The sequence below is a fragment of the Diadema antillarum genome, unplaced genomic scaffold (genome assembly GCF_040938485.1).
Source record: "Diadema antillarum isolate AM-2024a unplaced genomic scaffold, OU_Dant_1.0 scf00000202, whole genome shotgun sequence".
Classification (NCBI taxonomy): Eukaryota; Metazoa; Echinodermata; class Echinoidea; order Diadematoida; family Diadematidae; genus Diadema; species Diadema antillarum.
Window position 1 is genome coordinate 1,322,489 of NW_027271091.1, and position 144,179 is coordinate 1,466,667.

At 38.5% G+C, this 144,179-nt stretch overlaps 3 protein-coding genes and 1 long non-coding RNA gene across 7 annotated transcripts; 2 read left to right on the plus strand and 2 right to left on the minus strand.

Moving 5' to 3' along the window:
- Positions 1 to 4,610: 4,610 nt before the first annotated feature.
- Positions 4,611 to 21,560, minus strand: LOC139723917 (histone acetyltransferase KAT5-like). Its single transcript, XM_071635122.1, has 11 exons — positions 21,528 to 21,560; positions 21,376 to 21,436; positions 16,661 to 16,729; positions 15,261 to 15,478; positions 14,543 to 14,617; positions 11,291 to 11,533; positions 10,711 to 10,800; positions 8,905 to 9,045; positions 7,956 to 8,049; positions 6,745 to 6,907; positions 4,611 to 5,144 (listed from the first exon to the last, which is right to left on the minus strand). The coding sequence occupies exons 1-11, from the start codon at positions 21,558 to 21,560 to the stop codon at positions 4,928 to 4,930; spliced, it is 1,404 nt and encodes a 467-aa protein (XP_071491223.1). The 3' UTR covers positions 4,611 to 4,927.
- Positions 21,561 to 21,705: 145 nt separating this feature from the next.
- LOC139723918 (ubiquinone biosynthesis monooxygenase COQ6, mitochondrial-like) lies at positions 21,706 to 31,089 on the plus strand. Its single transcript, XM_071635124.1, has 9 exons — positions 21,706 to 22,103; positions 22,839 to 22,976; positions 23,785 to 24,001; positions 24,778 to 24,988; positions 25,556 to 25,618; positions 26,575 to 26,682; positions 28,541 to 28,743; positions 29,923 to 30,038; positions 30,893 to 31,089. Exons 1-9 carry the CDS (start codon positions 21,737 to 21,739, stop codon positions 31,087 to 31,089), a joined length of 1,620 nt encoding a protein of 539 aa, XP_071491225.1. The 5' UTR covers positions 21,706 to 21,736.
- A 4,263-nt stretch (positions 31,090 to 35,352) lies between these two features.
- On the minus strand, positions 35,353 to 80,856 carry LOC139723910 (probable methyltransferase TARBP1). The gene is made up of 26 exons (XM_071635114.1): positions 80,606 to 80,856; positions 79,355 to 80,093; positions 78,625 to 78,699; positions 77,471 to 77,623; positions 75,939 to 76,092; positions 65,875 to 66,007; positions 58,254 to 58,440; positions 57,607 to 57,827; positions 55,435 to 55,589; positions 53,869 to 53,963; positions 53,040 to 53,219; positions 52,425 to 52,605; positions 51,676 to 51,905; positions 50,367 to 50,549; positions 48,840 to 49,045; positions 46,400 to 46,477; positions 45,760 to 45,883; positions 45,050 to 45,160; positions 43,039 to 43,188; positions 42,149 to 42,232; positions 40,739 to 40,926; positions 39,063 to 39,331; positions 38,241 to 38,423; positions 37,353 to 37,477; positions 36,015 to 36,151; positions 35,353 to 35,518 (listed from the first exon to the last, which is right to left on the minus strand). Exons 1-26 carry the CDS (start codon positions 80,854 to 80,856, stop codon positions 35,353 to 35,355), a joined length of 4,758 nt encoding a protein of 1,585 aa, XP_071491215.1.
- Positions 80,857 to 108,354: 27,498 nt separating this feature from the next.
- Positions 108,355 to 125,062, plus strand: LOC139723928 (uncharacterized). 4 transcript variants are annotated; one of them, XR_011710399.1, is made up of 7 exons: positions 108,355 to 108,609; positions 109,914 to 109,958; positions 111,948 to 112,058; positions 112,727 to 112,860; positions 113,901 to 113,973; positions 123,747 to 123,770; positions 124,499 to 125,062. It is a non-coding gene; the product is annotated as an uncharacterized lncRNA (long non-coding RNA). The 4 variants fall into 4 exon arrangements; XR_011710397.1 differs by having other exon boundaries at positions 108,359 to 108,609; positions 124,502 to 125,062; XR_011710398.1 differs by having other exon boundaries at positions 108,359 to 108,609; positions 113,901 to 113,965; positions 124,502 to 125,062.
- The last annotated feature ends 19,117 nt before the right edge of the window (positions 125,063 to 144,179 follow it).

The following is a 144,179-nucleotide window of genomic DNA, read 5'->3' on the forward strand; positions in this document are numbered from 1 at the left end:
TATTTGAAAGATATTTTTTGCTTCATCTCATCTGCTTCAGAACAATCTACTTTGAAATAATAGCAATCAGCGTCACCTGAGCTACCACTTGGTATGAAAAGTTAGTTTGCAGGCACAAACCCTTGTTTGTCAAAGAAAAAGTCTGCGTTTGCCAAGACTACTACACGCACCACCGGCACTGCTACAAGCGCCAGTGCCAGTGGTGCGTGTAGTAGTCTTGGCGTGCGCAGGCTTTTTTTACGACCAACAAGGTCTTGTCACAACTAAAGTGGCCATTTTTACATAGTGAGTTTTCAAGTTTGAGACATTATAACTCCTGAACCGAAAATGGTACTGACCCCTAATTTTCTTCAAATATTAATTATATGTCAAACAAAATTCTTGAAACGTTTCAAGATAATCCTTCAGTCTTTCTTTGATATATGCTGAATCAAGCATTTTCATGATTTTCCTTTTGTCAGAAAAATATCAAAAAATGAGTGTTTTTTCCTTAAAATCTCAATCCAATTATCACAGTAACCCACAAAAATGGTATCAACTTGTAGAAAATTTTATTCTCTTTCACATGACATCAAATTTGTTGAAATCTGATTTTTCAATCAAATTCTATCTTTCAAATAACAAAGTCAGTAAATATGGCAGCCATCTTGGACGCCATCTTGGATTTGGAGGCTTTCGCAACAAATTTTTTGAGGTAGACCAGTGGAATGTTGTTTGTTACAATAAAAACTTGGAAAATAAGCATGGTCTACTTAGTTTGTAGAGAGAGTGCAACTCACTCGTTAAGTAAGCGACTTTTTGGGGTTTGGCCCTCCGGTTATTATTGTTCACAAAATACATATTGAATATATCGTCACATAGTCCTAATATTCCATCTGACCATTCGAGCATTGAGAATTTAGGGTTTCTGGGACGGACACTGAACTAGGGCTTTCTATAGCTCAGTTGGTAGAGCACCGGGCTAGCATCCGGAGGTCTCGGTTCGAATCCCGATGGTCAATCCCATTTTCTTTGCTCAATTTTCCACTAATAAATAATATTCATTATGGTTAGTTTTTCTGTTTGCGTTTGTTACATGCTCAAAAAGCTGCATCACATCGGTGATCCCTCGCATTTATCCCCAAGTTGTATTATCCTTCGGGTTTATGCCAGGTTCAAGTGTGTACATGTGTGTTACACACAAACACACTGCTAGGCCCTATAGCTTCTGACCATCCGAGCATTGAGAATTTAGGGTTTCTGGGACGGACACTGAACTAGGGCTTTCTATAGCTCAGTCGGTAGAGCACCGCGGGCTAGCATCCGGAGGTCTCGGGTTCGAATCCCGATGGAATCCCAATTTCTTTGCTCAATTTTCTACTAATAGTCCTAATATATATAACTATGGATCCAGCTTTAGGAAGACATTATACACTCATAGCTACTTTATTAAGGAGACACGTGATCTAAGGGAGCCAATTTGTGTCTCCTTAACGTTTTCAACTACATGTACATGTATATCATATCCAATGAAATCGCATGCTTTACTGCTGAATTTGCTATCTACAAAATGTCTCAAAAAGTATTTTGAGATGGATGAAAATTGGTGAATTTTTGTGTATAAACCGAGGGGGAAGCTGCTCAACACCTACGTCACACAGAGGTGCCAATTTGTTCTAGTCTGAAAACTTTAACAGTTCATTACTTTTTTGTGTTTTTGATTTTTTTTAAAACCAAATTTTCACTAATCTACTGCCCTATTTTCAGTTTTCACACAAAGCAACATAGTTTATTATCAGGATGGAATTTCCCTTTAACAAAATTTCTTTGTGAAATTACATTACAACCATGCAACTACACATCTCCATGCTACAACCAACCCATGTACATGCAAATATTTTACAGCAGTTGCACACACAAACACACACACACACACACACATCATATTTTAGACTAAACACACCCTCATATCTCATTATTCAGTAGTCTTCAGAACAATAAATTGAAGATACACAAAAATGGAGAAGACAAAGTGTTGTATTAATTAGAAAACATATCCACATCAGTAGAAGTTTTGTACATCCACTTACAATATGCACAATATCCAACATCATATTCACAGCATATTTGGGTCTTTTTCAGACCATAATTATCTCACTGATGAATAGTTGTTGACGTACTGTGTGCATTCATTTCATAGGTTGAGGTTATTCATGGTTATACAAAGGAGAAATCTGTTACCCTAATGATTGGAGATTGGCTCTTGTTTTACTTTTCTTGTTACACCTCCGTTTATTCAAACAAGGGCATTGAGTGAAATTTCTCACCTTGTGATATGGGAATTGTTGTATGCACTTTGCCAAAATGATGCACATCATATCATAAATAAAGTTTGTATGAATGTTGCAATCAAATCTGCTTATACACATTCCACACAGTCTTTGTTCCACAAATGAAACTCAAAAAAAAAAAAGAGTAAAAAAAAAAGGGGATCCTCAACCTCCTTGAACAGCACTCTCAATAGCTTCTTCGAGTCAAAGCAATTAGCGATATGAATCGCTAAAACAAATATACCTATGTTTTTGTGCTTTGTTTTGTATTGTTTTGTTTCTTGTCAAGTAGTATTGAACTGTACTTATTTGCTCTGGTGAAGCAGTCGACAGTCACATTTCATGTTTTGACTTCATATGTTTGCGTTTGTTTGTTTGTTTGTTTGCTGGTTTGTTTGTTTGTGCTGATGCCACACCGCGAACTACAAATCAATGAAGACGGCAACTTTCTGCATCCTAAAAACAAACTAATCAGTATTACAGTGTATCTGTTGTACATGGAAACAGTTGATCAGAATGGAATCCCTGTAACATTTCTTGTTCATTAGCATTTCTATTTGACCTATTTTACCTTTATTCACCCAATATTGTCCCCTTTAGAGATGAACAGGGGGTTGATTGCCTGACAGAACATTCATATAATTCATGTGAAAGATGATAAATGATCAAATGATAAGTGACCTCAAAAGGAAAACAAGAGGAAAAGTGCAAATGTGTAAATCATGTCAATGTATACGGCTACATATCATAGGTTCTTGGCAGTATGATTCATGGAAAATAAGTACAGTCAACCTTGCCTAAGTTAAATCTATTTAGACTGAAGTAATAGCCTTGACTTACAGAAAATTAGACTCATGTGAGGTCGACTGTACTGGTGTATCTATGACATATTCCTAGCCCCTGAAAAATAATAATAAAAAAACAAACAAACATGGAAATGATACAATTATTCTCACTCCATATTCTGAGTTTATTAGATAGGTTTAACTCCTTATAAAAAATAGTAAAACTTACATTTCCTACTTCACTTGAAGGCTCTGCATTATATGTACCTATACAGATGGGAGTACGATTCCAAGGACTCAATAAGGCTATGCTCAGTGTTGTCTTACATATGTGTAGTCACTCAAATACTACCAATGTGCAACTACACACACATTTTGTTGCTATGTGCTACAAAATATGCTGTTTCTTCCACTAAACTGCAGTTAGCATTTCTTGTATGGGCCAAGTTACACCCGAGGCGTTTCATGCAAATACAACACATGCTCACAGCACATGGATAACCCACCCCATTACAGCACTCTACTGATAAAAGTTAAGATATTAATGCTCAGACAACTGTAAAAGGAGGCAATATGATGAAAAGAAATAGGATTGATATCAAATAAATGCAAATTTGATACTTTGATCATCTTTTATCTCAACTGCAAAGTCTGAGTGTGCTTTGACACTTTTTGTCCTGCATGTGGTATGTTACTGTGTTTTGAATTGACTCATTAATTTAATATCTCCATGACTGAGTGCATTTAAACTTCACAGATATTTCTGGCAGCTACATCTTTAAGCTTTTGATTGCAGTTTTGTACCGTGTGATCATGATATCTACTTGGCTGTATTCACGTTGCAGCAATGTCTGCCAGATTACTTTGCAACTATTAATAAGAGAGGATGCACTCCTCGAAGTGGCATTTCATGATGTGTAGAATGTCTGTAGAAAACAAATTTTAGGCAACTTTGCCAGTAAAGTACAATTAAACTGCACCTACCCACGACACATTAAAAACAAGCATGCTTTTTTTTTCGTTCTGAATTTTTCAGACTTATATGCATCACACTTTTAAAACTATGGCCAATTATTCAAGAAGTAACAATGAATTGATTTCTACAACATAATTGTTGTCATATCTCTAGTCATCAAACGTTGTAATCAACACTATTTTAAGTGTACTGCTCAAGTACATTAAGATCTTGATTTCTTTTTCTTGTTTCTATGTCTTTCCTTGTCTTTTTGGAATGACTTTGGTCAAGGGGAACTGCTAGTTTAAAGAAAAAGATATTTGAAGGTTTTCATTCACAGTAAAGTAAGAAGAGGCTACAAAAAATTTTTTCTGGCATTTTGCCCCAGAAATCAATTTCTTTAAACATCAGAATAAACCTAGAAACACCTGATGTAGCAGGGTCTTCATTTCCTATGATTAGAAACAAAATCATGTGAATGCTCTCACAAAATGCATTCACCACAGCAACTATGCAATATGCCATTACTGCACACACACACACATACTACACACACGCACACACTTACTGACACACAACTTTTCATCAAGGAATATGATATGCTTCTTGTAGCTCCATCTCAGTGATGCAGTCACACATTCCGAAATTACTTGTAGACCCTGATCAATGCCACAGTGACATCAACAAAAGGAAGTCGTCACATACATGCATGGCTGCGGATACTCCACTGCAAATTGTGTCCCGTGCATATATAGCGCTACCGCACACTGTGGAATTCTCTCCTTTGCCTCCCTGTGAAATGTCATCTTGGCACTACGTTCATAACTTTGACACGAGTTCAGAACAAACATCTAGCTGGTAGTCCAGGTAAGGGAGGGTCACCACTTGCCCCTCTTGGACCAGTCCTTGGGCGTCCAGTGCAGACACTTGGGGTCGATGCGGATCTTGCGCTTGCTCATGGCCTTCTGGTGGGCGTCCACCACGTCCTTGGCCAGCGTGATGACGTACTGGCCCTTGTAGTAGTTGATGAGGTTCAGGTTGCACAGCGTGTAGATCACATCCTCCTTGCGGATGCTTGTTGACTCGCAGATGTCGCTGGAAAAGGGGGGAGACGGATGAGGGAAGAGAGACGTGACAATGGGTTTTAGGGATTTGCCATACCTGTAATCATCACACCATCACCAAACACGAAACCATGTCTTTTCACTGTCAAATGATCAAACTGTTTGATTCACCAATTCCCACTCCTGAGCCCACTCTTTCTCCATCTTGCTTAATGTGTTCACACTCACTCCACTACACCAGTCCTGTCCACTGACCCTGAGAAAATTATGGTCTTTATCCTATTGCACTGCATTGACTCCTGACATAAGTCTAACCTTTTCCGTTCCCTCTGGTTTACTTTGAATATTCCTCACAGCATTTGATGGACTCTCCCACAACAAAATAGCCACGTTTCTTCATCATTCTTCAAAATACACCACTTTCAAAATTCCACTTGCATCATTTGACATACAGTTGAACCTCTCGTATCCGGACAAGTCGGGACCGGGGCTCATCCGGATAAGGGATTTGGCCGGATACGGGAAACTCAATGCTTTTTATACATGTACATATACATACACATGTACTGATGTAGCCCATTGTAGTACCACATGTAGTAATATGTATGCAGCAACCTTTTCATTGTTACACTCAGTAACAGACCCCAAAATAGAGGTTCGTGTTTGCAAGAATGAAATCATTTTCTTTTATAAATTCTTGGGATGATTTACCTAAATAATTATTAAGAAATGTATCAAGTATAAGATCTTGAAAATAAACAGTACGAGTCGATGAAACTACGCTTCAAAATTCGATCATCACGGCTCGGCAAAGTCGACTGTAGGTCGCCATTGTTAGGTGGTCTCCCTCTCTCTCTTTGTGTGTGTACTGTGTGTGAACAATTTTTGAGTGTTCAATATCATTCGTTGCTCAGCCAATGTCTCGAAACAATGCATGTCTATCTAGTCATATCGACAGCTGTGTATGGACCTATATGTGGCAATGCGATATGAGAGGACTCGAGCGCACAATATGTCCATGTTCTTGGGATGATTTGGGGATGTTTGGGGATGTTGAAATGTCTGAAGATAGGCAATTCGGAAGGAAATTTGATGTAATGTATGTTAATCATGTTGGAAGTATTATGTAATTCATGTGTGTTTGTGTAGGAGTTCTAAAGGAGTTGGGAATCCCCCTTTCCTCCTGTAATTATTTTTAAAAAAATCACGGTGAGATTGCGTCCGTATAATAGAGAGATCCGGATAAAGGGAGGCTGGATAAGAGAGGTTCAACTGTATCTTCACAATATAAACTGATTATTACAAACCATCTGGTAACTACTGATATCAAATCAGCAAATACATAACCTCATGCTATATGAAAGAATACCCTATTTCATAGGCTCAAATTTGTACATTACCACATTTGGAAGTGGTAAGTGACATCCCAAACATTTTTTTTTCTTCTTTTTTGCTGTGATGGCAGTATACATGTCCAATTATGATCTAAAAAGTAAAAAAAGAACACTTAAACTAAAACAAAAACAAAAACCTCATCAAATGCACACTTTCTGAATAAATGCAACAAGGTATCAATGTATTTTATGACCCAACAGAGAAACTGGAAATGAACTGACGGCGCTTGAACATACTTGATGGTGATTTGTGCCCTTTCACCATCAGGAGGCTTTGGTAGCTTGAGAATGCACTCTAGGATAGCCTGAGACCAGTAGCTCCTGTACGAGAGAAGGCCCAGGTCAGACAAGGGCTTCTCAGGGGAACCCGTTTTGCCCTCAAACTGGGAAAGTACATAGCCTGAGAGAAACGGGAAGAAATGACATATACAGTGTGACAACACTTTGGTGTAGTGGAAGTAGCCATGGACTTGCTCTGAGATATCCTCGGTTCACAGCCTCCACAGATACAAACATTTTTAACCCTTATAGTTTCTCTTGACCCAGGTGTAAAAATGGACATGTGGAAGTGCTACAATCATGATGGGAGCACAGTGGTATTCTGAATAAAGCTCTGGACGAGAAATCCGGAGTTTGAATTGTCTCCAATGTAAACATCTTTGGACAAGGTTTTTGAACTGATGCAGTGCTTTTTGACTAGGGTGAATATTAAAGAAGAACAATAGGTACTTAAAAGTGCTGCAGTAATAATCATGCCATGACACTCCAGAGGAGCAGTGCTAGCACTAAAGGAGCTACCAAGAGTAATCAAACATCAGCTTGTTTTGCTCTGCCATGAAAGTCAAAGCAGAATTATCTTTAAATTTGGGAGCATACATCAATGATTCATTACCATTTTAATTCTGTAATATTGATTCTGTGTTAATCTTCCTTCAAGTAGGTCCAATTAGCTTTATTTATACTTAATACAAAGTTTTACTGCCTTATGAACAATAAAACGTATAGTGCTGGTCCTTGATCCCAAGGGTACATATGTAAGAATGCCAGCCATGTCTTTTATTTTGACCAATGGAAACATATCTGGTTCTTGTGACATTCGAAACATTGTAAAAGTAAAAGAGCACGAAAGCAAAGAGAAGTTAGCGATAACATTTTCATAACAAAGAGCACAATGCATCAATAGAGAAAATCGTACCCATGAACTGTATATGTTCACAATTCTCCAATGACAGCTCAAAGGTGGAAGAACTAAGAATAGTCACAACAAGATGTTCAGAAGAATCTTGTCATGCTCTCAAAGTTATGCACTCCTATCAAAATGAAATGAGAAATTAAATTTAAGTGCTCATTTACATCCAAATATGGCTGATGTAGCTGTCAAATTCAGTGGCAAACAGGTGCACTATGAAAGTGTGCTTCCAAAGCGCACTGGTCTCTGGTGTACTCACTGAATTCTATGAGAAGTTTGCCAAAACCTTTCCTCTGGAATGGAGGGAGTGTGAGGATGCAGGCAACATTGTAGTCTTCTGTTGATTCCTTCTCCTGGAGAAACAACGATCAATGCATCAAATGAAACAAAATTTGTTTTCATTCCATTTTCATCAATGCAGCACACACTAATTTGTGTCCCATACAAGACTTAGGAGCAGCACAATACATTATTTTTTCGACCAGTATAGCAAAGTGTAATGTGGAACCATCACCTATCTTAATCCACAACAATTTTCAAATTCATTTTAAAAGTAATACATTAAAGCCGATCAGGAGACAGACATTCTTTGAGGAAAAATTGACTTTGAAGTTAAGAGGCATTTAAGTGTGCGGAAGATTAGACATTCAAATACACTTAAACCATTCACACTACTGCTAAGAAATTCCTCATGAATAAAAAAATAACAGTGAAAAATTTCACATTCAAAACCATTAGTGGACATTGATATTCAGACTTGAGATGGTTACAATATCACAAGTTGAAACTTTGAATACCATATCAAATTTCTCATTTTACAGCCAAGTCGCATCATATTGCATGTTTTCTGCTTTAGTAAGCACAGTCATTCCATTTTTTGGCATTTTCATTTGTCCACATAATTATAAACAGTTTTAATGCCATTAGAAAATATTTTGCAAGCAAAGTAACATACCGGCACTTTGCAAAGGCAATCATCCAACTGGTGCAGTATTTTCAGCACACAGGATCAACTACAAAGAGCACATGTTCCCTTTCATATTTGGACAAAAAGACACAAACATACAGTATTTGTACAGGTTCAGAGTAGATCAAAAGCCAGCGGTTCAGTTCGGTTCAACCACAGACGAAATCTTAAGGCACAGCTACGACTAACTCTAAAATATTCCAACGATTCCAAGTCCAATGAAGAGAGGAAGAAGACATACCTTTGAGAAGTAGCCAACAATGTGATAGCCCCTGCTGTCAAACTCTGTCATGACGTAGAAGAGGAAGGGGTCTGTGTCGTAATACAGCGTTTTGTGGTCCAGAAAGAGCTTGGCCAGCAGACATAGATTCTGGGAGTAGGACTGGTCAGGTGAAGAAGACAAGAAAAGTTGACTTAACCCTATTTTAACTGGGCTATTTGAGACCAAGTTTTTACTGGGAGGGTCAATTTGACCCCCCCTTCAGATCTTGGCCGCCGATCGCGCGATCGCCGCAAAATTTTGCCTGAACATAGAGCTGGATGTCATCTACAAGATTACATGGTCATACAATAGAAAAATATTGACTTTCTATTTTTAGTAAATTCATTATGCAAATTTATGCATGAAATCATAGGTCCACCTGTAACTCCATTAAAAAGGCTGAAGGATTGTTAAAGTTTTGTGTCAGAATTCCTCAAGACACATCAAACAATTTTCTGGTAAAAAACAGCACAATCAAAATCAATTTCTTTTGTTTTTTATTGTTTTGTTAATTTCTTATGCATTTTATTGTTTTTTTGACCTTTTGTTTCCCACTGTTTTTTGGCCAAAATTTGTTTCAGGGACTTTTTCAAGATTATTCACATTAGAATTGATTAATTTCTATGATTAAAAGTTGAAATAATCTAATTCATATCAATTTAACAAAAAACACAATTTGCATTGGATTTGAACATGATATCATGAATTTAAGCTGTTTTTGGGTTGACATGTATATGCTAAACGTTACATAACTTGAGAACAGAGTACCCGGACATCCCAAATTTGGTCTCAAAATATGCCGAAGACTTCAATGAAAAAAGTCATGAAGCGATGCGGCAAAATCTTTGCGCGTCACGAAATCGTGGCGTGAAATGTCGAGGGGGGGGGGGGTCAATTTGACCCCCCCCCCCCCCCCAGTTAATATAGGGTTAAGGAGATGACCACCCTCACAAAATACTATATAAATAGGAAGCCAGTATGATATATTCTTATCACATGAACAAAAAACAACCATCCATTATGATCAGTTTGGGGTTAACATTCCCTTTTTTATTAAAGATGGTTTAGAGAAGAATTCATTGAACGCTCAAGTCTTGGACAGTTGGCAACACTTAATGAACACAAAAATATTATCAGTAACTGACATTGTTTTTGCTAATGAAATTTGTCATTTGAATAATTGTATCCTGAACACTAACATCCACTGTTCAAAATGCATAGTGTTCAGCAAGTTAATGCAGTTTTGTCTATTAATGGCTGACAAATGAAATCCCACATGTTGAATGTATCACTTATTATTGCCATTTTTATTTGTTGAAATATCTATTCAACAGAAATACTAGTAATAGTTTGAAAATGTATAATTTGAGAAACCAATGTTCAAGCTATGTTTCTGTCATTTATCAATTCAAATATATTATTCCATAATTCTGAGAGTATTACTATTCAGTTACAAATATTTGATTAAATATCTGTGAATCAGTGTACACGGGAAGTGCTGTATCTTAAAACTTGTTATGAAATGTAATCAGATTTGTGAAGACATGCTAACTCTTATGAAATCTAGTAAACTGAATTATGATTAAGCCCAATGAAATCCTGAGTGGGAATTTCAATGCAAATGACTTTATTACCCTGTCAAGATTGGTAAATGACTTGATGAGCAAACATTTGAGTGAAACCAGAAATGAATGGAATAAATGAGTGAGTGAATGGACGAATGGATGATTGGATCAATGAATTGATGAACCAGTGAATGAATGCATGGGTGAAATGAATGAGCACCTTGTTTTTCCTTCCATCGATCTCAAAAAAGGAGATGTGGTTTTTCCTGTAGATCTCATTGCCAGGTGGATGCCTCAGCTTACACTTTGCCTGCAAAATGTAACAACAAAAAGGAGTGTCTTTATCCAAATGTGCCCCAAAACTTGGTAAGCATGAGACAATGGCAGCAATTGAAAGTTCACAGAATAAGTGAGATAATGGGATACAGCTTAAATGCAACAGATTATTGACTTTTGTCACTGATCAAAATCACCTTGTTGCAGGAAAATACTCTATCATACAGTGTGCACGAAATATGCTTTGCTATGCAATTACATGGAACTAATCCAATTGCGATCATTCTGCTTAACTTTCTTTCTGCCTTTAGCCATCTGTAATGCACAGAAGATATTGATAACCTACACATATGCACATCCTATCAGAAATGTTTGATTCAATTTGTATTTACTACTGCCATATTTCTATGACATCATAACAAAAGACTCAATATTTGCTAATTTGACAAAAAGAAAAGGAAGAACACACACACACACACACACACACACACACACACACACACACACACACATACAAATCTGACCTTATGCCTCTCTAGGCACTTGATGCTCCGGACATACTTCAAGCAGAACTCGCACAGGTATATCTTGGGTTTCCCCGTCAGCTCAATGGGATATGGGGAGAAGTACCATGGTCGTATGCAGTGGCGCCCTAGGACAATCATCTCAATGTTCTTTATCCTGGTGATGATGTCATCATGATTCTTGTCTGCTACCATACTCCCTGTTTGCCTTGGTGCGTTTACGCTGAGACTGTCTAGAGAATCCTTTCAAATGGACGCAAAAAAATGAAGTTCGTGTTGACCAGAAACATAACAAATTGCATTGGCAAATAAAGCAGCTCAGTATACACACATCAGGAATACTAAAACAACTTTTATTCAATTTATGTTTTCCTCTTATTCCTTTTTTTTTTTCTTTTTACAGGCACTAAAGGAACTGGTATGTGTATTGTACTAGTATATTGCACAGCAATAACCCCTTGAATTAGTAGAGTGCACAAGTACAATTCTACATAGTAGTGTTAACAAACACAAAGAAAAACTAGAGAGGGGCCGTCAAAGGCGGCAGACCCACGCCTAAGTACAAAGTCGGGGTAAACATAATGTGCATTCGGTCATCTACCAGAATTCGGCCACTTAATTGCCAGTGTGCTTTATCACCAGCCAGTGAGTTCTACCAAAGATCGTACACTGAAGTGTACGATCTTTGGTTCTACAGTCACATCACACGCAAATCACATAATTACACATACGGTATTAACACTCATTCACGTACAGGAAAGTCCTTAAGTCTCCTCCAAAAATCCATCGAAAATCCCAAATTCCACCGTCAAAAGTGCAGAATCGGAACTTTTCCAAGCGCGCGCGAATTAAGTCCAGTTTTAAGAGTATTGTCTACACGACGGGTCGCGGAAAAAGCGCTAAAAATCGAGAAATACGCCGTTTTCTTGCGGGATATTTTGATTATAGCAAGCCGAGAGTGTGATGATATCAAAGGTCGTATGAGTGTACGATCTTTGATGGTATCCACAAAAGCAAAAAAGAAAAACAAAATTTACGTACCTCCTAGGCAATTACCCCTATGATTAGTGTCTACGGGAATTATTCAATGCAAGGGTTGAATGCAAATGTCTACTGCACCAGTATTCGGCCACCAACGAGCGCCGCAACGTCCCCGGTGCAATTTTGCACCAACAGTGTAGAGCGCGATGCATTTTCAGCGGCCTTGCACACGCATTGACATTGAGCACGCATATCGTGCAGTGTGACTGCGACCGAGCAAAATGCTCCTCCAACGAAAAAAACAATCAATGTTAATTTGAAAAATCATCAAATATCAAAGGTCGTATGAGTGTACGATCTTTGATGGTATCCACAAAAGCAAAAAAGAAAAACAAAATTTACGTACCCCCTAGGCAATTACCCCTATGATTAGTGTCTACGGGAATTATTCAATGCAAGGGTTGAATGCAAATGTCTACTGCACCAGTATTCGGCCACCAACGAGCGCCGCAACGTCCCCGGTGCAATTTTGCACCAACAGTGTAGAGCGCGATGCATTTTCAGCGGCCTTGCACACGCATTGACATTGAGCACGCATATCGTGCAGTGTGACTGCGACCGAGCAAAATGCTCCTCCAACGAAAAAAACAATCAATGTTAATTTGAAAAATCATCAAAATACGGGCCAGTTTGTGATGACGGAGAACGAACTTTCATAAATCTAGAAGGACATAGTCCCTCAAATAGGCCTAAACGTAAATTTCGGAATTCTTACGAACATTTGAGCAGCGAAGTCGGATCGTTGGGGAGTTTATGTCTTCGTATGGTAGCGGAAAATCGCAAAGTGAGAAACGGGAAATTTTCGGAATGGTCACTATACCATGGGGTCAAAACTTCAAGGTCACACAGAATTTGCAAGGGTCAACCGATTATCACCAAAATCTAATCGATTCTTTCCTGTCATTATCCAAACATTCCCTGAACATTTCGTGCAAATCCGTTTACCCGTTCTCTTGTTATCTTGTACACAAACAAACAAACAAACAAACAAACAAACAAACATACAAACAAACAAACAAACAAACAAACAAACAAAAAAACAAACAAACAAACAAACAAACAAACAAACAAACATACGGAACCCTTTACATAACCCCCTGCCGATTTTCATCGGCGTGGGTAAAAATCATCAAAATACGGGCCAGTTTGTGATGACGGAGAACGAACTTTCATAAATCTAGAAGGACATAGTCCCTCAAATAGGCCTAAACGTAAATTTCGGAATTCTTACGAACATTTGAGCAGCGAAGTCGGATCGTTGGGGAGTTTATGTCTTCGTATGGTAGCGGAAAATCGCAAAGTGAGAAACGGGAAATTTTCGGAATGGTCACTATACCATGGGGTCAAAACTTCAAGGTCACACAGAATTTGCAAGGGTCAACCGATTATCACCAAAATCTAATCGATTCTTTCCTGTCATTATCCAAACATTCCCTGAACATTTCGTGCAAATCCGTTTACCCGTTCTCTTGTTATCTTGTACACAAACAAACAAACAAACAAACAAACAAACAAACAAACAAACAAAAAAACAAACAAACAAACAAACAAACAAACAAACAAACAAACAAACATACGGAACCCTTTACATAACCCCCTGCCGATTTTCATCGGCGTGGGTAAAAAACAATGAGATGATGCATCATATGAATGCGTGAGACACACTCAAGGAATTGACTACTTGCACCCTTTCTTTGAAATCAAGGCTGACTGAATGGTAACTTGAAAGATAATCTACCGCTATTCCAGTCTCAAATATCGAGTGAATCAAATTAAAACAAAAACAAAAAAATAGAAAAAGAAAAAGAAACAAAAAAGCATACGACTAGTGTAATGTATGAACAAAACTTGTGATCTCCAGGACATGATGACCATTACAATGTCACATGGTAATCTTCTATATTACTCCCTGGACATCTTGCAAGAGCTTCACTCATGAAATGATGGTCATTCCTTTTTATCAATTGGTGACCAGTGCCACAAAAGCACATGACAAGCTTTAAACTGACTGCTCAGGGTTTGGCAGAAATTAGGATATCTTTCTACACTTTCCTCACGTTTTCTTGTACTGCGAGAGACACCATCCGGACTAATATCATATGACAATATCTGAGGTTATAATACCATGTATTTGCTATAAAATTCCTCACAGCTCATTTAAAATGAAGGCATGCATCTTCTTCATGATTGATCTCATGGCAAAATACAAACCTCTGATTCCAGGAAGGGTAATTTCCGCTTTCTTCCCACAGGATTGCCTTTGTTTTTAGGGACGTTGCCATTGACCTGTAACAGATACAGAGGAGAAAATTACACAACATCCAGATTAGAATGCATACCATGACCCCTGGTTTCCATGTGGTATGCTTTTATACATTGCGAGAAATATATAGTGTAAAGCCAGAATTTTTTCGAGAAATGGAGCCAACTACCTTCTTGCGGCATGAAATTTTCACAAATCGCCACTGGCATTCAATGCATATGATGTACAGAAGAACTTTCGTGTGCATTTTAATTTCATGAATCCTGGCTGTCGCGAAAATTCATGTAATTAAAATGCACACAGAAAATTTCTGGTTTTACAATAACCTAATAATGTCTGGTTCAGTGAGTGTCTACCTACAACCTAAAATTGAACTCTAAATGAAACTCCTCAAAAAGTAATAATGAGACTTGATTTTATGAGCCATGTCATTGATTCAAATACATTTGTGCTTCTTCTTTCCTCGTCTCACTGCCACATACAATATTGTAAAATCACACAGAGTGTAACTGGTTGTGCCAGTACTACTAGAAACGCACCCTACATTGAAAACTGTGATGCGTAAGCTGCTGGATACAAGTTAAATATATAGCATACATCTATTGATACAGGCCCTACAAGCTATGCTGATAGGTCAAGTAAACACAAGCTACAGAGCTGACCCACCTGCAGCATGGCAGGAGTCGGGACCGGAGTCAGGGATCCGGATATGGGTGGTGTAGGTGTGGCCAGAGCTGGTATCTCCCGCTCCGGGGTTGAGGCGCGGGAGCTGCAGTTTGGGGTGGGCACCTCCTTCTGTGGCGTCTTGGCCTCCTTGTGGGGCATCTGGAGTTTCTCCAGGTTAAGTCTATCCAGACTGACCCACTCATCCAGACGCTTGTTGTCTATTTTCATGGATCAAAAAAAAAAACCAACTCCGATTCAGTCAAGGCATCTATGGTATGTATAATCTCATACACACACTGTAAAGGATGTACTGTAAGGTGCTAATAATCAAAGTGCCTTCCTGACAATAGCAAAACAAACTGACATTATAAACCAAAATTCATGCGTACTCCAACATTAAATGGCACAGTAACACTGTTTCTACTCAATGTTTCATCACATATTTGATCAGCATTTGTCAATTCTTTGCATTAATGGTTAGATTAAAGCACTACTGCACAGTTGTTGTTGTGTCTTGTGTGTGTGTGTGGTTTTTTTTTTTTTTGGTTTTTTTTTTTTTGGGGGGGGGGAACCATGTGTAATGTAGCACACCTTCCACGGATTTTAAGACTGGCACTTTTTGTATGCACTCAAGATTTTTCTCTCTATCTCTCTCTCTCTCTCTCTTTCGAAATACATCTTGCCTTTAACATCAACCTTAAAAGCAGAAAATAGTTCTTAAAAGGGCTCAAAATTCCTCCTCCACCATTTGGAATTTCCTCGCAATGTGTCGAAAGTGTTTACCAGAAAATTTTTCTGGTGACACAATTTGGTAGGATAATGACCTGTTTTGGAGTATTTTGAGATCAACTGTATAAAATAATTTTTATTTGTACATGAATGCATCCAACTTGTATTCCTGAAGCACCCTCCCTGTACAGTGGTGGGTAGGCAGAACGTTACTAGTATGTGCGTATCAAATCATACGGCAGCACTAATATTGAATTGCATGCAGTTAACAAATTAAGCAATTTACTCTCATGTGATGGATACTGCTATGGCCCGATGTACATGTCTATAATCGATGTACTTGAACATCACGTAGCAACCATGATTGGGTATGCTCTAAGATTTCAATTCTTATGGTTACCTTTTGGGGTAATATTTTGCATTGTAGTCGTTACCCAACTGGGATCATGTTTATCAGTGTTATTTCACACATTTCTTATGCACTGTAGGTCTCCAGTTTAGAGCAAAAATCAATTTTTCTGCAGTTATAATCATGGGAATTACATGTATGTTTACCTTCAACATGTGCAAAAATTTGTGATAACACTAGACAACCTAAAAAAGCTTCTCCGTTTACAAAAAAAAAAAAAAAAAAAATTGGCTACAACAATATAGAAATTACAGGTACTCACAGTCGATGTAGTGGATATAAAACATGAATCCATCATCACTCTCCTTTCGACTTATGACTTCACCAAGAGCTGCAGTGAGAAAAACAGAGAATCCAATGACCATCAAAACAGTTGTAATTTACTCAATCCAATGTATGAGTCGGCTGACATTACTGAATACGCCGAATATTTTGTGAGGTTTTTATTTTCGTGAATTTCGCGAGTCAGTTGCTACTCGCAAAATTAAGAACACGCGAAAATATTGACTCTAATGCCGATATGAATGTGATGTATGGGTAAACATTTTTCCGATCAGTAAATGACTCCACGATCACGAATTTAACCATTCGCGAAATTGTCGGGAAGACCCGATTCACGAAAATTTAGACTTGTGAAATATATGGCATATTGAATACAGTATAATTTGAAGTACGCTTTCCTTGTAGCAACAAAAGATGTACATACAAATTCTTATCCTTTCTGATAGTGAGAATTGGGGGGCTAATGTACACTTTCATGTTTGTGTCGATATCTCAAATTCCATACTCCCAAATTCCACTAAAATTGCAGGATATACGTCACAGCACACTTCCAATCAGCGACTTCCATTTGAACCAAATTGGTTAAGGCCAGAATATCGATGCTGACTTCCATGTTGTTGCTCAATACAACTCACTTTTCGAAAGCCTCTAATTATTTGCAGTTGCGGTGTGTGCTGCCAGCACAATCTGAAACTGAGGTTAGTCAAATGTCATGTGACATACTTCTTAACTGGGAGTTAGACTGTGCACATGAAAACAGACACACACAGACATTAACAACTTACCTGAGATTATCATTAATCTACAAATTCCATGGTTAAATTATTTGCTGATGACACCACACTGTATGCCTCACAACATGAAGAGACTGATAATAACAATCTACAACTTTTGTACAGGAAGATTTGTATAAACTTACACCATGGGCCAGAGACTGGCAGTTATCTTTCAACCAAAAGAAATGTAAAGTAAAGTGTTTTGGAAAGAGAAACCCTGTATTGCGTTATTATTTAAACCCTACTGATACATCAGAACTTTTGACAGTAACTCATGAGAATGACCTTGGAGTAATATTCGACAACAGTCTGCATTTCTCTAACCATGTCAACAGAGTATGCGCCAAGGCAAATAGACTGCTGGGATTAGTCAGGAGATCCTTTTCTAACATGGATGGAAGAGGCTTAGTACAATTATACAAATCAATCATTTGACCATCCCTGGAATACAGTGCACTCCCGTTACAACGAACACGGTTATAACGAAATTTCGTTATAACGAAGTAATTCTTCTGGTCCAAAAATTATCAGTCTATGGTACAAAATTCGCTTATAACGAACACGGTTATAGTGAAATTTCCGTTATAACGAAGTCTTTTCCGAGCGCCACAGACAAAGAAAAACAAAAGAAATGTGCTCCGTTACAACGAAATGCGAATTGCTTTCGAAAATACAGTACATAGCAGAACAAGCATTTATAGCGTTTCTGCATGGGTGAACCCTTCACACCAATGTGCGTTTGCTCCTTGTGTCACGCACAGTTTCTGAGGGGAACTTGCGTTTATTATTGTAAATACTTGCAGTTATCCCATCACATTTCATATAGCTTTCCAGTGTATGACAAGTATTCAGCAAGCATGCATGTCCTTGTTTTCGTTATATATTGTATTTGTTCTGTTATAACGAAAATTTGTTATAACGAAAGAAAACTGCCGGTCCCAAGCATTTCGTTATAACGGGAGTGCACTGTACTGTAATGTAGTAGTGTTTGGCTCCCATGCCTTAAAATAAGGACATTGTCAAACTGGAGAATACACAGCGAAGAGCAACAAAGCTGCTACCTGTTCTGAGAAACCTGAGCTACACAGAACGACTGAGGAAACTGGGTCTCCCAACATGGTCATATAGGAGACGTAGAGCAGATATGATCCAGACGTTTAAGATCCTGAATGGCCTAGAAGATTTGCATATACTATCTCAGATTTCTTCCAGCAATATACACAGTCCAGGACAAGAGGTCACACACTCAAGCTCAGAAAACCCTGATGCAAACTCAAATGTAAGGTAAAGGAATTTCTCACACCGAGTGGTTAATCTATGGAACAGCCTACCACCTGAAGTCATCAATAGCAGCAGTATCAATACCTTCAAATCATATCTTGAAAAGTCATGGAAACATAAATTCAACTGTTATGACCCGGATACTAAATTCCCATGATGCTCCTGCCCTACGCATGTAAATAGTAGTGCAAATAATATTTGCAGCAAGACTCAAGAGGATGCAGAGGGGCAAATAAGTCCAGTGATACTTTATGCCCAACATCAAGGTAAATCAAGGTAAAAAATAGAAAGTGGCAGACATTCCCCCCTCCAGCTCCATCTACACATTATACATACAGACATTTCTCAACTGACTTTCGACTTGGCATAATCATTGTAGACCATAGATCTACCTCAGTTACTCGGTAAGTACAAAACGTATCATATCCCATAATTTTAGATGGCTAACTTCAGACTCAAATTATGCCTGGAGCATATGATGCAATCACTAATTTATGTGAACTACTGGAGGCTCGCAAAAGAGTGAGTTGTCATGAGCGACGAGTGCAATGAAAGTTGCTCTTGATATCAACACTTCCTGATATAACTGATTTGGTTCACTTTTATGTAATTGGAAATAAGCTACACTTTTATTAAAGATAACAGCAGCCAAACATAACTCACATTAACAAGCATTACTAAGTGAATTTGCCATTTCTAGTGCAATTTGGTAACCACTATACTGTATAGACCATATATCTAATGAGTCTAAATTTTTGCGAATCTGAACTTCCCGACGATTTTGCAAGTGGTTATATTCACGATCATGGAGTCCTGTACCCCCGTACCAAACAGAGAAATGTATACGCATACAGTGTATACGTCACACTCATAGCGTGATCAGAGTCAATATTTTCGCCTGTCTTTATGATTTCGCAAATACCACCTTACTCATGAAATTCACAAAAATAAAAACCTCATAAAAATACTGTACATTTATGGGCAAACTCAGCCTAGCAGGTATACTCGGCCACTAACACCCTCAAGTGAGCGAGTTAATCCACTAGGCCCAGTATACTACAGGTATGGTACCTGACTGGACAACATCGAAATTCAAGACACGCATGTTTTTGAGTACTAATGACAGTCAATATGCGTGAGACATAATAGATTAGCCCCACAGAGCATCGTGTGGACTGAAATTGCAAAAAACGCGACATAAAAATATAAAAACACAAAGAACTTTGAATATTTTACATTAAATTTAGAAGAAGTTGTCGATTATTCACAAAGTTTTACCGCGTGAACTGTTTGAAATGTTAAACATTTTACCGTAAAATACGAAATTTGAGCCTCATTTGCCGTTTTTTTTTTCTTTGTTGTCCGCTCGGTAAGAGTACGGTGATTTGTGGGTATGAATTGTGATTTGATGGTGCAGGGATTAGGCCTAGGTGCGAAAGACATCAATTATTCCATTTAATACAAAATTCATGTTCAGAATTATGATGCGATTTTACACCGCGCTTAAAGACAACGTTTTGGAGAGCGGTATATCTGAAGTTTATTTTCCAGAAATTGGAGTGAATAATTTTCATAATTTTGGCTTGCCAAATTCATAATTTTCAGGACTTTGTGAATAACTGGTGCTATTTTTGGCCAAAATTTTGTCCTTTAAGTACGGAATTCAGACCCATGAAAAAAAAAAGCGTTCCGGTGATGCGATCAACTCTCCTACCCATAACTACAGCAGGCCTACTGTACGTATGTATTACCGTCCATCTAGATATCTATGTAGAAATAGCACTAGCAGGCAGCTGAATTTTGCGGATGGCATTGTGGTTGAATTATGGGTGGCTTGCGTTTAAAAAAAAAAAAAAAAAAGACGTTTCAGGAATCAAGTCCTTAAATATCACTATCAAGGAGGTTGCCTGGTTGCTCTTCCCTGAATCTCATGTCTCCTCTTGTGGCTCCAAATTCAAGTCGAACAATTACATTCCTCAATTGCTTTCTAACGTTAACTTAGACATTGATTGATATAGATATATTCCTTGAATGAATACTTTCTTCAAGGTCCGCAATCAAGAGTTGATTTGTCACTTGTCAACGGTATGGAGTTCATATAGAACTATTTCATTTTCATTGCAAAAAGTTTTTGAAATACGAAGAGTTGTGGTTGATAGCCAAAGTGAAACTATTAGACACTTGTGAAAAACCAAAAGTCACAAGCAAATAGTGTCAATAGAGTTCGAATTTGAGGGGCCAATTGCATGGGTTGAAGTAAATGTTTCCTTCAGCTCAGGTCCTGATGAAGGAAACATTTAGATTTACATTTTGTACTTCGGTCTTCAACCCATGCAAATTTGGCCCCTCGAATTCGAACTATACTGACATTATTTGCTTAATTGCAACAGTCCATGACAATTCATGGCAGTATTCCATGACACCTGACCTGGCAAAGCAAGAGAATACTATCTCTGTGTTGTTTGTTGGCAGTGCACCTAACCCCGGAGCGGGGCGCTCCTTGTACACAGTCGACAGTTATGATTGGTCGCAGTTAAAGTTTAGCAGTGCAGTGCACTGTGATGATAGGCTGATAAAAGAATTTACTAACACAAAATCCAGTTTATGGGACACGTCACTGTGTTTGTATCCTACTTACGCCAATCATCTGATTGCGTCATCCGCACGGGCATCCGACATCCTTCAACAACCAAGTCCTCCTGAAATGATAAAAATCAACATAAAGTTTCATATTTTATATATTTCAGTCATGTCAGTTTTCTTGAATTTCAATGAAAAGCAAAAACTCACCGTTTTTAACGAAACGTCGATATGATCCGCCATTTTGTTTGTTTGTTAGTAAGACGTAGAGTTCATTCATGCTCCACCGTGGTAGCTGAGATCAACCTGTGGGGCACTCAGCTGGTATTAACGCTAAATTTACTAAACAAACTACCAAAAGCGAGATTCCACGCCTCAGTCTTAAATGGTCTAGATCGAATCAGTGCCAGTGGTTCAAGATGATACATATGCAGAAACTGGTGCTACAAGTCCAACGACGAGGCAGAGACATCAGCAATGCCTGTGTTGGTCTTCATCAGCTGCGAAGAAGGAATTGCACTTGGGTGTCCTGTAATAGTCCGACACCTTGTAGAAGAAGTACCGTAAACCTGGGGATCAGAAAGTCTGTCAGAGTTGTTTCATCATGTGCAGCTATCCCAGGTGGTCAACCTCGCCATGGTTGTCGAGGAAGAGAAATGAGTAGCCATGCTGTCAAGAGGAAGAGGCCAATGGTCGGCAGCTGGCAGACGACATCTGAGGATGATCTCTATGATGTGGTGATCGTTGGCGGGGGAATGGCTGGACAGGCGATGGCGTGCGCTTTGGGTAATTTAACTAAAGTTAAACTGATTAGTCTATATCATAATCAGCTGTAAAATAAGAGTTCTAATGTAAACAACTTCAAAACTTCACAAGTTGTACAACTAGAAGGGTATTGTGTGATAATGTCATGGACAAGAGCTCTTGCCTCTACTAGTAATAGATCAAACTAGACGTTTAGTAGACTCTACTCTAAGAATCCAAGACAAGATAGTTTCATTTCCATTGTTTTGAACTGTCCTTTACAGAGTGTGTCAATAGAATTGTCTTTTGGAAAGGAATGGTTTTTATTGACCCCTCATAGATTGATGGAATATTCATAGAAGGATGTGGTCATTGATACTGTAACGTTGTACCGGTACATCCTCGTGTAAAAGTGGAAATTTTCATGTAACTTTTCGCACTCAGCAGGGCCACAGGGTAAGATAATTTCGCTTGCTTTAGATGGCAAGTTACCTAAATTAAAAACTTGGCTGGAAGTGCACACCCCTTTCCACGAGTATGAGCATCCAGACTTGTTCAAAATTGTAGTTGTATTCACAATTGTTTGTTAGCCTTGTGAACTGTAACATTTAATCGCATGCCATAATAGATCTTTGGAAAGGAAAATCTTTTATTTAAACTACACTAAAAACAATGCTTATGTGTCAAAATAACTCTTGAAGTCTTCAATGTGATATTCTTTGTATGAGTAAGAAAGAAAACTTCTTTTGATTGTTTCACCTGTGTGAATCACTGCAGGTCAAGACCCAAGGTTGGCTGACCATCGCATTCTGCTCCTAGAGCAGGGCAAGCCGCCCAAGATGCTTAGTGAGCTGCCTGAAAAGTACAGCAACAGAGTGTGTGCCCTCAACCACAACTCGGTCAAACTTTTGACAGGTAAGAAGTCATATTTTCAAATTTGATCTATATGTTTATTTTAATTATTTTATTATTATTATTATTATTATTTTTCTGTCTGGCAGATAATATCCCATAATACACTTGTAGGGCTGGGTTTTTTTTCCTTTGTGTGTGTGTGTGTGTGTGTGTGTGTATGTGTGTGTTTACCATTTTGCTCCATTTGACACTATGTGATAATATCTGAACAGGTGTCAAACAAAGCAAATGTGACAAGAATTGAAAGAAGATATGACACACGGTATAGAAGGGTAATACTTGTAATATACAGTATACATGTAAGTTCCTCTTTTTTATAATATTTTTGTTCAATGGACAAAACAGGTACTTTTGTAATGTTGTTTGCGATGAAACATTAACTTTACTATTAAACCAAGTGTGTCAGGTGCTGTGATATAGCCAAACTTACCAGATGATATTTCAGAAATTATTATGAATGGTTCTTTGACAAGGTATTCCATCCAAATACTTTTCTTCTTTTTTTTTCCTTTTTGTAAAATACTTGATATATTCAGATAAAGTCTTCCTTGCTTTTTTTCATTGACAAATCCAAAGAGGTGAATTATCAGGAGGATGATTGGTACCATACACGTGTATGCCCTAAACAAATGATAAAAAAGAATGAAATTCATGAAGAGGGAATTTGGGAATCATACATGTAAGTATGTTTGATTTTTCCCCAGTGCATTTGCTTTGTTAGTTCACTGTATCATCCCTTTTCTTGTCTTGAATGCTATTGAACAACTACCAGTATTAAACTTTCTCTCAATAATAATTCTACTGTTAGACATAGGAGCATGGCAGCACATGGTGAAAGTGAGAGTGAAGCCTTTCCGCCGTATGCAGGTGTGGGATGCCTGCTCAGATGCACTCATTGCCTTCAACCAGTCCCCTGACCTGTCAGAAGATATGGCCTACATCGTGGAGAACGATGTCACGAATGCTGCCCTCTTGAGTCAGCTGGATGGAGTGAAGAGCAATGTGGAAGTGCAGTATGAAAAGAGGTACTCATTTACATGATAGTCATATAAGAAAAGAAAGTATCATCATCATTTTGACTGAATGTGAGGTAATCCATCCTTGTGGCTGAAGGACTTATTTTTTTTTTTATTATTAATTTTCCAAAATCATCAGCATGAACTTGCACACTACAAGCACTTGCTGAAAAAGAAGTTTTGGGGGTTTTTTTGGTGGTGGTTTTGTCAAGTTTGGTGACCTTAACAGATCAAACTTTTTCAGGGCATTTGGCACAACAACTCTGCATACAGCGCAGTTGCATACAATATTTTGTATTTGTGCAGAACACATCTATTATCGATGTGGCAGTTTTCCATGGAAATTTTACAAAGTGGTTTTGACTGATTTAAGTGGTTTCATGCAATGTGGCATTTACAGGGTATTTACTTGCTCTTTCACTGCTATCATAGTGAGCTCATAGTAGGGTTTAAAACTAATGTTATGAAAGTAAAATACTTAATTTTTCATTTGTGTGTCTGATTATTTTGCACAAGCCATCTGCAAAATTCAGCCCAATCACAGCGTCTGATTGTTGCAGCAGTAAATTGGGATTGTTAACGATACATTGATAATATGGACTAAATTACCCAGGGTAGCCTTGTGAGTGTTAACGCTATTCTCCTAGAATGACCTACCATTGGCAATGTGCCAGCATGGCTTGGTATTGCAGTAATCCCATAATTGTTTTGATCACTTTGAAAAATACAAGTGACTCTTGTGCCTATGAAGATGGAAACACTTGACTGATTACTTGTCTCCGTAGACTGAGCTCGATCCAGATCCCTCCTCAGGGGCAATTCGAGGAGGAGAGCTGGGCCCAGGTGCATCTGGAAGGCGAGGAGAGTGTCATCAAGACCCGGCTGGTGGTGGGAGCTGACGGGGCCAGGTCATCGGTGAGGAGGATGACTGGCCTGAAGCAGCTGGCTTGGAACTATGACCAGTGGGCTGTGGTCGCCACTCTAAACTTGGCAGAGGTAAGACACATCCCCTCCCGTTCACCCTCCAGTGCCCTCTGCCCCTTTCCCCACCAAGGCTCAAAACAAGAAATGAACGTACACATGTCTTCATGAAAACCAGCACCTTTATTCACTCTGGAGCCTTGTGCAATTTCACCTGGGTGTGACATACATAAGCTGTTGGTCCCTTTAGAAATGCATTAAGATGTCATTATCTTTGCTTTGCTGATGCAAATATTCAAAGCATGGTAAAATGGCATGGTATTTGACTGAAATAATGACACAAAATACATTAATTTCTGGTATGGTTTCGGTTTCATATTATGAATCATATCCGTGTTCAACCTGTGTTGGCTTCTTAGACCATGTGCCTTATTCATGACAAATTATATCTTGTTGACAGAAAATAAGTAAGAAGTGTGAACATATGATGATAAGTAATGTTCAAACTATTGAGAAGGAAAGATATTATGATTGTTGTACATAATGTATTATGTTGCTCTCACGAGTGTTTGAGGTAGTCATGCAATCATACTCTAATGTTCTTCCCTCTTGCCTCTTTGACCATTTTTGTTTCACTTACAGCCAACAGAAAACATTGTTGCCTGGCAACGCTTTCTACCATCGGGGCCAATAGCACTTCTACCGGTGAGTTAACAATATTGTTGAAATTCAGAAGGAAAAAAAATCAGTTGTAAAATTTGAAATGAGTCTTTGCCAGCTTGAATGTGAACCCTGTTTGTGTGCATTTGTGGAGACAAGCTATAGCCACACATTAGCTACATGGTGTGAAACAAACGTTGCAAATGAATTATGTGCGTTTACATTTGTATATTAATCTCTGTTGAAGAACCATCAAAGAGTTAGTATATGCTGCCATGAGCACACTAATACCAGTATGTTTCATTGTTCATTAGCTGCTCACATCTATTAGTTCCATGTCTAGGTGTGTTCAAATGGTATGACATAAGGTGGATATCATCTATGATGGCAAACATTTTTGATGATCTCTTGAACATTTGGTTGTGTAGGTACCATAACACTAAACCCTCATTTATTCATCTCATGGTGTTTCATTGACATTAATTGTCCATGGTCAGTGTACCTGATGATTTGATAAGTTACTCTGTGAGTGGGGTGAATGGATGGAGACATTTGCACTTGTCTGGAAACATGGATCATATCAGGAATGCACTTCTTTAGTGAAGACACACGCAAACCAGTGATGTACTCACGTACTGACTGTGTTCAATACACGCGACCATAGATTATTGGATGTATAAAGATACCTTGAGTTGGGTTGATGATTTATTTGGAAGAGAGGCTGTCAACTGTGTAAACACTCAAAATGATGGGAGGTACAATTATTGTATGCAGTTTTTCTTTTTTTTAATCATTTTGTGTTCTCGAGTCCAGAACATGGCAGTTAAAGATCAAAAAGGCGGACAGGTCCATGTTAGAAGGTTCTGACTAGTGTGCATTTGCATGTGTTCATTTATGGTGAAGTTATCTCAGTCATTGACAGATTGTTCCTCCCTATGTATTTTCATCCTAAATATGTTGGAATTTAATCAGATTTTTTGTTTTGTTTTTACTCCATGCAGCTGAGTGATGACATGAGTTCTCTCGTCTGGTCCACAAGTCCCGACCACTCCAAGGATCTCATCAACATGGAGGAACAAGATTTTGTGGAAGCAGTCAATAATGCCTTTGTAAGTGCTCAAGCTTGTGGCAAGATACTTTGCACTGTTTCACACACCTTACATTTTTTTAGAAACTATCGTCCAAGTTTCCACTTGACCTGATGTAAGAGTGGAAACTTTCACACTGGTCATTTTTCCCATGAGGCCAACATCAGAGACCTTTCCTCTGTCACAGTATTTGTGATTATAACTTTTGATTGTGATGAGAGTATATTTTGTTCATAATTTGATATTTCCCAAAATATTCATTTATCATTTTCACAAATATTTCAGCCAAGCATGAAATTTCTGCAGTGCAAAATGTTTACAATTGATGTTTATTCCTATATTATTTTTTTTCAGTAATTTTCACCATTCAATCTGCATATTCCTTTTTTTTTATGCCTCTGCCATGAAGTGGTGCCGGAGGCATCATGTTTTCGGGTTGTCCGTCCATCTGTCCACATTCGTTTACGCGATAACTTGAGTAATATTAACTGGAATTTTACCAAACTTGGTTCAAGTATAAAGTATGATGGGGCAATTACTTGATTAGATTTTAGGTGAAATCGGCCAAAGGCCAAAGGTCAAAGGTCAAGGTCAAATCATGAAATTGTATTTGTTTATGCGATAACTCAAGACTGGATTGAGCAAATTTCACCAAACTTTGTCCCAGGATGATGTATGATGGGACAATTGCTTGATTAGTTTTTTAGTGAAATCGGACGAAGGTCGAAGGTCAACGATCAAGGTCAAATCCTAAAATTTATCTTTTTACATGATAACTCAAAACTGGATGAAGCAGCTTTCACCAAACTTGGTCCAAGGATGATGTATGATGGGGCAATTAGTTGAGTAGATTTTAATGACATGGGCAAGAGGTCAAAGGTCAAAAGGTCAAGGTCAAATGCTAAAAATGTTGCTATTTCCCCATATCTATGCAATGCCCAAAGGTATTTTCTTGAAACTTAGTGTAGACATGTACTACTGCGTACAGATTCTCCAGAGAGAGTTTCATGTCATAAGGTCAAAGGTCGAAAGGTCAAAGGTTAGGTGAAAATGTTGCAATTTCACTTTTCTCGCAAATAGTTCAATGTATTTTCATGGAACTTGGTACATACGCATGTACTGACTGGCAGGGATTATCTAGGGAACTTAGGGGTCACGGGTCAATACTCAGGGGGTCAAAGGTCGAGGTCAACTCCTCAAAATTTCACTATTTCCCTCATATACTAGTATATGCAATGCTTGCATTATTAGTTTTAAAACTTAATATATACATGTATTACCTAATGAAGATTCTCTAGGAAATTTCCAGCCAGAAGGTCAAAGGTCAAAGGTTAAGGGTCAAAGGCCAGGTTTAAATGAAAAAAAAATCTATTTTGTACTGTAATTACACTCTTTCTTCATACCTTGAGAATTACTCAATGCATAAACTTATAAAAGGGTCTTTCAGAAGTCAAATAAAAATCCTCAGTTCCCCAAATATGTGTACCTGCACTCTTAGACGATTATAGCAAACCCAGTTCAAGGAAAGTGAACATTCAAGATTTTTCTGACAAACCTGTCATTTCAATATTTCGCCAGTTATGTGAAACTGTCATCACACATTGTAAAGACATTGTACTACAACTGTATACACCTATTGGGAGAATCATGCATTATGGCGGAGGCATCAGTCGCCATAGCGACATTTCTAGTTGTTGTTGTTTTTTTTTTTTGAGGGGGGTCATTTTCATATTATGCTGTTTAATATGTTTTCTACATATTCTACACATGTTGTCATTTTCATGTATGATTTCTTTTTACAAAAATGGAAAAATGAAATCAAACTGAACTTATCTCAACTGATATTATCTCTTCTGTGTTATCTTACTCTTCATCTCAGTGGGATGACAGTCACCACCACCCAACAGTGGATGCCGCCACCCAGCTCTTTGGAGGATTCCTGTCAGCCGTCAAGCCGGAGGGCTCATCCATCCGCCAGCTGCCCCCCAGCATCTCTGGCGTGGATCCCAGCAGCAGAGCCTCCTTCCCTCTGGGGCTCTGCCATGCCCCTCAATATGTGGACAGCAGAGTTGCTCTCATTGGGTAGGCTGCCTCCATATATTTGTTTCTATATACTGTATGTGCCACATATTTCATGAGCATTTTATGTTTGTAAGTCAAGTCCTCTCTGCAAATTTAATAACGCATGAAAATATTAGCCTTGATCCCGATATGAATTTGACATGTACACATACATTTCTCCGTTCAGTATTGTACTCATTGGTCACAAATTTAACCACTGGTGAAATTGTTGGAAGTCTGTATTAAAAAAATGAAAAAGAAGACTAGCTATATATATGGCTTATACAGTATTCTTATTCAGCCATTTAGGTGGTGTTTAGAGCTGTCAAAGCACATGGGCCTACTTGTATTAGGCTATGACAGTAGGTGGATGCAAAAGTAAGTTCGATGGACTTAAATTAAGAGCCAAAGCAGTTCAGAGGAAAACCATTGTTCAAGATGGTGAGATAGGGTACACCTTGTAGGGATACAGTAGACTCCCATTATAACAAAATCCTTGGGACCGGCAATTTTCTTTCGTTATATCAAAATTTCGTCATAACAGAATGAATAAACAATAAAAATACAAGTTTACAATGTTGCGGCCCTAAATTTAACTTCGTTGTAACCGGAATTTCGTTATAACTCTGTTCGTTATAACGGGAGTGCACTGTATAGCAAATGAAAGCCTACAGATGTGGGAATTTCAATGAATTAGTACATGTAATTGCATGAGCTGCATGCATTGGACCCAACTGGCTCTCAGAGTGGTGACAAGGCACAGAAAATGCTTTGTAGTCTCTCTTTATTGTAGATGTCATTAGAACTTTACCCTCAGCTGTAAGCTTGCAAGTTGTGTGGTATTAATCCGTTCAGGACAGACTGACTTTGCTACAACACAAATTTCCCATAAGACCCCTGCCCAAGTATACTCGGGACTCATCCTCAACGGGGTAAAGGTTTACGTGATGATGTTGTTTCAGATTACAGTCTGCTACATCAGTGATCATATTCAGCTAAAGTGATCAAATGATCTATTGACCACCCCCTTCCAGAAAAACAACAACAAATGAACAAACATGCAGAAAAACATAACAAAACCTAAAATATGAAATAACACAGAAACCTCGAAGGTGTTGCAACATGTCGAAATCAGCTGCCACCATGTTGTAACAGTGTAAACAGAAATAATCCCCATCCCCATCCTATTTTTCTCCTCAGTGATGCGGCACATCGGGTGCATCCCCTGGCTGGTCAGGGTATTAACCTTGGCTTTGGGGACGTGACCACACTTGCAGAGGTCTTGTCCGAGGCTGCTGCACAGGGGAAGGATTTAGGTGAGCATCTGTCACACAGTTTTTCTCCTAGCAGTCAATCTGTTTTGTAGTTACTTGCACATTGTGAATTTTCTTAATGAGACAAATACTAGCATTACATGATGAACATTCTGATTTATGAAAAGCCTTGACATATTTCATTCTTTCTTCTTTCATGGTCGTAAGGCAACATTCTAAAATGTGCAAGTAAGACCTGACCAGAGTGGCACTTCAATAATAATGATAACAATTGTGATAATGATAATGGGGGTATTTATAGCACAGGTCTGGCCGAGGGAACACATTGTTAAAGTATTTTGGATAACAGATACTATTCACACTTTGTAGCGTACATGCATGTTTGGTGAAGATGTGTAATTAAGCTGTCATTTCATTTTCCACATAATCAAGGAGTGTGTGGGAACTGTGTAATCAACCACTGAGAATCAAATCCATGAAATATCTTTCAAATGTGATTTAATAACTATTGTAGGGCTTAAGCCACTACGATATTATGCATCAGTAGTGGAGTCTTTGTGATTTTTTATGTTTTAGCTAATCTGTTTCTTTATTAATTGCTTTTAGGGCATATAATGCAGCATTGAAGCACACCCAAAGCTCAGCAAGTTGTGTACATTTTCCCTTTCAAATAGACAGTACCAATTGTCCTCACTAGATGAAATGGACTTTCTCCCATTCAACCATCTGAAGTTTCCCTAAAAAGCATTTTGTCCCTGGATCATACTCCTTAAGCAATATGTCCTGGCGGTTACACTGCTCACATAACAAATCTCAGATATAAAGACATTATAAGCATTATCTAGTCCGAAACAACCGAAACAGTTAATGTTTGGCTCTTTGTGAATAATATCCAGGGTCTACAACTCACCTGATGGACTATGAATCCCAGCGCCAGCGCCACGTGGTACCCGTCATGGGAACCATCGACGCACTGAAGAGACTCTACTCCACCAACAATCCTGCCGCCGTGCTAGTCCGCAGCCTCGGCCTGCAGGCCACTAATGCACTGGGACCTCTCAAGGATCGCATCATTGCTTCCGCGGCAACGTAGTGTCTGCATCACCCAGGACTTCTCTATGACAAATAATCCTCTTGTTTGGACTACTTAAAACCCTTTATATTCTTTGAGCGCTGATTACTGCAGGGAAGTCCTACATGCTGAAAGGATTATTGAGACGTGTGTGCAAGGAGGAATGAAAAGCATCAGTATGCTTTCCTCGATACATGGATTTTCATTTTGTCCTTGGGAGTCTGTGTTTGAGTGCCTCCACCCTGAAGGGTGCCAAAAGTACTGTGTATTCCAGACTCAAGTTGTATCTCTTTGAATTTGAGCACATCATGGATGAGAAATTTCACAAGAGCTCCACTTACGATCCAATCAAAGATGGATATATCTGAGAAGCACTTTATATTTCTAACTTTAATTGTTGTTCAGGGATGCATCATGCAGGATAGGAAAAGCCTGTCCAATCATATCAGAGAGGATATCCTGACATACAGCATATGTACCCAAAGTTTTCATCTGGCACCAAGCATAATCAAATTCTGCTACGGCACTGAGGTATCATCAAGCATTGCTTCAATAAAAGTGTAAGCTTGTGAGACTTATAATGATTGTTGTGGCTTCCTAGGAACAGGCAGAACAGAGATTAGAAAGCATGATTGTAAAAATGTTCAAGGGATTTCATTCTTGGTCAACACTGATCTCAGGTGATAGATAGAGTTACCTTGACCTCATTTTTACAAAGCCATGTGCTGGATGGAGATAAGTGTTCACTTAAGTCAAGATGATATGGTTGTACATTGTAATTATCTGTGGTCATTGTGCAAAGCAATTACAAATGTTGAAGAAAAGATTCTTGTCAGTCTTATGATACAGAGCGTGCGAGTTTGAATGTCAATGTTTTGCATAGTACGTATCAATGAGTGGTGTGCTGTGTTTGTTTGAAAAGAGATGTGCACTGCATGGGGACATGGCAATCAACAAGATTGCTGCACATTTATGTATATTTATTATTCAATATAAGATAAGATTTCATACTGTTCATCAACATGTCTCATATCACTTCATGGAATGTGAGCTCACATTACCTATGTACATTACCATATTACTGTCCACAGAAACAGACTTGCAACATATACGTACATTGCTATCTGAAGTCATGAGTGTCAGTAAAACATTTTTCACGATATTTCTTTGATCTATCACAATTATAGTGAAACTGAATATGATTTTACAAAAATCCATTACACCAATGACATTGAATCATGAAATTCAGTTCCTTTCTAGTAGACATTCATGGTGTAAAAGTGAGAATTTTCCCCGCAATCAATACTATTTTCTGTTCAGTTGAGTTTGATAAACATTATATCTCGTCATACAGTGTATTTTGTTTTTCACATTACAGTGCAATCCCGTTATAACATGCACAGTTACAATGAAATTCCGGTCACAATGAAGTAAAAATTCAGGCTGCAACATTATCCGCTCTATCTTGTTTATTGTTTATTCATTCAGAAATTTCAATATAACGAAAGAAAAGTGCCGGTCTCGAGGACTTCGTTATAACAGGAATCCACTGTATGTGCAATGACTTCTCACCACATGATCACAAGCTCCTATGCTCATGACTGTGCCGTAAATTAGATTTTACCCTAAATAGACCAACAATGGAAGATCATTGAAAATACATTAAACCTTGCACGAGTAGACATACATTGGACAGGGGAAAATTCGTTGACAGGAGAGAATGTTAACATGAAACACACAATACAATTGCTCACACAGAGCTGCATAATCAACTAGCTTGAGTTGTTGATGAACACACGTATAAGAATGTAGGAGGATACGACCTCCAGACACATACGACACAGAAAGGCACGTGTCTTGTAATGTAAATAGATTAATGCATTTACAGAATGAATGTTATGATTAGCTATGCCAACAACCTTTCCTAATGTCTTGATTACACCAGTGTATTGAAGTGGTGTTTCCACTTTCATAGGAAACCCTCAGAAATGATAGGAGATTCATCTGTTTTGTCTTTCAATGGCAGTAAAGAAGCAACAATACCTGCCAACTTACCACAGAAACTGTGGTTACCAAAACACTTAGTCCGACCACTATGCACTGTTACAAATGCATCTTATACATGTAGCTTTACCTCAAGGCAAACCATCAGAAACACCTCTTTTCCTTTACCTCTAGGCAATCGTAGGTAACAAAAATAAATTAGATCATATGGAAACTATTTTCCGAAGTAACAGTGATGGCTCATCAGGCACTCCAAACAATAAATGTCACATAGATATCCTGAGATCAGTACATTTACTAAATTCTACAGAACTGCTTTAAACACAGTACTCAAGTAGTTTGCTCCACCAAGTTAAAAGAAATTGTAATAATGCAGTTGCTATGAAAAAAAAAAAACCTCACTGGACACTCAATATACTTTGCATATAACAAACTTCCAAGTCACCACATGTACCCAGTTTTCTAATGACTGCATCATGAAGCAGCAGTGTGTTTTAATTGTGTGTGTGTGTACGTGTGTGTATGTGTGTGTGTGTGTGTGTGTGTGTGTGTGTGTGTGTGTGTGTGTGTGTGTGTGTGTATGTGTGACAGTGTGTGTGTGTGTGAAGAATTCATTTTGAACTGATGGAGATGGTGTGAACATCACAATGATAATATGTAGTTGGCAGAATGTTAATCAAGATAAAGTCTTCAAGACTTTGTGGCCACCATTCACAAAACTAGTTCATGGTTTATGCAGGTTTCTTCTGCATAAATGCATATGACAGATCGCATATGCAGACAGACATCCAATAGTGATTTTGTGCTGAAACTCACAAGTGAGAGGTATGCCTATTTTGCACTTATTTTAGCCCATGGATTAAATTCAAACCATGAATTTGATATAAACTACCTTTGTGAATTTCGGCCTGAAGTTCTCCTCCAAGTTTACATACAGCACATCTGGGCCCCATTTCATAAAAGATGTTAGGATGGCAAATCTTGCTGGAATGGCAAATCTTGCTGGAATGGCAACTTCCCATAGCAACAGACAATCAGGAAGCTGGATTCTTGTCGTTACCATGACAATTGCCGTTCCAGCAAGAGTTGTTATTATATCAACCTTTTATGAAATGGGGCCCAGCTGCACGCAGGGGATCAATACAAGATGGGAAGACGGCAAAATGCAATCGCTCGTATGCAGGATCCTAATGGCAACAGATATTTGGTCAGAGACCCGGCACCCTGAGCACTAGGGAGAAGTGGGTGTGATTATTTGTCAAATTAAGTAAGGAAACGTGCAAAAACAGAGCCATTAAAAAGACCAACTTTGAGGGCATGACTCAGAAAAGAAATATTTTACCCTCTTAAGAGCAGAACAACATGATTATTGTAGTTTTCCCAAATTCTCATTGTTTGTCCTTGCCATTCCATGTCTCTGTATATCATAGTGCCAATAAAATACTGTTAAAGGGAAATTCCAGTGCAGCTGCAAGTTAGTCTGAAAAGGAGTACAATTTTCTTAGCAAAATAATTACGATTTGATCAAAATCAGATGAATGATGAGAAAGATTTGACATTTTGAAGTTTTGATGATTTTTCATTTAACAATTCTTTAACAGTCAATATGAATATGCAAATAGTGAAGCGATGATGTCATCCCCTCACAACTTGTCATATAGTTTGTACATAAAATTTCAACATTTCCAGTTTTTCATTCCAATGAAAATACGCTCCAGTCTCAAATTCTGACACATTGTATATCTTACAGATCATTATTCTGAAGTTATTCAACCAGGAATAACATAATATTTCACATATTAATGACAGAAATATTGAATTTTCATCATATTTATTTTGTACATGATCAATGGAAATTGTGAGGTGACAACATCATCAGCTCACTCATTTGCATATTCATATCAACTGTACAAGAACTGTTCTGCATAAATGAGCAAAATTTCACAATCTTATAACGTTCCTAATTTTTATCTGATTTTCCTTAAACTTTCACTGTTGTACTTGTAAGATATTATGTTCTTATCAGATTAATATATAACTGAACTGGAATTTTTCTTTAACAATAAAACGATGCAATGATATCAATATGAGATAAATATGGTAGAGAATGATAAAATCAGGAAAATAAATATAACAATAAATGTTGGCAATCGTGTATACACTGAGAAGTTTTTGCATAACCTACAAATAGCACATGGACAAGGTTAGAGAGTTCTGTGATTACTTAATAAAGGATTAAAGATTTGAATGGTGTGTAAGCAGGGGAGGGGCTCAGTTGTGTCAGCTTGAGTCCAGCTGATTGAGGAGATTCTGTCTGGTGTACTCCCATATCATCAGGGCTCCACTAACATGGACGTTCAGTGACCGGATGAATCCCATCTGGGGGATCTCCACGCAGACGTCCAGGAACTGGATCAGATCGACGGGGATGCCTTCTCTCTCCTTCCTGAAAACAGAGCAACGGTCACCGAACAGATACGAGATAATCATAGAATGGAGTGGGAGGCGATCACACTTCGTGGTTACAGTGAATAGCTCATGTACCTACACAAAGTAGGCTACCTTAATGTGGCTAAAGACATTGGTTTATGTGCGGAATGAGAAACAGTGTATTGCTTGCAGGTACATGATAACATTGTCAGAGTCAAAATTAAATTAGTTCCTGGAATGTTACAAAGAAATTGACTCGTTGCTGTAAGCTCAATTTTGTTTGACACATTCACTAGAGATTTACTAAAAAATACTGAAGCAAAAAAACACCGGATTTCACACTGATATTGATATGACAAACGTAAAAGAAAATGAGCACATAAAATGAAACATTTTCAGTGATGATAATCAGCACAGACTCACAGATGCCAAATCTAGAATGCCTTTGTAAATTCAGCTTCTTTAAGCATCCTCTAAAGCAATCTTCAGAAAGAACTTTAGTCTGGACTTACCCAAGAAGGAGCATGGTGCGTTTTGGAAATTTGAAGTCTGTCAGTGCCTGGCTGTTTGCAGTCTGCTCCACACCGACCAGAGCGTAGCCATGTTTCTTCATCTCCAGCATGTAATCCTTGAGGTCACCTGGCTTGACCTGTCACCAAATGCAGATTGGTCAATTATGATGAATAGATACACAATTCACGGTTACAGAGATGGACTGGGAAGTATATTAAAAGATTTGACTGCAAGATATTTCCAAGCACTAGTGGGCAATGAAGAGAAATCTAATGGAAACATTTCCATCTTGTCAGACTAGTGTGAAATTTTCACAAGAATTTAGCAACAAAGTCTCCTATAGATTGTAGTCCTATTTAATTCACAAGACCCTGCAAATACATCTACATGGCTACACCCCAACCTAATTTCTTGACCTGTGTCATCACATTCATGGTCCTGATATCACTGTAAGAATGCTGCACCATCATTACAGAGCTAATGCAATATCTGATAAAGATTTCGATAAAGACTCTTCCCTGTTGCGTCTGAACCTAGTCTCCCAAGCCAGGCACACCATAATGAACTCATTTTAGTTGGTCATCTGCGAATCTTGATGATCGATTTGCCTGTTGTCTTCCCGTTCCCACAATGAATTTCTTGCTGGCGCAGTTCAGCTAAAATGACTCACATTTTACTTAAGCCACTCTTCTCCTGTTTGCATCATTCTCACAGAACATAATAGAATGACTGAGTCAAGACCATAATGCTCTGTGCTCAGACCAGTGATGAACTATGGAGGGCTCTCTGTGTCACTTTACCCTATACAGCATATGTTTAACCATTCCATACTGAATTCTGAAATGCCCATAGACTTAATACACAGGCCACCAGGTTCCCGCACGGAATGGGTTAACAAGGTTCTTATTTTCATGAATTTGAAGAGTCAGGTGCTATTTGCTATTTCTAACAACAAAAACTTTGAACTCTGATCCCAATGTTTACACAACAATGCAAACACAACACATGCAGAGCACATGAACATGATTGTGCATGTGTCTAAATCACATTTGTGTGAGTACCAGTACATTGTTATCAGTACAAACTGTGAATGTCTGCTTCATTCAAATGATCTTGAATAATTTTTGGAATACCTCATGGTACCAGCAATTATATAGCATTTTTGTGACCCATTAGGGATAGCTTACTTTGCTTCCTGAAAATGAGTGAATGATACAAATTTCTCTGTTCACTGCTGTACTCCACAATCACAAATTCAATTACTCGCAATACTGTTGGGAAGTCCCTGTTCAAACACAAAAACAATCAAGTTAGCAAATATGCGGCATATACAGTACCTCTCTGATTGGCAGCCACCTCTCGGCTGACACACTGAGACTGAGGAAATCCTGGTGGTCTTTGAGCAAGAGGTTTCCAAGCACCAGACACGATGCTCCAAAGATCTCACATGTCCTGCACAGACCTGTGAAGGGCAGGGCAATATTGGTGACTATCTTAATAGTCATATCTTTCTATCACTCCTCGTAAGTAAATCTAAGATTACATCAAACTTAAGGCTTGTACATTACTTAGTCTGCATCCTGCATTAAGGCTGCTGTCACCACTGTATTGTGGGCAATGGTTGAGGTTTTAGGAATTAACTGGCATGTCTGGGTAATAAAGTGAATCTGCACATATGTAAGGACAGCTGCATTTACCCATCATAAGTAATTTTACATCTTACCCTCTCAGAAAATGCAGTGATCAGAAACTACTTTGGAAGTATGTCACTTATATGTTTTTTGTTTGTTTGTTTTTTAAGTCAACAATGAGATACCTCTCTAATGAAGTTTTGTTTTTGTTTTGTTTTGTTTCGATTTTTACATTTAAATGCATTTTATATTTTGAGCCGCTGTCATATCTAATAGACACCTCAAAATGGCCGTCTCCAGTCTTTCCAAACATTATCTGCAATATTACTCTATGACATATGAAGATGACAGAAACATGTAGACCAACACATGGAAATTTCATCCTGACACCCACAAACAGTTGTGCCTGCATATTTACCAGGCATGACACAAAGGACAAGAATGAAAGTCTGATGATAGGCAGATGAGTGTGTGTTTGTGTGAGTCAATTTGACTGTCTGTCTGTTCTTGTAAGCCTAACTAATGTGTGTGAATGTTTGATTCTGAGTGTCACAGTGTGTGTCTGTGTCGTCTTTCTTTATTTTTACCCCTCACCTCCAAGATTCGGTATCCTGTCCACGAGCGATGCCACAACCACCAGATGACCCCTGGTTGACCTCTGACCTGCGGAGGGTTCCAGGCCGGGTACGGGGGCCTCCTTCCAGGGAGTGATCTTCTTCTGTACGTCGGCTGAGCCGTCCTCCAGCCACGACACTTCCCTGATCTCAGCGTCTTTTACTGGAGGAGAGATCCAACACTTCCATCAATCTTTGACAAATCCCTAGGATGCCAACACTCACACATCTAACTCAGCAAGGTTTTGAAGAGCAATCAGGGAGATACGTACATTGCCTTTAGCAGACATAATTTTCCATATGGGGAGGATTTTATATTCTCTTTTTAGGACATGAAGAGACCTTAGTTTTCATGGAGCACCCTGCAGAATCATGAAGACTTTTCAAATCTGACACTCTATGTACAACTTGACATTCTAATTCATTCCTGCATCATGCTGCATATTACATGTCATGCATTATTTATTATTTTTGTTCACTTTGTTTCACACAATAAGCATAAGACTTGGCCTCTAAGAGTAATTTCCTAACTGCCTTTATGCAAATGGCATGCAAATGCTGGCTGTATGCAAACAAAGTCACACAATAAAGAAATCTCATTTTTTTTCCCCACAGTTGTGATGTTGTATTTCTTACTTTTTTCATACATAATAACAGATGATGTACACAAAAAAGAAAAAAAGAAAACACTGGAAACATAAAGACTGGTTGTAATGTTGTAATATGATGAAAACAGTAGGAGGAAGATACAGTTCACATGTATCGCAAGGACAAAACCGGTTTTAACAAGAGTGAAATCTACCTGACGTGAGTTTCTTCTTCTCCTTCAGTTTGCAGGTCCTGAGGGTGTCTCGGCCATTGAAAAGGGGCATCCCTGCACAGGCATCATCCCGTTTCCACGGCGACGCATCAGACACCAGGAACAATTCTGGCCGGACGAGCTCGTCGTCGGTGACGAGGGTGAGGTAGGGCATGGTGTGGAAGATGGTCTCCACGCTGAGGTCCAGGACGGGATGGAAGAACTTGAGGAAGAAGCTTCCATCCATCCTCTTCCTCAGCTGCTCCAAGGCACTGTTGGATGCAGGAGGACAGGACATATCTAAGTGGTATTCCATACGATTTTCATAATTTCGCATCATGTAGTACATAAATCGACAGCTCCATGTAAAAATTTGTGGAATCTATTGTGGTCCTTGAGCAGAAAAACCAATACTCTGAAAAATCTTAAACAAATTACACTGAACACCAATACTCTGAAAAATCTTAAACAAATTACACTGAACAGTGTTGATGACAGAGTAGCCTCGCAGAAATTTCAGAAATGTAGCAGTGTAATTCCATTACAGTTCCGCTTGCTTAACAAGTTCACCTGTGTACAATCTATGCATGCCTTTTCCTTCTGTTATGCTTCCTTGAGCCCCAACTCATGCATTCTTATGGTGAGGCTGCCATGTCATCATCCTTGTTCACTGCAATTTGTCACAAATTTTGAAAACGTTCTTATTCCTCATCCCAATCACTATAAATTCTGAAACTCTGTACTCTGTATAACTAATTCATGCTTGTTCAAATGTAAAAGTCTGAAAATCATCCGGAGGTCTCCCTTAAAATTATCTCATCTCTCAAATCCTGTTTGCCTGGCATGCAGGATGATGACTTGGGTTTCTTTTCTTTCTTCTTTGTAGAACAGTTTATCAAATTGTCAACAGCTTCATGGCTGAATTTTCTTCAACAGTATGGTTCATCTCACATTCCAAGGCTTAATCAAGTATTAATGAGTGAGGGTTTCCAATGCAACCATCGTAGAGCTGCTTCTAGCATTGCCCTTCAATGTCATAGTACATGGTTTTATAGATCTTGCATGTGTGCGAGCTTTGTTGGGTAATTTCTGGAGCCTTTGGGAGCTCTTAAAGGCATTATTTAGCATTTGCAGATGTAACAAAAACCCAGCTTTAGTGCTTCAAAGTAGTTCTAAAATGTGAGTTAGGGATGGAAACAACCAAAGCAAAAATTTAAATCTGTATAACCAGTGTTAAGTATTGTTAAATACACAAAATGTGAGCAAGAGTTATAATAAAATTGTTTCTAGAATAAACCATCTACAGTTATGGTTTATTGAGAGCTAGAAAAGCACTCAGAGAGCGCAAACATCCGCCAAGCATGCAGTTCATTTCCACCACTGATCTCGTTCTGCCATAGAGATATCAGTGATTTCCAGCCAGATGTATATAGCATGCGTGCTGAAAGTCACTTGATTTCCCAATCTAGCAGCCTTTTGTTACATCATAAACTTCCAGCTGCGCTGCGCGCCTCACCTTGGTAGAAACTAGAGTACGCACTTTGGTGCCATACGCAAACTTCAAATACGCGCGGCCTGAACTCCCAAGTCCAAAATATCAAAAATCCTTCATAAATTCCCCCCAAATTCTCGGATCTCGGATCAAAGGAGTCACCGTCAGAGATTCCTCTCTCTCTTACTTGCTGTTCTTGGTGAAGTCCATGCAGACGGCCACGCCCGGATACCTGTCAATCACGGCCTGGAGCCCCGCCTCCTGGCAGTCCCTCCACATCTTGCAGAGGGAGACCTGGGCCTGGGTGCGGAGGGCCATGGCTGGCACAAAGGTCCAGGGCAGAACGGTCGGGATGGCCCGCATGTAGAAGGCTTCCTGCACGGGCGAATTCAGCAAAGTGAAGGAGAGAATTACAGAAGAATTACAATGAGAAATTCTGTCATCACCAGCCCCCCTTAAAACCATTCCACTCCCTGTCTTATTTGACTTTAATAACTACAAGAAAACCAAACAAACAGGACAATGGAAGTATCCTATTACTGTCTATCAGAAAGTTATGATAATTAAGAAACAAAGAATTTTCTTACCCTGTGTCCAAATTTGCTGAAACTTCAACATTTCTTCTCATTTCTCTCCCTCTCTCTCTCTCTCTCTCTCTCTCTCTTTCTCTTTATATTGCAAAATTAACTTGAGCTATTAGTAGCATATCACTTTTTGTTGTTGATGTTTTAAGGTTTCTTGGCAACTTGTGGGCAACTGCCACATTTACAGCTTTCTCAGCTTCAAGCATATTTTATATTGTCTACCACAATTTACTTTTTTTTTTTTTTTTTTTCAAATACGCTTGTTCAGTGTTGCGACACAGAAAGCCGTGTATATATATTGTACATGGGACTAGCCATACACTTTTAGAGTATTGGTATGTATTACAAGTGGTGCGAATAAACTTTCTGTTAGCAGACAGACTGTAGCAGAGAGGCATATGGGACTGCCTGGGCAACAGTTTTCCGGGTCTTATTTTCTCCAAGGACTTAGGGTTAGGGTTAGGTTTGTGATAGGGTTTTTAGGTTCAGTTTGATGTGAGGGTTAGGATTATGGTTAGGGTTGTTTGTGGGTAGAATCAATGTTAGGCTTTTATAGCATACAGATATTTAATGGGAGCAAATTGTCACAAGAGCAAATGTCATGGAACTGGGCAAGTGAAACATGCCAGGATGTGGTGAATATATCTTCAGTAAACCATTCTCCCATCTGTTAACGCCATCCACTGTGAGAGTTAAACACTTCCTCCACATTTTTGACGACGACGACGACGACGACGACGACGACGACGACGACGACGACGACAACAACAACAACAACAACAACAACAACAACAACACCACCACCACCAACAACAACAGTTACCATCTCAACCACCACATATCCATGTGTTCTAATTCCAGTGAGAAAAGATATGAATAAGATCATTTTGACAGACAATCAACCAGGATTATTCTGACAGTCGATCAAATAGCATATCATGGCTGAGACATACATGTATCTGATTCCCAGTCCAGTCCCTCCATTTGTCCATTGAGGGACTGCATGGTCTCACCTGTTGCTCCTTGGGATGCACAGTTCCGAGATGTGCAATGATCATCAGCAGCGGTGAGAAACTGACCTCCTCAGAGTTTGCAACCTGAAAGGTCACACACAAACACACACACACACACAAAATAATAAAAATGTAAACAAAAAAACACACAAAATTTTGACTAATGAGCTCTATGGGGCTGTGCGATCTTCACTGTTGAAAATTTACAACAATGCTAAGTACAAAAATGTGTAAATGATGGAAATATTTTTACAGAGCAGGCATATAATCATAAACACATATTTTGCTGTAGTTCTCTGTAGGATCTGGGTCCCATTTCCTGAAAAGTTGTTAAGATAGCAACTCTTTCTGCAATGTCAAGTGTCATGGTGCTGACACGAATTCTGCTTCCTGACTGGCTGTTGCTGTGGGAACTTACTAGTCTGGCAAGAGTTGCTTTCCCTACATCTTTTATGAAATGGGACCCAAATTGATTGATTTGCAATACAACTGGACCCAGTGAAAAAAATGTACCAGTCTGGGATCTGAACCTCTTTTCTACGTATCACTGGGCAGTACCAATGCCAGAAAGCTGAAGCTAGTATATGACAGTGACACAATGAACTTACAAATTATTGTCCACTGCCTCCATTTCTAACAATTCCCTAGTCACTTATGTCTTATTGGAGATTACGGATGATAGTAGAGGTCAATTAGACCAGTGAGACAGAAAATGTGAGAAGAGAAAGAGATAGAAACACAGACAGACAAACGGATGGACGGACGGACGGACAGACAGACAGACAGACAGACAGACAGACAGACAAACAGACAGACAGACAGACAGATAGACAGACAGACAGAGAGGGAAATGTAGCAAAAGTAGCAGGGTGGAGACAGGGAAAAGGTACCTCTGCAGCATAGGCCCAGAACTGGTCCACAAGGTGCGGATGTAAGTGGAGCAGTCGTACCACAAACAGCTCCATGAGGTGCCTGGTGGAGGTCTGGTTCTCGGCTCTCAGTGCCCTCAGTACTTTACCCAGCATTCTCTCAGCTGACGTCTGAGGCATAGTGAAGTGTGAAACCAAGGAGGTTCAAGAGATGGAGTAACATCAGTCTTATTCCCTTTGATCCCATGTTTAATGCCACCACTCAGAAATATTTGACGTATGTGGTAAACTGGAGCTGCCCCACAGATAGTTTCATTTGTCGGAAGTGATCGGAAAGATGATAAAATTGGCTTTCCAGTAAGGGAACAGTTTTGAATATTTTTACGACATACAGCTCAGATTTACACTTTTGCACATATTTCTGGACGGGATTTGTTTTTGTTTCATATGCCTTATCATTTAGTGAAATTTCATTTCATTCAATAAATAAACGAATAAAATATAGCCGACGCTATGTTTGCATTCAAAATGAATCTTCAGATTGCTCAGAAAGATGGCAGCATCGAATCCGATCATCAAAGGCAGAAATGCACCTGTGGAATTCTTTTGTGCATCAATGGAAAACTGACAGCTGTTTAAATAATTACAGCCAGTTGGAACTCCATCTCTCAAAACCTCTTTGGTGAAACAAAACAAAGCTGTTCGTTATGGAGCATTCTTCTGTACGACTGGACCTCTTTCAATCTCTTATTCCTCCACATGTCCAGCTTGTGAGAATATACACAGCTCCTATAAACTGCTTCCAAGTTTGGCCATGTGATCTCAATATCATGCATATAAACATGTACATATATCAACATTCAAAGGGTAAAGCATACTGTCCATATGCCTGCAGAAACTGTCAAAATTTGCCGCAAAATAATAATAATAATAATTGATATGATTTATATAGCGCCAAATCCACTCTGTAGAGTGTTCTAGGTGCGTAAGGAAGAGAAAGTGAAGGAGGTAAAGAACATACAAAATTCAAAATAATGAGTAATCAAAAGGAGGCCTTAAACAGGTGAGTTTTCAGACTGCTTTTATAGGAATCTAATGAAGAACAATTTTTTATGACTGAAGGTAAATTATTCCATAAGGTGGGAGCAGCATGGCAAAAGGCACGTGTGCCCCATATTGTAGTAAATTTTGGAATCATAAGGGAACCGGAGTTGGATGAGCGTAGAGATCTAGCAGGGATGTAAATAGACACATATGCACATTAAAAATGTGTGAAATAGTGCTGTGATAACAACATTTTAGTTGGGTATTGTTTCTAAACGACATAAATGTGAAAATCTGCCAAAAAGGTACACCACCATTATTGGAATCTGAAAACATATCAGATTACTGTTGCTACATAATCTTTTACAAATGATTTTATCGATAATCAACAAATCAGGCCATAGCAGTATACATCGATCTTCTGCGCGAGACTGAGTTGCAAGCAGCTTGTTTGGGAAATATGATTGTTAGGGCACAATATATCATCATGTAACATTCTATCTACCCAAAACTGAGCAGAGGGGGCTCTTCAACACTTTTCATTCCAAAACTCACTATCCTGGCAAATCTTGTTAACCAGACAAGTTTCTTGATAGACCCTTTTGATATATCGCAAGTATATCCGAAATGGTACCAGATGAATTTTGAACCCTTTTGAGAACTGTGTTTTACCTTCAACAGAAGTCCATTTCTGTTTAAAGCACCTCCTTCAACTCTCTGTTTAATGTTTGCATGGTGATGGCCACCAGTCTTCTTGCAACACAGCAGAGCCACAGTCAGGCATGTCATCTTGATACTTGACAAGCTATCAAGTATTTATCAATGTATGTTTGAATGTATGTGTGCATTTGTCTGTGAGTGTGTGTGTCAGTATGTGTGGATGAATGTATGCAAACACATTTACATTGTACGCATGAATAGATGTATGGCTGAATGGATGTATTTCAAGGTATCAAGCTGTGTTGAAGAAGACAAAAGAAAAGGCTACCTCAGAAAGGAATTGCACGATCACCACAGCCACTTGCCAAATCCGCAGTTTGAGTCGATGGACCATAGAGTTGATGATGTAACTGCGTCTTACTGGAGTAATTTCCTCATCCTGTGTGTAAAATATGGGAAACTTTTCAATTAAGCTGTGAGGGTACATTGACTTGGTGGATACATCGTATGTTTGGTATCTTGTATATTCACGGAGGCTGTGAGAAATGCAAAACATCAATTATATGCTTGCCAAAATATAAACTAAGTTAAGTGCAGAACAATATTTAATACCTTGGAAGCATGGGATTTAACTTTCCTAGGCCCAAAGCCTTTAAACAAGTAAGTAAATACACAAATAATAAAAGATTGGGGAAAAAAGAAAGAAAGACTTGAATGAAGAACAAAGGAAAGAAAATACCAATATATCTTTGAAAACAACACAAAAAATTGTACCACCAAGTTTGTTTCCCAACCCCTTTTTGAGGGTGTATACAAAATCATCAACTGATACAATAATCTATGCCTCACATGTCAGTATGAAGACAAATACTGACAATGCGGTTAAAAAATTTCTTGATAACAGAAAACAGGAAGTTCATGTCAAAGTTTAACCTGTTGAGGTCAGTCTGATTTTGCTATAACACGCATTCCCCATAAATACCTGTCTGGGTATACTTGGAGCTAGTCTTCAATGGCTTAAACTAACATGCACTTTACCTTGTCAAGCAGACTCATCAGGAAGTCTTCAAAAAATGACTCCTTCCCTTGGAGGTCGCTGTTGCCAATTTGAATCAAGATGTTGATCGCAGCCACTCTCGGATGACGAGGGTCGGTTGCGTTACTGAGGAGTATGATGTAAGAGTATGGCACCCATAAAAGTCAATGTCTAGTGTGTCTTTGCAACTGCTTACTGGTTAGCTGTTTTTTTCCTATGGTACAATGTGCCCATTTGACACAATTGATTTCATTGATTTAATTTGATCAACCATTTCTGCATACCAAAAGTGTTTGCTGGTTAATACTTGTCACTTGAGCTGAACCAGGAGGGCTTGGTATCATCTGTTTCTGGGATGTAAGCACAAAACCACCAGCTGGTCAAGCTCTGCTCTACACAAGAGATGAAATGAGCAACACTGGCTCAGCTGGCCTCACTGGGTTTCACGCCCTCAAACTCTACACAATACGTAGAACTGCAATCAACTGAGCCACACCATCATCTTCTTTAACAGCTGATGAGTATCTCTTGTATTATAATACAGCTTATATTTTCCGTAATATTTCTAGATATGCACTTCAGAAGTCTTCTGTCACAATATTATCAATTATTCTGTCAGAATGTAAGAATTGGTCTTTTTACCTGCCACTCCTGAGAGTGCGTCGGACTGTCAACAATCCCTCATGCTGCACCAGGTATGCAGAAACATCTTCCATCAAACTGCACAATCAGAAAATGAGGGGGAAGAGGGAAAATTATCAAAAGAAAAAACATCCCTGGTATTGCAATATGGCACCTACATTTTCCTGTTGAAAAAAACAAACAAACAAACAAAAACAAGGAAAAGTAGAAATTACGCGGTGCGTAAAATATGTCCCCGCCGGAAGTAGCATTTAGTAGCAAAATGTACAATATCGGTAAAAAATCAAGGTCAAAGGTCAAAGAAGTCAAAGGTCAAAATTCTGTGTAGAAGTTTTGAAGCCCTCACCTAGTGCCATCACAAAAAGCAAACGGAATCGAAATTGGGTTAGAAATGGCGAAGGAGTAGCATTTTGTAGCCAATGTACAATATAGGTCAAAAATCAAGGTCAAAGGTCAAAGAAGTCAAAGGTCAAAATTCTGTGTAGAAGTTTTGAAGCCCTCACCTAGTGCCATCACATAAAGCAAACGGAATCGAAATCGGGTTAGAAATGGCGAAGGAGTAGCATTTTGTAGCCAATGTACAATATAGGTCAAAAATCAAGGTCAAAGGTCAAAGAAGTCAAAGGTCAAAATTCTGTGTAGAAGTTTTGAAGCCCTCACCTAGTGCCATCACATAAAGCAAACGGAATCGAAATCGGGTTAGAAATGGCGAAGGAGTAGCATTTTGTAGCCAATGTACAATATAGGTCAAAAATCAAGGTCAAAGGTCAAAGAAGTCAAAGGTCAAAATTCTGTGTAGAAGTTTTGAAGCCCTCACCTAGTGCCATCACATAAAGCAAACGGAATCGAAATCGGGTTAGAAATGGCGAAGGAGTAGCATTTTGTAGCCAATGTACAATATAGGTCAAAAATCAAGGTCAAAGGTCAAAGAAGTCAAAGGTCAAAATTCTGTGTAGAAGTTTTGAAGCCCTCACCTAGTGCCATCACATAAAGCAAACGGAATCGAAATCGGGTTAGAAATGGCGAAGGAGTAGCATTTTGTAGCCAATGTACAATATAGGTCAAAAATCAAGGTCAAAGGTCAAAGAAGTCAAAGGTCAAAATTCTGTGTAGAAGTTTTGAAGCCCTCACCTAGTGCCATCACATAAAGCAAACGGAATCGAAATCGGGTTAGAAATGGCGAAGGAGTAGCATTTTGTAGCCAATGTACAATATAGGTCAAAAATCAAGGTCAAAGGTCAAAGAAGTCAAAGGTCAAAATTCTGTGTAGAAGTTTTGAAGCCCTCACCTAGTGCCATCACATAAAGCAAACGGAATCGAAATCGGGTTAGAAATGGCGAAGGAGTAGCATTTTGTAGCCAATTTACAATATAGGTCAAAAATCAAGGTCAAAGGTCAAAGAAGTCAAAGGTCAAAATTCTGTGTAGAAGTTTTGAAGCCCTCACCTAGTGCCATCACATAAAGCAAACGGAATCGAAATCGGGTTAGAAATGGCGAAGGAGTAGCATTTTGAAGCAAAATGTACAATATAGGTCAAAGGTCAAGGTCAAAGGTCACAACTGAAATTCTGTGTAGAAGTTTCAAAGCTCCCATGTAGTGCTATCATATAAAGCAAACAGAATTAAAATTGGCTCATAAATGACAGAGAAGTAGCAAATTGAACATTTTGATCACACACGGACGCACAGACAGACAGACGGACGGACAGACACACGGACACACACACATACGGAGCCCGTTTCATAGTCCCCTGCTCGAACTCGTTCGGCGGGGACAACAAAAGAAAACAAACAGAACACTGTCCATGATGGAGGGCTTTAAGAGTAGTAAGTAATTCCCACAGGTACTATGCTACAACATAACAGAGAAGATGGCGTGCTGGAAGGGTCTTATTGATGGGACACATGCATAATATCTTTCCATTAAGACAATTTCATTTTTTAAACATATATGCAGCAAAACAGAAGGCTGCGATCCAAAAATGCATGACAACACAGGGCTTGCCCTGGTGATGGAATGTGAAATTCACCACACCACATTTTGGGATTTCAATGTAAATACATTTGTATGGTCATCCATTGACCACAATTTTAGCCTCAAATCAAAAGTCTTGTATACAGCTCCTTCCCATCTCTAAACACTGCAAAACAACTGTGGTAATGCGAGACTTCGGAGTTTTTAATCCGCTTAACAAGTCTACATGTAGAATGTAAATGACTGACCTATAAAGCAGAGATCATTTCAATCCAGCTTGCATATAGCTTATACATGGCAACATTTTTTTTTTCTCTCTCTCTCTTGTTTGTGGGGCTGTAAGGTCTTGGGAGTCCCCCCCCCCCCCCCCCCCCCCCCCTCCAGCAAATGGACTTAAAATTACATGCTACTTTGGCCACAACTCTTCACCAACAAGGTTCAACAACAAATTTTCAATCATACTGACCGGACAGATTTCAAAATGGTCGGACCAAACAGCACTGCCTCCTGCAGAATGTCGGAAATGTTCCTCACGACGGTCATGGCATCGTAGTGACGGTCCTTGGGTGGACGTTGGAAGAAGTGCTTGGACAGCATGCCAGCGAGGTGTGAGATGAGAACGTTGACCATACCTAACCTGGTCTGACCTTGATTCATGATCTTGGAAGTAAACTGTGGACAAGAACATTTCCAATTTCAGTTATAGGTTATCCATTCTATATAAATGTACCTCACAATAAAAGTAACGCCAGTTTCTTTATGTATTCTAATCTACGAATATCTTCTTTACCCAGAGATGGCCTAGTGACCATATTTTCTATCCACATGTACATGTACTTGACTCTTTTTTATGCTTGAAATGCAGTTTGCAGGCAAGATTTGTTGCTATGTTGGGCAAAGCTGCACAGCAAGCTTTCTATTTGTCTGGCACAGCTGGGAGTACATAAAACTTGCATCGGATATGTTAGAAGAGAGGTCTGGCACCTATGCATTCCTAATGATACCCAATTCATGGCACAATCACACACTTGTCGTTTAACATTTATCCACACATACGTTCCGTCACTGGTACTCCTCGTAATTTCCCAACAACACACAAACATATCATGACATAGGAAAATTGAGAGTGTAAAGCCACCCCGACACTTGTACGGATCTGGGTTTGTGCATGACACCAGTCGAAACAAGTGTCGTGGCCAAAAAGGGGGAAAAAGTGACTACTGCAAGTATGTCATTACAATGAATACCAAAATCCTAATGCGTAAGTGTGACAGTAACATGACGTGTCAATGCATGTCCTACAGATAATGCATTTTGTGAACTATTTGTAAATTCGACCTGACTAAAAAGGGACTATACGCCCCTATACCCTATGTCCCCAAAAAAATTACAACGGGACCCTCCGCAATGATAACTTTAAAAATATTTAATCAATCCAAATACAAATTCAGGGTATGAAACTATAACTCATTGCCCACATCTTACAGAAAAAACCATTCGATTTGCTTCCGTGGTCAAAGAGAAATGAGGAATTTTGTAGAGCATGTCGGGAATCTCTTCCCTCCAAGTTCTGTCTATTGTGTTCACACACAAGAGCATCCAAGTGCTAAACTTGGAAGAATCAGACTCATGACATGCTTTACAACAATCCACATTTCTCTGTGACCACTTAACCAAATTGAATGGGGTTTCCTGCAAAATAGAGCTAAGATGTTATTTCTTAAGACCCTCAAGTAGCATTTTGACAGTTTAATTACATTGGGTGTTATCAATGTGAAATCTGATTGTAATTTTTTTTAGGGACATACTGTATAGCATGCAATGACAAGCCATAATGCAGGGCAGTGTGGAAGCCAAATTTGTCTAAGTGTCAGCATGGCTTTAACCCATTGAGGACGAGTCCCGACTATACTCGGGCATGTGTCTATGGGAAATGTCTGTTGTAGCAAAATCAGCCCATCCTCAATGGCTTAAGCTGACAAAGGTATCTCACCTTCTGGAGGGTGGCATGAACTTCTGACCCCTCTCCATGCTGAAGCAGTGCTGGCTGATACGTCAATGCGACAAACGCCTCGTACACACACCAGAACGTCACATTTGCTGTCCATCCATCCAGCACAGTGGTCCAGGCTGCATTTACCCCCTCGAGGCACGATGGAACGTTCCTCTCTGCTACCTTACAGTGACAAATTTAGAAGAGATGATAATTACTTTAGAGTTGCATATATCAAAGTTGATATCTTTTCTTTAAAGGGTGTGTACAGTTCTGGTTGAGGTGAGGATTTAGCTTTTAACATTTTGCGAGATATTCAGAAACCACTCTATAAGATGTCAAAGAGCATGCAATTTCAAGGGGTATCAAAAGTTTATTTGATGAAAATCGGTTTTGAAATGGCTGAGATATCCAAAAACAAGGTGAAACAAAGAGATCCTGATAAAAGGCGTGGCCTGTCGCCTTTTATTATTATCACTTTTTTGGATATCTCAGCCATTTGAAAACCAATTTTCATCAAAGAAACATTGAATCCTTCTTAAAATTACATGCTCTTTCATATTTCATAAGAGGTTTATCATTATCTCACTTAGGAATGTTCAAAACATGAATCCCCACCTCAACCAGTACTGCACAGTCCCTTTAAAATCTATGACATCGAACATCCTTCATATTTCATATATTTCAGACACTGAATTACCAAGTTTCTTTTGTAGAATCAAAGCTTACCTCAATAAACCACAGCACGCTACAGACTGCCATAACATGAATATGAGCTCCCCCCCAAAAAAAAAAAAATAAAATAATAATAATAATAAAAATAAAATAAAATAAAAAATAAAAAAATATCCACAGCCATTGCTCAGAGTGTTTCAGGCTATAATTCTTTTACACTTATATATCTATATATATATATATAAATATATATATATATATCTTTATCTGTCATGCACTGTGGTTTGTTTCTTTGCTTCCTGTATTCTTGTGTTTTCTTGAGTTTCAAAGATCAGAAAAAAAACAAACAAACATGAAACAAAGATGTGATCAAGTCCTTTCCCTTTAAAAAAGATAGCTGAATAAAGTAATGGATAGCATTCTTTATTAATAAACTGAACTCTCATTCACAGCCTGCTACAATTGTAGCTGGTATAATCTACCCAATACTTCTCTGTGATATCCCCATTGTGCTACCATGGAATACAAGCACCTTGTTCATGCCCGATAGGCAATGATTACGCAGATTTATTTTACGCTTAGTGAATTTCATTCTACTGTATTTTTTTGACACTGTCTAACCGGTTTCCATTACTTTGTCAATGAGGAGAGTGGCACACTTGAGCAGAGGCACGGCCTGAACACTGGACACCAGACCAATGTCCATCAGGTAGCCGGAGAAGACGCGCTCCAGCGACTCCAAGTCCAGGCGGCCGCAGTCTGCATGGGGACCACTCCGCTGGACCAGGGTCAGGAGGCCTTCCCACTTGGTCTGGATGAGACCGGACTGGATGCGGCCATGGTCAGACACAGTTGACCCAAGCCCTGGCAAGGCAGACGCAGAATAGAGAGGAAACAAAACGTCCTGCTGATGACCGACTCATTGGCATCTCAACATCCCAGCAATTTCACTTACACCTCATCTGAAAGCTGCTTGAGGTCATGCACCACATTTGATAAATTTTGAATGACAGTGAGAAGCCTTTCCCTTTTTTTGCTCACTCTTGAATCATGTGTCTTTCATGTTTCCCCTTTTGTATGATGGGTGTTACAAGATATGAATTATCATACAGCGGCACAGACTGTTTTTGTTGCCGATGCATTAACAGAATAAGTTCTCTGGCTCACAGTGTATTGAAGCAATATACAGTTTGGAACATGATGTCATTTGCTTTTGGCCACTGTTCACACCTCCAAAGTGTATCTTAATAATGGTTGATACAATTTTGAACTTCAGAACATTTTTCTCTCTTTCCCGGCAACTGTTTTCTAGATTTGTCAGGGCAAAGGTCAAAGCTTATAAAGTTTCACGAGCAAATATTGTCAAATGTCATGGTATACTACCTTTGCTCACTCTGGCCGCGTCCTTGTGTGCATTCACTGAAGACTTGATGCCAAGGAGTGCATCTAGGATGTCCGATGGTGGGGGAAGCGAAGGGGTCGGAATGAAATCGTCCAATCGCAGGAGCCAGGCAAGGAGGGTGGTCAAGATGTGGTCCCTGAACTGACCACCATGGGCAGAACCCTGCATGAATGACAATGATGCACCAAATATTCACCCCTCATATTCCCAGCATTGTGTCCATTATTTACCACTAGAGAAAATAAAAAGCATGAGAGAACACATATACAGGAAAGAGTGGGTTTCGCATTGCATCAGATGAGTTATTTGTTTCTGTTCATATTGTTCTTTGTTATCTTTTCTCTAATACTCGTCTCACAATATGTAATGGTCACAGTTATGTTTCTTATTGAAATCAGAGTAAACAAAGACAGACACAGGTTTACACATCATTTCAACTGGCTTATCATAATATGGAACTTTCATCTCCTACAGTGATACTGACAAAGATATATTTTTGCCCTAACAACAATGCCTGACACATGATGCTATCTGCGGTTAACACAAACACACAAAATAATAATCTCCAACAAAGATTTGAGTCTACCACAACTGACCTTAGGGCTATCGGTCACCCCCACAAGGAGTTGGACACCATCAATGAAGAGTCGCTTGCCCTCTGTCAGAGCCGCGGTCAGCGACATGCCCCCTTGACCGTCGCGGCCAAGTCGTGTGGCAAAGGAGAGCAGGGAATCGAGGAAGGAACCATACAGGGCAACTCTGCCGACATCGCACTCCTTTGAATCAAGTATTGTAGATTTCCAAACCATGGTGAAAGAGAAAAATCTCTTGGACCGGAGACATTTTTAGTGGCTTTTAAACTCTATGGAAAGAAAGGGACCTTACCCTGAGCCCACTGCCTACAAGAAACATGTGGGTGCTGTGCAAACTCTTTGGTGGCATCAGAATCTCATAGGAAATGAGTTAATGTAAAGAGGCACAAGCACCAAAACAAAAAAAATCTGCTTTGCCAGTATGAGGCCATTTTGTAAATTAAGCACCCTTCGTTATAAAGCAGTAAAATGTACATTGTGCGTCCTCTCCATCTGCAGTTAAGATTTCTTTTCATATATATGCCAAAACTATTCACTTCATATGCAAATGTGAAATTTTAAATGAATATGAACTGACTCATGTAATATGTCGTAATATATTATTAATCTACAAGTTTTGCAATTTCGGAGATTTACTCCACTTTAAAGTAATCCTGCCTTAATATCCCTTTCACCCATGCTTTGCACATAGGGACACAACTACCATCCAGCATTCAGTAACATAATCACACACAACTTTATGCCGCGGTTTAATTGCCATTGATGCCAATCATCAACACAAGGTTGCCAATCTGATCATATGATCCGAATCATTATTCGTTATCAAACACACCTGAGATTCCTGGTTTGCCAGCAGCCGCCTGAGGAGATACTGGAAAATTTCACCAAGAGTAGAGCTCAGCATTGAAGTAAGGCATGACAGTAGATCTGAACCAAAAAGAGGGGAAAATTAGCAGTGGTCACACTCGCAAAACTTTTCGAAGTTTAACCCTAAAAAGACTGGGCTATTTTGGTAGCTCGAAAGACTGGGGGGGGGGGCCTAAAGGGCCCCCCCTTAAGATTTCGCCCGTGGATCGCGCGATCGCCGCGGAAATTTGCACAATGGTAGTGTGCGATGTAATCTACAAGATCGTATATTTAAATTTTCCAAAATAGTCTTCTTTTATTTTATTTTGATTAATTATGCTAATCTATGCGAGAAATCAGACTTTTTTATGTAAATCAGTAAATAAAGCTCCAAAAGTGCTCATTTTTGGTCTAGATATTCTTTGTAGCATTCTTAGCAAATGTACTTGAAAAAAAATTCCGTATCAAAATTAATTTCTTATTTATTTTATTGTTTTATGAATTTCTTATGTATTTCCTTGTTTTTTCGACCTTTTGTTTTTGTTATTTTTTTCAGCAAAATTTGTGGCAGACCCTTTTTGAAGCATAATACTACTAAAACAAATTGATTTTAGCCATTGAGAGTAAAAATAAGCATATTTATATGAACCATGTGATAAAACTCAATTTGTATTGACTTTGTACACAAAATCACATTTTTGAGCCATTTTCGGTCTCACGTGCATGTACAAAAAGTTATGTAACTTCAGAACCGTACCCCCGGGCGTCACAAATTTGGTGTCAAAATGTGCGGGAAACTCGAAAGAAAAAAGTCATAGAGCATCGCGGCGAGAGCATTGCGTGTTGCTGAGTAATCGCGGGAAATGTCGAGGGGGGGCCTTTTAGGCCCCCCCCCAGTCTTTTTAGGGTTAACTTAAAGAGTACTTTGTGAAGTTTGCTCTTCCATTCACAATTGTGGCCAAACTTCTCAAAGTTTCAGTTCTCGATATTAAACTTCTTGACTTTTTGGTCACTAGCGCGCATGCGCAACAAAGAAGAAAGTGCACACCAACTGACAACTAATGATTGTTATGTAAACAATTCACAAATGTTAATCCCAATGAATGCGTGCTTCAGAGGCACCACCCATAAACAGTTGGTGGACTAGTCATATAGCAAACTTTGTGCAGTTGCAATTGCGAGCGTTCAGATTGCACAAACTTCGAGAACACTTGAAAGGGTTCAGAAAGTGTCCCTAGTTTGAGTGGGAAGTTTGGTGCCTGCATCCTTCCCACATAACACTAAATAATGCGAACAGTTAAGGTCCATAACATACATGGTAAATACCATCAGAGGTAAGAAATAGCAAGAAAATGAAAGTTCATTGAACAATGACCTCTTACAACTTTATTTCTACCTTATCAAAAGGCAAAAGTTAAATTCAGGTACCACTCTTTTTTTTTTTTTTTTTTTAAGATCGTCCTTTCAGGAACGTCTGCCACTGACTGTGCATACAAACTGGTTGCCAACGGTAACAACGGAGCAAAATCCCAAATGATCTCACCTGGGTGACCTCCATGGTCCCAGGAAGCCATGTTGGATTCTCGGAGGAGCATCAGCAGCAGCTGGAGGGCCTTGTCTGATTTGAGGGAGGGCTGGTAGACGTGGCTCCCAGCCCGACTCAACACCTCTAGGAGTGGGTGGAGGAGGTCTGACGCTGGGAGGGAGCTGAAGGGCAGGATGAAAGGATGTAGCATCCAACTTAAAGCCCATAACATGGCTTTCAGATGGGCCCAAAATTAATCTTCCACCACTTGGAATTCACTTGAAATGCACTGAAAGCGACTTCTGCATACTTGTCTGGCTGATGTGATTTGCCAGGGTATCAAGGATTTGCAGTAATTTGAGATCAAAGGTGTTCAAATTTCAATCATAGCACACAACTTTTCTTCCTGAGGCGCCCTCCCCATTCAGTAGTATGTAGGTAAAAAAATTGCTTATCAATCATGCCCTTGCAATCATATTTCCCAACAAGCTGCATGCGATTCACTCTAGTGCAGAAGATCAGTGGATACTGCTGTGGCCCTGTCGATTATCGATAATCAATCATAAAAAAATTACGTAGCAACCACGATCTGAAATGATCTGAGATTGTAGTACTTCCAGCAAACCCTCTTGGGTAATATTTTGCAATTTAGTTGTTACCTAACCAAAATTGTGCTATTGCAAGGTATTTTCACATATATCTCACATAAAAGAGCAAAAATTGACAGTTCTGCAGGCATATGAGAATTATGTTTCAAGCTTAACCCATCATGACCTGGGAAATTTTGCTTCAGACATTTTCATTCTGTCAGCGTTTAATTGGAACCTCCAGACTTCATTGCATATCTGATATTGGGAGGAGTAACAAACAGGACTGGTCGAATTCGTTGATTAACACAATGTGCACAAAATCAGAACAAAATTTACAAAAATTGGGTGATTAGAAGGAGAAACAGGATCTGTAATGTTCTAGAATGTGTTGTAAAGTTAAGAACCAGTTGTGAATTTTATAATCACAACTTCTTCAACAACAACAAAAACAAAATCATCACATGTAGACAACAATGGCTGAATCGAACAACATGACTGCTTGTTCTTCCATATGATACATTATCAATGCAATCATGTACAAAATCACAACAAGACATAGTAATAATAAAGATGTCCTGAAGTCTCTTCAAGCCTTGCAGCACTTCACTTGCTTGACTGCACACCCACTGGTTTGCTTTTTTGCATACATGTTACAGACATAAAAAACGTAAACAGTTAAACTGTCTACTTACCTATTCCTGAGCACTACAGCACCAATGTGAGATTGTCACAATGTGAAACACTCTGGTGTGTCTAGATAACTTATAATTACAACCAAATTTAAGATGGAACTTCAAGAAAATGCCATGAGTATCAGCATTATTAGTGGTGTTATCATCACTATCTCCTTCATCACAATCATTTAACTTTCAAGTCATCATTATTACCTCTGTCACGGAGGTTATTTTTTGCTGGCACTGCCTTGTCTGTCTGCAGAATAACTTGGAAAGTTGTGAATGGATTAAGATGATATTTAGGAATTAAGGGAAAAGAAGGAACACATGATTAAATTTTGGTAGTGATCTGAATCACCGATCAGACCTTGGATTCTTTTTCTTTTTTTTGGTCAATCTTTAAAGGATGCTTTACAATTGGCAAAGTGGGCCAACAAATTCAACAAAACCCTCAAGGCACAGCAGGAAGCTGAGGCAGAGAGTTGAGACACTAGAAAGGATTCTTTATCCAGGGCGACACACTAACCCATTTTTTCTACTGACCGACCTGTCTGTCTGACCAGTAGGTAGGCCCTACCCAGTTTTTCCATTTTTTACTGGTCCATATTCCTGGAAAACAGTGATTTTTACTGGTCCTGGACCGTCAGACCAGTGCCAGTGTGCAGCGTTGCTTTATCATAGGGTAATAGAGTCAATTTTAATTTTCAGCGTATGTGCAAATGGGTGGTAATGAGCTGCTTGGCAGAGGTCTGTGCTCTCAGAGTGCTTTTCTAGTTATATTTTCCATCATCAATGATGATCTGGATCACAACTGCTTTCTTGTTCATCATCATCACAATCATCATCATCATCATCATCATCATCATCAACAACAACATCAACATCATCATCATCAACAACATCAACATCATTGTCGCCATGACTGTTGCACCTACTTCTTCTGGAGATCAGAATGTTGAGCGTCCCTCACAAGAAGAACAATCACAGCCACCCTCTGTGCCTTCTGAATATCTGGCAGGTCGCCTGCCTCTGAGAAATTGGCAGTAGGGTCGACGTGAAGGTGATCTTTGACCTCCTGGAGCGTTTGCTGCCACAGGGATGAAGCAGGCTCAGGACCTCCCTCTGAACTGAAGCTTTCATTCAGAGCATCGCAAATCTTGGGTGTGAAAGAGCAACACAGATGCAGGTAAATATGAAACAAGAGCAAAGAAAGAATACACTCAACCTGCATACATCAATTGATCCATGAAAACAAATGGACAAATAACACAAAAACACACATTAGAATATTGAGCTTTAAAGTATCCAACTATTTTCTGTGTCAAAAAAAAAAATACATATGAAAGCTTGAATTTTTAAGGTAAAGTTTTTAATCCAAGTGTCTACAGAAAAAATTCAAACAATACATGGGGGACAGATGGGACAGAAATTTCTGCAACGAGATTGGAACTTGAATCATTCAATGAAACAATAAATCATAGAGCTTTGGAAATTGATGGTAGATAGCAGACTTGACATATTCTCAAGGAAACAAACAAAACACAACAACAGTCACAGAAAGCCTCAATGTTGCTGTACTTGCCTCCTTCCAGAGTGGTGACCCTCTCTTCAGAACATCTGTTGCATTGCATGATGCGAGAAGACCGGACATCTCGCTGAGTGAGACATCGCTCCAGTCCAACAAACGCATGGCAGCCCTGAGGAAGAAGCACTGGATGGAGCTGCGATATCCTGTGGGACACGTCAGGAATCCTGTAGATAGCTTGTTTCTGCAGGGTGACAATGATCCATTAGAGTAAACAACACTGTTTGCGGCAGGCTTTGTACAGGGTGCCTATTTGCGGCAGAGGCCATTTCATTCATTGATGAAAAGGCCCAATCAGGTGTCTTCCCATATCACTTGTGAGTAACTCATTAGCTATTTTATTGATGAATGAAAGTGTCCCTGCCAGAAATACTCTAGTGCTATTTCTGAGACATTTATCCTGAACCTCCATAAGACAGTTTAGAAACTATTTTTTCCCCTTTGTTTGAGCGTGTCTGTGTGTGTGTGTACAAATTGTTAGTCTCTGAGCTTTGTCAAACTCAAAACTCTTTTCAACAGTGTTGTAAGTAAGTATTCGCACAACCTATGCCAGGACAGTGCACCACCTCCATCAGTGGAAGTTAACCCATTGAAGACGAGTCCCAAGAATACTTGAGCAGGTGTCTATGGGAAATGCGTGTTATAGTGAAATCAATCTATCTTCAACGGGTTAATAGCTGGTCCAGCTTGTGACTGTGGCTTTCCTGACCAAATTGTGCTGCATGTGGTGCAAGACTGCTCCCCTTCAGATGCTGTCCAAGTGGCCTTGAGGGAATTAAAGCCACAACAGACGACACCCTTTCCTGGCTTGGCAGCCTGGACTTACAACTCTAACTGTGCATATGTCATAGGATAAGAAGAAGAAGAAGAAGTCTAGTAAGTTTGTCTTTAATATTTTGTGGAGAAGATATACTCTAGAATTCAGTGGCAAAGAGTGTTGACCAGTTTAAATTGGCCCTATATTGATTGACAGATTACTTTAAATAAAAGGCTAGGGGGGCTACCAGTCTTTGAACTCATTTGTTATTGGCTAAAAGTGTACTGAAATATGATACATAGAGAGAAAAAAGATTCAGCTCCATCAACCAATCAAGAAAGCCCTCTCAAAGAGAGAAGTTCAGGGGACCCTTATGCTTGATTGTGGGCAGACTGCAGAATATTTTTTATCAATACAAATGGCCAAAGGCTTTTTGTGAAGAGAACCAGAATGAACGTATAATGTGGGGCTGTATGAGGAAATCGTGTGCAAGAGAGTGATAGAGAGAGATGGTACAGGCGAGAGCAATTCCACCTATTTCAGTCAAAACAGAGCTGTAAATTTGCATGGAAATTTGTGAGATGAAGGTTGTAATTGTAACACATTTTTGTTTACAAAATCAAAAGCTTTAATGCTGAGGGGGGGGGGGGGGGACTTCTACCTGTACAGCCCTTTTTTATATCAGAACAGGGACATAAGGTGAAATATGGTAACATGGAAATAAACCTGCAAAGATGCATAGCATAAGAGAACATCGTACATGCAATATTACGGCACCATTACTCATCCGATTACACACATGTAAATGCCAGTTTATATTTTATTTCGGAAGTCTCGAAAGAGACTACGATGCATAATGAGTAATAATAGGAGAGCCCGCACGCGCGTCCAGCAATACGTTCGCGTTCGTTCCAGCCGACAGGACGTTCTTCTGCTTAGCTCCGCGGTTGATTTCTTTTCGTAATATTCTTCGCCGGAATTTACCCTCTCGCGAGGTAAATTTGCTTCGCCGGTCATCGGAAACCATTTGAGAAGTGTTAGACGCATCTTTCGAGCCTAAACTAGACGGTGGTTCGACAAATATGAGCTCTAAAGAGCAGCACGATCCATCCTTCGCTTTACGTGCTACACGTGGACAGGAGGTCTGTGCCACGAAGTCAGAGTTACCACCACCAGCGCCTCCCTCCGGCGATGCCGGTATGGCGCACGTACAGAAGAATGTGAGCATCGGTAAGACTAAGGCTCCAGATTCAGGGAAGAAGCCGATGAAGAAAATCCCTAAAAAAAGCACCTCATACGGTATCTAAAGCCCCTTCCAAGGATCGGGCGTCTACCTCCGGGGACGTTAGTTCTCGTCTAGACAAACTTGAAAATCTCCTCGCCGAAGTGGTGAAACACCTTCCCCAATCGCATGATAAAACCACTAGCCGTGCTGCTGTGGTACATTCAGGCGCGTCTACATCTAGATCTACTGCGGAGGAATTTTCCCGCTTGCCTACTGACGTCCGCCATTTTGTTGGGGACGATTTTGATACGTCCGACGACACAGCTATGACAGAGCGTGATGGACCGTTCGATTTTGACAAAGGGGTGGAAGAGGTTCCCCCTGCTGCACAGCTACCCCCGTTGGCAGCCAAGTATGCTATCCCCATCGGAATAGGGGAGGCAGTTGACAAGGAAATCGCAAAATCGGTGAATTACTTCATTGGCAACAAACTGGAAGATAAAGCCATCGAGGAAACGGTTGGGAAATACCCCCCTCCGAGCAACTGCCCCCACCTCGATACACCTAAAGTGAACGCTCCCATTTGGGAACACTTGCAATCCATCACGCGTAACCGTGATCTGAAATTACAGAGAGTGCAGAAATGTCTGACTCGCGGTATTGGGGCTCTTCTTCGCTCTCTCGACGTGCGAGATATCTCCGAGTCTCAGCAAGACGCACTTGCTCTTTTGAGTAATGCGCACTTCGAACTGAATTGCGTGCGGAAAGATCTGATTAAACCTGACATCAACTCGGAATACGTGCATCTCTGTAAGCCCTCAACACCAGTCACGCAGCTCTTGTTTGGTGATGATCTCACAAGACAGATGAAAGATCTAAAAGAACAACACAAGGCCTCTGCTGGGGTCATGAGGACCCAGCAGAAACACATTTCTCGCCCGAGCGGCTCTTTCCATCCGTACAGACGACCCTTCTACAGCGGAGCTCGCCGGCAGGCTCGCGATGCGGGCTGGATGGGCGCACGTAGTGCTGCAGCCCCACGCTTCGTGCATGGAACGGCAAATCGTCCTTTTTTAGACCAGCGCTACCAGGGGAAGTCGCGACCTCCCCCACAGCAACGGCCGCAGAGCAGAGCTCATCCACAGGCCAGAAGCAAGGCTCCCTACAACAAGTAACCCAACAGCCCTCCTCTGAAGAGGTAGGAGACAATGATTCAACAGATTGCTCATTTGACATGTCAGTAACTGACCATGATGCATTTCTATCTTGTCCAGAAGAACAGTTTTCTAGATCTACTCCTCGATTTACTAGATCTATAGAATCTAGACCTACCACTTCATGTGTAAATGACCATCCAGTTGGAGGTCGACTGAGGCTTCATGCATGTAATTGGGAGAAGTTAATTTCAGATCCCACAATACTACAAGCTGTGAATGGCTATAAACTTGAATTCAAACCTGAATGTTTTCCACCTGAAAGGCTTAAACCTTTGGTTCAGTACAAAGTAAGGAATGAAGATTTGGCCAATATCCAAGCTGAAATTGATTCACTGGTAGCCAAGAATGTTATTGAACCTTGTTCACATGAAGCGGGAGAGTTCATCTCTAACATTTTTACCCGCCCCAAGAAGAATGGCAGCCTTCGGGTCATTCTTGACCTCTCAGAGTTGAACAAAAGCCTAGTCTACCAGCATTTTAAAATGGATTCCATCCATACAGCAATGCAATTCATTACACCAGATTGCTTTCTAGCCTCAGTCGACCTTCAGGATGCTTACTATTCAGTACCAGTTGATCTGCAGGATAGGAAATACCTGCGATTTGTGTGGCAGGGCCAACTTTGGCAATATCGTGCACTGCCAAACGGGCTTAGTACAGCACCGCGACTGTTCACAAAGCTTCTCAAACCAGTTTTTGCTCATCTGAGAAGAGCAGGCCATATGGTAGTGGGATACCTTGATGATACTATCATTATTGGGAAGAATGAGGCTTGCACTCAAAGAGCAGTCGATGCTACGACTGATCTCTTCGAAGATTTGGGGTTTCTTGTCCATCAGTCTAAATCAGTGTTAAAACCCACTAAAGAAATCACCTTTTTGGGATTTGTCCTTAACTCTGTGAACATGAAAGTTACTCTCCCTGAATCTAAGAAGGAAGATATCACTGCTGAGTGCATAGACCTGTTGAATGCCACAGAGTCCTCTATTCGAGAAGTGGCTAGAGTAATAGGGAAGCTTATTGCTACATTTCCCGCAGCCCAATATGGACCCCTCTACTACAAACTCTTGGAAAAAGAGAAGATTTTGGCATTGAAGGCCAATAAAGGTCACTTTGATAGGAAAATGAGCCTGTCTAATAGAGCCAAACAGGAACTTAAGTGGTGGATTGACCACATACAGTACACCTCTAATCCTATCGATAGACCTAGGCACACAATAGAATTGCGTACAGATGCAAGTGGGTCTGGTTGGGGAGCAACAGACATGTGCACAAACACAGGGGGACGATGGAATGAAGTGGAAAGAGAAAAGGCTGTTAACAATGAGATCAATTATCTAGAAACCCTTGCAGCAGGACTGGCATTGAAGTCCTTTTGTTCTAGCCTGAGAAATGTTCATGTTCTCATTAGACTGGATAATACTACTGCAGTCTCATATATCAACAATATGGGGGGCTTCAGATCACAGGACTGCAACAAATTGGCACATGACATTTGGGAATGGTGCATTGAAAGACAAATTTGGATCACAGCCGCCTACTTGCCAGGACGGCTCAATACCACAGCAGACTTCATGTCAAGGAAGTTTAACGATCGAACAGAGTGGATGCTTAACAAAGTTCAATTCACTGAAGTGGTAGAATATTTTGGCCTCCCTGAAATAGATCTTTTTGCTTCCAGACTTAATGCACAACTACCCAGGTATATCACTTGGCAGCCTGATCCGTCGGCAGAGAATGTAGATGCATTTACAGTGGATTGGGGTCCATTATGGTTCTATGCTTTCCCTCCTTTCTGCCTTATCCCTAAATGTCTGCAAAAGATAAGGGCAGATAAAGCCACAGGGTTGTTAGTAGTACCAAACTGGCCTACACAATCATGGTTCCCAGCACTTCAGGACATGCTGACTGAAAAACCACTTGTTCTACGTAGACATGCACAACTTCTTGTTCAACCTGTGTCTTTAATGCCCCACCCCTTACACAAACACTTGGATTTGCTCTGTTGCAGGCTTTCGGCCAACCCTTCAGGTCGCAGGGATTGAGTGCAGGGACCGTCAAAGTCATCGTAGCTTCTTGGAGGAAATCTACACGACAACAATATCATAGCTTCATCAGCAAATGGAAAGTTTTCTGCACTGCCAACAACATTAACTATCTCCAGACATCATCAGAATGGGCACTAGAATTTCTTTCAGACTTGTTCCACAAGGGAGCCAGCTACGGTACCATAAACTCTGCTAGAAGTGCACTGGCTTCTTTTCTGACTCTCACAGACAGTTCGCTTTCCATAAGCGCACATCCTCTAATAACTAGATTTGTGAAGGGAGTTTTTCACTTACGACCCCCCAGACCCCGCTACACGGAGGTGTGGGACGTTAGAACTGTCCTCAACTATCTGAGGAGGAAATCACCTGCAGGCGAATTGGGCTTGAAAGAGCTAACGTTGAAAGTGACAATGTTATTAGCGCTTCTCTCAGCACAACGGGTACAGTCATTGAATGCTTTGAGAATAGACAAGATGATGTTCAAAGACAATTCCGTCAAATTCTGCATTGATGACTTGTTAAAACATCACAGACCTGGTAATACAGGCCATGTCGTGAGTCTAAGAGCGTACCCTCCAGACAGACGAGTTTGCATTGTACGATATCTTCGAGAGTATCTGAGAAGGACTCAGATTATTAGGAAGGACCAAAAGTATCTGTTAATAAGTTTTCGTAAACCTTATCACAGGGTTTCTACCCAAACTTTGTCTCGTTGGATTAAGACAGTTATGGCAGAAGCTGGGATTGACACCAGCTTGTTCTCGGCACACTCCACAAGAGCAGCTGCAGCGTCTGCTGCCCAGAGGAAAGATCTGCCTGTACATGAGATTTTGGCACAGGCAGGCTGGAGTAATGAGAAGACATTTCAAACTTATTACGCGAAACCCCTCAGGGATGAGAATGGGGGTTTCAGCCAAGCAGTGTTATCGTAAAAGGTAAAGCCTTACCCCTCAGTGGTAAAAACGGTCATTGGTACAGTTCTATATGGCCAAAAAATGTGACTACGGGCTTTAAAGTCTCCTATTATTATTCATTATGCATCGTAGTCTCTTTCGAGACTTCCGAAATAAAATAGAAAATTTAAATGAGAACTTACCTGTTTGAAATTTAAATTGTATTTTATGAGGAAGGCGAAGGAAGAGACTACAGTCCCTCCTCTCCCACCCTTCTTCATAATTTCAGGTAGTTCTCAATAGCAGTAGGATGACTGTTTGATTGGTAGTCACATTTTTCGGAGCTACTAATATTGCTGGACACGCGTGCGGGCTCTCCTATTATTACTCATTATGCATCGTAGTCTCTTCCTTCGCCTTCCTCATAAAATACAATTTAAATTTCAAACAGGTAAGTTCTCATTTAAATTTTCTACTATAGGCATTAAACTGATGTACTACAGTATACCATGGCCAGCACCATGTTTTTAAAAAAGGGGGTGGGCAGTTTATATTTATGCCACTTCCAGGTTTCATCAGCTAACAAGTAAAAGAAAAAAGCCAAAAAAAAAGGCCTCAAGCGCAACTTTCAAATTTTCAGCAATTTTCAGTTCTGCAAGAGCAATAGCCCTTATTATATAACACAAATTACTCGCCCCTTTGTAAATAAAATATAATTTCATCTACTTGTGAGTTAACCTCTAATGGAGAAGTGTGTGATACCACTAATTCTTACCAGAATTTCCACCAGATATCATGGAAAACACATTTAATATTTCACCCATTCAGTGTAAAGGTTTCCAAACTTCCTAGCAATGTGTACATCATCCTTTCATGAGTATCCAGGAACAGTTGCCGAACTAAATTTCATGAACACAACTAGAAATGTCGCTATGGCGACTGGTATGCCTCCGCCTTAATGCATGGTTCTTCTGCACAATGTCTTCACAATGTCTGATGACGATTTCACATAAATGGCAAAATACTGAAATGACAGGTTTGTCACAAATGTGTAAAATGTTCACTTTCCTTGAGCTAGGATTGCCATATTGTTTAAGAGTGCAGGTACATGTATTTGGGGATTTGAGGATTTTTACTTGACTTTTGACCCTTTTATAAGTTTGTGCATTGAGTAATTTTCAAGGTATAAAGAAGAAGTGTAATTTCAGGATAGAATAGATTTTTTTTTTTCTTTTTGCATGTTAGCCAGACCTTTGACCCTTAACCTTTGAGCTTTTGACCTTTGATCTTCTGGCAGGAAATTTCCAAGAGAATCTCCATTAGGTTTGTAATACATGTATTTATTAAGTTTCAAGAAAAATCCTGCAAGCATTGCATATACGTATAGGAGGGAAACCTTTGGGCGGAGGCATAATGAAGACAACAAAAATCCATAATCATGACAATAACAGTGATGATAATGTAATAATTATTCTTACTTCAACATGAAGAGTGAAGTCTTTCCCCAGACAGGGCACTGTGGAATGTTGGCGAGGGCTTCGGCAATAAACAAGATCGTGACTGGACCCCAGGACTGCTCACAGATTAGTGTCAGCAGATCAACCAAGAAACCTAGACAGATGACAAAAATTGAAAAATAAAATTCAACTAGTATAAAGTAAACTGACACAGGTCTCACAGTCTTTATCCTTGACATCTCATATGTTACACATATTACATATTTGCCAAGTGAAATAATGATGACATTCAATAATATAAAAGAAAAAAAATCTACCTGCAATGATAATGTTCGTTTACTACTACTACTACTACTACTACTACTACTACTACTACTGCTACAACACGTTATAGTTATTATTATTATTATTATTATTATTATTATTATTATTATTATTATCATCATTATTACTACTACTACTACTGCTACAATACGTTATAGTTATTATTATTATTACTATTATTATTATTACTATTATTATCATCATTATTACTACTACTATTATTATTACTACTACTACTACTACTACTCCTACTACTTTACTACTACTACTACTACTACTACTACTTTACTACTACTCCTATTGTTATTATCATTACTATGATTATCAGTATTATAACAAGAATATCAGTGACAATAATAATAGTCTTCATTTAAATCATTATTTCTCTTTACTCAACAACCAAATATTGGCAATGTTACAAATGTCAGCTATGGCAATGCCCATTGAGACACTGTTATCGCAATGTGCATGAATAGTACAAAAGTGCATTGTCACCATGGCACTGATATATCTTGTCAACAACTCATAAAAGGCCAAAAATAAACAGTGCCTGAGAAGAGAAGACTTTCAACAGGCAATAAAATTTCAAAGTGCATTCAATACCATCTCCTGTACATTAAATGCCTTAATTGCAGAGTTTTTTCTCCAGAAGGCACAAAGTCCAGAGTACAGCTTAGAAAAAGAGAAAAAAAAGCAACTGAATATTTTTCACTTCCAGATTAGTCTGTGGGTATCTATATTTTGTGCCTTTGCGGTGTTTAGGTAATAAAATAATCAATTTATCTTTCATTTACTACAGATGACAAGGCCACCAAGCATTCAAGAAGTATGCCATTGTCTGCGAGGAGCCCTTTATACACAGCATGTATCCATGGCTTTCATTTGTAGTATGATAGGAGAGCAGGGAAAGCAGGGTAAGGGGGGTGGGGGTGGTGCTTGGTTATGGAGTGGTGCTCGGGAAACAAACAAATCCCGTCAGCAGTCATCCCCAACTCCCTTCCCTCTGGTCACATGACCAAAGACTGTGTACACACATCTCCACGCTCTCCAAGGGGTGGTGCAACGTGTTCAGCCTACTATCCGTCGAGCACATGGCATGACATGTGAGTGTATGGGGAGGGGGCTGAGCTAAACTGTGGTGAACTCGTATTTTTTCACATCAGCAGACAAACACCTTTTATTCAGCTCACTTATTCAGCAACTCTCAATTCTCATTTCCTCCTCCTGTTTTGTAATTTGACTTTATCTCGTCACAGCACTACCCTTGCTTTTGCTTGGAGGCATTTTTTTTTTCTTTTTCATCAAGAAGACATCATCAGTTTGTTCAGATGGTAAATCAGCATGAGAGAGAAGAATTCTTGGAAAGATGTGGTCGCCATAAAATGGAAACACCCTGGCATTTGAATACTTGTTCAATTTGTTATTCAGTCACGAATTCCACATGAGTGTGCTCCATCCTTGAAAAAAAGAATAATTATAAAATGATGTATTACTGTTTCTTTACAATCAATTATCACCACTGTTCTTTTTTTTAAACTTTCCTCCTCTTTCAAGAAACTTTGTGTTCTGAAGACTTTATTTTCAAACAGGTCTTATCAGAGGAATAGAAAAGAAATAAACAATAGAGTGAGATACATGTATCTTGAGAAGGTGTGGTCGCAATGAAATGGAAACACCCAGGCATTTGAATACTCATTCAATTTGTTATTCAGTCACAAATTCCAAATGCAAGTGCTCCACCCCTGAAAAAAAGAAATATCATATCTAAATAAAACATTGCTATTTTTCTAATCACCCTCACCATTGTACTTTTATCAACTTGCCTCCTCTTTCAACAACCCTTGCCTTCTGAAGGCTTTATTTTCAAACAAGTTTTATTATAGCAGAAATAGAAAAGAAATACTAGAACACAATAGAGTAAGATATCTTGGCACAAACTAAAAGACAAAAGAAGCAATTAGAAGTCATACCCTCAGTGAAGGAATACTGTTTCATAATCTGTAGCAGTCTGCTCCTTGTCTTGCATTCATTTCATATATGTATTCTACATCAGTTGCAACATGCATACAGTAAGCTCATATTGTTGATTCATCCATACTCAATTGTGTCACCAGGGAGGGTGAAGAGCTGGAGCTCCACGAGGCTATAATAATTCAAACAGAGTCTGTCAGTGTGCTATGGATGAATAAAAGATTTCCACAGGTGCAAGTGTGGTTTCTGATGTTCGATGTTTCAAGCCGCCATCTTTCTGAGCAATCAGAAGATTCATCTTGAACTCTCATATGATATCAGGTATATTTTGCTTGTTTATACATTATATGAAAGGAAATTTCTCCTTATGATGAAATATATAAAACAAAAGTCAATCCCATCCAGAAATATCTACAAAAGTGTTGTAGATCAGACCAAAATGTTGTGAAAGTGCTTGAATCTGTAACCTCCATTTAGGTCCATGTTATCACTTTTCTGCTTAATTCTGACAACTGGCACTTTATGGTATAATTTTCGGGTATAGTTGTTTAAAAATCAATATGTCTGATTAGTGCCCGGACATGCCTAGTCAAGTAGTGTAGATTCCTATATCGTCAATCTTTGCGCAATTCCTATTTTCACACCCCTGTGTCTTCACGGTTATGTATGCATTGCTCATCTCCCGTGAGTCTGGATGGGAAAGAGTAATTACAATCGGAAAGACATATCTTCCTTAGAGAGTGTCTGGTCATTATGTAATGAGACACGAGTCAATTATTTTCCTATTTATGAGGCAGATCCAGTTTGGAACATACTTCAAATATTTTGAGTGACGGCAATGACCATGGGTTCAAGTGGAATAAAGACAGTTGTGATTCCAATCCCTTGAACGTCCTTGGTGTCGCTAAAGACACTTATGGTTCCATCAATGAGGGTGTAAACATGTTTAAACAAAAATAGCCCTTTCTTGCACTCTTCTTTTGTCTGTTTCTGGCAATTATTTGCGTGGGTGTTTTTGTGGATTGTCCAGCCTTACATGATGACAGTAAGCCTCAAACTAGACTATCTAGGAAGGTGATTAGTACCCCCATGTGACAACTTCCGCACTGGTACAGTGGCAAAAATGATAAACAGTAAAATAAAATGCCATTACCCTTACCATGGCAACATACCATCCGTTACTCTTGAAAAACATGTATTGCGCAGCTTTACACCACAGTCAGTGTGTGTGTGATTTTTTTTTTTCTGAATTGTTTAAAAAACCAGAAAAGAAAGGCAATCTGCAAGGCGCACTGTTACTATGGCAATGCACTTTCTGCTACTCTTACAAATTTGTCTGGCATGACTTTCAAATCTACATACAACTTACCAGAGCAATAATGATAACAAGACTTTTTAGTCACCTTGTGAGATACATAAGCAGCAAGTACTCAGAGTTGAAAAAAAAATAATCAAACATAATCACAACGAGATATGAAACTCGTCACACTGAAGACGAGTTAGGTGATACGCTTGGGGTCATCAGATGTCGGTCATCCGTGATCGACAAAGAAAAGAATGTAATACAGAACCTTGAAGTTCTAATGAGATACTTAGTTGAACTTTTTTGGGCCTACATTATTCAGATCACATTTGTTTTTCTGTCACACAAACTAAGTGGAAATTCTGTGCGTGTGCGACTAAGTCGATTTACGGACTTTTTGAGTACTTACAGTGCATAAACTTAGACCCCGTTTACGGTGCGGGGCTGGGCCGAGCCGCGGCCGAGCTGCAATCAAGGACAACCTCAATTGCGAGGCCGAGCCCCGCAATTTAGTCCGTTTACACTGCCGGGCTCGGCCGCGCTTTTGATTCGAACCTTTCAATATTTTGTCGTAGTGGCGCTCTACCCTTTTAAACAAACGCAATTTGGTATTGTCTGGTTTTCAGATCCTTTGCCAACTGAATTCCGTGGCGACGAAGTCGCCGTTCGGGCAAAGGCCTTTGTCGAAGGAGAAAATCCTTTGCAGGACAAAACCACCTTAAACTATACTAGTTTTCGACGTTGAAGTAGTTAATATCCTGAATAGCGAAATAGTACAGGCGAGGGTTTGGAAGCCAGACTAAAATTGGCCGCGCATTTAGCCCAGTTTGCGCTTACACTGAGAAAAAGGCCGGGCGCGACCGCGGCTCGGCCGCGGCCGAGACCACCTCCAGAGCGTGGCCTAATGCGAGGCCAATTTTGGCCCCGCATTTGGCCTTTTGCGCGTTTACACCGAACGCGGCCGAGCCTCGCACTGTAAACGGGGTCCAAGTGATCCTCGGCACGTACAAATAAAACATGACAATTAAGTGTTTATAACCATCCTGGCTTTAACAGTGGCCTTTTAAAACATGACCTTTGACCATTATTTACATAACCAATATGACTCCCTCTAATCTTGCTATCACAATGATCAGTTCAGAGAGCTCTTACAACTATATACAAGCCTGTGAGATTTACCAGCAGTAAAACCAATGAAGCCTCCGATACAAAACAGGGGATATAGAGCAAGTGAGTCTGTTTACATGAGAATGTGATTTATCCTGGACGAAAGTGATACCTCAATTAAAGAGAAAAGGGCAAAACATCACCTTTAACCATGTAACTATAGGTCTCCTCCAACTAAGAGTACACTTTGAACGTAAGCTTATACGTGAATGATAATTTATGACGATCTCACGTGATCGACACACATTCAAAGGGGACAGTTAGAAGTGGAAGGAGTGCTTAATCGTGTCATTAATTCCTAATCAATGACACCACTACTTTAGGCATATCATAATTTCTCATCTAAAATCAATGGCCTATAGGACTCATGCACCATTACTTGTATCGTGCATAAACTTTGTTTTTTAAGCTTTGAGTGAAACGTGTCATAACATAATTCTGTAATTCCATCAGCAGTGATCGATATAATAAAGAAGAAAGATATATCACCGTATTGAACGCTTAGAACCTAACGGGGGGGGGGGGGTATTATAGCATGATACTCGGTTCTTTACTGCCCAGATGCCAACAACACCCATCACCCACGGCTACGCATAGAGAAACAGCCATGGCGAAAATAAAACTTTGCTTTCTCGTAGGCAGAATGACACAGAACCCCGTCAAACACACTTTTATTGGCAGGGATGGGCATGAAAAAGTGTATTACTAATACTAAACAGCGTATGCATTCCATTCATGTGGCGCGAGATACCTCTATAGCAACATAAAGCCTGTCTTCAACTCCGTTGGTCGAACAATGGCAACCTGAAATTTCAAAGAGATGAGCGAGACGCTATATACACCTGGCCCAGAGTTAATTTATTCAGTTCTCATTCCTACTTTAAGTTGGGTTATGCTATTGTAATCATTCCCATCTGCAGTATAACAAAACCAAAGTGAGGGAAAAGGGGAGAGAAAAACGAGAGGTGGCAAAAGGAAAACTGCATGCACAACTGCAATCCATGTCATTGCGTGTGACAGGTGAAGCAAATGTATTAGTTGTTATAGCAGTGGTTTATGAGCATAAACTGGCAAATAGACAGACAATGTCAAATATAAAAACCATCAATTTAATGTCAGAGAAGATGGTAAACAAGATGCATTGAAACTGTAACTAAATCGCTGCTCTTCTACTCGATCACGGAACGTCTAACTCTATATTCAACAAAAAACAAATGTTAGGGGAAAGAAACAAATTTAGATATAACATTCTTAAATTAAAAACAAGAAAAAAAAATGTCCACGTCAGGATTAAAAAAAAAAACGCCGCACGAACATGCATTATATTCTAGATGGGAATACGGTCTTGATGCAAAGGTCCAATGATTGTCTCATTACTTTAAAAGCAATCTATGGTTCCCTTACCATCACCAGTACCACACCACAATGACGTCTCTAAAATCAATGGTAGCACATTTATCATTGCATCATGCATTAACTCCCTTTGCCTAAACTACCAGTGGAACGTGTCATATTATATTGCGTATTTCGATCAGTAGTGATTGACTTTAAAGAAGAAAGATGATGCAAAAAATTGAACGCTTACCACATTGCTTATAGGGCTATTCCAGTTTGGTACTGATCTGTTCTATTCTCCCAGATGCCAGCAACATAATATCACCTATGGCTAACTAGTGAAACAGCCATGACGAAAATAAACGACAGAGAACCCCGTCATAATCACTACACTTGGAAAGGTGTTGCCCGAAATTCCTCATTATGAAGCAATATCAAGTCACTTCCTTCCCTGCCTGTCTTTAACTCCGTTATTTGGTCAAACAATAACCTGGAATTCCAAAGAGATAAGCGAGACGCCATGCACCTGGACTAGAGTTAATTAATTCAGTTCCCATTCATGTTAGTTATGTAAACGAACACGTTCCTAAATATCCTGCTACAGTATAACAAGAACAAATGAAGAGAAAAGGAAAGAGAAAACGAATCGTGGCAAGCGGGACACTGTAACAAGGGGCAATTTACAACATTAAGTGTGACAAAATTATTGAAGCAAACCCAATCTCCAAACTCCAATACAAAGCAAGGGAAATAGAGCAGCCGTGTTCACGGGTTACGTACACTTGATAAAATAATACGATAAATGACATCGGAGTAAAGCTGAACTGCCGAAAAAAAAAGAGAGAAAAAAAAAGAAGAAAGAACGGATAAAAGTCCTGCGGGGGTCGAACCTCTCGCCTTCCGGTATGGCGTTATGAAGAACCAGCGCGCTAACAGATTATGCCACATTGCTGTCCTGAAGATCGAGTGCAAAACTTAAATGTAAATACTATTGTGACAGTGTCGACTTGTGATGGCGCTATTCAATTTCTCACAAGTGGCAGCGTGGATTCGATCAATATACAGTTGCAAAGAAAAATTGGGAATCGTTCCGTACAGATTGCATTCTCATTTTCAGTTTTAAATTGCAAAATTGTCAACCTGATGAGGAGATTTGAAAACATAAAATGCATGATTACTAAAGCTTATTGTCTAAACTACAACATATTTATGTTTCAGAGGAAATGGAGCAAAATCAGATGAGGTAAAGGTGCTTAAACGTTGTCAAGTCAATGCATGGTTTAAAAAAAAAATCACCTCCCATAGACATAACACGTAAACTTGTCTGATTTTGAGTCTTTACCTTTAATCACAATTTCTAGTGTGATGACGTCATCATATTTCAAAACCATCACATGGACTTGAAAGGCAAATGTTCAAACTGCAACATATCTGAATTTGGGATAATATTGAGCTTAAACAACAGAGATACGAGCAAATGAATGTCAGAAACAGTACCTCAAAAAAATCAATTCCACTTTTTTCATCTAAAATGACGATATGATGACGTCATCGCGTTTTCCTGGCAATATTGATACCAGGAATGTTATTTACAATTCATATACTTTTGTAATATGCAATAGAAATATAGGGTCAACGGACGATTTAAAGAGCCATGGCGAAATAAACAAAGACATGTTTTTTCACTATATTTGCAGAAAGACGCGCACGTGGAATTTCAACTTTGACGCCAGTGCATTCCTTTGTTATAGGTCGAAATCGATCGGAAATCAATGGATATTGTTACTCAAAGTATCAGGAATCCAAATCAGTCAAAAAAATTGCATTTTCATGTTGCTTACGGGCTCTGCGCGCGGAATTGCGCGGACGGACGCGCACGCGAGAAAATGTTTGAAACGCTTAAAATTGTCTGAAACTTCGAGATTTCCCATTGGGAAGTCGTTTTGAGCCTTTTAAAATTTTGACGCGCGCTTACGCGCGCGTAATGATGACCTGTGTAACTAGCGTTAAAAAGTAAGATAGAGCGTGACCTGAACTTCATGTCCACCGAAAATGATACAGAAATGACATCTAGTTATGAAGTTATGATCGATCATGTGACAAGGTCCGAAAATCACAAAATGGCGCCTAGATGACGTCATAGATATGTTACTGTCATGAAAACCTTATTGTGGCTAGATTTTGTCATGAGACATGTTGACTGAAAATGTCATGTTATTTCGTTATGTCATTCTTGAGATATTGACGACACAAAATTGTCCAGAAAGAAAGAAGAATAAAAAAAAATAAAGAGAGATTTTGACAATCACAATAGGTGATACGCTGATAGCGTATCACCTAATAACAACAAGAACAAATAGCAAACAAGGAAAAGTAGAAATTACGCGGTGCGTAATATATGTCCCCGCCAGAAGTAGCATTTTGTAGCAAAATGTGCAATATAGGTAAAAAATCAAGGTCAAAGGTCAAAGAAGTCAAAGGTCAAAATTCTGTGTAAAAGTTTTGAAGCCCTCACCTAGTGCCATCACATAAAGCAAACGGAATCGAAATCGGGTTAGAAATGGCGAAGGAGTAGCATTTTATAGCCAATGTACAATACAGGTCAAAAATCAAGGTCAAAGGTCAAAGAAGGCAAAGGTCAAAATTCTGTGTAAAGTTTTGAAGCCCTCACCTAGTGCCATCACATAAAGCAAACGGGATCGAAATCGGGTTAGAAATGGCGAAGGAGTAGCATTTTGTAGCCAATGTACAATACAGGTCAAAAATCAAGGTCAAAGGTCAAAGAAGGCAAAGGTCAAAATTCTGTGTAGAAGTTTTGAAGCCCTCACCTAGTGCCATCACATAAAGCAAACGGAATCGAAATCGGGTTAGAAATGGCGAAGGAGTAGCATTTTGTAGCAAAATGTACAATATAGGTCAAAAATCAAGGTCAAAGGTCAAAGAAGACAAACATCAAAATTCTGTGTAGAAGTTTTGAAGCCCTCACCTAGTGCCATCACATAAAGCAAACGGAATCGAAATCGCGTTAGAAATGGCGAAGGAGTAGCATTTTGTAGCAAAATGTACAATATAGGTCAAAAATCAAGGTCAAAGGTCAAAGAAGGCAAAGGTCAACATTCTGTGTAGAAGTTTTGAAGCCCTCACCTAGTGCCATCACATAAAGCAAACGGAATCGAAATCGGGTTAGAAATGGCGAAGGAGTAGCATTTTGTAGCAAAATGTACAATACAGGTCAAAAATCAAGGTCAAAGGTCAAAGAAGTCAAAGGTCAAAATTCTGTGTAGAAGTTTTGAAGCCCTCACCTAGTGCCATCATATAAAGCAAACGGAATCGAAATCGGGTTAGAAATGGCGAAGGAGTAGCATTTTGTAGCAAAATGTACAATAGAGGTCAAAGGTCAAGGTCAAAGGTCACGACTGAAATTCTGTGTAGAAGTTTCAAAGCTCCCATGTAGTGCTACCATATAAAGCAAACAGAATCAAAATTGGCTCATAAATGACAGAGAAGTAGCAAATTGAAGATTTTGATCACACACGGACGCACACACGGACGGACGGACACACGGACGGACGGACACACACACGTACGGAGCCCGTTTCATAGTCCCCTGCTCGAACTCGTTCGGCGGGGACAAAAAATGACCTATTACTGAGTGATGTAATAAACACAAAACTGAATACTTGAGACCAATGGCACAGAAGCATATTAAACAGCACAAAGTTTATGATACACGATTACTGCAAGACACATGTCAACATACAGTTTTCTTTTTCAAATTATGGAAGTTGGGTCCGTTTCGTTATAAGTGGCATAACTACAAGTTCCAATAACTGCTGATGAAAGAATATCAACAGAATCCGGGAAACAAACACTTGGTTGTGAAGAGTGTCTGAGTCGTTGCCATGGCAACAGCAGTTATTGCCAATTAAAAACACTGCAATAATTTTCTCACGAAGCTGGCCTCTTGGGCCTTGCTTTGGCTCACCTGCATGGGTCTCCAATGGCAGCTGGGAGACGCAGGCCGACATGAACTTGGTCAGGGCCAAGCCAATGGGAGGATGTTCTCCTTGGGTGTCCTCCGGAGCCTTGGTGTAGAGGTACTCCTCGTGTAGGGCATTCAGCAGGGGGCCCAGAATGAACTACCAGGAGGGGAGGAACAAGAACCACAAACTAGTGTCAAGATGGTGTTTACAGCAAGCCGCAGCCATGTCCTGATTAATCAAAAATTTGTTTTTTTACTGCAGTTTGCAACGTGTACTTTTATAAACTCAAGTGATAGTCACTTTGATATACTTATTGAGACAGGAAGAGTAATATATCAACAACAAAAATGTAAAAATTGTCCCATTGAGGACAGGTTGATTTTGCTGCACACACATTTCCCATAGACACTTGCCCAAGAATATTCGGGACTCATCTTCAATGGGTTAATGATTAGAGAAAAAGAGAGAATTGAGACATTACCAAACATTCAAGGCACACTGAAAAAGCTAACAGACATAATATGAGTAACACCACAGGACATGGAGTTAGACATCTGTGAACACCGAGTTCTTCTACATCAACATACACCTCAACACTGTAACACCAACAATGACACTATTAACACCCTACTCCTACACACACTCCCTTGACACCACCAGATATCAATGCAGCCTTTGCTTCAGTCAACTTACCATCCTTCATCCTCCCACAAAAAAAACCTCAAGAGTAAGGAGACTCTCTCAAAGTCCTCATCTGACATTCTTACAAATCTACCCTCTGCATCTTACACTTCACTGTCGACATTAAAAAAAGTCAACCTTTAAAAAATGCCATTAGTCGTGTACTTTTCCTCATTTTTATTAGAAGTCATTCACTCAGGGATAAACAATGCTCAATCGGCATTAGAGGTAAAACATAGTTCTCAGGAGGGCTCATAATTAATCTTCCATGATTTGGAATTTACTTGCAATACATCGAAAGGTTCTACCATGAAACCTGCCTAGCTAACACGGTTTGCCAGGATAATGAGCTGTTCTGGAATATTTTTGACATCAAAAGTGTACAACAGTTTCATTCAGTGTACAAGACTTGTATTCCTGAAGCACTCTCCCCCTTCAGTAGCGGGTAGGTAGAACGTTCACATGATGATCAATTGGGGCCATACAATTGTATTTTCCAACAAGCTGCATGCAATTCACTCTCGCACAGAAAATTGATGGATACTGCTATGGTTTGATAAGTTATTGATTATGAAACACTAAGCACCAACCACGATCAGATATGCTCTGACATTGCATTATTGCACACCTTTTTCACTAATATTTCACATTTTCGTCATTACCCAATTCAAATTGTGTTATTACAGTATTATTTCACCCATTACTTATGCATGTCTGACCATTTCAGAGCAAATATTTATAGTTTCTGCAGGTATATGGAAAATATTTTTTTCTTTCCCTCTAAACATGCGACCATACAGCATCAAAAACTGTACCAAAGTTAGTCAGACTACAGATGAGGTATCAGTTTTACCTTGAGCCCATCTTGACGAAGCAGGGAACTCTGTACAAGGTCCAGGCCCAGGAAGTTGGCAACACCAAGCCTTGTCACTGTTTTGCTCTGATGGACAAAGCAGCGCTGGTAGAGAATGCACAACCAGCTGGAGTGCAATGTACACCCACCATTGTGTTCTGAGTAAAGAAGATATAAAAATACATATACAATCAGCATTTCCACAGTAAAAGGGTACTTTCCAGGGTTGTGTGGACTGACAAAAATGTGAGTTTAGTCAGTTCAAGTAGGATACGTTCACTACTAAGTCTAGAAATGGTATAAAACACAATGTTCAATAGAATTTTAGGGCTGTTATTACCTTTTCTAGTCAATATTAGGCCATTCGGTCGCAAAACAACAAATTTTCAATGAACACTTATTATTTGACCTTTTTATTGTTTATTAGAGCATAGACTTCAGTCCACCATTACAGACGTTCACCCAAAAATTGTCATTTTAATGTAAAGTCCAATAGATTGCTAGATTGCTATTGAAGTAATTTGGGGGCAAAGTTATATCTCATAAAAGTGTTCTGAAAGATCATATTGTATTTGTAATGAACAGTGGAAACGGAAAATAACCCAACATCCCTGAAATGTACCGGTTTACTTTGGGAATACCCATATACATTTAGTTTTGGTTTGATAATTCAGAAACTGGCAACATGAACACAGCATGGAATACTGTAAAGCAAGAAATGTTCATGGCATAAAATTTTCACAAATTGGAGCCCATGACCTTTTTCATGGCATGAAATTTTTGCAAATTGCCATCGGCATCAAATGCACTGTAGTGTAGACAAGAACTTCCCTGTGCATTTTAATTTTGCCACTATTGGCTCTCATGGCATTCGCAAAATTAAAATGCACAAGAAAAGAACTGGCTTTACAGCAACACTTTAACCTATGGTACAGCCAACCCTTGTAAATTGTGACATGAGAAAAAAATATGCAGATTGACCAGTCTTACAATAGAAGTATTTGATGGCCACATAAAGAAATCCCATCATCAGCGTCTTAACTTTGTGAAGACCAACAAATTTCAATATATATACTACTTGTATATATATAATTACTTTGAGTGAATCAGAAATACCGGTATTGCAAAGGGGATGATGAATTTGCAGACACAATACCTTTGATGTTTGAGACATACGTGGCTCTGGCTATGTTGGCAATCCGTGGTAGTACCGGCGTCACAACATGGATCTACGAAAATTACGGCAACAATCATAGGGTATGTTTGTCTTATATTGCCACAATCTTTGATGGCCTGGCTAAGGGCCTGTAAAATAATAGGATGCACCAGCCATTGTATATAGAGGCTCACTTAATTCATTCAACATACTGACATTGATACCCATTTGAAGAAGTTTTAATGAGTGCGCACACACAATCATGTACCACAGAATGCATTGTAATGACAGGAATTTCAATTGAAGATTTACAGATTTTATAATCCATATCAGCATACATGAAATATGAATAGAGTGCTGATTATTTTGTACACAATAAGATCACTTTGCAAGTGTCAAGTACATGTATAGCATAAAAAAATAGATGAGTCACTCGACGGTATGAACACTTCCGTTTTTTTTCTTTGGCCATATAATGAGATGTTTATCATGAAGAAGTGCATCTCCCATCACATCTTCATCAACAACAGGTAACATAACTTTTCTCCTTCATTTAAATAAATGTGAGAATTCATATTCAGTTTGTTTTCAGAGGCAAGTTACATAAAACATGAGATAACTGCAATATGACACAATACATCTTATCAAACATATGTATGCAACAATCAAAATATGATTTAGGTAAAAAATAACTGTGCATAATTTCCAAGTTGAGTGAAGTTCCATACCTGCACTTCATCGAGTGTTTCATATATCAGAAAAAACTCCAGCCAGAGTCTCAGGAGCTCGTCTTTGGAGGAAGGATTCCAGCTAAAGAGGGGTTGGTGGGAGGGTTCAGACTCACACTCCATGGGAATGAGGGCTTTCCAAGTCGCTGCCACATCAACAGTTCGCTTCAAGAGGTACGCAGCACGCTTGCGAGTTAGGGGATTGGAGTGGACCAGCCCAACTTGGACCAGTTCCCAAAACGTCGCGTCCCTCAGGAGTCTTGCGTCTGACATGTGCATGTTCTTGTCAGCATCCGAATCATTGCTTTTGCCATGTTTTCCACTCTTGGCGCATGGCAGGAATTCATCGGACAGGGCGCACAGGAGGAGGAAAACGTTTTCATTCATTTCCTCAGAGTAATCTCTGGCTCGCGAATGCATCTTCAAAACTTGCTTCCACGTTAAGTCTCGCATTTCCTCTTTGGTTCTTTTCCCTGCTCTCGTGCTGAGGGACGAGTTTGCGAGCTGGGCCAGCTGCACACACATAGATGGTTCAGCTACATCCAGCATGTCCAGCATTAGGTCTGAAAGGTCCCTCCACGAATCTGCGTCCTTGTCGCACATTCGACCTTTGTCCCCCTCAAACTGCTCTGCAACCCTGCTGAGGACAGTCAGGGTCGATGATATGCTCATATCACAAATGTTATGCCCAGTATCCTCTTCCTCGTGGTTTGAGTGACTCCCACCATGATGCTCTCCCCTGAAATGAAAGGATCCCAATATGTCATTGCACAGGGCACGCGTAACACGTACAACTGCTAGTGACCACTGTGTTATAACATTGCACAAGTGTGAAAATCAGTCACTACCCCACTATCAACAGAGACATACAAATGTTCAATAGCCAAATTATATTATGAATTTAGCATTAAGCTTTTGTAAAATTCATACACTAATTATGTGTAATACTTTAGCATGAAACATGTGCCAACATCTTGTCCACAAAAGCCAATAAAATTTTTTACTTTTATGTTACTTTAAAAAAAATCAACAAGATTGGTCCCATGCTTAATATCATTAGCACAAAAATGTCCATTCTAATAGTATTAATCTACATGCTTTATGTCAAAGTTACTTGTTGAAGACTTGAAAGCATATCTCTGTCCTCCAAGAATGTTCCCTACACTTCAAGAATTTCCCCCAAATATCTATGAATATTTGACTTGCAAGGACATACATGTATCGAATGAAACAGAGAAGAAAATTACATACCTATAGTGCAAGAGACTCTCTCTGCACTTTGTCATCACAACGTCACCTACTTCCGGCTGATGTAGTCTAAATGGAGAAGCCACACACATAGCTAAAAACTCACAAACTGCTTGGAAAACATGCCCTTCACCAGCACCCTTATTGCCACGGCCACTGTCCCTCACCCAGGCTCGAGTCACTGGAAAACACAAGAGCTTGACAAAGTCTAGAACCTCCCCTGTCTCGACGAGCTCTGGATTCCTTTGGAACATGTGAGAGCAGAAGCCAATCAGCTCAGCTGCATCCTGGTGAGACCCAGACTGGACAATCTGGGTAGCCTTGGCAACAGCACCCCTGACGATCACCCCAAGTTGGGCATCGGGGGGCATCCCCAACAGATCAAAGAAATTGGCTGCCATACTGCTGCAGGCCTAGTTTATTGAAGTGAGAGAAGAGATGCTTATTGTCAAATATCTAATTGTACCAGACATATCTGCTGAAATAAAAAAGGGTTTAGCACGCATACAAACAATAAATCATGTTCATATGACACAAACTGCTTCGTTCCATTACTTAAAGAATTGTGACATAGTTCCCATACTTTCCATTTCATACAGACAACTGAATGATGGCTCTTGATTGGTTGTCACTCAGATGTAAAAACTGATTTATTAAAAGACAATCTGGGTGCTTGCTAATTACACATCAGCACTTATCTACCATCCAATTTTCTTAATTTAACAGTGTACATGTACATTTCTTATCCTCAGTCATCTCCTTCACTGGAAATTGCCAATTTGATCAATGAGGTTTCACAGTTTTGTTGCCTGCACCCGAGTCAAATATTTGCCTGCATTTAAAAACTGCAAGATTAAAAATCGATCTTGTTTTCGAAGTTGTCGTAACAAATGATATGACTATGACTATGAGCAGACCCTAGGCCATAAATTACTGTTTGCCAAAGTATTAAGGACAAATAAGGGTTTCAGACTGAATTAAAGCTAAACCACTGAATTACATGATTCAAAACCTCATAGATACGACCATAAACGTAAATACTGAGACCAACATGAACTATAGAGATGGAGGTGACGAAGCTAGCTGACAACGCTTGATAAGCATCCCAAGCTGCCTGGTACAGGTAGCTCTCCCAACATTCACTATACAGACAGTGTGTCCACACTGATCACAGGATATCTGTTCTCCCACAATGGTATATTTCTTACTGCTACTTATATATTGTAATAAATGCTAACAGAGGGAAACTGACCATGATGATTATAATTTATTAGTGGAAAAATGAGCAAAGAACATGGGATTCCATCGGGATTCGAACCCAAGACTTCCGGACTACTAGCCCAGTCTCCAAACTGTACCATGCATCTCGCCATCTGGCACCACCACTGATCAGTGCCAAGCAAGCTAGAGTAGTGAGTAGTGCATAGTGCATCTCATTTTTCTAAGCCTTGTCTGGAGAAAAGCCATGGCACGTCTTTACCACATTATAACTATGTGAAGGAGCGCCCCAGGGTTAGGGTTAGGCCTTGCTTGAGGGTTAGGGTAGGGTAATGACAATGTCGTTGATCTCCGACTCTGTGTACGCTAGACTGGAGTAAATTTTTTTTTTTTTTAAATATCTGCGGACCCCGCAGTCCTAGCCCTAGCGCCTAGGCTAGTGCAGTACTATGGGATTGGGGTAACCCCGTCGCGGGGCGCTGTACCCTGGCCTAGGCTTTACGGTACGACGTACGTATTTGTCCGTATGGGGTCGCTGCTGCGGTTAGGATTGGGGGTGCATATGGAACTCTTTCCCCAGCCTGAAGTCTACCCGCTTAAATTCATCGGAAATTCAGAGTAGATATCTATACCCACATTACCTACAATGATCCTGGTCGTGTGGTGACTGCGCAAATTTTCTCTCCACTCCCTTTCTACATCACATCATTACACACATATTTTTCAACTTATGGGACTACACTCATGACTGCCTAAGTTTGGAATTGACAAAGCAGTTACATCACTACACGTGGTTTGGATAAATCATAGATCTAGATATTCTTTCGAGTATGTAACGAACTGTGGTTTATGAGAATACTTTCACCTTCACAGCATAGCTAATGAATGATAGCAGCTGGGGTCCCCAGTCAGCGGCCCAAATCCATCCACTTTCACACACGTTGAACGTGGGCTGTACACGTACAACTGTACTGTGACTGCATTCTTGATTCTTCGCGTTGATCGGCGGCTGGTCGTTGCAGATCGACACCACCACTGGAACCACTGCACAAAACACGTGTACTGTACTAGTAATCAGGAAGGTGGGCGAACCCTGCGGAAGACCATCACCAAACAAACAAACAAAAAAAACAAAACAAAACAAAACAAAACAAAACAAAACAAAATGTAATCCAACTCTAGGGGGCTACTACGTGTATGCATAGGAACCCTATTTATATTTCATAAATGTCAATTGTCAATTTCAATTTATTTTCACGAATTAACACAAACCCCTCGTGGGGACATGTTATGTGGTACCAGGGAGGTGGTATTGATTACCAAGGGAGGTGAGATCACCTCCCTGGCCTGATGGGGACCTTGAAAAGCAGAGCGTGTTCAAACAAGGTCCCCCCCCCCCCCCCCCCCCCCAAAAAAAAAAAAAATGCAGATGAGTGAAAATGATATACTGTACAAACAATGTATTGCAAAATGAAGGGCTGAGATAAGAAAAAAACAGGGAGGTGGGGAAGGAAGATAAGGAAAAAAAAGGGGGAGGGAGTTGTAACATACGATGCAAGTATAGGCTTTTGTTGGATGTGAGGGAAGGAGAACTCTTCTTCTTCACACAGTCCATTTTTTTTTTCTGTTCATATTCAAGACATAACTCGCAGGGACAGTGTCTTGAATTATGACCAGAGAGAAAAAGATGCCTGTGTGGGTTGGCCTTTTGTGGCAGCATGTGTAGGTCCATGGTGGGAGTGACCATGATATCGGACAGAAGGTCATATCGAAGGTTATGAACCATAAAAGGTAAGAGGAAACCCTTAACCCATGCATGCCTGCACTCTCATCCACTGATCCATTATAGTAAGACATTCAGTGTTCCTTCATAATAACAATCCAACTTCGATAAAATGCAACTGGCACGTTAAAGTTAATGTGCTCATGGCAGTCATGCATGACATCTTTTGTCAACACAATTAGGTAGGCCTACCGATGGAGAAGAAGAATTCTCATTTCCTCGCAACCAACTTTGTATAAAAACGACACTGAAAATATAACCCTCCAAAGTCGGATTACACACACACACACACACACACACACACACACACACACATATATATATGTATATATATATATATATGCCTATCATGCATAGAACTGCACAACAGAAGATCATGGATTGATTCCTTAGCACGTCATCCATTTTTTTTTTCGGATAAAACTTAATCACAATCAAATAAACAGTTTTTACACATAATTTTCATCTCGAACCGTTTGTGTACACTGTTACTGTGGAATCAGTTATCGTTTGATCCATCAACTGCTTTCACGTTGTTGTTTGTTTTGTTTTTTAATTGAACATACACACCCTCACGTAAAAGAAATGCGTACCTAGCTGTGTTTTTGTTTGTTTGTTTGTTTTTTGTAAACTTGAGTGAAGTATGCCTCCAGCGATATTTTGCGGAAAACACGGGCTTGTATATTACATGAGCTCGATCAATGTTCAATATCATGTCAGCTAATTTGGTGCACTCGGAAAGAAAATAAAATGACGCGCATCAACTGCATGTATACGGCAACAAGTAACGATTGAACCTTTGCCAATCCATATACATGATTTGTGAATTTTGATTATTATTGCAGAAATTACGACTGATCTAGATATTTATGATATAGTCTTCAACTAGAGCGTACTTCTGATTGAGTCCCGAGTATCATATAAAGTTTCGTCAAATAACCACAGGATCGATTTCAGTATTCTGCAAGATGGCTATATGCATTTTGCTGCATTTTTGTCGTTGTTGTTGTTGAAAAGGTCCCTGTTTATGTCCCATCGCTGAAAATTTACAATCAACAGCACCAAAGTATCCATACTCTTTGTAATGACTTTCTCTCTAATGTCATGATTCTGTAGATTTTGTTCGCGCATTTCCCCCTTTCTTTCTCCCTCTCTCCTTCCCTTCTCTCCGCACGATTTTTGGACCATAATTTATCATGTATACATGTTACTGTAGGTCTAGTGGTCTCTTTCTTTTGTCCCACTACTTTTTGTTTTATGAAAATTGAAATAATTGTAATTGTACCTAATTTGGTACTTCTGTTCCTTATTTCGTGTGACTGTTTTGATTTTCGGTATCTTTTCAAACAAAACAAAACAAAAAACAAACTAGAGATTGTAATTTGTCATCACTGACAAATTAAGGTGATCCGATTTTTTTTTATCAATGATTCGAGTCCTGATCGCAATAGGCATGACCATACAAGTTTCATCTGTGTTTAGAGACATTGGCCGTGTGATGTTTGCATTCTCATTTAGAAAAGGGAGTCATATCTGCCATCTTTGGTACCAAATTCTGTATACACTGAATAACGAAGATACAGCAATGAATACATATGACCTTTGACCCACCTTTGCACTCCCAAGATTGCATCTGATGAAATAGTGGTTATTTTGTGAAATGATTCTCGCGACACCGTCTATACGTGTGGAAAATATGGGAAAGATAGGACAGGTATTCACTAAGATACAAGATGAAACATTTATGACCTTTGACCCTAATTTACATACCCAAGATGTTGTCTGATCTAGTAGTTGTTATTTTATGAAATAATGTACGAGACATGAACTAAACATGTGCAAAATATGGGGGTGATAGGGCGTGTTTTTCTTGAGTTATTGCAAAGAGAGTTGCAGAAAGAAAGAAATATCTCAATACATAGAAGATAAGCTTTAATTTCAACCAATTTTTTATCATAATCCCGACATCGTATGAAAAAACAAATGAAATAAAACGATAGCGCAAAGTCTCAGCTACAACATATTAAAATCTGGGAGAAATTCACCGAAGGGTAAGTGAGCTAGTGCTCGATAAAGACAATCATGTCAATTTTCACATTAAAGAAAATTCCCTCCCATAGAGATAACACGTCATAACGAAGATACAAAAAGAAGTACATATGACCTTTGACCTCAATTTGCACAGACAAGATGGCATCTGAGTAAAAAGTGGTTATTTTGTGAAATAATTCTTGTAACATGGTCTTTGCGTGTGCAAAATATGGGAGAGACAGGACATGTATTCACTAAGATACAGGGTGAAACACTTATGACCTTTGACCCTACTTTACATACCCAAGATGGTGTCCGATCAAGTAGTTGTTATTTTATGAAATAATGTACGTGACATGAACTAAACATGTGCAAAATATGGAAGTGATAGAGGCCGTTTTTCTTGAGTTATTGCAAAGAAAGTTGCAGAAAGAAAGAAATATCTCAATACATCGAAGATAAGCCTGAATTTCAACCCAATTTTTTGACGTGATTCCGACATCGTATGAAAAAACAAAGGGCACACTTACGGTAGTGTAAAGTCTCAGCTACAACATATTAAAATCTGGGAGAAATTTACCGAAGCTTAAGTGAGCTAGTGCTCGATAAAGATAGTCATGTCAATTTTCATTTCCAGAAAAACTGCACTCCCATAGAGATAACACGTAAACTGGTCAAATTTGACAAGATTACTTTTAATCCATTTTTACGAGGTGATACCGTTATCCAATCAAAATATTGTAATTTTATGTTTGAAAGAACATTAAATAAGCTACATCATACTGAAATCTGGGTGAAAATTGACAAAGGACTAGTGACATACGCTCGAATGAACTTGAAATTTGATGACGTCATTTTGAAAATTTACTTTTTTTACTTTATTAAGAAATTTGATATCTTTTCATCATTTTTTCAGCATCGCCAACCCATGAAATGATATGTACAACTCATCAGCTTTCAGAATATAAAAAGAAAATGGAGGGTCACCGTCCATCCTGACGAGTAATATCGGATTTAAAATTGGCGGTTTTTTGGCATTGTTGCACTGTATTTCACCATTGACGCGCGCGCGGAATTTCAACTTTGACGGGCCCGTATGACGTCATATTGAGTCGGATTGACTTGAAACTTGGTAGAAATATTACTTGACATTTCAGGCATCCGATAAATGTAAAAAAACGGGAAATTTCAGTTGCATATGAGCTGTGCGTGCGTATATGTGCGCGCGCGTACGCGTCCGTCCGATTTTTTCAATTTTTCAAAAAATGCTCCAAATGGTCTGAAACGTGTGCAAAAAAAATTTGAGCTCGATTGGAGCATACAAATATTTTAACGCGCGCGTACGCGCGCGTTTTAAGAGAAAATATGAATTTTGACAATATGAGTAGAATGCGCATAATTTGAAATATATGTGACGTAAATTTCATTGAAAAATTCCATTCCATTGATGAGATATGTTTGAGAATGTGTTTTCATATAATGACGTCATAGTGACGTCACGGTCGACTGATCACTATGATTTTATTAGACCCGTCGTCTTTGGGACATGATACATATATGGTATAAGTTTGAAATTGATAGGAAGAATACTTTCTGAGCTAATCGATACACAAATTTTGTCCAGAAATAAAGAAAGAAGAAGAAGAACACCCAACTAGAACCGGAATTTGTCAACACTGACAAATTAGGTGATCCGATTTTTTTTTTTAAAATCAATGATTCGAGTCCTGATCGCAATAGGCATGACCATATACAATGTAGGTTTTATCTGTGTTTACAGACATTGGCCGTGTGATATTTGGATTCTCATTTAGAAAAGAGAGTCAGGTCTGCCATCTTTGGTACCAAATTCGGTGTACACTATAACGAAGATACAGAATGAAGTATATTTGACCATTGACCCAACTTTGCACAGCCAAGATGGCATCACATTCTGAGCAAAAAGTGGTTATTTTGTGAAATGAATCTTGTAACATGGTCTTTGCGTGTTACATTCATATGCTATACAAATCAGCACAAAGTACACAACTGTAATGATGAAAAATGGAATGCACATAAGAAAGCCTTAAATGGCTTGTAAGACTGTGCATACCTAATAATGTATAGAAACAGATTTGAACTGAGAAAACAAACAAGCAAAAACATACAGAAACAAACAAACAAACAAATTAACATGGTCAAAATACATAAGGATATCACCCAAAATCTAAAAACGATACTTTCACATAGAACTTCAGTATAAACTCAGAAGAATCTTTTTATACTGTTTTTAAAAAATATTATGAAATTGTACATTAAAAACATGGTTCACGTTCAAATCCTTCCACAATACAGGTCCAGTATACCGTAATGAATATTTGGACCTATCATTTGAGAAAGACCATCGGTGAATCTGGTAACATGATCTAGTATAATGAGTGTGAAGATGTAGTTGATTCTTCCTGAAAAACAGATTTTAAGGGAGAAACCCTCACATCATCATGCACTATTAATGGAGTATCTGTATATAAAGTATCCGAGGTTCCGTTGTCTTCGACCACTTGAGTAATCAAACTATTACAAGGCTCAAACATTTGGGGGAAAAAAAGTAAAAGAAAAGAAGTGCAAAAGTTATACAGAAAATCAGAGATATACAAGTGTGTACATATAATTCAAAAAGAAAAAAAAATACACAAAATTCAACAAGTTACCCAATATCTGAGTGCCTATTTGGGATCAATTTAGGCCCATGTCAAAGCTTTCCAAGTCACATTTACTAAGGATGGTCTTCTTTATTGTCTTTCTGTTTGTTGCTGGCAACAAAGTTTGACGGCTGGGATGTCGCGATGTCGTTGCGGGGGGGCAACACGATGCGATCTGTCAAGATCATTGAGAGTAATGGGCACATCGAGCTGGTCGGAACAGAGCTGGCGGATGAGTTGGTCTGTGTCTTCTAGTCTGCTCTCTTTGACACCATGGAACTTCAGGGAGTTGCGGCGAGAATATTGCTCTGCTTCATTCATCGTCAGTTTGAGATTGTTGACAGCTGTTGCTTGATCATCAAGAGCGGTGGTGAGACGTTTTATTTCAGCATCTTTTGCTTTGAGGGATACTTCCAGGTCAAAGATGCAGCCATCATGTTGATCGGACTTCTCCTTGAGACTGGTGCACTTTTGCTCAACTAGGTCAAGGCGCTGGACAAACTTTGTTGTTTGTTTATTCATGGCTTTCTCAACAGCTTCTTTGATGGCTTTAAGGAAATCAGGACTCTGGATATACTCTCCAAAAGCCTGAATGATTGCTTCAGTACTTGTGGCTTTCCCTTTGCGGGTCTCCATATTGGGGTATCAGGTGCGACAGACAGTGTGACAGTAGTACTGGAATCTGGAGTGATGACTATTAGTACGGTGCTATACTCAGTGACGAACAGAAATGGCGAGGTCAGGCATACTGACTGCAGAGAAGCAGCCAGTGGACTGTAGCTGTATTAAATCCACATTGGCACTCTGAGACTATGATTGTAGAGCATAAGTCAATTCATCTTCACTTCGAGGTAGGTCTAATACTCTTATATATCGTCACGTGAAGAACACTTGTGATAGTCATTTGGTGATAATCACGGGAGGTTTTGAGTTCTGAGAAGATGAGGCTTAACTTCAGATGTCACATGAGATACTCAGTAGTCTACAAGCAGTGTAGCTAGGCGACTGAAGTACGTACAACTTGCTTGCACATAGCATTCAGCACCGCTACAGATATAACACGTATGCACAGTACACAGTTCAGTAGCCGTAGGACATGTATATGTAACAGTAACACTCAGTATCAGTTTATCCAAGCACACTGTGCATTGACATTGATTAAGTTCAGGGTTTCCACGGATATAAGGCTGAGAGACACAGGTCACTGTAGCAAGAGGGCATGTAATATTGGTCCTGTGGTGTATGCAATATCAGAAAAAAACTTACAGCAGATCGTCATTGTCACTGCAATTTCTGCATGATGAACTGGTGGTCCATGACACGAAGATGAATGTGTGGGACTATAGCGCGAAAGACTGTTGTTTGCAGCGGTGTTTGCAGCAGGGACAGAACCACAAAATTCATGTTCAGCAGGTCCAGATGCATGAAATCACAGATAAATCAGTTGCATTATGTCTTTAGCTCTCAGAATGTGAGGCAGAGGCACAGCGATGGCATGTCCATCCGTGAGATTGTGATTTTCTGGCATACATAGGCATACACAGGCATACATAGGCACACATACGGTTAATATGGTGAAATCGGTGAAATTCACCGAAAAGGGTACATGTACGTACGTGAGCTACTGCTCGATAAAGACAATCTGTCCTCCGTAGACAGACGGAAGGTACCGGTACCAGTACCTATTGCTGTGTGGATATTCTTAACCACTGTCTCTATGGAAAATTGGGTGAGGTACCTCACCCTTCTCGATTGCGTCTAATTCACTGCCCTAGGTCGGCAAATTTAAGCTTGTACAGTTAAATCAACTATTCAAGAATAGACTTCACACACCACATTAATGAATAATCCAACATTTCGGTCGAATTTTCAACGTAAAACACACATCAACCAGCCTGTTCCGTCGTCACGTTCAAACTTGTTTGAATGTAAAAAAGCTGTCAGAAATTTGGTTTACAACGACGTTTGATCTGTGCGCGATGCTCCACACAGGAGCCGGGATCATTGACTTCGGTGTGTATACGGAGGGGATCCGTGATACAGACCGATCTTTCGGTCAAGTATTCACCAAGATACAGGATGAAACACTAATTTACATACCCAAGACGGTGTCCGATCAAGTAGTTGTTTTTTTATGAAATAATGTACGTGACATGAACTAAACATGTGCATAATATGGGGGCGATAGGGGCTGTTTTTTTTTTAGTTATTGTAAAGAAAGTTGCAGAAAGAAAGAAATATCTCAATACATCGAAGATAAGCTTTAATTTCAACCAAGTTTTTTGACGTGATCCCGACATCGTATGAAAAAACAAAGGGCACATTTACGATAGCCCAAAGTCTCAGCTACAACATATTAAAATTTGGGAGAAATTCACCGAAGTATAAGTGAGCTAGTGCTCGATAAAGATAGTCATATCAATTTTCATTTCCAGAAAAACTGCACTCCCATAGAGATAACACGTAAACTGGTCAAATTTGACAAGGTGACTTTCAATCCATTTTTACGAGGTGATGCCGTCATCCAATCAAAAGGTTGTAATTATATTAATGAAAGATCATTTAATAAGCTACAACATACTGAAATATGGGTGTAAATTGGCAAAAGATAAGTGAGATAGGCTCGAGTGAACTTTAAATTTGATGACGTCATTTTGAAAATTTACTTTTTTTACTTTATTAAGAAATTTGATATCTTTTAATCATTTTGCCAGCATTGCCAACCCATGAAATAACATGTCCAACTCATCAGCTTTCAGAATATGTAAAGAAAATGGGGGGTTACCGTCCATCCTGACGAGTAAAATCGGATTTAAAATTGGCGTTTTTTTGGCATAGTTGCACTGTATATCGCCATTGACGCGCGCGCGGAATTTCAACTTTGACGGGCCCGTATGACGTCATATTGAGTCGGATTGACTTGAAACTTGGTAGAAATATTTCTTGACATTTCAGACATCCGATGAGTGTAAAAAAACGGGAAATTTCTATTGCGTATGAGCTGTGCGTGCGTATATGCGCGTGCGCGTACGCGTCCGTCCGATTTTTTCAATTTTTCAAAAAATGCTCTAAATGGTCTGAAACGTGTGCAAAAAAATTTGGAGCTCGATTTGAGCATACAAATATTTCAACGCGCGCGTACGCGCACGTTTTAAGGGTATAGATGAATTTTGAAAACACAAGTAGAATCAACTTGATTTGAACTATATGTGACGTAAATTTCATTGAAAAATTCCATTCCATTAATGAGATATGAATGAGAATGTGTTTTCATATAATGACGTCATAGTGACGTCACGGTCGACTGATCACTATGATTTTATAAAATCTGTCGTCTTTGGGACATGATACATATATGGTATGATTTTGAAATTGATAGGAAGAGCACTTTCTGAGCTAATCGATGCACAACTTTTGAGGAGAAATAAAGAAGAAGAAGAAGAACGAGAGATTGTAATTTGTCATCACTGACAAATTAAGGTGATCCGATTTTTTTTAATCAATGATTCGAGTCCTGATCGCAATAGGCATGACCATACAAGTTTCATCTGTGTTTAGAGACATTGGCCGTGTGATGTTTGGATTCTCATTTAGCAAAGGGTGTCATATCTGCCATGTTTGGTACCAAATTTTATACACTATAACGAACAAACAGCAACAAGTACATATGACCTTTGACCCACCTTTGCACTCCCAAGATGGCATCTGATGAAATAGTGGTTGTAATTTGTCATTACTGACTAATTAAGGTGATTCGATTTTTTTTTTAATCAATGATTCGAGTCCTGATCGCAATAGGTATGACCAAACAGGTTTCATCTGTGTTTAGAGACATTGGCCGTGTGATGTTTGGATTCTCATTTTGAAAAGTGAGTCATGTCTGCCACCTTTGGTGCTGATTCTGTATACACTAGATAACGATGATACAGCAACAAATACATATGATCTTTGACCCACCTTTACACTCCCAAAATGGCATCTGAGGAAAAGGGGGTTATTTTGTGAAATGATTCTCGCGACATCGTCTATACGTGTGCAAAATATGGGAAAGATAGAACAGGTATTCACCAAGATACAAGATGAAACATTTATGACCTTTGACCCTAATTTACATAACCAAGATGGTGTCCGATCAAGTAGTTTTTACCTTATAAACTAATGTACGTGACATGAACAAAACATGTGCAAAATATGGGGGTACTAGGGAATGTCTTTCATGTGTTATTGCAAAGAAATTAGCAAAAGAAAGAAATATGAAAATACATCGAAGCTAAGCTTTCATTTAAGAGAAGTTTGTCGATGTGATTTCGACGTCGTTTGAAAAAACGGAGGAAACATTGCCGATAGCGCAAAGTCTCAGCTACAATTCATATTAAAATCTGGGAGAAATTCACCGTAGGATAAGTGAGATAGTGCTCGATAAAGACATTCATGTTAATTTTCTTTTCAAGAAAAACTGCACGCCTATAGAGATAACTCGCAAATGGGTCAAATTTTACAAGGTTACCTTCAATCTATTTTTACGAGGTGAAGACTTCATCAAGCGAAAAATTTGATTATTAAAACTTATAGAGCATTTAATAAACTACAGCATACTGAAATCTGGGTGAAAATTGGCCAAGGATAAGTGAGATACGCTCGAGTAAACCTGAAATTTGATGACGTCATTTTGAAAATTTACTTTTTTTACTTTATTAAGAAATTTGACATCTGTTAATCATTTTGCCAGCATAGCCATCCCATGAAATGACATGTACAACTCATCAGCTTTCAAAATATGTAAAGTAAATGGGGGGTCATCGTCCATCCTGACGAGTAAAATCGGATTTAAAATTGGTGGTTTTTTGGCATAGTTGCACTGTATATCGCCATTGACGCGCGCGCGGAATTTCAACTTTGACGGGCCCGTATGACGTCATATTGAGTCGGATTGACTTGAAACTTGGTAGAAATATTCCTTGACATTTCATACATTGGATCCGCGTAAAAAAACGGGAAATTTTCATTGTATATGAGCTGTGCGTGCGTATATGTGCGCGCACGTGCGCGTCCGTCAATTTTTTTTTGAAATACTTCAAATGACCTGAAACGTGTGCAAAACAATTTTGAGGTTGATTGGAGCATGTTAAAATTTCAACGCGCGCGTACGCGCTCGTTTAATATGAACGTGAGTACATTTTATGAAATATATCAATAGAACTTGACTTGAACTATATGATATATAAATTTCATTGACAAATTCCATTCCGTTAATGAGATATATATGTAAACGTGATTTTAGATAATGACGTCATAATGACGTCACGGTTGACTGATCACAATGATGCATTAGATCTGTCGTCCTTATGACATGATACATACATGGTATGAGTTTGAATGTGATAGGCGAAGGACTTTTTGAGTTAACCTCTGCACAACATTTGAGGAGATATAAAGAAAGAATCAGTACAGATACATAAGGTGATCCGAGAGGATACTCGGATCACCTAATGAAGCTAAGCTTTGATTATTTTAGCCGAGTTTTTCGACGTGTTTTTGACGTCGTATGAAAAAACAGAGGAGCCATTACGATAGCGCAAAGTCTCAGCTACAACATATTAAAATCTGGGAGAAATTCACCAAAGGGTGGGTGAGCTAGTGCTCGATAAAGACAATCATGTCAATTTTCACATCTAGCAAAATTTCCTCCCGTAGAGATAACACGTCATAATGAAGATAAAGAAGGAAGTACATATGACCTTTGATCCAACTTTACACAGACAAGATGGCATCTGAGCAAAAAGTGGTTAGTTTGTGAAATGATTCTTGTAACATGGTCTTTACGTGTTCAAAATATGGGAAAGATAGGACCGGTATTCACCAAGATACAGGATGAAACATTTATGACCTTTGACCCTAATTTACATACCCAAGATGGCGTCTGATCAAGTAGTTGTTATTTTATGAAATAACGTACGTGACATGAACTAAGCATGTGCAAAATATGGTGTTGATAGAGTATGCTTTTCTTGAGTTATTGCAAAGAAAGTTGCAGAAAGAAAGAGATATTTCAATACATCGAAGATAAGCTTTAATTTCAACCAAGTTTATTGACGTGATCCCGACATGGTATGAAAAAACAAACGGCACATTTATGATAGCCCAAAGTCTCAGCTACAACATATTGAAATCTGGGAGAAATTCACCGAAGCATAAGTCAGCTAGTGCTCGATAGAAATAGTCATGTCAATTTTCATTTCCAGAAAAACTGCACTCCCATAGAGATAACACGTAAACTGGTCAAATTTGACAAGGTTACCTTCAATCCATTTTTATGAGGTCATGCTGTCATTTAATCAAAATTGTTTTATTACGTAACTGATAGAGCATTTAATAAACTACAGCATACTGAAATCTGGGTGAAAATTGGCCAAGGATAAGTGAGATACGCTCGAGTAAACCTGAAATTTGATGACGTCATTTTGAAAATTTACTTTTTTTACTTTATTAAGAAATTTGACATCTGTTAATCATTTTGCCAGCATAGCCATCCCATGAAATGACATGTACAACTCATCAGCTTTCAAAATATGTAAAGTAAATGGGGGGTCATCGTCCATCCTGACGAGTAAAATCGGATTTAAAATTGGTGGTTTTTTGGCATAGTTGCACTGTATATCGCCATTGACGCGCGCGCGGAATTTCAACTTTGACGGGCCCGTATGACGTCATATTGAGTCGGATTGACTTGAAACTTGGTAGAAATATTCCTTGACATTTCATACATTGGATCCGCGTAAAAAAACGGGAAATTTTCATTGTATATGAGCTGTGCGTGCGTATATGTGCGCGCACGTGCGCGTCCGTCAATTTTTTTTGAAATACTTCAAATGACCTGAAACGTGTGCAAAACAATTTTGAGGTTGATTGGAGCATGTTAAAATTTCAACGCGCGCGTACGCGCTCGTTTAATATGAACGTGAGTACATTTTATGAAATATATCAATAGAACTTGACTTGAACTATATGATATATAAATTTCATTGACAAATTCCATTCCGTTAATGAGATATATATGTAAACGTGATTTTAGATAATGACGTCATAATGACGTCACGGTTGACTGATCACAATGATGCATTAGATCTGTCGTCCTTATGACATGATACATACATGGTATGAGTTTGAATGTGATAGGCGAAGGACTTTTTGAGTTAACCTCTGCACAACATTTGAGGAGATATAAAGAAAGAATCAGTACAGATACATAAGGTGATCCGAGAGGATACTCGGATCACCTAATGAAGCTAAGCTTTGATTATTTTAGCCGAGTTTTTCGACGTGTTTTTGACGTCGTATGAAAAAACAGAGGAGCCATTACGATAGCGCAAAGTCTCAGCTACAACATATTAAAATCTGGGAGAAATTCACCAAAGGGTGGGTGAGCTAGTGCTCGATAAAGACAATCATGTCAATTTTCACATCTAGCAAAATTTCCTCCCGTAGAGATAACACGTCATAATGAAGATAAAGAAGGAAGTACATATGACCTTTGATCCAACTTTACACAGACAAGATGGCATCTGAGCAAAAAGTGGTTAGTTTGTGAAATGATTCTTGTAACATGGTCTTTACGTGTTCAAAATATGGGAAAGATAGGACCGGTATTCACCAAGATACAGGATGAAACATTTATGACCTTTGACCCTAATTTACATACCCAAGATGGCGTCTGATCAAGTAGTTGTTATTTTATGAAATAACGTACGTGACATGAACTAAGCATGTGCAAAATATGGTGTTGATAGAGTATGCTTTTCTTGAGTTATTGCAAAGAAAGTTGCAGAAAGAAAGAGATATTTCAATACATCGAAGATAAGCTTTAATTTCAACCAAGTTTATTGACGTGATCCCGACATGGTATGAAAAAACAAACGGCACATTTATGATAGCCCAAAGTCTCAGCTACAACATATTGAAATCTGGGAGAAATTCACCGAAGCATAAGTCAGCTAGTGCTCGATAGAAATAGTCATGTCAATTTTCATTTCCAGAAAAACTGCACTCCCATAGAGATAACACGTAAACTGGTCAAATTTGACAAGGTTACTTTCAATCCATTTTTATGAGGTCATGCTGTCATTTAATCAAAATTGTTTTATTACGTAACTGATAGAGCATTTAATAAACTACAGCATACTGAAATCTGGGTGAAAATTGGCCAAGGATAAGTGAGATACGCTCGAGTAAACCTGAAATTTGATGACGTCATTTTGAAAATTTACTTTTTTTACTTTATTAAGAAATTTGACATCTGTTAATCATTTTGCCAGCATAGCCATCCCATGAAATGACATGTACAACTCATCAGCTTTCAAAATATGTAAAGTAAATGGGGGGTCATCGTCCATCCTGACGAGTAAAATCGGATTTAAAATTGGTGGTTTTTTGGCATAGTTGCACTGTATATCGCCATTGACGCGCGCGCGGAATTTCAACTTTGACGGGCCCGTATGACGTCATATTGAGTCGGATTGACTTGAAACTTGGTAGAAATATTCCTTGACATTTCATACATTGGATCCGCGTAAAAAAACGGGAAATTTTCATTGTATATGAGCTGTGCGTGCGTATATGTGCGCGCACGTGCGCGTCCGTCAATTTTTTTTTGAAATACTTCAAATGACCTGAAACGTGTGCAAAACAATTTTGAGGTTGATTGGAGCATGTTAAAATTTCAACGCGCGCGTACGCGCTCGTTTAATATGAACGTGAGTACATTTTATGAAATATATCAATAGAACTTGACTTGAACTATATGATATATAAATTTCATTGACAAATTCCATTCCGTTAATGAGATATATATGTAAACGTGATTTTAGATAATGACGTCATAATGACGTCACGGTTGACTGATCACAATGATGCATTAGATCTGTCGTCCTTATGACATGATACATACATGGTATGAGTTTGAATGTGATAGGCGAAGGACTTTTTGAGTTAACCTCTGCACAACATTTGAGGAGATATAAAGAAAGAATCAGTACAGATACATAAGGTGATCCGAGAGGATACTCGGATCACCTAACTAGAACCGGAATTTGTCAACACTGACAAATTAGGTGATCCGATCTCTTCGAAAATCAATGATTTGAGTCCTGATCCAAATATTCATGACCATACAGGTTTCATCTGTGTTGACGGAACATTGGCCGTGTGATGTTTGGATTCTCATTTAGAAAAGGGAGTGAGACCTGCCATCTTTGGTACCGAATTCCGTATACACTAATGGAAATACAGAATGCAGTATATTTGACCTTTGACCGCACTTTGCACACCCAAGATGGCGTCTAAGCAAAAAGTGATTATTTCATGAAATGATTCTTGTAACATGGTCTTTGCGTGTGCAAAATATGGGAAAGATAGGACATGTATTCACCAAGATACAGGATGAAACATTTATGACCTTTGACCCTAATTTACATAACCAAGATGGTGTCCGATCAAGTAGTTGTTATTTTATGAAATAATGTACGTGACATGTACTAAACATGTGCAAAATATGGGATTGATAGCCATTGTTGTTGTTCATCTATTGCACAGAAAGTAGTAGAAAGAAAGAAAAATAAAGAAAAAATTATGTTATTCTATAGAAATTTGAAGGAGAAGCATAAAAAAAGCAGAAAAAGATAAAGTAAGGAAAGGGAGATTAAGATTAACTAAAGAAAAAGAAGAAAAAAAGTGTTCAAAAAATTTAAAAAAATATATTGGCAGGAGTGAGCCTCGAACCAGGGACCTTAGGATTACGAGTCGGATGCGCTACGCAATGACCTATTTCATTCTCCATAGGCCCTGTGTATTAAGCAAAATGACGCTGCATCGAAGCCTCGTGCCATTTTCAACTAAGTTTTTCGACGTGATGCCGACATCGTATGAAAAAATGGAGGGCACACTTACGATAGCCCAAAGTCTCAGCTACAACATACTAAAATCTGGGAGAAATTCACCGAAGCATAAGTGAGCTAATGCTCGAAAAAGAGAGTCATGTCAATTTTCACTGCCAGAAAAACTGCTCTCCCATAGAGATAACACGTAAACTGGTCAAATTTGACAAGATGACTTTCAATCCATTTTTACGAGGTGATGCCGTCCTCCAATCAAAATGTTGTAATTATATTGATGAAAGATCATTTAATAAGCTACAACATACTGAAATCTGGGTGTAAATTGGCAAAGGATAAGTGAGATACGCTCGAGTGAACTTGAAATTTGATGACGTCATTTTGAAAATGTACTTTTTTTACTTTATCAAGAAATTTGATATCTTTTAATCATTTTGCCAGCATCGTCAACCCATGAAATAACATGTACAACTCACCAGCTTTTAGAATATGTAAGAAAAATGGGGGGTCACCGTCTATCCTGACGAGTAAAATCAGATTTAAAATTGGCGTTTTTTTGGCATAGTTGCACTGTATATCGCCATTGACGCGCGCGCGGAATTTCAACTTTGACGGGCCCGTATGACGTCATATTGAGTCGGATTGACTTGAAACTTGGTAGAAATATTCTTTGACATTTTAGGCATCCGAGAAGTGTAAAAAAACGGGAAATTTTCATTGCATATGAGCTGTGTGTGCGAATATGTGCGCGCGCGTACGCGTCCGTCCATTTTTTTCAATTTTTCAAAAAATGCTCCAAATGGTCTGAAACGTGTGCAAAAAAAATGTGAGCTCGATTTGAGCATACAAATATTTCAACGCGCGCGTACGCGCACGTTTTAAGAGAAAATATGAATTTTGAGAATATGAGTAAAATGCGCATAACTTGAAATGTATGTGACGTAAATTTTATTGCAAAATTCTATTCCATTAATGAGATATGAATGAAAATGTGTTTTCATATAATGACGTCATAGTGACGTCACGGTCGACTGATCACTATGATTTTACTTGATCTGTCGTCTTTGGGACATGATACATATATGGTATGAGTTTGACATTGAAAGGCAGTGCACTTTCTGAGCTAACCGCTGCACAAATTTTGGTTAGAAATAAAGGAAAACTAGAGATTGTAATTTGTCATCACTGACAAATTAAGGTGATCCGATTTTTTTTTATCAATGATTCGAGTCCTGATCGCAATAGGCATGACCATACAAGTTTCATCTCTGTTTAGAGACATTGTCCGTGTGATGTTTGCATTCTCATTTAGAAAAGGGAGTCATATCTGCCATCTTTGGTACCAAATTCTGTATACACTGAATAACGAAGATACAGCAATGAATACATATGACCTTTGACCCACCTTAGCACTCCCAAGATTGCATCTGATGAAATAGTGGTTATTTTGTGAAATGATTCTCGCGACATCGTCTATACGTGAGAAAAATATGGGAAAGATAGGACAGGTATTCACTAAAATACAAGATGAAACATTTATGACCTTTGACCCTAATTTACATACCCAAGATGTTGTCCGATCTAGTAGTTGTTATTTTATGAAATAATGTACGAGACATGAACTAAACATGTGCAAAATATGGGGGTGATAGGGCGTGTTTTTCTTGAGTTATTGCAAAGAAAGTTGCAGAAAGAAAGAAATATCTCAATACATAGAAGATAAGCTTTAATTTCAACCAATTTTTTATCGTCATCCCGACATCGTATGAAAAAACAAAGGAAACAAAACGATAGCGCAAAGTCTCAGCTACAACATATTAAAATCTGGGAGAAATTCACCGAAGGGTAAGTGAGCTAGTGCTCGATAAAGACAATCATGTCAATTTTCACATTAAAGAAAATTCCCTCCCATAGAGATAACACGTCATAACGAAGATACAAAAAGAAGTACATATGACCTTTGACCTCAATTTGTACAGACAAGATGGCATCTGAGTAAAAAGTGGTTATTTTGTGAAATGATCCTTGTAACATGGTCTTTGCGTATGCAAAATATGGGAAAGATAGGACATGTATTCACTAAGATACAGGGTGAAACACTTATGACCTTTGACCCTAATTTACATACCCAAGATGGTGTCCGATCAAGTAGTTGTTATTTTATGAAATAATTCACGTGACATGAACTAAACATGTGCAAAATATAGAAGTGATAGAGGCCGTTTTTCTTGAGTTATTGCAAAGAAAGTTGCAGAAAGAAAGAAATATCTCAATACATCGAAGATAAGCCTGAATTTCAACCCAATTTTTTGACGTGATTCTGACATCGTATGAAAAAACAAAGGGCACACTTACGGTAGCGTAAAGTCTCAGCTACAACATATTAAAATCTGGGAGAAATTTACCGAAGTTTAAGTGAGCTAGTGCTCGATAAAGATAGTCATGTCAATTTTCATTTCCAGAAAAACTGCACTCCCATAGAGATAACACGTAAACTGGTCAAATTTGACAAGATTACTTTTAATCCATTTTTACGAGGTGATACCGTTATCCCATCAAAATATTGTGATGTTATGTTTGAAAGAACATTAAATAAGCTACATCATACTGAAATCTGGGTGGAAATTGACAAAGGACTAGTGAGATATGCTCGAATGAACTTGAAATTTGATGACGTCATTTTGAAAATTTACTTTTTTTACTTTATTAAGAAATTTGATATCTTTTAATCATTTTGTCAGCATTGCCACCCCATGAAATGACATGTACAACTCATCAGCTTTCAAAATATGTACAGAAAATGGGGGGTCACCGTCCATCCTGACGAGTAAAATCGGATTTAAAATTGGCAGTTTTTTGGCATAGTTGCACTGTATATCGCCATTGACGCGCGCGCGGAATTTAAACTTTGACGGGCCCGTATGACGTCATATTGAGTCGGATTGATTTGAAACTTGGTATAAATATTCCTTAACATTTCAGACATCCGATCAAAGTGAAAAAACTGGAAATTTCAATTGCACATGAGCTGTGCGTGCGTATATGCGCGCGCGCGTACGCGTCCGTCCGATTTTTTCAATTTTTCAAAAAATGCTCCAAATGGTCTGAAACGTGTGCAAAAAAATTTTGAGCTCGATTGGAGCATACAAATATTTCAACGCGCGCGTACGCGCACGTTTTAAGAGAAAATATGAATTTTGAGAACATGAGTAGAATGCGCATAATTTGGAATATATGTGACGTAAATTTCATTGAAAAATTTCATTCCATTAATGAGATATGATTGAGAATGTGTTTTCATATAATGACGTCATAGTGACGTCACGGTCCACTGATCACAATGATACATTAGATTTGTCGTCTTTGGGACATGATGCATACATGGTATAATTTTGAAATTGATAGGCAGCGGACTTTCTGAGCTAACCTCTGCACAACTTTTGCGGAGAAATAAAGAAACAAAGAAGAAGAAAGAATCCGTACAGATACAGAAGGTGATCCGAAGGATACTCGGATCACCTAATAAAAAGAAGAACAAAGAATCAGTACAGATACAGAAGGTGATCCGAGAGGATACTCGGATCACCTAAGAAGAACCAAAGAATCCGTACAGATACAGAAGGTGATCCGAGAGGATTCTCGGATCACCTAACAAAGAATCCGTACAGATACAGAAGGTGATCCGAGAGGATACTCGGATCACCTAAAAAGCACAATGAGGCCTATAATGGCTTAGAGATATGAAAAATGCAATTGTTTTTTGTCTCTTTCTTTTTTAAATCATTAAACGTGTCTGAATATGTGACTGTTATGCCTTTCCTATTTTTAGACTCACATCTCTAAACCACTGATCTGTTGTTTATGCCACACTTTCATCAGGTAAAAACAACTCAAACTAGAGATTGTAATTTGTCATCACTGACAAATTAAGGTGATCCGATTTTTTTTTATCAATGATTCGAGTCCTGGTCGCAATACGCATGACCATACAGGTTTCATATGTGTTTAGAGACATTGGCCGTGTGATGTTTGGATTCTCATTTAGAAAAGGGAGTCACATCTGCCATCTTTGGTGCCAAATTCTGTATACACTAAATAACGAAGATACAACAACAAATACATATGACCTTTGACTCGACTTTACACTCCTAAGTTGGCATCTGAGGAAGAAGTCGTTATTTTGTGAAATGATTCTTCCTACATCGTCTATACGTGTGCAAAATATGGGGAAAATAGGACAGGTGTTCACCAAGATACAAGATGAAACATTTATGACTTTTGACCCTAATTTACATACCCAAGATGGTGTCCGATCAAGTAGTGGTGTTTTATGAAATAAAGTACGTGACATGAACTAAACATGTGCAAAATATGGGGATGTTAAGGGCTGTTTTTCTTGAGTTACTGCAAAGAAAGTTGCAGAAAGAGTATCTCAATACATCGAAGTTAACCTTCAGTTTAACCAAGTTTTTAACGCGATTCCGACATCGTGTGAAAAAACGAAGGAGACTCATACGATAGCGCAAAGCCTCAGCTACAACATATCAATATCTGAGAGAAATTCACCGAGGGTGTTGAAGTTAGGCAGTGCTCGATAAAGACAATCATGTCAATTTTCACATCCAGAAAAATTCCCTCCCGTATGTACGTCATAACGAAGATACCTGTAGAAAGAAGTACACCACCTTTGAACGCACTTTGCACAGACAAGATGCCATCTAAGCAAAAAGTGGTTGTTTTATGAAATGATTCTTGTAACATGGTCTTTGCGTGTGTGAAATATGAGAAAGGTAGGTCATGTATTCACCAAAATAGAGGATGAAACATCTATCACCTTTGACCCTAATTTATACATACCGAAAAATGGCAGATATGACTCCTTTTTCTACATGAGAATGCAAACATCACACGGCCAATGTCTCTAGACACATTTGAAACCTGTATGGTCATCCTTTTGCGATCAGGAAACGAATCATTGATAAAAAAAAAATCGGAACACCTTAATTTGTCAGTCATGACAAATTACAATCTCTATGGTTTTGTGAAACGATTCTTGGGCATTGTCTATACGTGTGCAAAATATGTGAAAGATAGGACAGGTGTTCACCAAGATGCAGGGTGAAACATTTATGACCTTTGTGTCTATACTTTACATACCCAAGATGTGTCCGATCAAGAAGTTGTTACGTTATAAAATAATGTATATGATATGAAGTAAACATGTTCAAAATATGGTTGTGGTAGGGGCCGTTTTTTAATAGTTATTGCAAAGAAAGTTGCAGAAAGAAAGAAATATCTCAGTACATCGAAGATAGGCTTTAATTTCAACCAGGTTTTCTAACGTGATCACAACATTGCTTGAAAAAACGAAGGGCACACATGCGATAGCGCAAAGTGTCAGCTACAACATATTAAAATCTGGGAGAAATTCACTGAAGGGTGAATGAGCAAGTGCTTGATAAAGGGGATCATGTCAATTTTCACTTCTAATCCCGACATCGGGTGAAAACACGGAGGACGCTCACACTACATCTCAAAGTGTCAGCTACAACATATTAAAATGTGGGAGAAATTCAGTTAAGGGTAAGTGAGCTAGTACTCGATAAAGACAATCATGTCAGTTTTCATATCTGGAAAAATTCCTTCCCATAGAGATAACACGTACGATCATGAAGATACAGAAAGAAGTACCTGGTGTAGTACGTATGTCGAACTTTGACTCCACTTTGCACAGGCTAGATGGCATCTGTGCAAAAAGCAGTTATTTTGTGAGATGATTCTTGTGAAATGGTTTTTGCGTGTGCGAAATATGGGAGAGATAGGACATGTATTCACCAAGATACAGGATGAGAAAATTGTGACCTTTGTCCCTAATTTACATACCCAAGATGGTGTCCGATCAAGTAGTTGTAGTTATTTTGTGAAATAATGTGCGTGACATGAACTAAACATATGCAAAATATTGGGGTGATGGGGCTGTTTTTCATGCGTTTCTGCAAAGAAATTTGCAGAAAGAAATAATTATGCAGACCGATTTTTCGGCCAACGGCTACCCATGAAAGGGGGAAATGTACCATTCATCGCCGCAGCTTTGAGAATATTACTAGTACATGGGCGTCACCAGGGGGGGTGCGTTGGGTGCGAACGCACCCCCCTTCAGATCCTTTAAAAAAAAAAAATAAAAAAAAAATTAGTCTGCGAGCGACCTCAACGCCGGACGCTAAATAATTATTCTTTTCTACTTTTTTTTATATTTTGCACCAGGGACACACACACACACACACACACACACACACACACACACAAAACAATTCGCACCCCTGGTTCTGGCAGCACTGATTTTATACTTATCTATTAGTATTCTACAGTATTTACTATTTATCGACCATACTGTACATCCGTACGATACGGAGCACTTATACACGTTTGCATGTACGTGTGCTACTTACAAGTATGTAGGGTCTATGTACGTTATTTCTGACCAATCCATATTGCCAGCCCAAGAGCGAGCCTTAGCCTCATAAAAAAAAATAAAAAGAAATGGAGGGGCAAGCATATTAATTGCCCCCCCCGTAATCAATAATTCCCGAAATGAGAAGATTTTCTTGCTTTTGAAAGAAAACAAAAATGTTGCCCCCATGAAAATATTGGAAGGCAAGCGCACCATTTGCCCCACCCCACATAATCATAATTCCCGCGATGAAAAGATTTTCTTGCTTTTTTGTTAGAATTCAAGAAATCTGTCCAATTATGTCACCCAAAAGCAATGGCGTAACTACGGAGAGGGGGGGGGGGTGCGGCCCCTCCCAATGCGCTGGTTAAAAAAAAAAGGATTTCCCGAAATAGTAGTTCAAGTGTTAGTAAACTGCTTTTGAATGAAAGGGTGATCCAGAAATAAGATATCTTTCTATGATTTCTTTTAACCATAATTAGATAGGTATATAGTGTGAAACATTGTTCAAAAAGCCCGGACCCGACAAAAGATTGTGATTCCTGGTTGGCATTCTGCATATAAGCAGGATGTGCGCAGTGTACTCAGTACATCCGAACGAAGAGTCGCTACAATCAGGGGCTTCCACCTCCCTGCTACAATGTTGCGCAATGTGATGTAGAATGTACACCTTTGTACGTTACGCTTCGTTATATCAAAGCTAGATCATTGATTTTGCAGTGTTGCTTTACATACTAGTCTATATATATATATATATATATATATATATATATATATATATATATATAAATGTCTTGCATTGCCAATAAAAAGACTTGACCTGGGTTAATTCCTAACTTTTCCATGTATATAATATACACACACACAAACAAACACGCACAATTAGTTTAGGGGATGCTCTAAAGTGCAGATTTTGGACGTCCTTTCAACGCTTGGTCACTTCGACGCCACCTCGCTGGTCATACCTCCCCCAGTCATGAACATAAACCCACACCCTTGACTACCAGTGGCGGATCCAGGGGGTGGGGCGCACCGGGCGTCCCCCCCCCCCTTTAATTTTCAAAGCGAAAAAAAAAATAGCTGCAAACGGCAGTTTGTGGACAGTAAATAATGTCAAATTTTCAAGCTTGCTCGCTCCTCTCGCTTGCATTTAGTCGTAATGCCATTCTCCTGGAGTTGCTGCCAGTAATTGCCGGCAGTTGCGCCTGGTGCGCCCCCCTTAATTTCCAAAGCGAAAAAATATACTTGAAGCTACAAACGGCAGTTTGGGGACTGTAAAATGTCAAAATTTTCAAGCTCGCTCGCTCCGTTCGCTCGCATTTAATCTGTATGCCATTCTTCTGATGTTGCTGCCAGTAATTGCCTGCAGTTGCGCCCGGTGCGCCCCCCCCCCCTTAATTTCCAAAGCGAAAAAATATGGCTAAGAACGGCAGTTTTTAGACTGTAAAATGTAAAATTTTCAAGCTCGCTCTCTTCACTCACTCGCATTCAATCTTTATGCCATTCTTCTGATGTTGCTGCCAGTAATTGCCGGCAGTTGCGCCTGGTGCGCCCCCCCTTAATTTCCAAAGCGAAAAAATATAGCTACAAACGGCAGTTTGGGGAATGTAAAATGTCAAAATTTTCAAGCTCGCTCGCTCCGTTCGCTCGCATTTAATCTTTATGCCATTCTTCTGATGTTGCTGCCAGTAATTGCCTGCAGTTGCGCCCGGTGCGCCCCCCCCCCCTTAATTTCCAAAGCGAAAAAATATGGCTAAGAACGGCAGTTTTTAGACTGTAAAATGTAAAATTTTCAAGCTCGCTCTCTTCGCTCGCTCGCATTTAATCTTTATGCCATTCTTCTGATGTTGCTGCCAGTACTTGCCTGCAGTTGCGCCCGTTGCGCCTCCCCCCTTAATTTCCAAAGCGAAAAATATGGCTAAGAACGGCAGTTTTTGGACTGTAAAATGCAAAATTTTCAAGCTCGCTCATTCCGCTCGCTCGAATGTAATCATTATGCTCTCTTGATATTGCTGCCAGTATTTGCCAGCAATTGCGCCCGATGCGCCCCCTTAAATTCTAAAGCGAAGAAATATAGCTACAAACGGCAGTTTGTTTGTTTTTTACTGTAAAATGTCAACAATTTCAAGCTCGCTCGCTCGCTCGCTCGCATTTAATTGTTACGCAATTCTCCTGATGTTGCTGCCAGCAATTGCCGGCAGTTGCGCCCGGTGCGCCCCCCCCCCCCTCCTTTATTTCCAAAGCGAAAAAATATGGCTCCAAAAGGCAGTTTTTAGATTGTAAAATGTCAAAATTTTCAAGCTCGCTCTCTTCGCTCGCTCGCATTTAATTGTTATGCCATTCACCTGATGTTGCTGCCAGTAAAATTGCCAGCAGTTGCGCCCGGTGCGCCCCCCCCCCCTTAATTTCCAAAGCAAAAAAAAAATATGGCTACAAATGGCAGTTTTTGGACTGTAAAATGTCAAAATTTTCAAGCTCGCTCGCTCGCTCGCTCGCATTTAATTGTTATGCAATTCTCCTGATGTTGCTGCCAGTAATTACCGACAGTTGCGCCCCGTTGCGCCCCCACCCCTCCTTTATTTCCAAAGCGAAGAAATATGGCTCCAAACGGCAGTTTTTGGACTGTAAAATGTCAAAAATTTTCAAGCTCGCTCTCTTCGCTCGCTCGCATTTAATTGCTATGCCATTCACCTGATGTTGCTGCCAGTAATTGCCAGCAGTTGCGCCCGGTGCGCCCCCCTTAATTTCCAAAGCAAATAGATATGGCTACAAACGGCAGTTTTTGGACTGTAATGTCAAAATTTTCAAGCTCGCTCGCTCCCCTCGGTCGCATTTAATTGTTATGCAATTCTCCTGATGTTGCTACCAGTAAATACCGGCAGTTGCACCCGTTGCGCCCCCCCCCCCACGCCTCCTTTACTTCCAAAGCGAAAAAATATGGCTCCAAATGGCAGTTTTGGGACTGTAAAATGTCAAAATTTCCAAACTCGCTCTCTTTGCTCGCTCGCATTTAATTACTATGCAGTTTACCTGATGTTGCTGCCAGTAATTGCCAGCAGTTGCGCCCGGTGCGCCCCCCTTAATTTACAAAGCAAAAAAATATGGCTACAAACGGCAGTTTTTGGACTGTAAAATGTCAAAATTTTCAAGCTCGCTCGCTCCCCTCGCTCGCATGTAGTCGTCATGCCATTCTCCTGATATCGCTGCCAGTAATTTGTCGTTTCACACCGTCATTCCATAATCCATTTATAGGGGGTATACCCTAACCCTTTCCCCGCTTGGTTTCCCTCAAAAAACAGTAAAAGTCTAGGGATTGAGAGCTTCCTATATTCCAAATGTCTGTCCAAAAAATCTCGTAAACATTTAGTGTCAAAACGCACCCCCCTTGAAAAAAAGCTGGTGACGCCCCTGCTAGTATGTGAAGACAAAGTTGTGCGTAAATTGTTTCATAAAGCTGTTCGTATATCAAGTTACGAACAACTTACGAGCGACTGGTGATCACTTTTCGATTGCTATAGTTATTAGAATTTCAATAATTCAGCACAAGAACTGATCACCAGTCGGTCGAAAGTTGTTGGTGACTTTACGAACAGCTTTATGAAACACCCACGAATTCTCGGGCGTGTGCGACGGGCTTTCCATGGTAGTATCGCGTCTCTCGCAGTGCTCCCTCCGTGATCCACACAGTGCATGCCTGCGTGGAGTGTACGTACGTACCAAAGAGTATAGAAGCGCACGCGTGCTCGTACGCTTATACCATGGCTCTACTCTGTTAGTAGCTCCATGCTTTATGCGTAGTACCTTACCCACATATACAATACGGAGGTGGTGTACGTGTTTGTCAATTCGTAACCTACTGCATTGGCGTGGCAGCGCAGCGACAGGCTCACAAATACGACTTCTGAAGACCTTTGCGTGAGACTGACGGTTTGATTAGTTTGGAGTTCGAGTACCAGGTGGGTATTAGTCTGTAAACGCAGGCATGCCTAAACACAGATGTTTGGGTTTTTAGAACAAAATTTCATGTGTGTAGTCGTGGTGCTGTTAGTGTTAGTGACTATAATAAACGTTAGGGTCTATCAGTAGTATCACTCTTATGTGTTCAGTAGTGTCTGGGGACATGCCCATCGTATCACCACAGCTCAGGCCCTATACGTGTACGAAGCTGTTGTAGTGCGTAGACCGTACGTTTAAATGTCAGGAGTATCAGGAAGGAAGTTGCGAAGTTTTTAACGTTAGACCGCGTTTCCTGAATGGACAAGGTGTGAGCCATATCATGATTTGCTATGTAATTACTAGGAAGGCTAAGTTCCAAAGAACCTACTTTAAGAGTTGACGTTGACTAAGAGGGCTTAGCGTTACTCTGGTGATTTGCTTCTGCCAAATCTGGGCGAGATGCGGGCGCCATACTTTAATGCGTAGCTAACACCACGACCAGTAGAGGGCGTATTTTACAGTGCTATATAGCGGTGATTCCTGTCCCCCTTTCCTGTCCCGTAAATATTCCCTGTCCCCCTTTCCTGTCCCGTAAATATTCAATATTGAATGATGCGCCTTTAAGCACCACCAACAACAACAACCCTTTCATTTCACCTTTTTTTATAGGGGGCATGCAGGGGAAGAAATATAACGTTACTTAGCCTGGACCTTGTTTTGTCATACAGAAGTATCATTCCTGTTTAATCATGAAATGTAACTGAAGAGAAGTCATTTATTTTCCAATATGTAGTCCCACAATTACACATCACAAGCTTGACTTTGACCTAATTTCACTGAGTTATGCTGACCGTGTTATAACAATAGGGTTTCCCTGTGCAGATGTGTGCACAGTGAAAAATGTGTTTTTAAGCAAGATTATAAGTTTAAAAGATGGTTTTCCTTTGTTATAAGAATTGTTTAGATTGCAGGAACAGTAAAATAATTTTACAAAGATTTGTATAAAAAATTTGGGTGTTGTGCCTCATATTCCTCTCAAGTACCGGTATGTATTTTCAGAATGTGTGTACCTCACATTATTAGTGGTCTGTCCTTAACACAAGGTCCTCAGGACCAGAAAAATGTGCTTGTTATAATGAAACCTTGTTATATCAGGGTTACAAAAATAATACAATACAAATTGAAATTACAATCTAGGACCACAAAAAAATTACCTTGTTATAGTGAACTTCGTCGTATCAGTGATAATTGTAGAGAGTTCACTGTATAGCCTATACAGGTATTGTTGTAACGTTTGTATTTTTCCTTTCTTTTCTTTCTGCAGGTACTGGTTGCTTTGGAAGGAGATTTATGTTGGTCTTTGTTGAAAGTACGTTTGTGTTTGTGTTTGTTATTTGTTGAATCATCTTCATCCTACATTTCATCTCATACCATTTCACCTTCATCCTTGAATATTCAGTGAATATTCACTGAGATTACATCTGGAAATTCATCCTGGAATTCACGAACTCATCCCTGAAATATCTGAAATATACCTGAAATACCTGAACTTTACCTGAAATACCTTAACTTGAACTTTACCTGAAATACCTTAACTTGAACTTGAAGAAAGCTGAGAACAGAGAACTTCTGAGTGCATGAGAATAAGACAGTATCAGAAGGAGAGAAAGTTTCAGAATCAGAGGCAGAAAGGGTTAGAGTCAAAGAGAAAAAGAGTGAAATCAAAGAGAGGAAGAGTGAGAGTTGACGAAAAAGGAGTAAAAATTAAGCAGAATAACAGAGTTTTAAAGAGTGTTTGAATGAAAGAGTGCATTCTTTAAAAGGATAGTTAAAAACTGGAAAGAGAATTGTCCTAGAGAAGGCGAGAAGTTTGCTGGAAACTTGAAAATAGAAACAGTTAATTTGAGAAAAGGTGTTTAAGAGTCCAGATTACACTGAAAGATTATTAAAGAGTGCCGTCATAAGACGAAAGCATTATAGTGTTGTAAACTAATTGGGGTAGACAAAATTTGCACCTTCAAGGATTATTTGATATTTGATATATTCTGCATTGAAAGTTGCTGCAAATAAATCAACTACAGTTGGCAAGAGCTAATAGCTAGGAGTTGAAATTTTGAAGGAATTGTTAAAAGTGTGAGAAACAATTTATGAGGTGAGGCGAGAAGTATACTAAAAATTTTATGTAAAAATATTTTTTGGTATCTTGAGTCTTGAATTTTCGTTAATTGTTAATAGGATAAAAGAATAATTGAAGAGCGCCATCTTCAGATAAAAGCATTTTAGTCATAGTAAATGAAGGGAGAGACGTTAATATTGCACCTTAAAGGGCTATTTATAAATATTGGGCTGTGAAAACAAAAGCACAATTAGTAAAAGACATACCTTTATTGCAAAAGGAGTCATCTCAAAACAGAAACATTACTGTTTCTTTAATTGTCAGTGAAGACAAAGAATAATTGGTGAAATTGAAATTTTTGTTGCGAAAGACCCTACCCTAAGAGAAAAACATATAAGGGAGACCGATTATTGTGCAGTTAAGGCAAAAGCATAATTGGTAAAATTGTAACCTTTTTTACAAAGAGCATAATCTCGAGATAAAGGCATAATTTAGTCAAATCAAATGTTAGAGAATTGAAGCTGAAATTTCTGTTGGCAGATATCGTAAAAGGAAATTGGCATAGCTTTTCTATAAAGTAGGAATTGAAGCACGTAACAGACAAAGAGTGCCACCTGTTGCTAGAAACAAGCAAACATTGTAGAAATATCCCCACCTGTTGGTAGAAACATTATATGGATCGGTGTTGCAGCTTACTGCTGGAATTTGTATTGCAGTGAAATATAGTACATGTACTGTACACATGTATTAGTGCAACTTTCAAAGCTATTCAATCCGACAATTTTGTTACCAATCGCAGTACTAGTGGAGTAGGTGTGATTCATAAAAGTATAGTGATTCAAGGAATATAACTGTGTTGATTGACAGTTGATTGATATACATTTATTTAGTAATAGGTACCATTATACTTTCAAAGATTCGAAAGCCCTGTAGTTTGACAATGGAAGCAAGTGAATTCAAGATTGTTATTGGTGATATCCTAGATATCCTCCATAGTTGTGACTTGATGAGAAATGTAGAGGTCAGTGAATGTGATGCATGTTGCAGTGTGATCAATGAAAATGAAAGCAGAGTACCATGTGAGGATTGTGGCAAGCAGTTTCATGTGATGTGTACAGGAACTATTTCTCATGAGGCTAGAATGTGTGATGCAAGGTTGATTTGGATATGTTCAGCATGTGGAAGCAATAATATTGCCCATCGCATCTTTGACAAAATTGGCATTCCTTGTCATTTCAATAGATACGAACTTCTCGAAGACCTTGGTGATGAAGATTTTCATGTTGATGTTTCACTTACATCACGCAAGAGCAACCAGAGAAAGAAACCAACGAAGATGAGACTGAAAAAGAGGTATGTGAGAAGAAAGAACAAACGTGGTGTTCTAGAAATGACAAATGTGTGTGTGGAGGAAAGAGCAAATTGTGACAGAGATGAATCAGATCCGACATTCATCTCAAATCTCACTAGGAGGCAATTTGAACCATTAGAAACTGCAGTTGATGATGGTTGGACAACTGTGAAATCAAGGAAGACAAAAGTGATTGAGAAGGCCAAACTGACAACATCCCAAACAATGACTAACAATCCTAAGACCAAGACCAATAACAAGAGCACAGTGAGATCAGTAAATGGTGTGATTCTCCAACCTGGCGTGACCTACATTGGCAAAGCAATGAAAGGCTACTATCTTGAAAAACAGAGAAGAGCCAAGACCAGCAAAGGCAAAAAATCAAAAGTAGAAACAAGGCAAGAAGAACATGGTGAACTCGTGAAGCGAAATATGAATCGAAACTTGGACACAGAACGAAATGATAGTCTGCAGGTGTATACTGAATCTGTATTGAATGTATATTCAAAGTGTGTTCAGTCACCTCATGTTATGGCAAAATACTCTGAGCAAATCTATGCAAAAACACAGAGAAGTTGGGCTGATGTGGCTAAAAGCACTCCGAATATGACTAATGGATGTTTCGTACTGAGTGGTGATCAGGCTACATGTGTCTCTGTCCTTTCCACAGACATTGAAAAAGAAGTTTGGAATGTAAACAGGCTCTATGGAGGTGGAAATGCACGGCAACCAAGAAAGAAAGGTCGTTTCACGAAGATCCGCAACAAACAAAGTGTGCCAGTGGTTAAAAATGCTGACTCACAGGTGCGTAACAATGAAAAGGTGAAACATGACATTTTTGAAGGAGAACATGCAGCAAAGAATGAAAAGTTGTGTAAGAATGAAATATCTGACCGTGAGGACAGTAATTCCACAAATAGAGACAACACAGGCTCGAATGATATGTCCAAAGTGAAGTGTGACAGAATCCACGATATGCATGAACTAAACCCATGTTACAGCGAAACAAAAGATGTTGAAGGTGACAGTCAAATATCAGTGAATGAATTGTTCTCTGTGAATTCTACTACAAATGTAAATGTTCACTCTCCGTGTCACAAACCTGTTTCAGGTATGCAAAACATGTGTGTTCAAGTTTGTAATGAATCAATATTCCTGCCTGAACGTGAAAAAACTATTAATCCATCTGATTGCATAGTAATGAATGCTGGTTCTGCAAATAGTGTTGACCACCATAATTCATATGATGTTCAAGAATCGTCTGTACTTATATTAGATGGTGAACCAGCTGCAAATGATTTAGAGACTGAAGAACGTGTCTGTAAGCCTGTTTCTCTTTCAGATTCAGAATATGATAGAAGGCAATCATATCCTCTGACTAAAACAATCGCACAAGGAAATTTTAATCAAGGTGATCAACGATTTGGTTATACTGCTGGCAAACAATGTGCATGTAATTCTATTGTGGCAGTTCTCTACATTCAAACAAAGAATGGAATCGAAATGAGACCTCGTGATCTTGATCAGATTCTGACACTTGGGAATGAGTTGTATTATTACATAAAGAAGGATTCACAACTGAATGAAGAGCTTGTAATGATAGATGAATTACCGAAGGAACTTCATATTCTGGATGAAAAATTTCAAATAACCTATGGTGAATCGAAATATGGAGTGTTGGAAGGAGATCAAAACAATTTGTCAAATTTTGGTGCTTTGCCATTGAGTCAAGCATTAGAACAAGAACTGTGCCGATATGATGCATGTCTTATGAATTTTGCTGAGAGTACATTTGCAATCATTAGGCATCACAGTGGTTATTATGTGTTTGATTCTCATTCCAGAAGTCATGATGGATACTTGGTACAAGATGGATGCAGTGTCTTGCTTAGCATTTCATCATGGCAAGGTATACAGGTACACTGTTTGAATTTGGCAAAATCTATGGCATGTGATTTACGTACTACTCAGTTTGAATTAACCGGTCTGGCAGTAGAATTCAATTCTAAGAAAAATGTATTGACAACTAGTGGCTCTAAGAGATCAAAGACCCTAAATACTGCGTGTGGGAATATAAATGATCAAAACAGCGACTATTCGCAACATTGTCATCATATTGAAAGAAATCTGAGTTATAGTGATGAGACTCAAAATGTAACAATAAAGGAAACCAGAGTTAATGTAAGCAGTGATGACTATGGAAGTGAGAATGAAGTTGAATTTGTTTCACTTGAAAAGACAACACAAAGAAGAGATAGAAACTTCAAATTTGCACCAATTACATATGTAGACAAGCAGTGTTTGTGCAATAGATTAAATGTCAATTACTGTGGCGCAGCCAGTGAACCAGTGGAAGATACAAATGAAAATTTGTGTATGAGGAAACCTGTAAATATCAAGAGAGTTATGGGTGATGGCAACTGCTTTTACAGAAGTATTTCTCATGTAGTTACTGGCAGTGAAGGAAACCATTTCATGCTCAGGAAATCCAATGTGGCACATTTACTGGAAACGGGTGATTTATTTAAAAATTTAATTAACACAGTGAAATATCAGAATGTCAGGGACTTTGTACTTCAAGAGAAATTGATGGATTTAGGAACATGGGCTGGTCACACTGATATTAGTTCAATGGCACATATGCTAGATTGTGATATATATGTGTATGATGATCGTACAAAAAATTGGCAAATTTTGTCTGCAAGGAAACCGGGGTACTATAACAAGGTAACAACTGAAAGAGGCATATATATTGTGTTCACTGGAAGCAATCATTTTGATGTAGTTGAAAGTGTAACTGCTGTTCAGTCTAGTACTTTGGATGAAAAATTAAGTGTGTTTCATGTGAATTCAGATGCAAATGTGGAAAGTAAAAAAGAAAGTCATCATGAATCATCTAAGGCTACCGAAAACTTGACATTGAAGAAAGGCAGTGTTAGAGTGAAGAAAATGATGTCCAAACAAATAATGGTGTCAAACTTGCAAGAGACACAAATTCCATTACAAAACACATGTCAACAGACAGTAGTCGATGTTGATGCATCCGAGGTGAAGCAAGTGGGAGAAATTAAAAAGATTAATCTCATGTACACACCTGTGAATAAATTTGACAGAGAGAAGTTTTGTTGCAAATTAGGCATAAAGGTTAATGACAAATGTAGCAGTAATGATGTGCCAAAAGATATGGTGGAAAATGGTAATATTACTGTCCTGTCACAACCATTAACTATCTATAAAATTAGTGGTGATGGAAATTGCTTTTACAGAGCTATGTCATATGTCACATGTGGCAAGGAAGATTCACACCGTGATGTTCGAAAAGCAACAGTTATGCATATTTTACAAAACAAGCAAGATTATGTAAGCCTTTTAAAATCAGGATACACAGATGTTGTAAAATACATTGCAAAGGAAAGAGTATTCAACAATGGCACATGGGCTACAGAATTGGAAATAATGGCCTTATCAAATCTACTAGATACTGATATTTATACATATGAAGAAAACTGTTCAAAATGGAAATTATTTGGTGCAAGCAAACTTCAGTTTGGAATTGTTACATCACAAAGAGGTGTTTACTTGCAACACACAAATGGCAATCATTACGATGTTGTAGAGTCTGTATGTCCAAGGATCCAAACATTAAGTTCATGCCAAAACTTGTCAAGACCACAAAACATTACCGCTATGGAAACGCCTGTGACAAGAAAGAGAAGACTCACAACTGAGAGAAAAGTTACGAAACAAGTCGGTGATTGTCAAATAAATGTATTGAACAATGAAGTTTTAGAGGATGACATTGAACGTGCTGTTAAAATGAGTAGGCATACTGAAGAATCTGAAGAAGTTGAAACTACAAGGCAAACTACAAAAAGGAAAAAACAAAGAAAAAAAAGTAATGCAAATATTACCAGACGAAAAAATAGAGATCGAATGAGAGCACAGAGAGAAAAGAAAAAAAATGAGCAAAGACAGTTAGAAATAGAATGTTTATCAGATGTTCAGCCTTTTCTATTCCGCAAACTAAAAAATGCAGCTGCAAAGAAAGTAAAATATCAAACAGATGAACCTTACCGGTTCGAAAAGAGAAGAGAAATTAAGGAGAGACAAAGAAACAGGTACTTGTTCGATCCTACTTACAGAGAAAATGTCAAGAGAGCAATGAGCAGAAAGATGAGAGCTAGATATCAACGCAATGCTTTATTAAGAGAAAAAATCAAGAAAATGATGAGGACAAAGATGAAAGCTAGATACCAAAATGATGCTTCATTTCGAGAAAAAATTAAGAAAAGGATGAGAACAAAGATGAAAGCCAAATATCAAAACAGTGCTTCATTCAGAAAAAGGCTGAAGACAATGAGGAAAGTAAACTATGGGTGCAATGTTCTACATAGAGAAAGGCTTAAGAAAATGAGGAAAGCTAGATATCAAAACAATGCTTTATTCAGAGAGAGGCGTAAGAAAATTATGAGGAAAGTTTCAAACATTAAGTACAAGACAAATTTTTTGTACAGACAGCAGGTTGCAATGAGAAACATGAAACGAAAAAAACAAGAAAAAATGAATATGAGAAATTGTGACCATGTTTTGAAAAAATTTAGGGAAATTGTTTCACACGGCCCTGAATATGTATGTTGCGTATGTTTGAAATTATTATTCAAGAATCAAGTATTGAAGTGTACAAAAGCAAAATATAACGATTTGAGGTGCTTAAAGGAGGAGTATTTACATACATGCAGCGATGACTGTGATATTGACTGTCAAATAGTAAAGTCATCAAGAAATTTTTTATGGGTTTGTTACACTTGCCACAGGAAATTATTAGCTGGTAATATGCCTGCTGAAGCTAGCAGAAATAATTTAGAATTACGTGCTATTCCTGCGGAACTTGGAAATCTGAATCAGTTGGAAACACATTTGATTGCACTAAACATTCCATTTATGAAAGTTTTGAATTTGCCTAAAGGAGGACAATATGGAGTGCATGGCCCAACAGTTTGTGTACCTTCACGCACAAATGAAACTGTAAAGATATTACCTCGACCGGAGACTGATGATCAATTAATTCGCGTAAAGCTAAAGAGGAAACTGTCATATAAAGGACATTATGAATATCAGTTTGTCAAGAAAAACAATGTCCTAGCTGCATTGGAATATTTGAAAAAGAATAATAAGTGGTATTCTGATATTGCTATTGATAGCGAATGGGACTCTGATTTATCAGACAAAAATAGTAAAACAGCTTGTGGTAAACTATTTGATTTAAGTGAAACTAATGATGATGATGATGATATAGAGGATGATCAAGATGGACGATTACAAGGCATTCAGTTGGGCACATGTTTGCAGAAGGTCGATATGAGACAAGAAGTGCTTGATCAGTTTTTTGATGATATTATATGCTGTGCTCCTTGTGAAAAGAATAGTCCTGTGTCACTATTGATGGATGAGAGTAATGAGGCAAAATGTTTTCCTGCTCTGTTTCCAACAGGCCAGCCAACATTTCATGATACCAGGTACATTAAAGTAACACTTGGTCGTTATTTGCATAATCGTTTGATGCATGTAGACAACAGATTTGCAAAAAATACAGAATATATTTTCTATGCTCAGTGTATTTATGAACTGCAACAAATACTTTCTAGTGTTTCTATAGCTGTCAGAAAAAGCTCAGAGAAAATAGATAATTCCACATTGATGCGATGTTCAGATCTAAAGGATGCAAGAAAACTTCATGAGATACTGGATTCGAATAAAGGATATAAATTTCTGAAACAAATACGAGGAACACCTCCATACTGGCAATCTACACAGAAAGATGTATTAGCAATGGTTAGACAACTTGGAAAGCCTACATGGTTTGCATCATTTTCATCAGCTGAAATGAGATGGCCTGAAGTTATTAACACATTGCTAAATCAACAAGGTGATGGGAGAAAAGCAAGTGATCTGGATTGGACAGATAAGTGTAATTTATTAAAATCAAATCCAGTGACAGTAGCTCGTATGTTTGATAAACGCTTTCATGCATTTTTGAACAGAGTGATTCTTTCTGAGGCAGAACCTATTGGCAAGATAATTGACTATTTTTACAGGATTGAATTTCAACAGAGAGGATCTCCACATACACACTGTTTATTCTGGGTTGAAAATGCACCTAATTTGGGTGTCGAGAAAGATGAAACTGTCATAGATTTTATTGATAAGTATATTTCATGCAACATTCCATGTGAGGATGAAGATGAAGAACTGTATGAAATAGTGAAGAATGTTCAGCTTCACTCAAAGAAACATTCAAAATCATGCAAGAAAAAGGGAACCTCCTGTAGATTTAATTTTCCAAGACCACCTTCTGAGAAAACATTTGTTGTGAAGCCTGATGATAATCCAGAAGTTACAGATGAGGCTCAAGATGTTCTGTCTGCAGTAAAGAATTCATCATGTGTGGAAGGCAAATATGATAATGCTAGGCAGCTCTTTGAAGCTCTTGGGATGTCTCAAAAGGAATTTGAAGATGCCTATAATGCTGTAGCTACAAAAGAAGATGTAGTCATGAAAAGAGATCCAAAAGATATATGGGTTAATCAATATAATTCATTCTTACTCAGAGCTTGGAATGCCAATATGGATTTGCAGTATATAACAAATGAGTATGCCTGCATTGTTTATGTTGTGTCATACATGTCAAAAGCAGAAAGAGAAATGAGTTTGCTCTTGAAAAATGCTGAAAGTGAAATGAGAGAGGGCAATGAAGATGCTCGAAAGAGTATGAAAGAAATAGGACATGTGTATATGCAAAACCGTGAAGTTTCAGCACAAGAAAGTGTGTATCGTGTTTGTGGCCTGAGATTGAAAGAGTGCTCAAGAAAAGTAGAGTTTATACCTGTTGGACCAAACCCTGTGAGAATGAGTCTACCACTGAGTGTTATTCAAAGCAGACGAGACGATGATGATAGGAGCCCATGGATGCCAAGCAGAATTGATAAATATAAAGCCCGACCTGATGGTTTTGAATTTGAAAATATGTGTTTAGCCACATTTTGTTCAAAGTATAGACTACTCAGTGAATCTGATATAAAGGGTAAGAAACAGAAACAGAGTGTGTTTAAATTGAGAGATCAGCTGGGCTATATACAAAAAAGAACAAGAACCAATGATGCTGTAGTGAGATACCCTCGTTTTTCACCGACTGTAACCCCAGAAAAATATTATCAGAGTATATTGCAACTATTTTTGCCATATCGTACTGATAAACAGTTAAAACCTGACCAATTTTTGACATATGAGGAATTTTATCAAAATGGATCTGTTCGAATGTTTAATAAGAATTTGGAAAGTGTCAAAAGTATTGCCAATGAAAATCTCAGGCAGTATGAAAAAAACGCTGATACAATTGATCAGGCACAAGAATATCTTGAGAAATTTGGTGCACAAGAAGATGCATGGGGATTACTCTGTCCAGAAACAGAAGTTGAAAGACATGAAACAGCTAAAATCCATGTAGAAGTTGAAGATGCTGACAATGAGTTTAGAATCCCAGATCTTGAATCTAAATCTCAGGAGAAAGAGTCATATGGCATAGAATTTCGATCATGTAGCATTTCGAGAGAAGACAGTAATGTCTTATTAAGAACTTTAAACAGCAAGCAGCAAAAAGTGTTCTACAAAATACGACAATGGTGTCTTGACAGAGTTAATGGAAAAGAAGCCACACCGTTTCAGATATTTGTGACAGGTGGTGCTGGAACAGGAAAAAGTCATCTGGTGAAATGCATATGTAATGAAGGGACAAGAATTCTAGGTAAAATGATGCATAATCCAGATGATCTTTCAATTATGAAAGTAGCTCCAACTGGAATTGCAGCCTACAATATTGATGGTAGTACTATTCATAATGCACTGTCCATACCCATTTCTGCTTCATTACCTTATCAACCCCTTGGAGAAGAAAAGATAAGTCATTTACGTACTCAGCTGGGCCAATTACAGATACTAATAATTGATGAAATATCCATGGTTGATCAGAAGCTACTGTGGTATGTACATGGACGTTTAAGGCAAATAAAGCAGACGCGTGATGATGCTCCATTTGGAAAGGTTTCAGTTATTGCAGTTGGAGATTTTTATCAGTTACCCCCAGTAAAAGGTACTCCTTTGTATAAAGATACATTGCAAAGTTCTTTATGGACAGACAACTTCTCTATGATTAACTTGGATGAAATAATGAGACAAAAGGATGATGCAGACTTTGCTGTTCTTTTGAACAAATTAAGGGTAAAAGAAAAGAAAGATGAATTATCAAGTGATGATTTTGCAGTTCTTCAATCATGCCAAACTGGAGAGCAATGTGAGGATGCACTGCATATATATTCTTCAAACAAACAAGTAAATGACTGGAATAAAATAATGCTTCACAAGAAATGCACAAATATCATCTGTCTTGATGCAGAAGATTTTGAACTTGGCGATAAGGGTAAAAACAAAGCATGTGACAAGCCACGGAGATGTACTAAAGCTTCTTTGCCAGCATATCTTTGGGTTGCTGAAAATTCTAGAGTGATGCTGATCAAAAATGTGAATGTGACCAAAGGTTTATCAAATGGCTGCATTGGCACTGTAACTGACTTAGTAAGAGTAAATGAAAATGCCAGACCCTCAAGTGTGCTTGTGAAATTTGACAATGAAAAAGTAGGAACACAGTCAATAGAAATGCAACAGGAATCAATTGGGAAAAAATATACGAGGAAACAATTTCCCTTGAAATTAGCATATGCATGCACAATACATAAAGTACAGGGCATGACAATGGAAAAAGCTGTTGTTTCTCTGAAAAATATATTTTTGCCCGGACAAGCATATGTTGCTCTGAGCCGTGTCACATCAATACGTGGACTAACTATTGAAGATTTTGATCCCAAAGTTATATATTGCAATCCAACTGTTAAAGAAAGTATAGAAAACATGCCAACATTTGTTGATGAAAAGAGCTTTGATAATGATGTTTCTGTTGCGACTCTGAATATAATGCTACATAACATTCAAGGTCTTAAAGCACATTTCAAAGATATCCAATCAAACCTCCTATGTAGAAATTCTGATATTATTTGTTTAACTGAAACTTGGCTTAATGATGGCATTTTTGATGTGAATTTAGATCATTTTAAAATGTACAATCAACCTCGGTCAAAATCTTATTCAGATGAAAGTCCCTTATTTTCGGCACTGAAAAATCAAGCACATGGTGGAGTTGCAGTGTACAGTAAAATCAAATCTATTAGTAGGCTGGATTTACATGTCAATAATCTAGAATATATTACATTTGCAGTAACTTGTCCTTCATGTCTCATTTCTGTGATATATAGACCTCCCAGATATGATAAGAAACAATTTTGTGAGAAACTGAAGAGACTACTCGTAGAATTGCAGCAGAGAAGTACGAAACGCATAGTTATTGGTGACTTCAATGAAAATCTCAGACAAGGTTCAAGTGATTCATGTGTGCATAAATTGATGTATTCTTACGGATATCAACAACATGTACTTGATGCTACAACAGAAGGTAATACATTGATTGATCATGTATATAGCACAGGTATAGACTCACTTCATGTTGAAGTTATTCCACTTTACTACAGTTACCATGAGGCTATCAGAATACAGTTCTGATGAGTGATGTCTTGAGTTTACGCAAAGTAATGTGGCACATATATTCAAATCAATTGATATTTATTTTCTTTTGTCATCATATTTCCTTTTGTAATACAGAATGAGGAAAATAAAAAAGTGTGAATAGGACAGAGCATACAGCAATTCAAAAACAAATGAGTAGAAGTGATACTTATGATCAATACTGAGGTGTTTGAAGTTAAAAAAAAAAATTGCAATGAGTAAAACATGTGAAGTATGGAGGGTTCCACTGGGAAGATTATGCTTGTGAATATGAAACAAGACTTCAACAAAAGTATGACTACTAGTACTACAGAAAACAGCGACATTATGAGACAGAAAGTGACAATTCAGTGATTATAGACTTCCTAAATATGACCCAAAAATAATGTGAGAAATTATGGAAATTAGTTGTTGAATTGCACCAAATAAGCACAAAAAGCATAGTTATTGGTGAATTTAATGAAATTCTCAGACAAGGTTCAAGTGATTTGCTTGGCATAATTTGATGTGTTCTTATGAATATCAACAACATGAAGTTGATGCTACAACAGAAGGTGGCACATTTATCGGTCATGTATGTAGTATAGGTATTAATGATCTCACCATTGAAGTTATTCGCCTTTACTACAGTTACCATGAAGCTATTTGAATACTGTTTCACTGAACTTGTTTTTACTAATAACATTAGATGTTTATTCAAGGTTTTTTTCACAATGCTGAAATCAAATGAAATATATTTTCATCTTTCATCATACATATTTTTATGATGTTATGGAGAATAGATGAAATATGATGAATGAAATGAACAGAATGTTCAACAGTAGTGAAACCTTATGATAATATTAAATTGTAATGAATACTGAAGTGATTGAAGTGAGGAAAACAGTGTGCCATGAGCAAAGAGTGCAAAGGGTGGAGAGATCCACTGAAGCGACCTTGATTGTGCACAGGAAACAAAACTTGGGCAACAATAAAAGTACTACATAACACATTGACATTATAAAGAAAAAATAAATAGACAACGACAAGAGCATGCAACAGAAACAATGATCTTTGATTGCTTGTTGAAAGAAATGTGGGCTTGCATGTCAAGAAGAAGGAAAAACACATAAATTGTGTAATTGCAAAAATGATTTAAAGGACTGTAATTATAATGTTACATGTATGTCAGCAATAGTGGTGATATTAAAAATTTATGAAGTGGTAATGCTGAATCTAGGTGAGAATTATCAACCCTTTTCACAAAGCAGTAGCTGAGCTGGTAGTTGCTCTTCTCTAAATATCATTGTTGGAAATGTAACTATAAAAGGAAGATACAAGTTCAGTATGGAACAGAAATAAAACAAAAGACAGAAAATGGAATTGAAATAGAATAGACAAAGAATAAAAATAGAACAGGCACAACAGAAATAAAACATAGCCCAGAAAATGACAGTGCAGAAAGGTAGATTTTGGCATAATAATCATTTTGAAAAATATTTTTTTTCAGAGAATTAAATGCTGATAATGATAAGTTTGTGTTACTATTTGATGAGCGTTTAGAGCTGAGGAAAATCAAATTGTAAATGCTGATGAAAGTGCTTTGAAATAAATGGAAAAAGTAGGAGTTGCATTTATATGTGCAAAACCTGATCAATAGGCATATGTTGTAATTGATAGAAATGAATATTTCACCAGAGAAGATAGAGTGAAATCCATGAGTGATCATGTATGTGGTGCAAGAATTGTATTTATTACGTAAACATTATGAGCTACATAGCACAAGTTTTGATTGATTTCATGCAAATTTATGAAAAATGTTTTGAGTTTTCAAACCCCTGTTTCTCAAACATTTGCTTTCATTGATTGATGTCATTGTTTCTCTTTAGCACCCATGGTAGTGAGAATAAAGCACTGGCCAAAATGAAAAAAGCATCAATTAGGTGTATTTCATCTAGGTGTTTATGGCTAACATCTTTATGTCTTTACATTTGCCTGGTGAATGATGAACTGGTCTGTGCTTGTGCCGCAATCATGTCCAGCCTTGTACCCAAGTGTTTCCACCGGTGAGTTTTATTTCTTTTTTGCTTTTTTTTCCCCCTACTTTTTGTCAGATTTGTATGCATTTAACTTTTCACACAACTTTTTGACAAAATCAGGCTCAATCATACTCAGTGTTCAAATTAAATTCTCACAATAATCTCTCCAGGTGTGTTTTTAAGCTGTATTAGCATAACCTGTAGAATTATGCATACACAGGTGTTTCTTCAGAATTATTTTTTTTTCCCCTGAAATGTTTGTAATATATGTTCTATCATCTAAAGTCTGTGATCTGAAACAGTTTGTTAATTCCATATTACATTTATGAAATGTTATTCACATATTCCTTATTCTTATAAATGTGACTGTACAAGTGTAGTTTTGTTCTGTCCAATTTACATCGTAGCTAAACATGATATACATCCAGAGAACTATGATGTATATGCTGTACTCCTGTAAGAGAAATAGGTGTATGTATTCATGAAAAGAAAGGTTAACATAAAAGGTGATGTGATGTTATGTGAAGTTGTGAATGTTTCAGTACAGTTGTGTTCGCAAGTTATGACTACAAGAAATTGGTTGTATCTGTCTAAAATATGTAAAACATAATGTAACTTTCTTCGTAACATTTGTGATAATGATATTTATGTTCTCCCATTCTAACAACACATATTTCAGTTCTTTCATTTTATCGATGTTAAAAGATAAGCAGTGTACTTCATTTGTAACAGTATGTTGTTTATGTATTTTAAAGCAGGGTCTTGACCAACAGAGAGAACACACCAGCTTTGCTTTGCAGCGTTGGTGTAGCACAGGGAGTAGAACTCTACTGGTTAAAGGCTCAAAACCAGTCAATTGGACCAGGTGTGGATCGCATCTATTTCAACTGTGTGGACAGCTGTCAATCTTGGATCAAACTTGGTTGACATGCAAGCACTTCATATCAGATGATAACAGATGAGCAACGTAATAGTTTCTCAGGACTTCCACTCTCTTCCATCTACAATAATTCTAAGCACAGTGAACAGTATGCATGATAAATGCAAAAGCAAAGGGTATAAATGTAATTGAAGTATTGTGGAATGATTTACGCAACATAAAATACCTCAATAATTATTAATTTTATGTTTATGTGGTGGTAATCAGATCATGTGTAGTATTGGAAGGTACGGTAAGTTAGCCATAGTGGCATGTTAAGCCACCGTCCCTGGAGACACTCAAGTGGTAACGTGTTAATGACCCATAGCATAATCATTTACACCACCATATTGTTTTCGTGATTGACACAGAAACGTCTTTGATTAAGGGCAAAACCAAAATGTAGACCATAAAACTAGAAGTATGTGAAATGCAAATGTGCAGTATTTTTACATTTTTCCATTATGGATCAAAGCTATGACTTAGATATTAGATGATGATTGTGAGAAGCAAGTGTGGGTCTTTTTTTCTGTTTTATCCTTTGAATAATTGCAAAGATGCAAAGTTTAAAAAAAATTAACAACAAGATTTTCATGACTTAGTGTCTTTGCGCTCGCGCAAACGAGAAGGGTATTCCCCCTCCCACAGTAAGGAGCCTTTTTTAAATTTGTAGCTGTTAATAAAGGATCTGGTGCATAATTAAGTGACTATTGTTTGCTAATTTGGCATGATGAAGGGAAATACACCTTCAATTGCAAGCATCACTTCAATCCTTTTAGCTACACTCCTCATTTTTGGTTCAAGTTGCAATTTCACTTGATGTCTGAGAAAAATGGGTACTATGTGTGAAATCGTGAGACAGACCCTAAATGCATGAGTCTCACCATAATGAGAGACTTGGTCTGTAATTGATGCATATATTTTGTGTATGCACATATATGTAAACCTTCAGTAATGCTCTAGGTGTGGGGTTAGTTGAGGAAGACTCTATGACCCTGTTTACAGTGTGGGGCTGCACCATGCTGCGGCCAAGCCGTGGTTGAGCATAACCTCAATTGCGAGGCCAAGCCCCGCAATTTTGTTCCTTTACACTACTGGGCTCGGCCGCGCTTTTATTTCAAACCTTTTAATATTTTGTCATAGTGGCGCTCTACTTGTAAACAAACACAATTCGGTGTTGTCTGGTTTTCAGACCCTTTGCCAACTGAATTTCATGGCAACGAAATCACCGTTCGGGCAAAGGCCTTTTCTGAAGGGAAAGATCCTTTGCAGGACAAGATCACATTAAACTATGCTAGTTTTCGATGTTGAGGGGGTTAATATCCTGAATAGTGAAATAGTACAAGTACGGGGTTTGGAAACCAGAATAAAATTGGCAGCGCATTTGGCCCCATTTGCGTTTACACAGAGAAAAAGGCCAGGCTCAGCCGCGGCTTAGCCACCTCCAGAGCGAGGCCAAATGCAAGGCCAACTTTGGCCTTGCATTTGGCCTTTTGCACGTTTACACTGAAATGGAGGTTGGCTGGGCTATCGTTGAACTGCGGCCAAGCCTCGCATCGTAAACAGGGTCTATGTGGCAAATTGAGCTATGGCTCAACTTGCCCTAAAGACCTGCATTCATGTCCATGGTACAATTGAAAACATAGTTGAGACCATGGACAATTTGTATGGAGCACTAGGCGTGGTGTGGCCTATTTTGTTAGGAAATTAGTCATTTGTCAACGTAATGACCATTTCTTTAAAAAATGTTCATTTCATTCAACATTTTGAAACATTACAAAGTGACTGATTTTGTAATGAAATAGGCCATGCAATATTTAAGGCTCTATTCAAATAGTCCATGATTTCAATTTTACCATCTTCATAAATTTATGCCATAAAGTCTAGCACATTTTACTAAATATAATGCGTGTAATCACTTCATACTTTTAAATACTTCTGAGATATGAAACTAAAAAAAAGAAGTCCATTTGATTTATGTTGGATAGTAAAAAACAAAACAAAAAACAAAAACATGTTTTTTAAAGAGAGTTTCAAAACTTACACTGCTTCTCTGTGTGGGAGTAGCAAGTAAGCACTACATGTAGCTACCTCGAATTTTTCCAGAGGATTAATTGCAATGGCATGACACAAATTTCTGCAAGACACTCAGTTATTTCTGATGCATCATGCGAAAAACAAAAATTGACCCATAATACCTTACATTCACCAAGTGCAGATAAAGTAAAATTTTAAACCATTTGAGGGTTTTCATGAAACAAGAATGGAATTTGTGTGTAGAATATGTTTCAGTGGTAATTCTAGATGCTGCATTTTTCTGGGGAAAAATATATTTGAAGAGGTTGCTTTGTCATATTTAGAATTGTTGAATATTGTCATTTGAATTGAATCAAATGATGGAAAAATCTTTTGTGTTATAAATTGTGCATTAGGAAATTTAGTGTCCACATAACATATTGTCAATGTGACTTGAAAGAAAATGATGGCCATGTTGAAAGTAGCTCTCATGCTTATTCAATATTTTGTTTCATTGTAAGTGTAATCAATTCCAGCAGTATTGATGTTTTAGTTATATGTTTTAATAGATATTTATTGCCCACATATCAGATATGACCTGTGACAAAAGTGGTGTTCAAGAAAGCTGCCATTGTTAATTGATGTTTTTTGATATTGTTTATAAAGGTTTAAAGTTGAAGGGAAGAAATGTTTCTCTTTTGTATTATAAATCACAGATCAGCAGTTTCTACTGTTTTTATATTCAGCTGAGCATTGGTTAGTGTCAAAAAAGGCTGCCATTGTCATAATGATTGCCATTGTTTATTTGAAATTCTTTGACATTGTCAAATCAATTTAAGGATTGGAACTATTTGTATGTGTGAGTGTGTGTGTGTGTGTGTGTGTGTGTGTGTGTATAAATCAGGAATTTCATTGTCCATGTTTTAGTTAAAGTGGCAAATAATTGAGTCAATATTGTGACAAGTCAATTTTTAAAGCCATGATGCGCCAAGTAATGGACATCATGAAGACTGTAGTTGATGTCCTGAACCCCGGTCAGATTCCAGTCCTTACATGTAATCAAGCACTCTACACTATGGCAAAGGGGGTCCAATGGAGCAGCCCTAGAAGTTATATTCCAGGGATTATTCCATAGTGATTTTTGGTTGACGATGCGTTTTGAGGATATCCTGACTCATATCACATTGTGTCAGATCTAAACACACATTGCAGCAGATAGGATCAACCCAGTCCTGAATGCAGTTTGCAGAGCTATCTCTGGATGTCTGCGACCAACAAGAGTAGATGACCTTTATTAACTGTGTGGTATTGCCCCACCACACATCAGGCGAGAGGTCTCAGCACAGATGGAGAAAACCAAGCAAGAAGTTAACCCTCGCCACCCACTCTACAATCGCGAACTTGCTAAAAAGAGACTCAAATCCAGACGCAGTTTTCTCCATTCAACCGAATCCCTTGATGGCACCGCCCACGGTCGAAGGATTACCCTATGGTCCAACCACCTCCAGTCTGTGACGAATAAGCTCTCCTATGGACCAAGTGAATCACTCCCTCCGGGTTCAAGTGAGGCATGGCCCACCTGGTCATGCCTGAATCGCCTACGGACAAGAACAGGACGATGCAAAGTCCTCATGCAGAAATGGGACTACAATAGGGATGGAGAAACTGCTTGCAACTGTGGGCAGGATCAGACAATGCAACATCTTTTGGTCTGCCCCCTCCTACCAGAGCCATGCACTGTCAATGATCTGGAGACTTTCAACACCAAAGCCGGATCCTGCACTCTGCACTGGGCAGGACTTGTGTGGTGACTCGAGAAGAAGAAGAAGAAGAAGCAGATAGGTTGCAGACAGATTCTTGCAGCATGAGAGCAAACTGAGCAGGAGACAATTTGAGCTATCAACTGTGGTTACTAAAATGGCAACATTTTTTGCATAACATAATTAAAACCAGACGACTCTGCTGTACTTCTTGGTCTCTAATGGAAGAGACATTAGCACCAACAAAGATCTCATCACCACACAAGGTAGTGACATTCTTTGCTGCGATTGTCCGGACATGTCAGATGATAGCACCGTGCACGTGTGAGGAGGCAGACACTGGTACATCATATACTTGTGCACCTATAGGATGCCGTACATTCGCAGATTAGCAACGTGCCAATATGCACTGTTCATACAAGTGTTGCACCCTTTGAGCTTGTCCTAGCAGCAGCCATCACCGGAATATCCATGAACAGTGGATTGCCTTTGGAGCTGGGAAGAACTTCAGGTTCATAGCTTCTTTATGGGATCACCAAAACTTGGCTGATGTGTTGCCATGCCAATGTTTCATGTTTTTAGTGGCTGTGGCTTAGCGTCTTGTTTTTGTAACAAGGCAGAAAGATTGCGTGGGTACCTGGACTACCTATGAACAAATCACAACCGTATTCAGCGCCTTCTATGCTATGCAGACTTACATACTATTGAGGAGTAGATGCAGCTCAATGGAGCAATTTGTAGTTTGTTGGAGTGTCGCTGAAAGAAAAGAATAGATGCAGAGTGTTAAAGTTGACAATGCCAGAATGTGACTTTGCAGTGTGCAGCTCCTTATTTGTTTGTTGTTGTTGTTGTTGTTGTGTTTTGTTGTTTGTTTTGTTTTGTTTTGTTTTGTTTGATTTTTTTTTTTTTTTTTTTTGTGCAGGGGGAATTGGCCTGAGTTTCAAACCCACAAAAAAAAAAAGGGTGCTGGCAAGCATCTTGAAAGGTAGCTATTTTTGTCACAGGTCAAATCTGAGATGTTATGCACACAGTAAAATTACTGATGTTTGACTGAAAATACCACAGGAAAACATTTGCACCCAACAATGTATTTAATCTCTAATATCAAAAACTTGCTAATAAAGATATATAAGCCATTTTCATAATGGTCACCATTTTTGTCAAAGTCAAATTTGCCTAGCTCTACATCCGTATTTAAGCTAGTATTTTCACGTACAGTTATTTTGGTAATGAGAAGATCACATGAAGTGTATTAACAGGGTATTATACAGTAGAAATCAGTGTGTGACCAGTTGGACTGTCTGTTGCAAATGTTGCGTAGAGAATTCTTACAGTTTGAAGCAATCTTTATGGAAATAGGGATACATCATGAAATTGAGGCTTCTTGGCTGAGCAAAACTGGAAGGGTGTCATAATTTTCTTGTTACTATTTGCTGTGTTTTTCACTTTATATTGAAAGATACAACAGAGGTTAATGTTAATTGGGCAAAATTGTATACCTCATTGGAAAACATCGAGTGTTGTTGTCTGGGAAAGCTGATTTTTTTTTTTTCAGCCTTTTTTTACAGGAATCTGCCACATATTGTCAGTTGAGAATGATAAGGGCTTTAAGGTGCCACTGAATCTATAATGTCAAGACAACTTAATGCCCTTCTCATTCTCAACAGATGAGTATGATGGATGTGTGTCAGTTGAAAGTTCATGTCACAGAAGGAAATCCCCCAAATATGCAAATGGAAGTGATAAATCAAGGGTCTTTTGTTTGATATTGGTATGTAAATGTTACATGTAGAATTGCACAGATGCGAATTATGAGGTATGCAACAATGGAATGTTGTGTGAGCAAAACATGCCATTCTAAAAAATGTCTGTCAGTGAATGTGCTTAGACTGTAATTGCACAGGTATTATTATTGTTATTGTTACTATTTTTGTTATATTTATTTGTTTCATTCATTTACTTATTTATTTATTCATTTATTTATTTGGCCATGCAATTGCAATTTAAAGTACAATTTCATGTTACATACAGGGTATAAAGACTCATGTATAAACCCATAATTGCTGGAAATTGCACATGTAAACATAAATGTCAAAGTTGGGTTGAAGCAAATTGACCAAGTTTGCAACTGACATGAAAGAAAGTTAAGTCACATGGCACAGAAATTAGGGCATGAACATTGCATGTTTTGTAGACATGGAAATGGAAAAAATTAGACTTCCTGTGATGCAGCCATAAATAATGAATGAGTTGATGAGAGTTGAGAATAATTGCAGAAATCAATTTAAAGCTCTGTTGTAGTTGATGCAGCTGTATTGTGTCAGTTTAGTTCAGATTTCAGAGTTCTACGCTTATTCATACAGTGGTGAAAATTATGGATAGATATTTCCCTTGGAGCAAGACTGAAGGTGTTATGTCAACGGAACTGTAACACACAAACTATGAATCAGTTTGAAGCTGACATGCACTTCAGAATGTGGTAAAATTATTAATACCGGCACATGTATGCAAAAGTTGCAGCTACCGTACAGTGTAATTGTGTACTTGCAGCCTTATTTCAATAAAAATTGGATTAGTTTCATGATTTGAGAACAGACACAGTGCATAAATTATGTTATTTAGTGTTGATATTTTGGGTGCTTGTTTGTTAAAAATTATTCCCAAGGTTCGCTATTCTGAAGGGTCGTTAATCCGAAACACAGAAATTTCCTGCACCGAAAGGTTCGTTAATCCGAAAATGAAAAAGGGTTCATTATCCGAACATTTGTGGCGTTATTCCTAAGGTTTGTTATTCCAAAGATTCATTAATCCGAAATGAAATTCGGAACAATGAACCTTCGAAATACCAAATCTTTTGACTAAAGAGCCTTCGAAATAACGAACCTACACAATAACGAGCTGTAACCAATATTTTAAGTCTTGAGATCAAATACTTGATTAGTTCATTTTGTTCATTGCATGCAAGGCAGGTAGTGATATAACAGCGGAGTAAAATATACCTGTACATGTGCCACTTTGACGTAGAGATACAGCAATACATACAAAAAGGTGCATTGGCTGTTAATCCCCAACCATTGTATGTGACAGTGTAAAAGGGATGGCACAGTATTGGTGGAGATGAGGATCGTGCTTTTAACTTTTCGCAGGATACCTAGTAACTTATGAAGTAGTAGTGTAGCACACCATTTGAAGAGGAATTCAAAGTTTAATTGAAGAAAATCAAGGTTTGGAATGACTGAAACTTGAATTTTTCATGGATTTACATGTTCTTTCATATTTCATAAAAGGTTTCTCATTATCTTACCAAAAAAAAAATGTTAGAAAAGCCTGAAATTAGGTCTCGAATAAAACTTTATTGCACAATCATTTTAATGAGTCAGAGCATGCATTCATCAAGAGTAAGAGCAAAAAAGCTTACACACGTATGCACATAAGAGGTTGAAATGTGTGGTTACAAAGTAAACTATGCTTTTTTCATGTGACAACAAATATCTGGTGTATCAAATAGGAATAGTAAGATAATTTTCAGATGATAAGAGTAGCCGGTTCAATATCATTCATAAGAGCATGCATTAAGCACACAATGGTGATTGTGCTAACTACAGGTATGTGGGTGGATAAAAAGGAATACACTGTATATGCAATAGCAAAGTACAGTTGTATGAGCTATACATTGTTTAACAGGCAAGTGTTAAAAGAATATGCACACAACAGAAACTGTGTAACACGAAAGCAACATTATTTATGGAATATGAATATTTCTGTTGTTCACCTATGTGTACGCAGATGGAATTAACCATGACCATGACCATGAGAGTAACCAGAGTAGCTGACCCTTGGTGAATCTTTTAAGAATGCAATAAAGAAACATATCACAACAATCAAAATATGATAAGAATCTACTTTCTTCCTAAGCTATTCAGAGGCGTAGATATGCAAGGCAAGTTGCTTTTGGGGTTTTTTCAAACGTGTGTGTCTGTGTGTGTGTGTGTCTGTGTGTGTGTCTGTGTCTGTGTGTATGTGTGTTTGTCACAAAAGATGTTGCTTTGGTAATCACAATTGTCCAGAACCTTAGCTTGTGGAGCAAAATTCTTCTACAGTATTAAAACATTTTTTTTTTTTAAATACAAATCAGTGATTCGAGTCTTGATCGTAATAGGCATGACCATACAGACTTCATCTGTGTTTAGAGACATTGGCCGTGTGATGTTTGGATTCTCATTTAGAAAAATGGAGTCATATCTGTCATCTTTGGTGCCAAATTCTGCATACACTATAACGAAGATACAGCAACAAGCACATATGACCTTTGACCCACCTTCATACTCCCTAGATGGCATCTGAGCAAAAAGTGGTTGTTTTGTGAAATGATTCTTGCGACATCGTCTATACGTGTGCAAAATATGGGAAAGATAGGACCGGTATTCACCAAGATACAGGATGAAACATTTATGACCTTTGACCCTAATTTGCATATCCAAGATGATGTCCGATCAAATAGCTGTTATTTTATGAAATGATGTACGTGACATGAATTAAACATGTGCAAAATATGAGGGTGTTTTGAGTCATTGCAAAGAAAGTTGCAGAAAGAAAGAAATAACTCAAAACATCGAAGATAAGCTTTAATTTCAGCCAAATTTTTTAACGTGATCCCGACATCGTATGACAAACCAAAGGGAACACATACGATTACAACATATTAAAATCAAGGAGAAAATCTCCGAATGGTAAGTGAGCTAGTGCTCGATATTTAAGACAATCATGTCAATTTTCACATCTAGAAAAATTCCCTCCCACAGAAATAACACGGCACAACGAAGATACACAAAGAAGTACATATGACCTTTGACCCCACTTCGCACAGACAAGATGGCATCTAAGCAAAAAGTGATTATTTTGTGAAGTGATCCCTGTAACATGGTCTTTGCGTGTGCAAAATATGGAAGAGGTAGGACATGTATTCACCTTGACCGAAAGATCGGTCTGTATCTGTCCGTCGGGGAATGTTCCGCGGAGACTGCGTCTGGCTTCACGGATCCCCTCCGACAGCGTTAATGGCAAAACATAAAAGAGTCCTCCGGACAGACGGATCTTTCTGTCTAGTATTCACCAAGACACAGGATGAAACATTGATGACCTTTGACCCAATTTACATGCCCAAGATGGTGTCTGATCAAGTAGTTGTTATTTTATGAAATAATGTACGTGACATGAACTAAATATGTGCAAAATATGGGGATGATAGGAGCTGTTTTTCTTGAGTTATTGCAAAGAAAGTTGCAGAAAAAAAGAAATATCTCAAAACGTCTAAGATAAGCTTTATTTTCAACCAAGTATTTTGACGTGATCCTGACATCGCATAAAAAAACAAAGGGCACATTACGATAGCCCAAAGTCTCAGCTATAACATATTAAAATCTGGGAGAAATTCACGGAAGCATAAGTGAGCTAGTGCTCGATAAAGACAATCATGTCAATTTTCACATCTAGAAATATTCCCTCCCATGAGATAACACGTCATAACGAAGACACACAAAGAAGTACATGTGACCTTTGACACCTGGGGCTGTTTTTCTTGAGTTATTGCAAAGAAAGTTGCAGAAAGAAAGAAATATCTCAATACATCGAAGATAAGCATTAATTTCAACCAAGTTTTTTGACGTGATGACGACGTCGTATGAAAAAACAGAGCGAACATTATCGATAGCCCAAAGTCTCAGCTACAACATATTCAAATCTGGGGGAAATTCACTGAAGGGTAAGTGAGCTAGTGTTCGATAAAGACAATCATGTCAATTTTCACATCTAGAAAAATTCTCTCCCATAGAGATAACACGTCATAACGAAGATACAGAAACAAGTACATATGACCTTTGACCCCACTTTGCACAGACAAGATGGCATCTGAGCAAAAAGTGATTATTTTATGAAGTGATCCTTTTAACATGGTCTTTACGTGTGCAAAATATGAGAAAGATAGGACATGTATTCACCAAGATACAGGATGAAACATAAATGACCTTTGACCCTAATTTGCATACCCAAGATGTTGTCCGATCTAGTAGTTGTTATTTTATGAAATAATGTACGTGACATGAACTAAACATGTGCAAAATATGGGGGTGATAGGGCGTGTTTTTCTTGAGTTATTGCAAAGAAAGTTGCAGAAAACAGAAATATCTCAATACATAGAAGATAAGCTTTAATTTCAACCAAGTTTTTTCATCGTGATTCCGACATCGTATGAAAAAACGAAGGGCAACTTGACGATAACGCAAAGTCTCAGCTACAACATATTAAAATCTGGGAGAAATTCACCGAAGGGTAAGTGAGCTAGTGCTGGATAAAGACAACCATGTCAATTTTCACATTAAAAAAAATCCCTCCCATAGAGATAACACGTCATAACCAAGACACAAAAAGAAGTACATATGACCTTTGACCAAAATTTGCACAGACAAGATGGCATCTGAGTAAAAAGTAGTTATTTTGTGAAATGATCCTTGTAACATGGTCTTTGCGTGTGCAAAATATGGCAAAGATAGGACATGCATTCACTAAGATACAGGATGAAACACTTATGACCTTTGACCCTCATTTACATACCCAAAATGGTGTCCGATCAAGTAGTCGTTATTTTATGAAATAATTTACGTGACATGAACTAAACATGTGCAAAATATGGAAGTGATAGAGGCCGTTTTTCTTGAGTTATTGCAAAGAAAGTTGCAGAAAGAAAGAAATATCTCAATACATAGAAGATAAGCCTGAATTTCAACCAAAATTGTTGACGTGATCCCGACAACGTATGAAAAAACGAAGGGCACACTTACGGTAGCGTAAAGTCTCAGCTACAACATATTTAAATCTGGGAGAAATTTACCGAAGGGTAAGTGAGCTAGTGCTCGATAAAGATAGTCATGTCAATTTTCATTTCCAAAAAAACTGCACTCCCATAGAGATAACACGTAAACTGGTCAAATTTGACAAGATTACTTTCAACCCATTTTTACGAGGTGATACCGTTATCCAGTCAAAATTTTGTAATTTTATGTTTGAAAGAACATTAAATAAGCTACAACATACTGAAATATGGGTGAAAATTGACAAAGGACTAGTGAGATACGCTCGAATAAACTTGAAATTTGATGACGTCATTTTGAAAATTTACTTTTTTTACTTTATTAAGAAATTTGATATCTTTTAATCATTTTGTCAACATTGCCACCCTATGAAATGACACGTACAACTCATCAGCTTTCAAAATATGTAAAGAAAATGGGGGGTCACCGTCCATCCTGACGAGTAAAATCGGATTTAAAATTGGTGGTTTTTTGGCATAGTTGCACTGTACATCGCCATTGACGTGCGCGCGGAATTTCAACTTTGACGGGCCCGTATGACGTCATATTGAGTTGGATTGAGTTGAAACTTGGTAGAAATATTCCTTGACATTTCAGACATCCGATCAAAGTGAAAAAAACGGGAAATTTCAATTGCATATGAGCTGTGCGTGCGTATATGCGCGCGCGCGTACGCGTCCGTCCGATTTTTTCAATTTTTCAAAAAATGCTCCAAATGGTCTGAAACGTGTGCAAAAAAAATTTGAGCTCGATTGGAGCATACAAATATTTTAACGCGCGCGTACGCGCACGTTTTAAGAGAAAATATGAATTTTGAGAACATGAGTAAAATGCGCATAACTTCAAATATATGTGACGTAAATTTCATTGAAAATTTTTATTCCATTAATGAGATATGATTGAGAATGTGTTTTCATATAATGACGTCATAGTGACGTCACGGTCAACTGATCACATTGATACATTAGATTTGTCGTCTTTGGGACATGATGCATACATGGTATGATTTTGAAATTGATAGGCAGCGGACTTTCTGAGCTAACCTCTGCACAACTTTTGCGGAGAAATAAAGAAAGAAAGAAGAAGAAAGAATCCGTACAGATACAGAAGGTGATCCGAAGGATACTCGGATCACCTAACTAGACTTGGAATTTGTCAAGACTGACAAATTAGGTGATCCGATTTTTTTTAATCAATGATTCGAGTCCTGATCGCAATAGGCATGACCATATAGGTTTCATCTGTGTTTAGAGACATTGGACGTGTGATATTTGGATTCTCATTTAGAAAAGAGAGTTAGGTCTGCTATCTCTGTTACCAAATTCGGTATACACTATAAAGAAGATACAGAATGAAGTATATTTGACCATTGACCCAACTTTGCACAGCCAAGATGGCATCTGACCAAAAAGTGGTTATTTTGTGAAATGATTCTTGTAACATGGCCTTTGCGTGTGTAAAATATGGGAAAGATAGGACATGTATTCACCAAGATACAGGTTAAAACATTTATGACCTTTGACCCTAATTTACATACCCAAGATGGTGTCTGATCAAGTAGTTGTTATTTTATGAAATAATGTACGTGACATAAACTAAACATGTGCCAAATATGGGGATGATAGGGGCTGTTTTTCTTGAGTTATTGCAAAGAAAGTTGCAGAGAGAAAGAAATATCTCAATACATCGAATATAAGTTTGATGTCAACCAAGTTTTTACGTGATCTCGGCATCGTATGAAAAAATGAAGAATCACTGATGATAGCCCAAAGTCTCAGCTACATCATATTAAAATCTGGGAGAAATTTACAGAAGAGTAAGTGAGGTAGTGCTCGATAAAGAAAGTCATGTCAATTTTCATTTCCAGAAAAATTCCCTCCCATAGAGATAACACGTAAACTGGTTAAATTTGACAAGGTTACATTATATCCATTTTCACGTGGTGAAGACATCATCCGATTAAAACTTTGATTAACAAAACTTAAAGAGTATTACATTGGCTACAACATACTAACATCTGGAAGAAATTCACCGAAGGGTAATTGAGCTAGTCGTCGATAAAGACAATCATGTCAATTTTCACATCTAGAAAAATTCCCTCCCATAGAGATAACACGTCATAATAAAGATAAAGAAAGAAGTACATATGACCTTTGACCCTACTTTGCACAGACAAGATGGCGTCTGAGCAAAAAGTGGTTATTTTGTGAAATGATTCTTGTAACATGGTCTTTACGTATGCAAAATATGGGAAAGATAAGACATGTATTAACCAAGATACAGGATGAAACATTTTTGACCTTTGACCCTAATTTACATACCCAAGAAGGTGCCCGATCAAGTAGTTGTTATTTTATGAAATAATGTACGTGACATAAACTAAACATGTGCAAAATATTGGGCTGATAGAGCTTGTTTTTCTTGAGTTATTGCAAAGAAAGTTGCAGAAAGAAAGGAATATGAAAATACATGGAAGATAAGCTTTAATTTCAACCAAGTTTTTGGGCATGATGCCGACTCCGTATGAAAAAACGAAGGGCACATTAACGATAGCCCAAAGTCTCAGCTACAACATACTAAAATATGGGAGAAATTCACCGAAGCATAAGTGAGCTAGTGCTCGATAAAGATAGTCATGTCAGTTTTCATTTCCAGAAAAACTGCACTCCCATAGAGATAACACGTAAACTGGTCAAATTTGACAAGATTACTTTAAATCCATTTTTACGAGGTGATGCCGTCATCCAATCAAATTGTTGTTATTATATATCTGAAAGACCATTTAATAAGCTACAACATATTGAAATTTGGACGTAAATCAATTAAAGAAAAAGTGAGATATGCTTGAATGAACTTGAAATTTGATGACGTCATTTTGAAAATTTACTTTTTTAACTTTATTAAGAAATTTGATATCTTTGAATGACTTTTTCAGTATCGCCAACCCATAAACTGACATGTACAACTCATCAGCTTTCAGAATATGTAAAGAAAATGGGGGGTCACCGTCCATCCTGACGAGTAAAATCGGATTTAAAATTGGCGGTTTTGGGGCATTGTTGTACTGTATATCGCCATTGACGCGCGCGCGGAATTTCAACTTTGACAGTCCCGTATGACGTCATATTGAGTCGGATTGACTTGAAACTTGCTAGAAATATTCCTTGACTTTTCAGACATCCGATAAATGTAAAAAATCGGGAAATTTCTGTTGCATATGAGCTGTGCGTGCGTATATGCGCGCACGCGTACGCGTCCGTCCGATTTTTTCAATTTTTCAAAAAATGCTCCAAATGGTCTGAAACGTGTCCAAAAAAATTTTGAGCTCGATTGGAGCATAAAAATATTTCAACGCGCGCGTACGCGCACGTTTGAAGAGTACAGATGAATTTTGAGAACATGAGTAGAATCAACTTGATTCGAACTATATGTGAGGTAAATTTCATAGAAAAATTCCATTCCATTAATGAGATATGAATGAGAATGTGTTTTCATATAATGACGTCATGGTGACGTCACTTTCGACTGATCACTATGATTTTATTAGATCTGTCGTCTTTGGGACATGATACATATATGGTATAATTTTGACATTGATAGGATGAGGACTTTCTGAGCTAACCTCTACACAACATTTGAGGAGAAAGAACTTTTTTGTGACAACGGGAAGTTTAACACTAGAGATTGTAATTTGTCATCACTGACAAATTAAGGTGATCCGATCTTCTTTTTAATCAATGATTCGAGTCCTGATACTGCAAAGTCTCAGCTACAACATATTAAAATCTGAGAGAAATTCACCGAAGCATAAGTAAGATAGTGCTCGATAAAGAGAGTCATGTCAATTTTCACATCTAAAAAATTCCCTCCCATAGAGATAACACGTCATAGCAAAGATAGAAAAAGAAGTACATATGACCTTTGACCCCACTTTGCACAGACAAGATGGCATCTGAGCAAAAATTGATTATTTTATGAAATGATCCCTGTAACATGGTCTTTACGTGTGCAAAATATGGGAAAGATAGGACATGTATTCACCAAGATACAGGATGAAACATCTATGACCTTTGACCCTAATTTACATACCCAAGATGGCGTCTGATCAAGTAGTTGTAATTTTATGAAATAATTTTCGTGACATGAACTAAACATGTGCAAAATATGAAGGTGATAGGGGCTGTTTTTCTTGAGTTATTGCAAAGAAAGTTGCAAAAAGAAAAATATTTCAATACATCGAAGATAAACTTTAATTTCAACCAAGTTTTTTGACGTGATCCCGACATCGTATGAAAAAATGAAGGGCACACTTACGATAGCCCTACATCTCAGCTACAACATATTAAAATCTTAGAGAAATTCACCGAAGCATAAGTGAGCTAGTGCTCGATAAAGATAGTCATGTCAATTTTCATTTCCATAAAAATTGCACTCCCATAGAGATTACACGTAAACTGGTCAAATTTGACAAGGTTACCTTCAATCCATTTTTTCGAGGTGATGTCGTCATCAAATCAAAATTGTTTTATTACATTTATGAAAGAGCATTTCATAAGCTACAACATAATGAAATTTGGGTGAAAATTGGCAAAGGATTAGTGAGATACGCTCGAGTAAACTTGAAATTTGATGACGTCATTTTGAAAATTTACTTTTTTTACTTTATTAAGAAATTTGATATCTTTTAATCATTTTATCAGCATAGCCAGCCCATGAAATGACATGTACAACTCATCACCTTTTAGAATATGTAAAGAAAATGGGGGGTCACCGTCCATCCTGACGAGTAAAATCCGATTTAAAATTGGCGGTTTTTTGGCATAGTTGCACTGTATATCCCCATTGACGCACGCGCGGAATTTTGAATTTGACGGGCCCGTATGACGTCATATTGAGTCGGATCGACTTGAAACTTGGTAGAAATATTCCTTGAAAGTTCGGACATCCGATCCGTGTGAAAAAATTGAAAATTTCTATTTTATATTAGCTGTGCGTGCGTATAAGTGCGCGCGCGTACGCGTCCGTCCAATTTTTTCAATTTTTCAAAAAATGCTCCAAATTGTCTGAAACGTGTGCAAAAAAAATTTGAGCTCAATTTGAGCATACAAATTTTTCAACGCGCGCGTACGCGCGCGTTTTGAAATAAACATGAATTTTGAGAATATGAGTAGAATGCGCATAACTTGAAATATATGTGACGTAAATTTCATTGAAAAACTTCATTCCATTAATGAGATATGATTGAGAATGTGTTTTCATATAATGACGTCATAGTGACGTCACGGTCGACTGATCACTTTGATTTTAGTTCGATTGCCGTCTTTGGGACACGATACATACATGGTATAAGTTTGAACTTGATAGGCATAGTACTTTCTGAGCTAACCTCTGCACAACTTTTGGGGAGAAATAAAGAAAGAAGAAGAAGAAGAAGAAGAACTAGAGATTGTAATTTGTCATCACTGACAAATTAAGGTGATCCGATTTTTTTTATCAATGATTCGAGTCCTGATCGCAATAGGCATGACCATACAAGTTTCATCTGTGTTTAGAGACATTGGCCGTGTGATGTTTGCATTCTCATTTAGAAAAGGGAGTCATATCTGCCATCTTTGGTACCAAATTCTGTATACACTGAATAACGAAGATACAGCAATGAATACATATGACCTTTGACCCACCTTTGCACTCCCAAGATTGCATCTGATGAAATAGTGGTTATTTTGTGAAATGATTCTCGCGACATCGTCTATACGTGTGAAAAATATGGGAAAGATAGGACAGGTATTCACTAAGATACAAGATGAAACATTTATGACCTTTGACCCTAATTTACATACCCAAGATGTTGTCCGATCTAGTAGTTGTTATTTTATGAAATAATGTACGAGACATGAACTAAACATGTGCAAAATATGGGGGTGATAGGGCGTTTTTTTCTTGAGTTATTGCAAAGAAAGTTGCAGAAAGAAAGAAATATCTCAATACATAGAAGATAAGCTTTAATTTCAACCAATTTTTTATCGTAATTCCGACATCGTATGAAAAAACGTCGGAAATGAAACGATAGCGCAAAGTCTCAGCTACAATATATTACAATCTGGGAGAAATTCACCGAAGGGTAAGTGAGCTAGTGCTCGATAAAGACAATCATGTCAATTTTCACATTAAAGAAAATTCCCTCCCATAGAGATAACACGTCATAACGAAGATACAAAAAGAAGTACATATGACCTTTGACCTCAATTTGCACAGACAAGATGGCATCTGAGTAAAAAGTGATTGTTTTGTGAAATGATCCTTGTAACATGGTCTTTGCGTGTGCAAAATATGGGAAAGATAAGACATGTATTCACTAAGATACAGGGTGAAACACCTATGACCTTTGACCCTAATTTACATACCCAAGATGGTGTCCGATCAAGTAGCTGTTATTTTATGAAATAATTCACGTGACATGAACTAAACATGTGCAAAATATAGAAGTGATAGAGGCCGTTTTTCTTGAGTTATTGCAAAGAAAGTTGCAGAAAGAAAGAAATATCTCAATACATCGAAGATAAGCCTGAATTTCAACCCAATTTTTTGACTTTGACGTGATTTTGACATCGTATGAAAAAACAAAGGGCACACTTCGGTAGCGTAAAGTCTCAGCTACAACATATTAAAATCTGGGAGAAATTTACCGAAGCTTAAGTGAGCTAGTGCTCGATAAAGATAGTCATGTCAATTTTCATTTCCAGAAAAACTGCACTCCCATAGAGATAACACGTAAACTGGTCAAATTTGACAAGATTACTTTTAATCCATTTTTACGAGGTGATACCGTTATCCAATCAGAACACTATAATTTTATGTTTGAAAGAACATTAAATAAGCTACATCATACTGAAATCTGGGTGAAAATTGACAAAGGACTAGTGAGATACGCTCGAATGAACTTGAAATTTGATGACGTCATTTTGAAAATTTACTTTTTTTACTTTATTAAGAAATTTGATATCTTTTAATCATTTTGTCAGCATTGCCAACCCATGAAATGACATGTACAACTCATCAGTTTTCAAAATATGTATAGAAAATGGGGGGTCACCGTCCATCCTGACGAGTAAAATCGGATTTAAAATTGGCAGTTTTTTGGCATAGTTGTACTGCATATCGCCATTGACGCGCGCGCGGAATTTCAACTTTGACGGGCCCGTATGACGTCATATTGAGTCGGTTTGACTTGAAACTTGGTAGAAATATTCCTTGACATTTCAGGCAGCCGATACGTGTGAAAAAACGGGAAATTTCTATTGCATATAAGCTGTGCGTGCGTATATGCGCGCGCGCGTACGCGTCCGTCCGATTTTTTCAATTTTTCAAAAAATGCTCCAAATGGTCTGAAACGTGTGCAAAAAAAATTTGAGCTCGATTTGAGCATACAAATATTTCAACGCGCGCGTACGCGCACGTACCAAGAGAAAATGTGAATTTTGAGAATATGAGTAGAATGCGCATAACTTGAAATATATGTGACGTAAATTTCATTGAAAAACTTCGTTCCATTAATGAGATATGACTGAAAATGTGTTTTCATATAATGACGTCATAGTGACGTCATGGTCAACTGATCACTTTGATTTTAGTTCGATTGCCGTCTTTGGGACACGATACATACATGGTATAAGTTTGAAATTGATAGGCAGAGTACTTTCTGAGCTAACCTCTGCACAACTTTTGGGGAGAAATAAAGAAAGAAGAAGAAGAAGAAGAAGAAGAAGAAGAAAGAATCCGTACAGATACAATAGGTGATCCGAGAGGATACTCGGATCACCTAACTAGAGATTGTAATTTGTCATTACTGACAAATTAAGGTGATCCGATTTTTTTTTTTAATCAATGATTCGAATCCTGATGACCATCATTACAGGTTTCATCTGTGTTTAGAGACATTGGCCGTGTGATGTTTGGATTCTCATTTAGAAAAGGAAGTCTGCCATCTTTGGTACCAAATTCTGTATGCACTAGATAACGAAGATACAGCAACAAATACATATGACCTTTGACCCACCTTTACACTCCCAAGATGGCATCTGAGGAAAAAGTGGTTATTTTGTGAAATGATTCTTGCGACATCGTCTATACGTGTGCAAAATATGGGAAAGATAGGACAGGTATTCACCAAGATACTAGATGAAAAATTTATGACCTTTGACCCTAATTTACATACCCAAGATGTTGTCAGATCAAGTAGTTGTCATTTTATGAAATAATGTACGTGACATGAACTAAACATGTGCCAAAGATGGGGGTGATAGGGCCTGTTTTTTTTTCTTGAGTTATTACAAAGAAAGTTGCAGTAAGAAAGAAATATGAAAATACATCGAAGATAAGCTTTCATTTCACCAAGTTTTTTAACGTGATGCCGACGTCGTATGAAAAAGTGAAGGGCACACGTTCGATAGCCCAAAGTCTCAGCTACAACATATTAAAATCTGGGAGAAATTCACCGAAGGTTAAGTGAGCTAGGGCTCGATAAAGACAATCACGTCAATTTTCACATCTAGAAAAATTCTCTCCCATAGACATAACACGTCATAGCGAAGACACAGAAAGATGTACATATGACCTTTGCCCCCACTTTGCACAGACAAGATGGCATCTGAGCAAAAAGTGGTTATTTTGTGAAATGATCCTTGTAATATGGTCTTTGCGTGTGCAAAATATGGGAAAGATAGAACAGGTATATACCAAGATACAGGATGAAACATTTATGACCTTTGACCCTAATTTACATACCGAAGATGGTGTCTGCTCATGTAGTTGTTATTTTATGAAATAATGTACGTGACATGAACTAAACATGTGCTAAAGATGGGGGTGATAGGGT

What these genes read in the sequence shown, in the direction of transcription:
- LOC139723917 (XM_071635122.1), bottom strand. Translation starts at nt 21,560, where the DNA reads ATGGCGGATCATATCGACGTTTCGTTAAAAACG. An exon ending in TCGACGTTTCGTTAAAAACG is followed by an intron (nt 21,437 to 21,527) that starts GTGAGTTTTTGC and finishes TTATCATTTCAG; the next exon opens with GAGGACTTGGTTGTTGAAGG. An exon ending in AGGGCACAAATCACCATCAA is followed by an intron (nt 5,145 to 6,744) that starts GTATGTTCAAGC and finishes CCCCTTTTCCAG; the next exon opens with CGACATCTGCGAGTCAACAA.
- LOC139723918 (XM_071635124.1), top strand. Translation starts at nt 21,737, where the DNA reads ATGATACATATGCAGAAACTGGTGCTACAAGTCCAACGACGAGGCAGA. An exon ending in CTCGGTCAAACTTTTGACAG is followed by an intron (nt 22,977 to 23,784) that starts GTAAGAAGTCAT and finishes TTCTACTGTTAG; the next exon opens with ACATAGGAGCATGGCAGCAC. An exon ending in GGCCAATAGCACTTCTACCG is followed by an intron (nt 25,619 to 26,574) that starts GTGAGTTAACAA and finishes TACTCCATGCAG; the next exon opens with CTGAGTGATGACATGAGTTC.
- LOC139723910 (XM_071635114.1), bottom strand. Translation starts at nt 80,856, where the DNA reads ATGTTCCAAAGGAATCCAGAGCTCGTCGAGACAGGGGAGGTTCTAGAC. An exon ending in ACCATTTTGAAATCTGTCCG is followed by an intron (nt 46,478 to 48,839) that starts GTCAGTATGATT and finishes CTGATTGTGCAG; the next exon opens with TTTGATGGAAGATGTTTCTG. An exon ending in TCTGGGCCTATGCTGCAGAG is followed by an intron (nt 42,233 to 43,038) that starts GTACCTTTTCCC and finishes GTGACCTTTCAG; the next exon opens with GTTGCAAACTCTGAGGAGGT.